This window comes from Eptesicus fuscus, chromosome 2, assembly GCF_027574615.1.
Source record: "Eptesicus fuscus isolate TK198812 chromosome 2, DD_ASM_mEF_20220401, whole genome shotgun sequence".
Taxonomy (NCBI): domain Eukaryota; kingdom Metazoa; phylum Chordata; class Mammalia; order Chiroptera; family Vespertilionidae; genus Eptesicus; species Eptesicus fuscus.
The window spans coordinates 103,495,838-103,640,016 of record NC_072474.1 but is presented as its reverse complement, the minus strand read 5'-3'; the positions used below and the strand labels follow the sequence as shown (position 1 = coordinate 103,640,016).

Genomic DNA, 144,179 nt, shown 5'->3' with positions numbered 1-144,179 from the left:
GTTTATACTGGGCAGCAAGGACTTTCCCACCTTTGCCAAATAATATTCTGAGACTCTGGAGAACATTCTTGGTTAAAAGATAATCATTCAATATCATTGAAATGACTCACTCCATATTGTTATAGTCTGAATATTTGCCCCCCCCCCCCCGCCCTCATTCATATGTTGAGATCCTGACCTCCAAAATTAGGGTATTTGGAGGTGAGGATTTGGGAGGTGATTAGGTCATGATGGCGACGCTCTCACCAATGGGATTAGTGCCCTTGTAAGAAACCCCAGACAGTTCTCCCAGTTTTTGTTTTTTTTTCCACATGAGGACTCATGGAGTGGACGGCCATCTATGAAGCAAGAAGTGGGTTCTCATCAGACACCAAATCTTCCAGCACCTTGATCTTGGACATCCAGCCTCCAGAACTATGGGACATAAATGGCTCTCATTGAAGTCACCGTGTCTGTGTTATTTGGGTTAGAGCCGCCTGAACTAAGACAGTGGTGAAGCCGTTTCTTTCATCACACCTGCTACCGCCCACCAGCACCTTGTCCTGGAACCTGGCACACATCAAAGCCCGATGAGAAAGGGGACACACATTTTCCCACATCCTCGACAGCACATGCTGTCCTTCTGTTTTTGTGATGACAGCCATCCTGACAGGTGCGAGGTGACATCTAATTGTGGTTTTGATTTGCATTTCCCTGATGATTAGTCAAGTTGAGCATCGTTTCATTTACTTGTTGGCCATCTGTGTGTCTTCTTTGGAGAAATGTCTACTCGAGTCTTTAGCCCGTTTTTTAAAATCCGGTTATTAGTTTTTTTCCTATTTAGATGTAGGAGTTCTTTATATATTTTAATTCCCTCAAGGGGAGGAAAGAGAGACAAAAACAAACACTTTTAACATAGTAATCACACAGAAGGTGGCCAGAATGAAGAGGTAAGGCTCTGTCAGCAGAGATAAGGTGAGGATGTTAGGGTTAAATCTCTGTGTCCCCTCCAAATCCACATGCTGTTATCATTACAGCAAAATTCATTACATCATTCTCACTATAATGGTTTTAGGAGGTGGGGCCTTTGGGAGGTAACTAGCTCATGAGGGTGCAGCCCCCATGATGGACGAGACCAGAAGTCTCACTCTTTCGGGCACCTGAGGACACAGCAAGAAGTTGGCTGTGCGACCCAGAAGGGGGCTCTCACCGGAACCCGACCCTGCCTGCCTCCTGATCCCAGACTTCCAGCCTCCAGAACTGGGAGAAATAAATGTCTGTCATTCATAAGCCACCCCGTGCATCACAGCCCAGCCTGATGATGGCGGATGGGAAACATGGAATTTACTGGAGAACTGTCTCATGTCTTTGCCTTATTTTACGAGTGAGCATTTGACCACTGCATCTAGAGCATCCTTTGGAGAGCAGATGCCTCAGCCAGGGGCAGCATGTCTCATCTGACTGCTCGCACCACCACACCCTCCTCCACCCCTGTTCCGACAGGCCCAGTCCGCACCAGCAGGGCCTCCTCCCCCGGCTCGGCATGACCCAAAAACCCTCCTCCACCTCCTGTGGCCCAGGCTGTGGGGAAGCCCAGACGCTCTACTTCACAACCAGCTACACTGGGCCCATCTGTCATGAATCTCACTGATCTGCCCAGCACCCCAGGTGCACAGACAGGGGCTAGTCCAGGCCACCACCACGAACCAGGACCAGGCAGGTACGTGCAGGGGCTGAGCCAAACAGAACTGCCCTCTGGGAAACCGATCAAAATAAGGCAAAGAAGGAACATCAGTTGGGATAGGGACCTGGGGGTTAAAGGATCGGCAGCCATTTGGGCTGGCATTTGGGCCCCATGAGTCAGGGGAGTAAGAGGCTCCTAAGGTGGTCAGGGAAATAGCCTTTATTCCGACTCTGCAGGGCCCGGCCCTGCTTCACAGGACACGTGGCTTCACTTTCTGACCCTGAATCCTATGATGTGTCTGAATCCCCGACATACATCCAATATCCACCAAAGATGTGTGAGTGGGCCCGGCCGGCGTGGCTCGGTAGTTGAGTGAACCAGGAGGTCACAGTTCAATTCCCGGTCAGGGCACATGCCTGGGTTGTGGGCTCAATCCCCAGTGTGGGGCGTGCAGGCGGCAGCCAATCAATGATTTTCTCTCATTGATACTTCTATCTCTCTCCCTCTCCCTTCCTCTCTCTGAAGTCAATAAATAGTATATTATATTTTTTTTAAATGTGTGTGTGTGTGTGTGTGCGTGGGTGTGTGTGAGAGAGAGAGAGAGAGAGAGAGAGAGAGAGAGAGAGAAGAAATCCTTGGCATGAAGCAGCGCCAGAAGATTTCCCTTCTCACAGAACAATGGAGACAATGACCAGGAGCTTCTAAAGACGTCAGCACCAAACCTTTCAAACTGGGCGATCATTCTTCACAGTAACAACAGCACAGAGGCCCGCCCATTTAATCAGGTAAAGCACTTATTCCTGAAAACAGCACACGGTTCGCGAGAATACCCCTGCGCATCCACCCCTTGCACTCAACTCCCTGCCAAGAACCACGGGCACCTGTCCTGAACGTGCCACTTCATTTCTGTCGCCCTAAGTTTTCTCGAACCTCTCCTTTCCCCCAACAAACACCATTTCCCTACAGAATTGGATGTAACATTGCTCCACACTTTATGACAGTCTCATGAATGAGACAGTAGCTGGCCTGGGCCCGAGGGTCTGTCCACAGTTTAACGTCTGAGTTGCCCACTTCAAGTCAGTAATATGCAATCTTTTTTTTTTTCTTTTTCCTTTTTTTTTTCCGAAGAGAGAGATAGAAGCATCAGTGATGAGAGAGAATCACTGATCAGCTGCCTCCTGCACGCCCCACACTGGGGATCGAGCCCACAACCCAGGCATATACCCTGCCCGGGAATCAAACCGTGACCTCTTGGTTCATAGGTTCATGTCCTCCCACTGAGCCATGCTGGCAGGGCTCATTGGCATGCTTACCACTCAGAAGTCCTTATGATGCTGGTAAACAGAGGCGGCCGCCCACACTTCTTTGTTTAGGCTAAGGACTCTCCATCTTTGGTCTCTGCCTCCACCGGCACTCTCACAGGTTACACAAGAGCCTCCCAGGGGTCAGTCCTGCCCCTGCCTCGCCGTCACCCACCCTCCTCAAGCAGCCAAGAGATCTTTAGAAAACATAAGCCAGGCCACAGCCCTCCCCTGCTTCAAAACCTCCAACGGATGCCCCTATCACTGAGAACGAATTCCAAATGCCTCACATTACATCTGCGGTCCCTTGGGATCTGGGCTCCACTAACCTCTATCCTTCCCTCTGGCCACATCCCCACACTCACCCAGCAGCAGCCACGTGGGCGGCGCTTCTCACATCCGCCCAGCACCAAACACCAGCTCTGCAGAGCTCCGAGGAGACATCCACCGGGGACTTCCCCTGACCACACCCCCGTCGGAACCCCCCTCCACCTCACACACCCCATCCCCATCACACCCTTTTCTTTATCATCTTCATAGCATGTATCACTTTTAGAAATTATCTTGTGCCTGCATTTTTTTTTAATTTTTATTGATTTCAGGGAGGAAGGGAGAGAAACAATGATGAGAGAGAATCATTGATCAGCTGCTTCCTGCATCCCCCTCGCCCCTCCCCTCTCTTCCCCCTCCCCCCCCCCTCGGTCCCCCCCCTCCCCCCCATCTAGCCGGCAACCCCGACATGTGCCATGACTGGGAATCCAACCATGACCTCCTGGTTCATGGGTCAACGCTCAACTCCGCAGCCATGCAGGCTGAGCTAATTTTATTATTTTTATTCTGGCTCCACCTGCCAGATTATAAATCTCACCAGAGCCAAGGCCTCTTTCCTTGCTCTCTGCTGTTTATCCAGGTTCTCACAGTGCCTGGAGCACAACAGAGCCTCCAAAAATACTTGTTGAAACAATGATTGAGATGCAGTTACAATTTTTCACGTGGTTATACTCGAAAGAATTTTTTGCCATTTATAAATCCAAGTGCTAATTTCTACCTTAACATTTCTTTTCCACTGATAATAGAAATAATAGTCACCATTTGGGGTTGAAATACCACTCTATGTTAAATACCTAAGCAATCTACATTTATTATAGGTCAACCAAAAAAGAACTGGATATTACCTTTCTCCCATAATTGGATTGTATTTTTTTTTTTTAAGAATCATGTTATTCTGGAGTTTTACCTTCTAATTTTCTTTGGTCTTGCATGTTTTTATTTCCTGCAAATAAATGGGCAATTTTTTCCATTTTGTTTGCAAATCAGGAAAAAAATATTAAAATCTGAAGCAGAGAACAAACCTTCTAGAAATGACTTGACTGTTGTGTACTAGGGCAGAAGTCTTCTCAATAAAAGAATAAATGTGCTTTTTTCCAGAAAATATTTTATCGAAATTTACCTCATCACCGTAGTCTGTGGGGGAAAATCCAGAATATGACAGAGAAAAAATGGGGTCACATGGATATTACAGTTTCCCCCAAATTATCTCGTCAACCTGGTCAGCATCTGTTCACAAGTGCCATATGTGTGTGTGTCCCTCTTTCTCCTTTTATAATAACACTAGAGGCCCGGTGCACAAAATTCATGCACAGGGGGAGGGTGTCCCTCAGCCCGGCCTGCACCCTCTCCAATCTGGGACCTCTCAGGGGATGTCATCCTAAACTGGCAGTCAGACATCCCTCCAACTGCTCTCCCCTGCCAGCCTGATCACCCCTAACTGCCTCTGCCTTGGCCCTGCCACCATGGCTTTGTCCAGAAGAACATCCGGTCTAATTAGCATATTACCCTTTTATTAGTATAGATAGAGGCCTGGTGCATGGGTTAGGACCAGCTGGTCTGCCCTAAAGGGGGTTCTGGATCAGGGTGGAGGTCCCCTTGGGGGGCGGGGCTGGCCTGGGTGAGGGGCCTGGGGTGGTTTGCAGCCTGGCCATGCCCCCATTAGGGTGGGGATCCCCACTGGGACCAGTGCCAGCCTAGGCGAGGAGCTAGGGTGGTTTGCAGGCCGGCCACGCCCCCATTGGGGTGTGGGTCCCTGCTGAGGGGTTTGGCCAGCCTGGGCGAGGGGCTGAGGGCTGTTTGCAGGCTGGCCACACCCCCATTGGAGTGGGGGCTCCCGCTGGGGGGTGTTGCCAGCCTGGGTGAGGGGCTGAGGGCCGTTTGCAGGCCATCCACGCTCCCATTGGGGTGGGGTCCCCACTGGGGAGCAGGCGGCCTGAGCGAGGGGCCTGGGGCAGTTTGCAGGTCGGCCAGCCCCCTGATGGGGTGGGGGTGCCTACTGGGGGCAGGGTGGCCTGGGCGAGGGCCTGGGGGTGGTTTGCAGGCCTGCCAAGCCCCCGGCTTTATCTAGAAGGACGTCGGGAAGGTCTCCAGAAGGTCTCCCAGTCTAATTAGCATATTACTCTTTTATTAGTATAGATCATTATTGTAGCTTCTGTTTCTTCCCAAATGCCAAGCACTACCCTAAGCTTTTCACATGTATTATCTCATTTAACTCTTGGAATAACCTCAGAAGGTAGATGTTACAATGTCCATTTTACAGATCACAACACTGACACTTAGTAACTTGCAGAGCTGGCTGTAAAGTACCAGACCTCCACCATTAGACTATACTTGAATTTTCTTCTAGAACTTCTGTGTGGATAGATTTCAATTTGGAGTGGTCAAAACTTTAGAGCAATGTAGAATTCGTATACAAACCTGCCTGGGAAGATATAAATGTTTCAAAGATTCTCTGCTTCTGAGTAAAAATGGAGGAATCTGAAGCCAGGATGATAATCACTAGTAAACACTATGACAGTATTAATAATTGTATTAAATTCATCATTACAAGTAACCTTTCTCTCTTCCCTTGACTTCATAAACACTGCATATTAAGTCTGGGCCAGATGCCTAGAGACATCTTTGAAAACAGTATTTCACCATCTGAAAATTCAGCTTTGAAGAAAAAAAATAGCTTTCTTCAAATTCCTCACCCTAATAAATGTTCTTAAGGTTTAAAGGAAGTGTAGCTCCCTGCCTGTAATTGCCCCTCAAATGGCCACCCACAAGGCCTCTTCTGTTATGAAAGACTTTCTCAGAATCCAAACACTGTCTAAGAAAACAATTATTTCCTTTCACAACTCCTCTGAGCCTGCTCAAAGTCAAGAAACTGCAGGGAATTTGATTAGAATCACAACTAGATCTGAGAGTACTAGTAAAGGGAAATTACTAAGCTGTCATAATCAGCACTTCAGCCTGGGTCTCTAATCAAATAATTCTCTGATCTCCACTTTTTGTTTAATCTGTTATACCCCTTCCCAGGACATACCAGAAACTTTGATTTCACTTTTGCATAAAAATGAATATTGTGTCTATATTTGTGTTGTGTCTTATCAACTGGAATTAAGTTCGCCATAAAATAAGAATTTGAACGTTTTCTTTAAACACTCAGAACATCATATGGCTCTTCCTTTTCAGACTACTAGTTATCTTTTTCAAATGCCGGCTGACATCCACATCAGGCAAGACCTTAATGGTACTTTCAACAGGAGTCAGTTGTATGTAGGTCCGTTGTTTATTTATTTTAGTCCAATCCTTCTGCCTACATTCCAGTCATTACATTCTATTTCATGAACCACTTCATGGGACCAGGAGGGTTGGCTTATGTGATAACTATATGTGTCAACTTGGCTGGGCCATGGGGCCCAGATATTTGATCAAACATTCTTCTGAGAGTTTCTGTAAAGGTGTTTTTTAGATGAGATTAACATTTAAATTGGTGGATGGTGAATGGTGGACTTTGAGTAAAGACGATTGCCCTCCATAATGTGGGTGGGCCTCATCCAATCAGAAAAAGGCCTGAATAGAACAAAAGACTGACTTCCCCAGAGCAAGAATTCTGCCAGCAGATGGCCTTTGGACCTGAAGGGCAACGCTTACCAGCATCTCCAGCATGCTGACCTACTCTGCAGATTTTGGACTTACCAGGCCCCTACAATTGCACGAACCAATTTTTTAACACATCTCTCTCTCCCCTTATGCACACACACACGCCCTCTTTCTTCTGCTTCTCTAGAAAATCCTAATACAGACTGTTTCTGAAAAGTCTAACGTTGCTGTCATTTGCAATGTGTTCTCAGCTTCTTTCTTTAGTTAACGGAACATGTTCTGATTGCACAGGTTGGTCTAAGAAGTTCTAGTCTCTCAACCTCCAATCATTCTGCACTAGTTCTAACATGATCTGAATGGGTGACGGCTGGAATCATCTCACTTCCTTGTTGGTGATCAGTCAAAAGGCCACAAAAACAATATCCTTTTCTAAAACACAAATCTTGACATCACTGTGTTTCTGGAAGGCCATCTCCCAGAGTTAGTTTTACTTATTTTTTCACAAGCAGGAAGTCATTCATTTAAATTAACCACTGTGCAGGTCTCCTGTTCCATGTGCTAAAGACACAAAGACCAAGTGTGCTGCCCTCAGGGAGCTTACAGTCTAGTAGGGAGACATAAAGAATAATGGCAAAATCGGAGATGTGAAATGCAACATGGAAATATAGTCAATAATGTCAAGATAACGAGGTATGGGGTCGGATGGGGGCTTGGGACATTCTGTAGAGTGCATGGTTTTCTGGGCACTTTGCTGTACATCTGAAACTGGTGTGGAATGTAAACTGTGGCTGGAAAAAATAATAATGGCTTAACAAGTTATACAAGGTCTAATCACAGGGTTATATACCTAACACTAACATAATATTGTATGTCAACTGTAATTGAAACATAAAAATTATTTTAAAATTAAAAATAAAGCCCAGGGGACACATATGTAATACCTTAATCCAGTGGCTCTCAACCTTTCTAATGCCGCGACCCTTTAATACAGTTCCTCATGTGGTGGTGACCCCCAACCATAAAATTATTTTCGTTGCTACTTCATAACTGTAATTTTGCTACTGTTATGAATCGTAATGTAAATATCTGTGTTTTCCGATGGTCTTAGGCTCTACAGCAGCGGTTCTCAACCTGTGGGTAACAGTAGCAAAATTACACTTATGAAGTAGCAACGAAAATAATTTTATGGTTGGGGGTCACCACAACATGAGGAACTGTATTAAAGGGTCGCGGCATTAGAAAGGTTGAGAACCACTGCCTTAATCAATAAAGAAATAAAATAAATAAATAAAGCCCAGGTGGCATGGCTCAGTGGTGGAGCATCGATCTATGAACCAGGAGGGCACGGTTTAATTCCCAGTCAGGGCACATGCCCGGGTTGCAGGCTCGATCCCCAGTATGGGGCATGCAGGAGGCAGCCAATCAATGATTTTTGTCTCATCATTGATGTCTCTATCTCTTTCTCCCCCTCTCCCTTCCTCTCTGAAATCAATAATAAAAAATATATTTTAAAAAAATTTTTTAATAAAAGTAATGGCAAAAAGCATAACATCACTTGGCCTTAATAACCCTAACAAAGAGCCTGAGATTTCTACCCTACCACTATAAAATCGCTATCTTAGAATGGAGTGGAAGATTTTGGGGGAGGTTATTATGGGTGGAATTGTGTCCTCCCCCTCCAAAAAAAAAAAATGATGTTTGAGTCCCAGCCACCAGTACCTTGGAATGTGACCGTATTTGGAGACAGTGTCTTTGCAAAGGTGATGAAGGTAAAACGAGGTCGTTCGGGCAGGCTCTAATCCAATATGATTAGCATCCTTAAGAAGAGGACATCTGGAGATGGACACACACAGAGGCAAGATGATGTGAAGAAGCATAGAGAAGACAGACATCGGCAAGCCAGGGAGAAAGGCCTGGTACAGATCCTTCCCTCATGGGCCTCAGAAGGAACCAACCCTGCTGACAGCTTGATCTCACACTTCTCACACTGTGAGAAAAAGGTTTCTGTTGTGTAAGCCACCCAGTCTTTGTTACAGCAGCCCTAGCAAACAGAGATAAGCTTAAGAATGATTTAGCCCAGTGGTTGAACATAGGAACAAATAATCGAGTTACCACAAATGCATAATTGGCCTCATTTTATGACTAAAAGACATGAAACAAGAAGGAAAGCAAGACTTGAGTCATGGGTGTAGGAAATTATACAAGTGGCCACTAATTCCCTCCCACTCACCCCATCTCCCCACCCCTCACCCCCATCCCCCACATGCATGTCCTTGTGACACAGCCTTGCACCTCCTCCCATCAAGAGGGAAAAATCTATTTCTCCACTCCCTGAATCTGGGTTGGCCTTGTGAATTCCTCTGACCAATAGAATGCACAGAAATGATTCTGTAGTAGTTCAAACCTGGGCCACCAGAGACCTTGCACCTTCCTCTCCCTCTTGCTTTTCTTGGGAATCCTGTGATTGCTACTAGGTAAATGAGCCTGGGTTAGCTGGTGGGACAATGGATACATGGCTCAGTTAGCCCTATATCCCCAGCCAACAGCCAACCATCTGCTGTTGAATGAGGCCATCAATTGTCTCGTGACTGAAGCAAACCCAGCTGGATTCAGCAGAAGAACCGCCTGGCTTATCTCAGCCCACACTCCTCACCTATAAAATTGTGCACTTAGAAATGGTTGTTGCTTTAAGCCACAAAGTTTTGGGATAATTTTGTATACAGTGCAAGATAACGAACATGTAGGATGAGTACTGTCACCCTTTGCCCAGATAAGAAACTCCAGAGAAATGCAAACTGGATAAGGAATTCTTTGGCCTAATGTGCTTGGACTGTCAATGGGGCTGTCAATAGCCAGCTGGCTAAATACTTCTGAAGCTCAGGAGAGAGATCTTGCCTGGAAATACAGATCTGAAAGACAGTCACGTGACTGATTTCTATGCACGGGCAGATTACCCCAGAGAGCAAGAACCGAGTGCAAGAAGGGAAGGTCCAGGTTAGAAGCCCGGGAACAACACATTTAAGGTCAGGTAGAGCCAGAGAGTCAATGAGAGAGAGGAGCAGACATGATGAAAGACAGGAAGATGTCACCAAAGACAAAGAAATTTCTTGACAGGGTCAAGTCACAGAAATGTAAAAAAAAAAAAAAAAAGTGGGACTAATACGGGTCCCCAGCATCTGGGAATTCTGAAGTCTTTGTCAGGAGACTTTCACCACAGTGCATCATCACCTGGGAAGGGGGCCAGTGGTAGGCAAGGGAGTTGAGGACAGTGGGCGGTGTCTGCAATTATGGATGTGGACAGTGAATGAGCTTGCTGACCCACACAAGGCTTACTGCATGGCACTGATTTGGAGACAATAAAATTAAAGTGGCATTCCTTGGCACGACTGGGATTTTCCAACAACAGGCAACAGCTTACATGCAGAAGCAAGCAAGGCTGGACTAACTCAAGACTGGAATTTTGTGGACAGATATAGAAGGCCAAGAGATTAAGGGCTTTGAGGTTTTGGCAAGAGATTGGTTAAAGTGATAAATCATGGACTCTGGGCTGGCTAAAAAAAAGAGTGAGGGGAAGGTACTGTTGATGAAGGAAGAAAAAGAGAGAGTAGCGCAGGGACCAAAGATATTGGAAATGAATGAGTGACAGAACTGAAAGGCGAGGAAGCTATAATCATACAGTTACATTGGAGTTTAATTTAAAAATAACATACAGAGGCCTAGAACAAAGGCTAGAAAGATATATATTAAAATATTATCTGTGATCATCTTTAGGTGCTTGCATTATATATATATGGTTTTAATTTTCCTCTTTTTTTAGAATTTGTCTAAGAAAAATTTCCAAAATAAAAATGTATCACATCTGCAATAAGAAAATGTAATATGCTTTTATCAGTTTCCTAGCCTATGATATTCAAAAATAGTACCCTATAAAATGAAGTTTAAATATATTTTTTAAATTAAATAGTAAAATATAAAGGAAGTATTTCCTATACCTGAAAATGCAAAACAAAAGAGTTATTGGTCCACATTTCGAGGAGAAAACTTCATTTTTAGCAAATGTCCTTTGGGGCTGATGCTTAAAGAAACACTCCTGCCCCTCTATGTTCTAACCCTTTTGAATTAAGGGCTGGTATCTTTAAATTCCCAGAATGAATCAAAGGTTATGTCCCTATTTAAATCATCAATAAAGATTTTAGTTAGCACCTACTTCATTCCCTATACTGTATTTAATGTTCTAGGTCAGAAATTTTCAACTTTATCATCTCATGGCACACATAAACTAATTACTGAAAGTCTGCAGAACACCAAAAATATTTTATTCATTCACATCAGATGGCTATTGTTATGTTGGCTGTTGCCATTTTTTTTACTTGACAATCTAAGGGAAAAGAGATCAGTGCCCTCTTTTGCATGTTTTAAAAATCCTTGCAGAGAACCAAGATGACAGTGTAGGCAAATGCCTGTATTCGCCGTCCCCGCCCCCCAACCACATCAAAATTACAGCTGGAATACAGAACAACCTTCATCCAGAACCACCGGAAAGCTGGCTGAATGGAAGTCCTACAAGTAGAGAAGTAAAGAAGAAAGTGCAATGAGACTGGTAGGAAGCGCAAAGAGCAGAACAGGTTGGTTGGGCACCCACGTGGGCCACTTTTTAAATTGGGAGGGAGATCATCTCTGCAGAGACCGCCTGGAGGAGCAAGTTGTCCCAGCCCCACACCAGAAGCCCAGCCCAGGGTCCCAGAGCTGGGAAAAGAAGTCCCTGTAACTATAGGCTGTAAAAACCAGCGGGGATTGGGGCTCAGTGACAAAGAGGCTGCTGGAGACCCAGCTGTTCCTCTTAAAAGGCTGGCACATGAACTGAACTTACAAGGTCCTGCTTCCTCTGAGCTCCAGCACCAGGGCGAGACTCTGGGGAATCCAGACACATACAAGGAGGAACTGGATTGTCTGGCATCAGGACAGGAACTTGAGAGTGGCTTTCTCCCAGATGTAGGTGCTGGCAGAAGTCATTATTCCTAAGCTGAGACCTCCCCAGTCACAGGGCTGACTGGCAGCCATTTCGGTTTGCTCTGCCCTGAACCCCGCCTCATCCAATTTACAACCCCTCCCAAGCTGTTACATTTGAATGGCCTGTCCTTGCTCAAGCTAAAATCTCTCAAACAAGCTGTAGCTGGGTCAGGGAGCCCCAAACCTATAAATAAAAGGCCCAAGACCCAGTACCAGCACCAGCCTGACTTGCTTCACAGCTGGGCCTCGTCTAAGCACTTCCAAACCAGAAACAAAGAGGAGGAATCTGCAGATCTCTCTCTAGCTCTTGCTGGGTGGCCCCAGGCAGTGGCTGAATTTGCACCTCCCTGGAGACCCAAGAGCCAGTATACCCAGTGGTCAATGTCAGACCATACCAAATTACAACTCTTCACATCCATAAGCACACACTCAAGGTGCAGACTCAGTGAGCACCAAAGCACCACTGAAGCAAGTCCTGCTCCATAGGGGTGTTTCCTGAACAGCAGCTCTCCCACTGTAGTGGCACCTGGTCCTCATACCAATTGGCCTGGAGGTCAATTTCTCCCAGTGAAACCAACAGCAATCAAGTCTTAACTACAACAAGACTGTGCACACAGCCCACAAAGGGGTGCACCTAGAATTCCCAGCTCAGGTGACTGGGAAGGCTGAGCCACTGGGCCCTATAGGACACCTTCTACACAAGGCCACTCTACCAACTCAAGAAGACATAGCAGCTCTACCCAATACATAGAAACAAACACAGGGAAGCAGCCAAAATGCAGAGACAAAGAAACATGTCACAAATGAAAGAAATTGAAGAAAGCAAACTACTGGATATAGAGTTCAAAACCACAGTTATAAGGTTACTCAAAAATCTTCTAGAAACCTCCAAGTTACTTAGTGAGACTTTCAAGGATCTTAGTGAGAATGCCAAAAAAATGGAAAAGGACCAGTCAGAAATTAAGCATACACTGACTGAAATAAAGAATAATATACAGAGATTCAACAGTAGATTAGAGGATCCTGAGAATCAAATCAATGATTTGAAGTATGAGGAAGCAAAAAACACCGAACCAGAAGAGCAGAAAGAAAAAAGAATCCAAAAATATGAAGATAGTGTAAGGAGCCTCTGGAACAACTTCAAGTGTACCAACATCTGCATTATGGGGGTGCCAAAAGAAGGGAGAGAGCAAGATATTGAAAACCCATTTGAAGAAATAATGAGAGAAAACTTCCCTTACCTGGTGAAAGAAAGACTTACAAGTCCAAGAAGCACAGAGAACCTCAAACAAGAGGAACCCAAAGAGGACCACACCAAGACACATCATAATTAAAATGCCAAGGGCAAAAGACAAAGAGAATCTTAAAAGCAGCAAGAGAAAAACAGTTAGTTACCTACAAGGGAGTGCCCATACGACTGTCAGCTGATTTCTCAACAGAAACTATGCTGGCCAGAAGGGAGTGGTAAAAAATATTGAAAGTGATGAATAGCAAGGACCTACAACCAAAATTATTCTACCCAGCAAAGTTAGCATTTAGAATTGAAGGTCAGATAAAGAGCTTCACAGATCAGAAAAAGCTAAAGGAGTTCATCATCACCAAACCAGTATTATATGAAATGTTGAAGAGTATTCTTTAAGAAGAGAAAGAAGAAAAAGAAAAAGATAAAAAATATGAACAACAAAATGGCAACAAATACATATCTATCAACAATTGAATCTAAAAATCAAAATAAACGAATAAGAAATCTAATGAACAGAATAAACTGATGAATAAAATAAAATTAGAAGCATGGAAATGGAACAGACTGACCATTCTCAGAGGGAAGGCGGGAGTGAGGGGGGGAGCGGAAGAGATTAAACAAAGATCTTATATTCATAAAAGCATTACCTATGGATGCAGACAATAGGGTGGCCAAGGCCTGGGGCGGGTAGGAAACTGGGTGGAGGAGGACTATTGAGGGGGGAGGGGCAGGGGGTGAAGAGGGACATCTGTAATAATCTCAACAATAAAGATTTAAAGAGAGAGTGAGAGAAAAAGAACTTTAAAAAAATTCTTGCAGCACACAGGTTGAAAAGCACTATTTTAGGTTATGCAAATAATGTTTAAAAAATATATTTATACACCAACTAAGAGTTAAAAAACTGTAGCTGTTTACTCTAAATACAATCTAGGCATGAAAGAATTAATAAAAACAACTAGCATTCAAGCAGTGCTTACTATCTTCTTAAATACTCTATGCCCAAAGGTAAGATGAGTCACTTTCCCAAAATTCTTCAGAAAAGAAGAATATCCAAGTATTTTCAAAGGCTCTCAGATGACAGAATATTATCTAATGACTTTATTTAAACAAGTAAGCAATGCTTGAAGGAAGACGCATTTGCCTGAAACAACCTCGGTCGATGCTTGTTTGGGATGCTTGGAGAGGTCACTTGACCGGATGGGTCACAGAGAAGGCAGAGATTTAATATAGATTCAGTCATTGTTCCTGGAGTGAGGCAACACAATGCAAATGTTTAATATCACGGTAAGCAAGCATTTTAAAAATAACTACCTAAGTGAGTATATTGTGAATTTATTTAACATTTACTTTAGTTCTGGGCCTGTATTCAATGTTACTATAACACACACACACACACACACACACACACACACACACACACACACAAAGTCTCTTTTCAGAAGAGAAACTCTCCATTCAGCATAACAATAATGACTAAGAAAGCACTTCACAGTTTACCAACAAACGCTCCCCAAACATCATCGTACTTGATTATGCTAGGACAGGAAAAGAAAGGATATGGCCAAAATTTGAGGAAATGAGTCAGTATTTTAATACTTGTGAACAAAGAATCAACTCTTTCTTTCTTTCTTTCTCTCTTTCTTTCTTTCTTTCTTTCTTTCTTTCTTTCTTTCTTTCTTTCTTTTTGCTAGCAACTTGTTCTTTCAGACCAGTTTAATTGGAAGAAATAATTTTAAAATGATTCCTAATGCAACTGTTATGAGCAGGGTCAAAAAATCAATTAACAATGGAGTCCTACTTCCTAGGATGCCTCCACTGTAATGATGATTCCATTTCCTTTTACAATGTTTTTCTGTCTATTTCACAAAGCAACGTACCCCTTTTTCTGGGACCTCACACAAAGAGAGAAGTGAAAATGTCTTTAGCACTGCTGCATGGGCCTCAGAGAGGGTCCCCAACTTCAGATGCCATTTCACTCTCTAGCTTGGGTGACTAATTTTAGTCCAGAAAAAGTTTAGTAAGCTACTGAAGTGCAATAAAATCCAAGATAAAACTTTACATTTGATTTACTAATTAAACAGTTCCCTTAACATTGTCAACAGAACAGATTTAAATGAAGCAAGGACCTTAACTTTCAGGTAAGTTTGAAAGCTTTCATGCTTGCTTGTGACAAGAGTGGAAAGCAACTCTGCTTTAGACACTGACTCCCAAGACCCAGCTCTGCCAGCTCCTTCCCTTCGCTGAGTAAGAGAGAGGGAGGGGGACTGCTAGTGGGAGAATCAGTACCACCAAGGGTGAAGTGGAGATTTACCTTAGAGGTCCCCACTTGGAAATTTCCAAAGTTGAAACAATGAGTAGGGCAGACCCTGCCCCTCACTTGTTCTATTAGCTATACACATTCTTTATTTTCCCTTCTTGGCACTTCACACAGTTTAAAGGAGATGATGGTAGGTAGATAGCTGATAGATAGATAGATAGATAGATAGATAGATAGATGATAGATAGATAGATAGATATAAATACAAAATGATTTATATTCAGCAGTCTCCTCCATATCTATGGTCTCTCTTTCCGTGGTTTGTTACCCACCAACGACCGTAGTCTGAAAATAATAAATGGAAAACTCCAGAAATAAACAATTCGATAAGCTATTCTTAAGTTTTAAATGATGTGTCATTCTGAGTAGCGAAATGAAACCTGGCACCGTTGAGCAGGGCCATGGATCATCCCTCAGTCCAGTGTTCCCATTCTACCAGTGCTACCCGCATTGGTCACTTAGTAGCCAACTGGGTTATCAGATCAGTGGTCACGTATTTTGAGACAGAGAAAGGTCATATAACTTTTAATGCAGTGTATTGTTGTAATTGTTCTATTTTATTATTGTTGCTGTTAATCTCTTACTGTGTCTCACTTATAAATTCAACCTTATCATAGGTATGTGCATCTAGGAGAAAACAGTATATATAGGGCTTGGTACTATCCATGGTACTTAGAATGGGGGACTTGGGAGGGATGCCCCACAGAGAAGGGGGGACTGGATATGTCATGCACACCTTGGGATTTATGTCTCTCCCACCAGACTAAAGCTCCATGAGGGCAAGAACAAGCACACTGTAGGTGCTCAGTAAATCTTGCTGAATGAAAAAAGTCAACAACAAAAAAGGACAACCGTTCACAACTACTCCTTGGCAAATTCCCCCTGTGCCTCCTACCTGTTTGCATGCCCCCTGATTCCCACCCTGGTTCTCACCTGCCCAAATCCTCCCTTTTCTTCAAAAATGCCACTGCCTTCTTTAAAACCTCTGTGATTCTTCCTGCCAAGGGTAACTCCCCTTCGTCCAAATGACCACAGCAACACTATCTGCTCCTTTCTTGAAGCGCACACGGGTGGGTGAAAGTAGGTTTATAGTTGTTCATATGGAAATAATACAAAGAAATACCACAGCAATAAATAAATAATAAGTCAAGAATAAACTGTTTCGCCCCGACTGGTTTGGCTCAGTGGATAGAGCACCAGCCTTCAGACTCAAGGGTCCCAGGTTTGATTCCAGTCAAGGGCATGTACCTTGGTTGCAGGCACATCCCAGTAGGGGGTGTGCGGGAGGCAGCTGATCAATGTTTCTCTCTCATTGATGTTTCTAACTCTCTATCCCTCTCCCTTCCTCTCTGTAAAAAATTAATAAAATATATATTTTTTTAAAAATAAACTGTTTCACATACTCACAAGTATAAACCTACCTTTGTCCACACCTGTTCTCTCACCCCTGGAGAGGTTCTGCCTGAAACTCACACCCATGCTAAACACAGCACATTTTACTCATCTTCGAGTCTCCTCTGTCATCCATCGGTTCACCCACCTGAAGGCAGCCTAGCATGATGGTTAAAACATGGGCTTGGCGACTGACTGTGGCCAAGAGGTCATAGTTCAATTCCCGGTCAGGGCACAGCCCATCAATGATTCTCTCTCATCATTAATGTTTTCATCTCTCTTTCCTTCTCCCTTCCTCTCTGAAATCAATAAAAAAAGAAAATAAAATAAACATAGGCTTAGAAGCCAGACATGAGGGATATGAATCCTGGTTGTACCAGTTACTAGCCCTGTGATCTTGGGCAAGTCCCTTCCCCTCTCTGTGCCTCAGCACCTCATTTGTAATACTAATCATAGCACCCACCTCCTGGGGCTACTATGACAGCTAAATGAGTTAATCCATGTAAAGCACTTAAAAAGTCTTCTGGAATGTTATAGTAAGTGTTCAGTACATGGATTCTGTTATCATTGATGCAATATTAGCATTGACTGAGAGACTACCACCTGCCAGGCACTCTGCTGGACTGCCTCCACATTTGAGGACCGACTGACTCGGCCCTTTATTCACTAATAACAAGGTCTTCCCAAGTCCATGGCCTCATCTAATCCTTACAACCGTTCTAGGGGTGGGTGTCACTCCTGCTCTTCTGCTCTGAACCGCACACACACATACCCGATGGTGAGAGTCTCCCCGCACAGTTCACCTCACAAGCCCCCCGACTTGTAGATTTTTTCCATCCCCTCCTGCAGCTCCCTCCACTTCACACGAAGCATCTTTCTTAGCATCTGTTCAGCCTGACTCCTGCCATTAGATACATTCTTGTGTGTTTATAATGCACCACTGATTTGTTTCAGACTAAATTGTGGGGTCTAAAAATAGTGATGTTGAACATATTTCTTTGCATATTAACTTTAAAGAAATAGATTAATCTTTTAGAAGTAATCAAAAATGAATGACCCACTCAGCATGCAGCAGTTACCAAAAGAAAAAACTGTAAAAATTTTAAAACCTCAGATCCCCATTTTTCCTTCTTTATCGTTTCTGACTTTATTAATTGAAGTATATACTTCATAATTTTTTATTTTAAAAATGAAGTGGTCTAGTGAGTCTCATAAACCAATCATGGTCTTCCCTGGGGATGCTTAAATGAAGACCGGATTCATTTATTCTCCAAGTCAAATTCCATTTTCAAAAATGACATGGCAGCCCAGCTGGCCTGGCTCAGTGGTTGAATATCGACCTATGAACCAGGAAGTCATGGTTCGATTCCCCGTCAGGGCACATGCCTGGATTGTGGGCTCGATTCCTAGTATGGGGCATGCAGGAGGCATCCAATCAATGATTCTCTCTCATCATTGATGTTCTCTCTCTCCCTCTCCCTTCCTCTCTGAAATCAATAATAATAATAATAATAAACTTTCAATAACATGGCAGAATTGCCATCATTATCCTAAGAGATGAAACAAAGAACAGTGAATAAAGTGAGATAGTTAATGTTATGAAAATTGTTTCCTGAAATTTCAGCCATCTATCCAACCCATCAGTTTGTCTGTCTACTGCAGGCCAGGCATGATGGGCATCCAGAACCGAGGCAGGCAATGGTTCCTCCCGCAAGGAGCTTCCTCAGTCCACTGGGAGCTGAGAGTCACCCAGAAACAAGGACAATACGAGAGAGAAGCGTTCTGGCGAGGAGAGTGCTGGAGTGGCAAAGTGAAATGAATTCTTGCTGAAGTAAAAATATAATGTGATTCTGCTAAATCATTTAAAATGTTTCCCCCTCCCACATGTACTCACACCCATTTTGACTTCTCGCTTCTTTTCTTCCTTTGGAACCTAACAACGCTCTCAATCACCATCCCTTGGGTGTTTATATTAAGCCACCAACTATCGTCTTATTCAATTCCATGTTTGCCTGTTACTCAGAAAGGGTTCCACAGGCAAATAAATATACATTCTGGTTGCAACACTAAATAATGAGGCAGGCCGCAATGTATAAAGTGCTGTCATCCCACGCCACATTTCATTTTGGAAGAGGGAGGGCCGAGGTCGACTGGGAACAATTACCAAAATCATCAATGGAATTCAATAAATGTTGTTTAAAAAAAAAACCTAATTATTTGTTACAATAACCAGTTACTACTGCCACTTTGTATTTGGAGGTTTGTAAACTACTTCCATTTGAAATGTAATTGATTCCATTTTTATCATTTGTTCAAGTTTATGTGGTTGTTCTCATCCTAAGAGATGATAACATCTATTTTCGGCAAATTATACATTATAATTCCTCATTCAAGAGCTGTAACAGAAAACAAAACGCTAATTTATGCTGTAAACGAAACTACGGAATCATAATCATTCATTGTTAACATTAGGAACTAAACTGCTACTGGAAATAATAAAAGTGGAGCAAAATGTGGTCAAGCTTTTGGGTGAGAGTTTTCTTTTTCTTTGTGCCTTTTGGTGTGTGTGGTTTTTTTGGGTTTGGTTTTTTTTTTTTTGTTTTGGTGTTGTTTTTTTGTTTGTTTGTTTGCCTGTTTTGTGTCACTGCTACACAAGTAACACACTTTCTGGTACTCTTTCAGGCAAGAGATGACAAGGATGTTTGGTCTTCTCCCAGTTGTAAGCCAGACATTCACTTTGCCCCTTAGCTGTTACCTGCAGTTCTCTGTTTCAAACTTGCAAGAAGATGTGCTCACAAAGCAATCAGAAGCGCACGCTAAAGAGGGGCAGCTAGCGGAACGGCACACCTGCGCGGCCACATTTCATTAAGCTTCCACAACTACATGTCCCTTCACATCAGCGATCAACCACTCCCCACCCTGAGCCTCTCCCGTCCTCGGGCCCCTGGGGCACCCTTCCTTGTCAAAGTGAGCCTTCCCCCACGGCAAGCTTCCCCTCCGTGTCAGACAAACAGAAATCCAGGAACTTGCACAAACCAGGTCAGTTCTTAGGAACGCAAAAATAAGGGCCGGTGGGGCCTGGTACCCTGTTCCACACGCTGTGCTTTCCTGAAATAACCACCTTCAAGTGCAAAGATGGGAACATCACCTAATGGCATTTTCTCCTCTCCCTTTTTATTTTTCCAAGCATAGGATCCAAAAGGAAGAAATATTTCAATGTAATTGTGATATCAAACATGTGAATTCTTTGAAGGGACCAAAAAGTCACACTGCCTTCTAAAGTAAATCACTGTGCTGCTGCCCTTTGAGCTCGTGCCGGCTGCTGTCCACGTTCACCTCTTCACTGGCAAAGCGTGGCCATCGATTTCCTATGGTCTCCCTGGGAGGAAGTTCTGCTTTCTGGGTGATGACTACAAAGGGGAGGTGACCCCGTTCTCATTCCCACGCGAAGCCTGCACTTTTCCATTTCCGCGAGGGCCCGGGCACGTGAGGCCAGCGGAAACGCGCCGCCTTCTTCTTGGAGACGGTCTTGCTGTAACCACTGACATTTAATACTTCCCCTCCCCTGTATTTTGGAAGATCACAATATGAGGGATGAACCACTAAAAGGCATCAGTTCATGACGGACATAAATGTTAGGTGCAGGATTCGGTACGGAGGACACCTGATAACATGGCCATGATAAGAAAGGTGAATTTCAGGCTAAATCACAGGCATGAATATATACAGTGAAAACCCAAAATGATATGAGGTTGCTTATGAGAGAGTGAATTTATGCCTCAAATATACATACGTGAAAGTAAATATATATACGTATTTGGGGTAGGATTTTGCTGTATCTGAATGATTATTTATAAAATTCTTCTATTAATGAATCTTAAAATTGCATTTCCTCTGTCGAGTGTTATTTTCCGGATGTGTACATTTGAAATGAGCTCGCCACGAAATCATCACCCTTTGAGGCTGGGAGCTGCCGACCTGAAGACCCTGTCTGTCTCTCACACTGGATCAGCCATTCCAAACCAAAAAGAATGGTAAATGCAAACTTTTAGTCTATCACCAGGAGAAGGAAAAAGAAGGATCAAGTAGTTATGGTTGATTCACCAAAAAAGAAGACTTTGCCGCCCTAACCGGTTTGGCTCACTGGATAGAGCATCGGCCTGCAAACTGAAGGGTCCCGGGTTCGATTCCGGTCAAGGGCATGTACCTTGGTTGCGGGCACATCCCCAGTAGGGAGTGTGCAGGAGGCAGCTGATCGATGTTTCTCTCTCATCGATGTTTCTAGCTCTCTATCCCTCTCCCTTCCTCTCTGTAAAAAAATTAATAAAATACATATTTTTTTAAAAAAGAAGACTTTGCCTCATTCACTAGAGCATTCTATTTGATTATATAAAACACCAGAAAAAAAAAAAGGAAACGGGCAAAGTTGGCCAACAGAGGAGATCATCACTATTTCATGAAGCCAGCAAATGAATGGCACCATCTCACACTTGCTAGAAATGTGCATGATGTCTCTAGGTTGTGCTGGAGAGTCAGCCGAGTACAGAAAGTAAGAGCAAGTCCGCCCTCTGGGCTCTGAAACTAGATTGCCTGGAGGATATCCCCGTCTTGCCTCTACATAGCATTGAGATCTTAGGCGAGGTACGTAACTCTACTTGCCTTACGTTCCTCATCTGTAAAATGGGAATAATAATAAAAGTACCTACCCCTTAGGTTGCCATGGCGATTAAATGAGTCAAATACATGCAAAGTGTGTGGAACATAATTGATGAAGGATAGCTATTATCACCACGCTTTGGTTCCTAAGCTTTAGGTTCATAGAACTTTATAAAGGAAAGTAAGCAACATTTTCTAGAGGTTGCCTTAAAGGAAGCTAGCCTTACTAGAAGACCTCCCAGCAAGCCCAAGTTATTACAAGTCTCTTGTACTTTTCGGTCTCCCTAAAAGAACCCAACATTTGAAAAACTGAGGTCAGGTGAGCTGGGTTTATGGGCGGATTTCTAAAACGTATCTACGAAAGGCAAGTAGGTAGAAATGTACCTGACACCTATTTTGTAGATCATAATACATCTTCAGGAAAATAAAAATGTTTGCAATGTATAGAAGCCCAGTTTCTATTTTTTGAACTTTGAGATATTGGCTTTCTAACAACTTTGTAAATGGAGGACATTTACAAGGCTTGGCTCATCTCCAGGGATCCAAACATTGTTACCACTTGACGAATTCTGAAACACCCAGCAAAGATGGGGGAAATACTAAATCCTTCATAGTCCTTGGACTGCAGGGGAAAGACCTGTTCCTCAGTGGGCTGCTTTCCACTTTGGCTATCCATGTGCGTGAAAGTAGTGCCAAGCCAAAAAAAAAAAAAAAAAAATGGCAGTCAGCACAAGCTTTCAACAACTTACCCACATCCATTAATGATTCTGCATTGAAACGTCTATCCTGCTTGAAAAGATAGAGGGAGTACAAAGAATTACAGGTACTGGCTAACAAAAGTCCAGGGCTGGGTTCCACACAGACACTGCCTACTCAGAGGAGTTATGTGTCTCCTTATAAGGATGCCATTTTATATTGCCAGTCTGGAAAATCTGGTGGAATGGCAGGGGTTTGGGGAGAGAGAAAGAAAAGTTAAAAAGCATAGTCAAGTCTGTTGATAATGTCTTTTTCACAAACTGAAGTTCAGCTACCCAATAACAAAACAAAAAAAAAAAAACCTGGTCAATCAGGTGAATCGAGTCAGATGTCTGGCCTCATGGACACCCAAGCAGTCGGCTAATTGGCTCCATTTTTCACTTTCAATGGATTGATTCAATATCATACAGACCTGGCCTGCTTCGATTTGGGCTTACACAGTGACAACTAATAAGGTGACCTAGGTCCACACTGCAGGCCGTAATGACCACTCCGCAGTCAGCTTCACAATGGAGGCCGAAAGCTTAAACCACTACAGGAGAGACGCGCAGGTTGCAAAGCACAACATGAAAAGATAAAGCTGGGTTTGGAAGCTGGCACTACTGCCATCCCTAGGCGTGAAACTGTAAATTAAAGAATGGTCTGTTGTCTGCTGCACTGAGCCAAATCAGAGGCATTTCACATACACACTTTAATTGGGGTTTTCATTTTAATTGAAGAAATAAATTCCACCTAAGCAGATGCTTGTCCCACACACACACACACTCTCCCTATGGTATGTTTTACACATTGGCAAGTGGGTGCAAAATGTCTACAACATGGTCTACTCAGATATAAGATGGAATTTCCCGGTTTTTAAATGGTAACAGATGCAGTTTCAGCTCTAATACGCACTGGGCTCTCTCCCAAAAAAATCACCCCAATCCCCACCACCCCCAGCTTTAATAATAGAACGTCACAGAATAACTAAAACCCTTCCAGCCAACGATGATGGTTTTTGTTTTTGTGTTCAGCAATGAAAAAAAAAAAAATACCCCCTCGTTGTTCCCAAATGTCCAGGTCTCTCGATAAAGAACCCCCACCTTCGTCGTGTTTTCCACTTGCTTGTTTATAAGCAGAGGTGTCATAATCAGGTTTCTTGTGAAAATGAAAGTAATCAAAAATGCCTTGTGATTCCAGGAAACGAGCTTCTTAGGGAGACATGCCTGCCTGCTATTGATGTTGTAAAAAGGCTCCTTTTACATGGTATTAGATGTTGAGAGCACATCATATTGATCTAGAAATAAAAAGCTTGATTTTTTTTTTTTTTTAGTACAGGCAACCCTTACTTTCATAAGTACTTTATACACTAGGAAGAGAGTTTTATTTTTAATTGAGGTAGAGTAAACAAATTATATTTGAAGAGCATTGCTATTTTTAGGGAACGTTGGATTTGTAAGCTTTTTTGGCAGCAATTCAGGTAAAAAAAAAAAAAAAATCATGAATAAGTCTTACTCTTTCAAATTTGGCCTGGGCCTCTCCCTAGCCGCCCTGCCCAGAGTCAAGATGCGATTTCAAGTGTTGCCTTTGGGTGTTTGTGTGTGTGTGTGTGTGTGTGTGTGTGTGTGTGTGTGTGTGTGTGTGTTTCCTCCGTAGGAACAGTTGGGAGTAGGTCTCTCAGTCATTTGCCCATGCTCAAACGCTGAAAGGGCAAACTGGGAATCAATAAGAACCTTGGTCCTTACGCACGTATGTGCCTCATCCCTGGAAATGGTGGTGTGGCCGCATGGACACCGCACTGCCTGGCTGCATTTACCCCCGGCGATTAAAGCTTCTGTAGCACTTGAGGGCACCTTCCTCTAATGATGTCCACCGCTCATCTGCTTCCGTACTTTACCTTAAAGTTCATACAGCACCACTGGAAGAAGAAATCAATATTTCAAATCATCTCCCTCTCCCCACCAGACCGCTCCACTGCGCTCAGGGAAGCACACCACCCAATCCCCCCGCCAGTGAGCGAGTCGGCCTCCCCAGAGCAGCGCCAGCCGCTGTCTCAGAGATTCTTTCCGGATTTTCTTAGCAGCACGAGGCTCCCTTCCTAGAAGCAAGATCTTGCCTTTGCGGGGGGAATGCTTTTCCAAGCCAAGTTTGACTAACTTTTACCCAAAGAACCCGACAGTTTTTCTCTGGTTAAAACGCCGTCCCCACCCCCTTCTCTGGTTCTCCCCTTCCTCCGCTCCGATCTCGCTCCGCACCCCTCCCTCTGGCCCACCTCCTCTGGTTTCCAAGGAGCTGGCACGTGACTGCCTGTCTTGCAAAATCTGGCCGCAGCCTTTCGCTTTCAAACGCTCTAAACGACTTGTTTCCTATCTCATTAAAGCTGTTGCCAATCCTCCCGTCGCTGGAAAGCTGTATCGCTGCGTGCTTCCTTACACCCGAGTCTCCGTTCGGTCTCCTTCGGAGGAAAACAAAGTGGCGCGGCCCCGAGGTGCAGGTCGGAGATGCACAGGGAAACTTATCCTAACGCCTCTGACTCCAGGCCGGGGCAGGCGGGTGGGGGCGCACGGGGGGGCCGCGGCCGAGAAATCCTGAATCCCCGCCGGGCTTGTGCCGGGTGCGTGGGTCGAGCCTTTGCCTACGGGTCTTGGTCCTTAAAGGCGAGCTGCGGTCGGTTTCTGACTCATTGACAATCACACACACACACACACACACACACACACACACACACACTCACTCACAGGTGCGCGGACGCCCGCTCCCGGAGAGCTGGAGTTTGCAAAACCAAAGGGGTTGTTGGCTCCCGGCAATCTGGAGCCCGCACCCCGCGCCCGGAGGCGTGGAGAGCACCCAGGCCCCGCCAGACGGGGCAGGATGGCCTGGAAAAGGCCCCCAGGGCCGGCCACGGAGAGCCATAGAACTCCCCGAGGCCCCCCAACTCCAGCGCTGGCGCGACCACCCCGGCATTCCTGCAAGTTTCTACTCACAACGGGGCCTCCCTATTCCCCGCTGCCTCGCCCGGAACCCCCTTGTCACTTGCCTGGGCCGCCCTCCAGCTCCACCCGGAGCTCCGCGCCCCCAGAGCGGCCGGCACACTTCCCGGGAGCGGCCCAGACGCCCCCGCCCGCGGCGGCGGCCCGGCGGTCTGGCCGGAGCTCGCCGCCGTCTCCCGCTGCTGCGCGGCGGCAGGAGCCTTTCCAAGGCTCCCCAGGCGCCCTTATGTATTATTCACCGGGACGGCCACGGCGCTTTCTGGAGAGCCACTCCGGGGACTCCAGGTCTTCACCTGGCAACTACTAGTTGGGCGATTTCAGGGTTTTTGAAAACTGGGGGTGACGCGGGAGAGGTGGAGCACATTTTTTCAGTTGTTTTGCCCGGAGGGTTTGGATTATTTTGCGGGGAGCTCGCAGGAGCGCGTTGAGCCCGGGGGCCCGGGAGGGAGCGCGCCGAGCCGGCGTGTGCGGCGGGCGGCCCTGCGATCCGCCGAGGCTGGCGGGCGGGCTGGATAGAAGAGACGCCACGGGCGGCCGGGCGAGCCGGGCCGAACTGAGCTCTTTTCCTGGACACCCCGCATCCCCGCCGGCCCGTCCTTCCGCCCACCCCCACCCCCCGCACGGCGCGCGCTCCGCCAGCCTGGGAATCCCCCGCGCCCCAGACCGCCCACCGAGTTGCGGTGCCTTTCACCATTGCTCCTTCACCTCGCCTCCGGCCCCAACTTTCCCAGCCTGGACCAGAGCACGCGAGCGCGCGCGCGCGTACACACACACACACACACACACACACACACACACCCCTCCTCCCTCGACTCCAGCTCCACTTCCCCGTGCAGTTTGGGAATGACAGATGCCTGTAGACTTTCACCAAGCATGCGGTGGGGGCAGCAGACTACAACAGTTATTTAATTAAAAGGCATTTTTCCTCTCTCTCTTTCTCGCTCTGCCTCCCAGAATAGCTTTTGCACCCCTAGAACCTGAGCACACGCCTGCCTTTCCAGGTTACCAGTGGCCCGCTAACACCCATCTGCTTCCACGCCCCCCCCCCTTTTCCGGAGTCTACCCCCCGCTTCCCACCCCCCACCCGTCACACCGACATGCACACCTAGAGGCCGGCGGCGGGGAGTGTCGAGGGCACGATGCAGCCAGACTGCATTGCACAGTCATCAAAGTTAAGTGTGTGTGGTTGTGGGGTGTTTGTGCGCGTCGGGGGAGGCGCGGGGTTATGGGCACCGGAGCATCCACTCTGCCCTCCCCCATCCGCGGGGTCAGGGGACGCCTCCACTTGAGATTGCAGCCATTTTAGGGAAAGAGGTGGCTCCGGGCCCGGGGGGAGTGGAGGAGGAAGAGCACATCGCGGGGGGACTCGCGGCTCCGCAGCCCCTCGGCGCAACTGGAGGGCGGGCAGGCGCCGGGCGCACAGGGGCGCGGCGCCCGCGGCGACTTGGGGAAGGTTGCGCTCGAGTTCCTTGGTTTTGCCCGGAGTTGTTCGGGGTAACGTGCCGGCTCCAGCTTCTTTCTTGGGTTCCCGCTGGGCTGGGAGGTGGGGGCGGGGTAGGTGTCGGTGGCAGATTGGGCACCGGAGGGACGCGACAGACCCTGGAGACTGGAGAGCTGGTGCTGGGGGGAAGAGGGACACCTCCTCTCGCCGGTTGGCACTGACCCAGACAGTGCGACCCACTTGGCCCCCCAGCCTCCCCACCCCCTCCCGAGCCTCTGCCTCCCCGCCGAGTGCCAAGTGAGCGCGCGGCGGGGGGCATGGGGCGCGACGCCTCCCGGCCCTGAGCCACCCCTTACCTGGTTGGAAGGGGTTTCCCAGGAGGAGCCGTAGTTGTAAAAGAAGGAAGAGAAGAAGGTATCTTCCGACAGCCCGCAGCCCGCCATGCTCTGGATGCAAATAAAATGAGGAAAGGGGGGGTGGGGGGAGCACACAGAAAAAAAGCAACCAAAATTTTTCAAAATCAAATTAAACCAATAAGCGAAGAAGAAATTCTCTCGAAAATAAAGAAAAGGAGGGGAAGGAAACGGCGAAGGGAACGGAAACTCTGGCGGTGCTGCCTCTCCGGCTGAGTGATGCTCGGGCTGCCGCCGCCGCCGCCGCCGCCGCCGCCGCCTTCTCAAGACGGTACCTAGAGAGGTTCGTCCTGACTTGGGCAGCCGCTGCCGCCGCCGCCGCCGCCGCCTGTGCCGGCTGCGTGTGTGCGCGTGTGTGTGTGCGTGTGCGTGTGCGTGTGTGTGATGTGTGCGCGCAGAGCGAGAGACCGCAGGGGAAGCGAGAGGGCGGGAGAACGAGCGAGCCTGGATGGAGGGCGCAGCGGCGGAGCGGGCGGGCGGGCGTGTGCGCGCGCGGGGGTGCGTGCATGTGCGTGTGTGTGTGTGTGTGTGTGTGTGTGTGTGTGTGTGTGCGCGCGCGCGCGCGCGCGTGTGGCTGGGTGTGCGTCTGTTTGGGGAGCTCACCGGAGAGCCAGGGCCGTCACGTGGGCGCGCTGACTCCGCCGGCTGCCGGGGACAGCCTGTACTACAGCCCCGGCCACTAAATCAGCCAGCGCCGCCAGACCTTTGCAGCCCCCCCAGTCGCAGGCCGCCCTCCCCGCCGGGCCGTGCGCGCCCCGGGACGGCAGGGAGCGCGGGTGCGGCCGCGGGCAGGTGGGTGAGTGGGGAGTGGGGCGCCCGGAGCCCCCGGCGGGGGGGGTTGGGGGGAGATGCCCGAGGAGACGCACAGGTTCCACGTTACGCCCCGAGCCCTCCTGGTTGGCCTTGCTCCCACCCTCTTGGAAGATTTTTTTCCCCCTGAATTCCTAAAATTGCCTTCCCATCCGGAGAGACCCCTCTTCCAGCCACGGAGAAATTATTTTTCACACAGTTGCTACGTCTCGATTTTCTTTTCTTTCCCGGCGCCTCTGGTCCCCCGCGCGCGCACACACACACACGCAGGCACAGGCACACCCGTGGCCGCCGCCTCCCATCCCAAATGCAAACCCACTTCCTCTTGCCAGTTGCTGTAGTTAAGCTAAGTCAACGCTACATCAAACTAGGCTAGGCTGAGAGAACTGGAAAGTGGATTTAGGGGACAATACTGCCCCAGCAGGAAGAAAGGCTCCAATTTGGCATTCTGTTGATTTAACAGTTAAAAAACGAAAACGGATTTTGTAGCTACTGCACTAAAATCCAGGCCCTTCAGTCGCAATTCTTTACATCGAGCTGTTCTATTAAGTCTATCATATGTTATCAAAATGTAAATACACACACACACACACACACACACACACACACACACAACACGATGGTATAGTAGGACCAAACCAGCCTTTTTCTCAATCTTAATGATTGAGTGTAGCTGAAAGTTTGTTTCTGCACAAAGACATTCCTCACTTGCTTCCCCCCCCCCCAACTCTTTGTACAGTATTTATAGTAAGCAAATTTCAAAATAAAAATGGGCATATCTGTGTAAGATGCTCTTACAAGTATTTGAGTCCTCACAAAAAATACTTGAAACAACCTGTTACAGGCAATTTATTTTGTTTTGTTTCTGAATCTTTTTCCAAATGTTGTCCATTTTTCTTCAAACCAGTTGTGTTTTCCTAAGAGTTCACACTTCCTCTTGTCAATTCCCCACTTGAGGTCGGAATCCTCTGTGAAATAAACATTCCCACAGCAACCCAGTGATGTCACAAACATCGGCTCATTATTTCAGAGGGGAACTAAAGCAGGAGAAAAAGATTTCTCTAGAAAGACAGACAGCTGCTGTTTTCTTGCGAGTAGGGTTGCTTCTATTAGAGATTCAGGAAATATATTAGATTTCTGGCTAAATACTGTTTTGTTTTTCTGAGATGGACTTATTTTTCAAACATGTGCCAGATGATCTTAAAAAATAAAATAAGTTATCCTTCCCTTTTCTGGGTTCCTGAAGAATGGTGCTTCAAATCCGTGGTCCTTACCTGCACTGGCCACCATAGATTTTAATAAAGGAGAAAAAGATTTTTTTTTTCTAAAATGTGGTGTCGGAAAGAACATTGAGAGATGAAATTTAATGTACTAACTTCAGGCCCAAATAATGCTGACTGACCTGGCTTCAAAAATACAATCGTTTTTTAAGAAAAGTATTAGACTCAGAAATTCTATTTTGTTATCAAAGTTAGTGCTGACCTCACCAATATTGAACAGAGGGGCTTCTCCTCCATTGTTCCTTCTATTGTTTCCAGTGCCTCCAGGCTGGGAGCAAGAGGGATGCATTCTTCATGCTGTCCCCCATTTAATCCCACTGCAGTGCCACTCCTATAAATATTAATTGTAAAGGGACTGGACAATATAAAATTGGGCCCAACACTTGGGATTTCTTAGGCTTCCTGGCTACATAAAGTCCTTTAGATAATATCTATACAAAGCACCATAGGAATTTGTAAAATGCTTTTTAAAATTATTTTTTTATTTTTTTACTAGAGGCCTGGTGCATGAAATTTGTGCACAGGGAGGGTGTCCCTCAGCCTGCCCTGCACCCTCTCCAATCTGGGACCCCTCGGGGATGTCTGACTGCCGGTTTAGGGCCTGGTCTCAGCTCGGGTCCCACTTCTACTCCCATAGAAATTGATTCTATCTCTGGGATCCCCTTTCCTGTTTGTTGAATGAATGGCTTTATTCTTCTCAATAATCCTGGGAGAATCAGGACTCTTGATCCCCATATAATAGATTATGAGACATCCCTCTCATAATCCAGGACCGCTGGCTCCTAACCGCTCACCTGCCTGCCTGCCTGATTGCCCCTAACTGCTTCTGCCTGCCAGCCTAATCGCCCCCTAAACGTTCCCCTGCTGGCCTGATCTCCCCCACCTGCCCTCCCCTGCCAGCCATCTAGTGGTGGCCATCTTGTGATGACGTGAGGGTGTCGCGCGGGGGCTCGAGGACCACCTAGGCTTTTATTAGTATAGATTGATTTCAGAGAATAAGGGAAAGGGGGAGAGAGAAAGATAGAAACATCAGTGATGAGAGAGAATCATTGATTGGCTGCCTCCTGCACACCCCCTACTGGAGATCAAGTCTGCAACCTGGGCATGTGCCCCTGACTGGACTCGAACCTGGGACCTTTCAGTCTGTAGGCTGATGCTCTACCCACTGAGCCAAACCAGCTAGGGCTATAAAATGCTTTTATTCATTTTTCTTTTTAGCTGTGTAAATGAAGTGTCCCAACACATGTGGTCACCAAATCCATGTCACATGGAATCCATAGCATAGATTCAGTGCACAGGACAATGCTCTAACCACTGAGAACACTGGCCAGGGCCCCTTATCTTTTTTTAATCCTCACCTGAGGATATGTTTTTATTTATTTATTTTTAATCTTTATTGTTGAAAGTATTACATATGTCCCCCTTTTTCCTGTGACCCCCTTCTAGGTAAAGTACTTTTTATATACTGTACTAAAGACCCAGTGCACGAAATTCATGCACAGGGGGGTGTGTGTCCCTCAGCCCAGCCTGCACCCTCTCCAATCTGGGACCCCTCAAGGGATGTCTGACTGCCTATTTAGGCCCTATCCCAGTAGGTTTGGGCCTAAACGGCAGTCAGACATCCCTCTCACAATCCAGGACTGCTGGCTACCAACTGCTCGCCTGCCTGCCTTCCTGATTGCCCCTAACCGCTTCTGCCTACCAGCCTGATCACCCCTTAACCACTCTCCTGCCAGCCTGATTGATGCCTAACTGCTCCCCTGCCAGCCTGTTTGCCCCTAACTGCCCTCCCCTGCAGGCCTGATCACCCCCAACTGCCCTCCCCTGCAGGCCTGGTCCCCCCCAACTGCCCTCCCCTGCAGGCGTGCCCCCCCCAACAGCCCTCCCCTGCAGGCCTGGGTCCCCCCCAACTGCCCTCCCCTGCAGGCCCGGTCACCCCCAACTTCCCTCCCCTGCCAGCCTGGTCACCCCTAACTGCCCTCCCCTGCTGGCCTGGTCACCCCCAACTGCCCTCCCCTGCAGGCCTGGTCCCCGCAGCTGCCCTCCCCTGCTGGTCTGATCACCCACAACTGCCCTCCCCTGCTGGCCATCTTGTGACGGACATCTTGTGTCCACATGGGGGCAGCCATCTTTGATCACATGGGGGCAGCCATCTTGTGTGCTGGCGTGATGGTCAATTTGCATATTACTCTTTTATTAGATATGATAGTGTTTTAGCTCAAGTTGCCATCTGTTCCTGCAGTCACATGGTCTTTGCTTGGCATGGCTCAGTGGTTGAGCATCTACCCATGAACCAAGAAGTCACAGTTCAATTCCAGGTCAGGGCACATGCCCAGGTTGCAGGCTCCATCTCCAGTGTGGGGTGTGCAGAAGGCAGCCAATCAAAGATTCTCTCTCATCATTGATGTTTCTATCTCCCACTCCCTCTCCCTTCCTCTCTGAAATCAATAAGAATATATTTAAGAAAACAAACAAAAAATAAACTGATTTCATTTTTACTAGCTCATCTGCTCTTCAAGAGGACCCTGTTAGGAAGCTATTATCATTTTTGTTTTATAGGTGACTAAACTGAGGCTCAGAAAGAGACCCCCGACTCCCCCATCTTACCTACCTCTAGCAGGTGGCAGAGCTGGGTCTTGAACCAAAGACTTCTGGTTCGTGACTTCTCTTTCCCTGAAATTTAATCTTTCCCATCTCCAAACGCATGGATCCACCAAGCAGGCCCAGGGCCTGCAGAGACATCCAGTGAGGGAGAGGCAGGAGCAGGTGGGCTCTCCTCTGAGCAATCAACAGGGGAACATTTGTATGAATGAAGTCTGGCCTCTAGCCACAAACACTTGGCTCCCCTTAAATTTCCAGCTCTCTCTTCTTTAAACAGGAGAGGCCCAAAGAGCGCCACCTGGATAGACTTGTGATAAAATGCCTTCCTCTTTGCCCAGCTTGCTCCCCTCCCGGGCAGCCCTTCAGTTCTGAAAGAATTCTTCCCCGGTAGGTTTGCTCATCTGGCATTCGCACAGTAATATGGAGGTTTGTTTGCTGGTTCCCAACAACAGAAAAACAAGCCAACCCCTTTTGCCCCCACAGGGGCCCAGAACAGATGGAGGCAACCAACCCCTTGGGAAACAGAAGGAGCCGCACGCTCATTGAGAAAAGATCACCCGGGCCACCTTGCCAGCTCCTTGCTGTGCAGTGTACAAAAGTCTGAAGATGGAAACCCAAACCAGAAAGTTCTTGATTTCCAAATCCACTGTGGTTGATTTTCTCAGGGCAAACCAAACTTTCTTCCGCATGCATTCCTGTCATATTGCCAAGTCACGATTTGCCACACTTGAAAATGTGTAATTTGTTGAATTGCTATCATTCCATTAATGAGAAAATCCATCTTTATTCATAAGCCCTTCCCCCCACAAGAAATAAGTTTTGCATTAATTTCATATTGGTAATTGGTTGGTAGTCCAGATGATGCTGGGCGGTTTCCTTGTTTATAAATGAGGTGCATTAACACGCTCATACCACTAGGGTATCATTTAGTGAATGGCTGCTCTGCTCTGCAGATGCGAGAGGCCAAATTGTTGTGGATGTGGATAAAAAATGATCGTTTTAGCTAAAACTGCAGATGGGAAGCAGATGTAATGTACAGAGGAAGTTTGATTTCACTCAGTCTCCTTCCTTTATTAAAATAAAGTCTGCTAATTTGTCTTATTTTAAAAAGCCCTCTGAATACAAACTCATGTGTGCCCATCCCATGCAAAGTGAAAACCGTCTCATTCCTCCCTTCAAGATGTTTACAGTCTCAACAAATATTGTTTGGTTTACCCGGTTTTTTTAGTTACCAATTTTTCTTGGTAATTGTTTAACATTTTACATCCTCTCACCAAAATTATAATTACCCTGGGGAAGGATTAACATTAAGAAGTAGTGAGACGAGAGAACCCAGAAATCGACCCAAGCCATTATGCTCAATTAATATTTGACAAAGGAGGCAAGAGCATACAATGGAGTCAAGACAGTCTCTTCAATAAATGGTGCTGGGAAATTTGGTCAGATACATGCAAAAAAAATGAAACTAGATCACCAACTTACACCATACACAAAAACAAACTCAAAATGGCTAAAGGACTTAAACGTAAGATGGGAAACCATAAAAATCCTACAAGACTCCATAGGCAGCAAAATAGCAGACATATGTCATAGCAATATCTTTACCGACACAGCTCCTAGGGCAATGGAGACTAAGGAGAAAATAAACAAATGGGACTACATCAAAATAAAAAGCTTCTGCACAGCAACAGACACCATCAACAAAACAACAAGAAAGCCCACTGCATGGGAGAACACATTTGCCAATGATATTTCAGATAAGGGTTTAATCTCCAAAATTTACAGGAAACTCCTACAACTTAACAAAAGGAAGATAAACGATCCAATCAAAAAATGGGCAAAGGATCTAAATAGACACTTTTCAAAAGAGGACATACAGAAGGCCAACAGACATATGAAAACATGCTCAAAGTCACTCATCATCCAAGAGATGCAAATCAAGACAACAATGAGATATCACCTCACACCTGTCAGAATGGCTATCATCAACAAAGGACAAGTGCTGGCGAGGATGTGGAGAAAAAGGAACCCTTGTGCACCTCTGGTGGGAATGCAGACTGGTGCAGCCATTGTGGAAGACAGTACGGAGTTTCCTCAAAAAGTTAAAAATGGAACTCCCATTTGACCCAGTGATCCCACTTCTAGGAATTTATCCCAAGAAACCAGAAACACCAATCAGAAAGGACATATGCACCCTTATGCTCATAGCAGCACAATTTACAATAGCTAAGATTTGGAAACAGCCTAAGTGCCCATCAGCAGATGAGTGGATTAAAGAAAACTGTGGTACATCTACACAATGGAATACTATGCCGCTATAAAAAAGAAGGAACTTTTACCATTTGCAACAGCATGGATGGAACTGGAGAGCATTATGCTAAGTGAAATAAACCAGTCGAAGAAAGATAAATATCATATGATCTCACTCATATGTGGGATATAATGATCAACATAATTTGATGAACAAGAATAGATCCAGAGACAAATGGTAGGGGAGGAGGGTGGTTAGAGAGCAACCAAAGGACTTGTATGCATGCATATTAGCATAACCAATGGACACAGACACTGGGGCAGTGGGGGCTTGCCCAGGGTGGGAATGGCTGGGGGGGGGGGAGTGTCAATTGGGGGAAAAGGAGACATATGTAAAACTTTAGACAATTAAAAAATAAATACAAAGAAGTAGTGAGATTCCCTGGTCCATGTTTCTCAGTGGTTAGAGCGTTGGTCCTTGGACTGAAGGGTCGAGGTTTCAATTCCCAGTCAAGAGCATACCACGTACTTCAGTTGCAGACTCATCTCCATTCTGATCCGGGTGAGAGTGGAAGGCAATCAATCAATGTGTCTCTCACCTCAGTGTTTCTCTCTCTCTCCCCATCTCCCCTCCCTTTCACTCTCTCTCTCAAAAAATAATCAATGGAAAAATACCCTTACGCCTCAGTTGAGGATTTAAAAAAAAAAAAAAAAAGTAGTGAGACAAGGAAAAGTTGGGGGCAGAGGAAGGTTATAAAAAACAAGGAAGAGCCCGGCTGGCATGGCTCAGTGGTTGAGCATCGACCTATGAACCAGGAGGTCATGGTTCGATTCCTGGTCAGGGCACATGCCCTGGTTGCGGGCTCGATCCCCAGTGTGGGGCATGCAAGAGGCAGCCAATCAAGGATTCTCTCTCATCATTGATGTTTCCATCTCTCTCTCCCTCTCCTTTTTACTCTCAGAGATCAACAAAAATATGTACTTTTTTTTTTTAAAGAAACTAAGGCACAAAATGAACCTCAAAATAACTATAACAGTAATAATAATGAACAGAATGCTCAAAATAGGCCAGGAATGAAGTTAGGCACAGGACAGTCTTTCTTTGGACTTCCCTGAGACGTTTGGAGTGCTAGATGTCAGTTTGGGAGGAGATCCTGGGAACACAGGTAAGGAAGTAGGGGAAGTGAGATAAAGAAATGAAGGAAGCATTACCATGGCAACCAGAGCTGACTCCTACTTGAGAACCACTGGGAGGCAGTGGAGAACACACACTTCCAAGTTACTCCATTCAAGGGGTGAGGAATCCAGGGTATTGATCCTCCAACTCAGCTGCAGTTCTGCTCCCCTAGTGTTATTAATTCCCCAGCACCTTCAACCTGTAGCGCAAAGTGGGTCTGGCAGCCAGAGAAAGTCCTCAGGCAAATGGATGCAGAGGCCGATGTGAGGACCTGGGGCCATGTATATGTAGTTAGGGGTGAGGGGAGAGGGCATCAAGAGCATCTGCTACCCAAACATTAACTCACTTCACTTTATAAAAACGTTATGAAGTGGGAACTATTACATTCCTACCTTTTCCTAAGAGAGCACAGGCTAGGAGCGTAAGAAGTGGCATCTGTTGTTTTTACCCAGTTAGCACCGGTTCCCTCTTCGGGTAACAGCCCCCTCCCTGCCTTTCCCTTTGGGAAACATTCCCTGCTCCGCCTCAGTGATCCGGCCTCACTCCCTCACTCCAGGCACACACAGGTGACCCAAGCTGACCTGAGAAGAGCTCTACTTCAGCTTTTCGCTGGAGCCCTGGGCCGCGGGGCGGGTGGGGTGGGGGGGTGGAGGGGTGCTCTTCCTGTCAGGAAAACAGAGCTGGAAGGATAGAAGCCCGGAGCGTGTCCAGGTCCTGTGACTCCCACAACAATGATCCCAACTGCTTGAGAGGGAAGCCCGCCCAGAGGAGAGCCAGCCTGAGAAGCCAGCACTGAAGAGAAGCATCACAGAGGCCTCGTTTACATCTTTTGAGAAACTAGATCCAGCCCCACCTGAAGCTAGACCCCTCCCTGGGAGCTCCACGTGCGTAAACCAATGGACTCCTCTTTTATCGTAAGTCAGTCGGAGCTTAATTCTTAGAAGTTAAGCAACTTGGCCAAGGCCACACAGCTAATGAGTGCGGAGGTAATACTCAAACCCAAGGAACCCGGCTTCCCCATAGAGTGCTCCGGCCCATGTTCTTCACCATGGCGCTCCACAGTGCAATTAGCGTCTACCACCGGCCAGGGCCCAGAGCCACCTCACCCTTCTCATTGCCTGGCCCTCGCTTGCAGCCTCTTTCCTTCCAGAAGCCGCTGCCAATTTGTTTAAGAGGATAATGGATCAGGCTGCATCTCGGCCTTATTTGAATTGTTTGTTCCATCAAATCATTAAAAGTGTGCCATGCCTTATTGATGGTCACTTGAAGAAAGGCCAGAGCAAAAGTGACAACAAGTTTAAAAAGAAAATAGAGTTAAGGCCTTCAATTTTCTTTTCTTTTTTAAAAAAATGTATATTTATTGATTTCAGAGAGGAAGGGGAGAGAGAGAGAGAGAGAGAGAGAGAAACATCAATGATGAGAGATATCATTGATCGGCTGCCTCCTGCACACCCCACACGGGGGATCAAGCCCGCAACCCGGCATGTGCCTAACTGGGAATCGAACCATGATCTCCTGGTTCAAGGGTTGATGTTCAACTACTGAGCCACGCCAGCCAGGAGACAACTCCTGTTTTAGAATTCAGTTGCAAGTGACCAAAAAACCCTTTAGTAGCAAAAGAAAAAAGTTTCATTGGCTTACCTAACGGAAGAGACCAAGAATAGCGTTGTCCCCAGGAAAGGCTCAATCAGCGTCTACACCACCGCTTCTTGGTTTTGCCTGCCTCGGGTCACCTTCACTCAACCCCACACGGAGCCTCCAGCAGCATCTGGTTCCCCTCTTCCTTTTTGCCAGTGGTCCCAACAGACAGAATAGATAGATGCCCGTTTCTCTCAACAGTCCCAGCAAACACCCTATGATTTCTGATCACTGGCTCTGATTGGTCCATCTTCCCACTAACCATGGTAGCCAGTGGCATGCAATTCACTGATGGACCAGACTTGAGTCACAGGCCCCTCCCTGACTCTCTTGGTGGAGTCAACACCACCAATGCACGTGAATTGAGAATGGAGAAGATGTGGTTCCCCAGAGGAAAATTGGGGCACAATCTGGTAATCTCCTATTTCTAGAAGAATGGTGATTGGCTGTCAACCAGGCCAAAATTGTTTCATCCACATCCGCACAGTGGTTGACATCACAGAGAACACATGACCTCTTCCTTGCTTTTAATGGGCTCCTACTTTGTCCAGAGAAAAGTAACACTACACATAGAGCAACGAAGAAAACAGATAGCAATAAAGAAAGGTAATTACACATTCTGATTTGCAGGCAATAGAATCCACTTCAATACTTTAAGTAGATACTCCTGGGAGAGCCGAAGAACTTGGTTTGGATGCTACTGATAGGAACAGAGAAAGAAGCTGACACCCTGGAAGAACAAGAAGGTTTTGCCACCTGGTTGGCCAGAACTTAGCAGCCACCATACACTGCTCATTTCTGCCTGTCAGTCTGGAGCAGGTGTGTGTCTTGGGGGGCACCATCCCATGTATGACCTTACCTGCAAAGGAGTATGGGAAATGTAGTTTTCAGCGTTCTGGTGTCTAAGTACCACAGGGTTAATTAAGAAGTGCTGCAACAGGCACTGATGAGGTGATTTACAGTATCTGCCATAGAGCAGATCAGGGGAGTTCAGTGGGAGAGAAGCAATAAAGGCTGGACTCAACACCTGATCACGGGTCACACTGGCTTGTCTGACATGGCTCTGACATTTGCTAAAATGAAATAAAATAAAATAAAATTTAGAAGCTCTAGATGCCAGGAGCTGAGATGTCCACAGAAGCCTGTACTCTTCAGACCACTCCTGGACGACACCTGTCAGTGCTGGGTGCCATTTAAAGACACGCATGATACTGGCACGCTGTGTTTGTGGAAGGCAGTTAGGAAGACGTCTGGACTGTGTTGTACGAACCATCTGGACATCTCTCCCCTTCAAAACCTGTATCCAGTGTTTCTTCCCCTTAAATACTTTCACTTCTGTCTATTTCTCTCCATCACCCTGGTAGGCCAGGCCACTTTCCTCTCTTGCCAGGACCTTCCAGTAAAATCCTGACAGGTCCTTCTGTGTCCACTCTTGCCCTCTACCAGTTATTCCCCACGCTGCCAATAGTACAATCTTTTCAAAGCCCATATGTAATCATGGCTGCCCTTCCATGGCCTCCACCGCTCTTTGGATCAAAGCCGTAATGCTTAAAGTGACCCCTTCCAATTCCTCCAATCTAACCACCAGCCCCCACCCCACGTCTGGCGGTTAGCATGGTTTTTCGAAACTCCTGGTTCATAGGTCCACACTCAACCACTGAGCCACGCCGGGTGGGCAAGCTGCTCTTATTCACTTTGGTTTTCCCACCTAGCACAGGACCTACCTACTCAATAAAAGTTGACCAAATAAACGAAACTAAGCTAAAAAGAAAGAAAAAAAGAAAGCAACCCCTCCACCCTGCACAGAAAGCAGTAATAAACAAAATGTGTTCTACTACCACCTTGAGACCTCAATTAATGTGCTTTTTCTCCTCGTGAATCCTTGCTTCCAAACAAACAGAACCTGACAGCCCGAATTAAATCATTTATCTTTCCAGCTCTCTGCCTTGGCTCGATCACCAGCGAATGCACCCTGATACTTCATCAGAAACTGGCAAAAACAAACACGATGGCCCAGCACCTCGACTTCAAGTGTGCAACCCCTATACAGACATACCGGGGAGAAATGCTCCTCTCCAACCCTTCTTGTACCTAGGCGGGGTTAAATGCCCAATTACCATATCTGATCCTTCTGTTTTTCTCACACAAACCCTACAGAGCCTGTATCTGGATATGTGTGTGTGTGTGCGCGCGCGCGCATACGCACGCCAGCCCGCGCACCAACCACATTATTCACCTCCATCCATGAATTACACAGTGCAAACAGCCTTAGCAGGAAAGAACACGACCAGAAATGCAGAAAACTTCTGCTAAATGTTATGTTCCAGCTCCTTCTGACACACTGTAATGCCTTTTGATTTAGAGTGGCCAGCCACGGGCCGGGGAGGAAATAAAGGCGCATTTCCACCCTGCCCTGCATAATTAAATGCCTAGATGAAGTTTTCCCCGGTTCTGCTCTCAGAGCCAAACAATGCTTGTTTGCATTCCATCATCATCTATAAACACCCACGGCCGGCCGGGAGAAGGCACCTTCGCTGTTCTGCCGCTAAACCTTACATCAGTGCGCCCGGAACCGCATTGAAGCGTATCAGGAGGGCCTCTGATTGTGAAGCCCGCGGTATTTATTTTTCTTTGAATAACAAAAATATCCTATTTGCAGCTCACTATTTGGAAAGGGATAACATGGGTCTAGACACTCCATCGATCATCCCCGCATCAGGTCTGTGGAATCAAACATCTTTTCTTCTTCAAACCTTCATCCCAGAGCTGCTGAGTAGTCACTAGAGAGAGTGGGTTGGAGGTAGCTTCCACCACGTCCCCCGCTGAGATCTGGACCGTGGGGCCACAGGTAGGGCAAGGCATCAGAGCCAGCACAGGTGGCCTGAGAGTCGCGCAGCGTGGTGGTCCGACCAGGGTCTCTAAAGCTTGACCATGCACAGGAACCACCCAGGGATCTTGTCAGGATGGAGAGCCTGGCTTGGTAGGGCTGAGTTGGGGCCGGAGATTCTGCATTTTCTGGCAAGCCCCTCGGCGATGCTGATGCTACTGGCCAGGGGCACATGACTGCAGTGATGTGGCTTTAGACCTCAAGCTCTGAGTCAGATAGGCCTGACTGGGGACCACCTCCTTGGTGGCTGGGGCCTCTTGGACAAAATACTTGACCTCTCTGAGCTCTGGATTCTTTTTTTTTTTTTTAATATATATATATTTTTTTAACATATTTTATTGTTTACAGAGAGGAAGGGAGAGGAATAGAGAGCTAGAAACATCGATGAGAGAGAAACATCGACCAGCTGCCTCCTGCACACCCCCCACCGGGGATGTGCCCGCAAGCAATGTACATGCCCTTGACCGGAATCGAAACCTGGGACCCTTCAGTCCGCAGACCGACGCTGTATCCACTGAGCCAAACCGGTTTCAGCTGGATTCTTTATCTGTGTAACGGCGATGACAGCACCTATCGGGCAGGTCTGCCAAGAGGGTTAAATTGCATAGTGCATGTGAGGGGCTAGGAGCAATGCCTGGCACATTATAACGCATTTGGAAAGTGTTACTTGGTGTCCCCTGGTGCAGAGGCCCCTGTACTGACGAACACCAATAGTGACAGCATCGAGACCAGAGCCCACTGCCCCTACCGCCTGGGAGGCATGCCTTGCCCATTTTATTATTTCATTATTTTTTGTATTAAATTATTGTCTTGATTTAATCTTTTCATGACACAAAGTAATACCTGTTTGCTTAAAGAAAGAAAGGAGGAAGATAGGAAGGAAGGTAAAGAGGGAGAGACAGAGGGAAGGAGGAAAGAGCAAAATAAAATAAGAAAAAACAGCCCTAACTAGTTTGGCTCAGTGGATAGAGCATTGGCCTGTGGACTGAAAGGTCCCAGGTTCAATTCTGGTCAAGGGCATGTAACTTGGTTGTGGGCACATCCCCAGTAGAAGGTGTGCTGGAGTCAGCTGATCGATGTTTCTAACTCTCTATCCTTCTCCCTTCCTCTCTGTAAAAAATCAATAAAATATATTTTTAAAAAAAGAAAAGAAAAAGCATCTACCAGAGAGATCACATGACATTTTGGTCTGCATACCTCCAAGTCATATAGACACATCAATTTCAAATAATGGGACTATATTGTAAATGCCATTTTATAATATTTTATGTTCACTTGATACATCACAATAAAAATAGAAACAACAGTAGTGTTATCCTATATAATAAAAGCCTAATATGCAAATCGACCAAACTGTAGAATGGCCAGCAGAACGACCAGTCACTATGATACACACTGACCACAAGGGGGCAAACGCTCAACACAGGAGCTGCCCCCAGCCCACAGGCCCCAGGTCAGCCAAGACGGGTGCCAGCAGGGGCCCCCCAATCGCCCCACCAGTCGCCCCACAAATCGGCCCAGATCGCCACCATGCCTAGGGACTCTACCTGTGCATGAATTTCGTGCACAGGGCTTCTAGTCAATAACAACAGATCCTCTTTAGTAGGTTCTTACTATGTGCTAATACCCCTCTCACACACAGTCAGCGTCTTAACTCATTAATTTTCACAACCATCTGCTGAACTCTTATCATCCTCATTTTAGAGACAAAACTGAGGCACAGACAGTGTCACTGACCGAAGGGCACACAGCTAGTAAACAGGGAATTCAGGTTAAAGACCAGGCAGCCTGGCAGCACAGCCTGGGCCTTTAATTTCTATATCCTGCATCCTTTGCAGGGTCACCCTGACAGGCTGTTTTGTGGCCTGTTTTTTTTTTCCCCCCTTTACCACATCGGAATATCTCTTCCTGCCATCCCTGGGTTTGCACATCATTTTTTATGCCTGCATAGTATTCTGTTGTCTATTTATGAACTCCATTTTACAGATGAGAAACGTGAGGCTGGAAGCTCAATAGATTGGCAGAAATTAAGGGGAACAACCATGACCTGCCTGGGACTCTGGGTTCTGTTCACCCAACAGAGACACTGAGCACCTACTGTGCGCAGGGAATTTCCTGGTCTCAGAGGAGAATGGAGGACCAATACAAGTCTTACTGTTGTAGAAGTTGCTGCCCAGTGCGTTGAGCCATGCAAAAAAAAAACAAAAAAACAAGTAAGCAAATACATGAACAAGATGATTTGAGGTTATGATGTGTGAGGAAAACAATTCCACCGTGCTGCATGAGTCTCTCAGGGCGACAGCTGCACACTGTCCCTGCGATTACTGCGTCCCGTATAAAGTCAGGATGGAGAGGGCAGCCAGCACATCGGGCATGGATCCGCTGGAGCAAGTGCCCCCTTGTCCCCGCCGAGCGACATAGTAGCAATGACCTCCCAGGAGGAGGGTGACCATGAACTAAACTAAAGCTGCTGAGGTGCTTGAGGAAATGCCCAGCAGGTGGGGAGGCACAGGTAGGGAGGGGCCATAGGCGGAGCCCCTGACACTGTAACTTCCACGGGACAGGACCGTCCAGCGTCCAGCGCAGCCCCTGGCAGAGCAGACCTGCCACGGCGCCTGCAGGGCCCAGTGAGGTGCAACCATCCTCATTCTCCCTTTACAAACCCGCTGTGGAGTCGCTTGTCCCAGGTCACCCAGCTGACCAAGGGGCCGAGCTGTGACTGGCCTGAGTCTTTCCTTCCTGCCCGCGGGGTAGAAACCGGTGAGAGAGGTGGCAGAGGGGCCACAGAGCTTAGGAGGCCACCTTCCAAGGGGCTCTCCCAGCCCGGGCACAGCCATCTGAAGATTTTCGCCTCCCGCTGTCCTGAGCAGGTGGAAACCGAGTGGCCGAGAGGGGCTGAGGGCAGCCTGGGGGGACACAGGGCCTTGGTGGGCCCAGACCTCCCGTGCCAGGCAGAGGAAGTTCCCTCCCCCGGGCTCCTGGGCACAGAAGGAGAGCAGGACAGGGACTTCCCTTCTCTCCCGGGCCCTGGTGTTGTTGCCTTGTTCCCTCACTTCCCCGGGGGACTTGCGTGTGGCCTGGGCCTGGTGATCTCCGTCTTCAGAGGAAGGACTGGTCCAGCCAGACGGGCTCCGTTCCCTTCCCTTCGCCCCCTCGGACCAGACCAACGTGCCATTTTTTTCCCTCTTGAATGTAAGAGCCTTGCAGACACAAAGATCCTTTTAGCTTTTAACATATTTAATAATTTATTATTTATCTGATATTTGGGTAAATGTATTCCTCAGATCGTGCCTCTGCATCTCCCCGCTTCCAATTCGCACCTGCCTGACGCGGTTTCTATTCCAGTCCACCGCCGCCCCCAAGGCAGGGCTTCCTCCGTTAACACTGCGTGATGGTCCCCGGGAGTCTCCAGGCTTCACGGCCCCGGGAAGACGGCTTTCTCCGCGCTCCCGTCCTCCTGCTCACAGGCACACGGATCACGTGTGTCACTAGCACTGTGTTGGTTTTCCCTGCGTTGGTTCTTTTTTCAAACACGTTTGCCCTTCAGCCTGCTATTAACCAGTTTCTTCCTACTCTGGAAAAACTTGCTCTTTTAAATGTCCTCCTTCAGTTTTTTCCTCGGGGATTTTACCATTTATTAAGAAGTCAAAACCAATTTTGGAGCAATCATAGGCACCAAATAGTTTCATGAATCTTTTGTACCCTCCACAGCTCCTGGCACAGGGGTGGGCACACAGCGGGGACCCAGTAAATACTTGTTGTGACCAAGGTGGCCGACAAGGGATGTTTAGAAAGGCAGGGTGGTGGGGTGGGGGTGGGGGGGGGGCGTGTTGTGGGAGTGCCGAGGTAGGAAATCAGAGTGTATTGGTCTGATTGCTGGTTTTGTCCTGCATCTGCTGTGTGATCTTAAGCAAGTTACTCAAATGCTCTGGGCTTGTTTTCTCGGCTCTAACGCGGGACTGAGAGACAGTCTGCCATCTTCCAAGGCTTGTTGTAAGGATTAAAGAAGTAACGCACTTGTGATGATTTCTGGCAGACTGTGCTCTCAGCGAACAATAACTTTTGTTATCACTTACTGCCTACTATTTGCAAGGCCGATAGGTATTAGAGATAAACTTGAATCACAGGTAGAATCAGGCAAATCACACCTCTCTCCTCTCCCATTTAAGAGCCACATCTGATAAAGGGAATAAGAGGATCTTGACCCTGGTTGTCTACAGAGCATTCAGCTGTGTGGAAATGGCCCATCCATGAGTCCCAGAGTCACCCTGTCTGTCACATTTGTGTGACCTCAAGGCCAGCATCTGTAAAATGGGGATGGTTCTTCGTCTCTTGCTGGGGAGAGAACCTACAATCTCTGCTCTCAAATCTATCACCTTCATTCAAATAATTTCTTGACTCATTTGTCTAAAATGAATCACCCACAGACCAATGGGGAACAGTCGCTAAGGAGCCAACAATAGGAGCCATCCAGTCCTCTATCAGGATGGGTGGACTCTGGCGGCAGAGACAGCAATGCCCACTAGGGGGCGAGCGCGTTCATTCCTTGTCCTCAGTGGTGGATCAGTCCCAGGATTGGGAAGGGAAGCTGGCATATCCCCGCACCTACTCCAGCCCCACCTGTGTGTGTATTACCACTGCCCCAGCTCGGGAAGTTGTGTTGACCCCATATCGTACCTGGGAGATCTGAAGCTAACCTGCCCAGGATCACAGAGCTACGAGGAGAAACTGCAATGGAACCCCAATTTCTTACTCTACCAGGCTGCCCCCTAGGACCCCAGGAGAGGGCAGCACTCAACTTTGCCTGGAGGAAGGGAAGGTGTGCAGAAACCTGAAATGTACACACTCACACAATGGTGTGCCCCGTGCACCTCCCCCATCACCACAAAAGGAGCATCAGTTTAGGCCTACATTTCCCAAAGTGTGTTCCATAGCACATAAGTCCTTAGGGAGGGTGCTCTCTGAAAAGGGTCTAGGGACATACAATCCATAAAAGGTGACCTTCGCTATTTTCTCTGAAACACAATGTACACAGTCACTTGTTAAAGGTCCTGAGAAGTCCTGCAGCAAAGAAACCGGTCTGCTGAATTTTGTTGAAGCCAGTGGGCATTTCCTCCCTAGGCCTCTTTGACATCAGGGTTTTTACAGACATATGACATCCTTTAATGTTCACGCTGAGAAACGCTGGTTCTGTCGAATAAGGAGCAGAATGAAAGTGACGAGATAAGACTTTAAACACTTGGCAGATGCCTCAAGGACAGAGAAAAATGTGTCCGTGCAAGATACGTATGGAAAGTCCAAGTTATAAAACAAAAGCTGAACCAGGACCGGAGAGAAACCTATAGTCTTTACATTATGTGAAACCATTTCAGCATTCGCCAGGACTCCCAGAGAGAATCCAGAAGACAAAATAAATAAAATCGCCATCAAGTTGCTTCACACCAGGGGGCTCAGAGCTAAGGAATTAGCACAGAAGGCGAGTTTATTCATGAAGCTGCTCTGTTCACTAACATAACCAGAGGTTTTGCTACGGCTGTGCATTTGAATAGCTTAGAAGAGTGCAGTCCATGTAGCACTATTTATAACAGCCAAGACGTAGAAACAGCCTGGGTGTCCACTGACAGATGAATGGATAAAGGAAATGTCACACACACACACACACACACACACACACACACACACACACACATACCACTCAGCCATAAAAAAGAAATCTTGGCACCTGGGACACCGTGGATGGATCTGGAAGGCATTATATTAAGTGAAATATGTCAAATAGAGAAAGGCAAATACTGTATGACCTCACTTATATGTGGAATCTTAAAAAAATAAACTCACAGAAAAAAGATCAGATTTGTGGTACCAGTGATGGGAGGTGGAGGGCGGAGGAACTGAATGAAAGTGGTCAAAAGGTACAAATTTCCAATCCTGTTCCGCATGACATGATGACTTAGTTAACGCTGCTCTATTTGAAAGTTGCTGAGTGTAAACCCTAAAGTAGTGGTTCTCAACCTTTTTCATGCCGTGACCCTTTAATACAGTTCCTCATGTTGTGGTGACCCCCAACCATAAAATTATTTTCGTTGCTACTTCGTAACTGTAATTTTGCTACTGTTATGAATCGTAATGTAAATATTTATGTTTTCCGATGGTCTTAGGCTCTGCAGCAGCGGTTCTCAGGTCGCAACCCACAGGTTGAGAACCGCTAGCAGGGCCGCCTAAGACCATCGGAAAACACAGATATTTACATTACGATTCATAACAGTTGCAAAATTACAGTTACGAAGTAGCAACGAAAATAATTTTATGGTTGGGGGTCACCACAACATGAGGAACTGTATTAAAGGGTCGCGGCATTAGAAAGGTTGAGAACCACTGCAAAGGTTCGCATCACAAGGAGAAAAAGATTTTCATAAATATATGAGGGGGCGATGTTAACTTATTGTGATAATCATTTACCGCTAAATACAGGTCACTGTGCTGTCCACCTTAAACTTATACAGTGCTGTGTCTCAATCATATCTCAATAAAACTGAAAACATGGAAACCAGTACTTAACGGATCATCAGTAAAATAAAATTGAGAACTGTAAATAGATGGATAGATAAAAGTTACCAGCACACACAGAGAGAGAAGGGAAAAAAGGAAAGAAAAAGCAGAGTCCCCAGGGACAGCTGGTCCCACGGCTGGCTCTGCAGTCTGCTCTCCCCGGTTCAGGGAGAGGCCACGGGAGGCAAGGCGGGGCCCAGCTGCTGCTCCCAGCTGCGGCAGCGGCGGGACTGAGCTGAGTAGAACCTTGGTCAGCAGAGAGCCCGGCAGCTTGTGCTGACCTCATGCCCCAGGACCACCCGGGATAGAAGTCCTTGCTGTTCTTGGCTGGGTAAAGCCAGGTGCGAATCCATCGGTCCTCCTCCTTTCAACAGGTGTGGTCTAATTTCCCTCCCCTGGAAACCGAGCCGGCTTGACCAAAAGCTATGGCAGCACTTACGCTCAGCGGCTTCTGGGGCGAGGTCCTAGGAAACATTGCAGCTTCTGGCACAGTCCCTTGGACCCCAGCCACTCTGTGCGAGGAAGACCAAGCTGCCCAATGAAGGGCCACGTGGAGCTCGGGCCAGCACCCCCTTGTCAGCCAGGTGAGGGCCCCATCTTGGCAGTGGATCTGCCCGCCCCCTCAAGCCATTTCAGCCAGGGCGTTACTAACTAGCCATCCGCCAAGCCTTCCCTCAATCACCTGACCCTACATTCACGGAATATAGCAATGGTTGTTATAACCCACTGAATTTGAGGTCATTTGTTAAAAATTAGTAGATGGCTGGAACACAATTTCATTGAGCTTCTACTATCCGGTAGGCACCAAAGTAGGTGCTTGGTTATCTGCCATCTTCCTAAGAGCCTTCAGGAGGTAGGTATGTAACCGTACAAATGTGAGGATTACGTTAAGGATTTGGCCTGAGGCATATGAAGAAACTCACCCAGCCCTGGCCAGTGGGGCTCAGTTGGTTGAGCATCGTCCCATACATTGAAAGATCACCTGTTGGATTCCTGGTCAGGGCACGGGCCCAGGTTGGGTCCTCAGTCACAATCTCTCTCTCTCTCTCTCTCTCTCTCTCTCTCTCTCTCTCTCCCTCCTCCTCCTCCACCTCCTCCTCTCTTTCCCCTCCCTCCCTCTCTTTACCTCTCTCTAAAAAAAATCAATAAAAAAACATATTTTTTTAAAACTCACCCAAAGCCGAAACCGGCTTGGCTCAGTGGATAGAGCATCGGCCTGCTGACTCAAGGGTCCCAGGTTCGATTCCGGTCAAGGGCATGTACCTTGGTTGCGGGCACATCCCCAGTAGGGGGTGTGCAAGAGGCAGCTGATCGATGTTTCTCTCTCATCGATGTTTCTGGCTCTCTATCCCTCTCTCTCCTCTCTGTAAAAAATCAATAAAATATATTTTAAAAAAAAACTCACCCAAAGTCACACAGGAACTCTGTTTTGTCTGTCTACAATATCTTTTATGACAAGGAAAGCCCTTTAGGGGAAGAATCCACAAAATATGCTAGGGATCATATAGGTGGGAGAAAAGTAGAGTGAATGGCGAGCTTGTCTGGGTACACCTCAGACTCCCACCGAAAAGAAAAGTTGTAGGTGATGGAGAATTTTCATGAACATATGGCCTCCTTCTGGCTGGCTGCAGTTGCGACCCGCTCTGGGACTGAATAGAAGAAGAAGGAGGGCATACTTTCACAAGGCACATTTGTTTCCATAAGACCTACTATGTGTCACCATTGCTTCAGGTACTTCACCTGCCAGGTGACCCCAGGCACGTTTCCCTACCTTTGTAAGTGCTCCATTGTTTACAAACTGCTTTACCCACATGCTCGGTTAGTCCTGAGAGCAGATGCTTGCCCTGGGGAGCAAACAGAGCCAAATCAATCACCAAATAATTCATATTTACCAGGCACCACCTGTATGATTGAGAAATAGGACTCACCCTAGCTTCCCTGGCCCCACTGGCTTGCTGATTTCCCTTTGCTTTCTGTGTATGTTGTATTGTAATGGCTTAAAGGTGTTTCTCACGTGAGTCTGTAAGTTGCTCTTGAATATCCAGAGCCTAAGTGCAGTGCTTGGGGCTGAATAGGCAAGTGCTTCCAGTGGGATGGAAAGAAGAAAGGAAAGGAAGAGAGGGAGGGAGGGAGGGACGGAGGGAGGGAGGGACGGAGGGAGGGAGGGAGGGAGGGAGGGAGACCTGGAAGCCAGGTCCAAAATGGGTCTTGTGGGCTAAAATCAAGGTGTGGACAGATTGGCCTTCCTTCAGAGCAGAACCTGCTTCCTTGCCTCCATCCTTGGCTCGAGCCCCCTCCTTGAATCACTCCAACCTCTCTGCTTCGGTCATCATATCCTTTTCTGTGTCCCTCCTGCCTCCCTCTTATGAGGACCCTTGGGCCCACTGACTAGTCCAGGACAATCTGCTCATCTCAAAACCCTTCATCACACCTGCAAAGTCCCCACTGAAATGTAAGTTAACGTATTCCCAGGTCCTAACAATTCACTGGGTGCTTGGTTTGGCTACAGACTATGCTCTTCTACACACATTACACACTTCTTTACGTAATACAAATGTCTGAGGTAGATGCTACTACTATTCCCACTTAACTAATGTCAAAACTAAAACATTAAGTAACTTCCTCAGTGGACCCAGAATTTGAATCCAAGTCTGTCTCATCAGCAAGAGTCCATGATTTTAACCCAATGATTTCCAACCTTTGATTTACTTTAGAACCAAATACGGAGTTTTGGGGGGAAAAAAATTTGTTTGGATCCCAAATGTCTAGATTTTAATTTATTCGGTCTAAGGTGAGGTTGAGAACTATTAACCGTATTTTAAAATAGCCCCTCATTAAAAAATTGGAAAATTGCTCACCTCTCATTCCACGTTCATGCACAGAAATGCAAGGATGAATTCATATAGCTGTATAACAAACTAAAATAAGATGGCTGGCTTTATAATGTGTGGTAAATGACATTCTTAAGCAATTAAATGTTCATCTCGGTTATTCATACTATTTTATATTAAACATGAACATATTTATGTTTGATTAGCAATTGTTTAAAAAATCTGAATTTGAAAGATGTAGTATTCTGATAACACATCCTTTTGGATTGCTGGTGTTTTTTTTTTTAATATTTTATTGATTTTTACAGAGAGGAAGAGAGAGAGGGATAGAGAGAAACATCGATGAGATGAGAGAGGAAAAACATCGATCAGCTGCCTCCTGCACACCCCCTACTGGGGATGTGCCCGAAACCAAGGTACATGCCATTGACTGGAATCGAACCTGGGACCCTTGAGTCCACAGGCAGACGCTCTATCCACTGAGCCAAACCAGTTAGGGCTGGATTGCTGCTTTTTGTTGTTGAGAAAAGATATAATGTAAATTTGGGATAATGAATCAAACAATGAAAACAGACAGCTCTGGAAAAACAACGTCTAGCCAACAATTTCACCCAAACAGGAGGAAGTTAACTTCCAAATTGCTAGGAGAGTTAGGGCTTTGTTATGTTGAAGTTTATATTTTGGTGACTTTTTGAAAGGTCATGTACCTCAGTCAGGATGGGCTAAGTTATACATCCCCCAAATTCAGTGGTCATTGAGAAAGGTCTAGGTATAGTGGGGATGACTTATATTTTCCCCTTTAAACTCAGAATAAGAATAATTAACCCTTAAGTTGGGCAACTCATCTTCAGCAAGCAGGTACTCCTATCCAATTTCTAGATTTAAGCTGAAGTTGTCACTGTACATTAAAATAGCATTTTGTGCCTCTAGAATAATTTTCTCATCTGCTTATTAGCTAGCTGTGTGACCTGGGACACTGAATATCTCTCAGGCTTACTTTCTATATTGAGCAATAGAAATAATACCCAAGGTTCTCCCCAGTGCTACTTAGAATTGAATGAGTTCATTTGTGCAATTAGTGCCAGGAACAGAGAAGGGACTCACTAAGTAGCAATTTCCCCCCTTTCATATGAATGCTCATGTTGGGTTAGTGGAAATAGGGCATGACTCAAACATATCCTTGAAGGATTATGGGGCTATCTTTTTTCCGTTAAAGTTCAAAAGTATTCCTTTTAACTACTCTATTCAAATTGTACCGTCACCATAAGCCTTGTTGATTGGCTCAGGCCCTGTGTCAAATAGCACAAGACCACGTAAGACCTGCATGCGTGTGTGTACATCAGTCAGGATGGGCTAAGTTACACAGCCCCCAAATTCAGTGGCTCCCACAGCACGTTTATTTCTTGCTCATCTCCATCTGTGGTCACCACACTCTGGAATGTTGCCATGGCAGAGGGAGAGGGAGAAGGGATATTGATATTGACTTACCGCTTCTACTCAGGTGTAACCATGTCATCTCTGCTCTGTCCCTGTGGCCTAAGTCACATGGCCATACCTAACTTCAAGGGAGATATGAAAACCTACCACATGCCTGGAACCAGAAATAGTTGGAGAATCGCATTAATGACAACCACAGGGATCTTAGTTTATAGAGCATTTGTCACAATGATTATCCAATGTAATTCTCACATATCCAAGATAGCAATCAATTAATTAAATGTGATAATTATAAGGTGCCATCAAACACCCACAAAAACAGAAAACCCAATATAAACAGTTTGAATAACTGCCCGCTATTCTGAGTGAAAACACCTTGAGTCTATGAAATAGGTGTGAACCTGCTATTTGCTTAAGATTTGCCTGCCTCTTAGTGTTTCTTGTGAATGGAATTCTCATTTTGCTGTTTGTTTGTAAAATGGCCTCTGAGTGATGGCCTATTACAGTATCACCTTAAATACTGTGATCTTTCAATATTGGAGGAAAAACGGGCCTTCTCCCCTACCCGCCCTTAAAATAGCCCAGCATGCATCACAGCTAACACATCACTTCTTGGGGAGATTTAATTTGGACTACTAGTATATCATGATTTTCGCCATAAGGACTGACTTTAGATTCTGACCCCCCTGGGGGAGGGGGGAAGATGAGGTGCTACTTTATCCCTTGTCCAATAGACGAAGAGATAAACAAAAGCTCAACAGTCAAGTAATAAGGACACTGAGCAAGAAGGTGGCTCCGCATCCCCATCTCCTCAAGGCAGGTCCGTCCCAGTGAGGGATAGCTTAGATTCATCTGAAGACTGTGTGGCTCCGCCCTGCTGGCTCCCTGCTCAGTGTCTCAGCCACCTCGTCTGTCCACAGGGGAGATGAGAGTGTGAGAGGCATGAGGCTAAGAGCCGGCTGCACTGTTCTAAGTTAACCTGGGCAAGGAAGTGTTTGGGTTTCAAAGCCTGAGAGCGAGGGGTCAGGCATCTGGGGAAAAGAAAAGAGAGTTTATCAAGCCCATTTAATTATGCCAACAGAGCTCAAGTGAGATTTGTGAAAAGAGGGAGAATTGGATGGCCCATGTATGTCAATGTCAGGGAAAGCTCACTAAACTTCACTCCTTTGCTCACATCAATAAATATTTATCTTTTCTACATCTGTACAAATAATTCATTAGACGGCACTATGATGTGGCCGCAATATTTTCTCTCGATTTAAAGATTAATGGGGAGTGGTCAACTTCTAGATCCAGATAACCTGAAAACTTCCCGTAACACCTAGAAATGCAGGGGCAATATATTTAACATATAATAAATATAAATATATGTAATATCTTTCAAAATGCATAGCTTAGCAAGTCAGGAAAAACAGGGGAAACCTCCAGGATGAGGATGGAAGGACTAAAAATTCAAATATGGACGTGTGACTGGGTGTGCTTTTGACATTTGCCAAACTTGGCAAGACGGGCAGGAGGAAAGGGAGGAAAGGGTGGAGTAGAACTGCAATTTCTACATAAATCCTGAGCCTTCAGAAGAGCACATCCCAAGTGGCACAGATATGACAGTGAGGTTCAGCTTTGCAGTGGGGCAAGGTGGGTTAAGGGAAAGAACATTGCTCTCGATATAGTTGGCTTTGGGGCCCCACTCTTCCCCACCTCCACCCCCACCTTCAAGAGTTCAAAGCCAGCTCTCTCACTTACTAGTCCTAGACCTGACTTAGGTTACATAACCTCACTGCACTTCACTTTCCGTGGCTGGGCTGTTGTGAAGAACTGATAAATTTAGTGCCTACGTGCTGAATTAGCACAGTACCTGGTATGGTACATAAAAGTCGTGTTCAAAAAATGGTAGGGTAAATCAAAACATGTTTTCCTTCCACAATTCAACAATTTTCCTTAAGAAAGTCAAGAAATGGAAATGTATTATCTGAAAATTTAATGAGAAATATACTTCATCTTTAGTTGCAAAGGACTAAGATTTCACATCTATATCAGATGCTAATCAAATGATAAAAAAAAAAATGGCTGAAATTAACAAAGGTTAAAAGTTCCTCCAGCCCGGCCCCCGGCTCAGTGGTTAAGCGTTGACCTATGAACCAAGAGGTCACAGTTCGATTCCTGGTCAGGGCACATGCCGGGGTTGGGAGCTCGATCCGCACTATGAGGTGTGCAGGAGGCAGCTGATCAATGATTTCCTCTCATCACTGATGTTTCTCTCTCTCTCTCTCTCTCCCTTCCTCTCTGAAATAATATATATGTGTGTGTGTGTGTGTGTGTGTGTGTGTGTGTGTGTGTGTGTGTGTAAAAACAAAACAAAAAACTTCCTCCACAGTTAAATCACTCCATTAATACACACAAATGTTTTGGATAACTATTATCCAAATTCTTTTAATGCCACTGGCATAATTGAAACAGTTTTTCGTTTACTAGGGGAAAGCAGAAATCAATTGGAATTATACATAAAAGCTACAATGTATATATAACTGCAGGAGGGGGCCAAGTCAGTCCTTAGGATGAAAAAAATAACAAACCGAATGGCCTTGAAGAGAACCTAGTTATCTCAGGGCCTTGGTTTTCTTTGAAAAGGAAGCTGTGAAATCGGGGACTTCAGAGGTCCCTTCCAGCACTGATTCTATGACAGCTGTTGCAATTGCAACAAAAACTGTCCATCCATGTGGCCCACTCATTCCACAAAAACAGCACGCAGAGTATCATTTTAAGAGCCAGAGTCAAATTCTTGTTTTGCATTTTAAAGTGCTTCATGACTGCTAAGGTTAAAACTCTTCTCTGTCGAAAACCAGAAAGGTTGAATCATCAGGATAAAACCCATCACCACTGCACACCAGAGTGGATTTTCAACCTAGTAGAAAATGTGAATTGGCAAAGCAAGCAAAACATTAGCTCAAATAGCTGCAGTCCTCCTCTCGGAGTGGTACCAGCGTGGCGGGTTAGTGTTTACTGTTTATGCTACAGGAAGCAATGGGGCTGGAAGCATGGATGTGATACGCCTGGAAACTGGGATCTTCATTTGGCAGGGAGGGAGTCTTCTCCAAGGAAAAATAACACAACTGAAGATGACAAATTCTTAATCAGAATGGTTTTCATAGGATTTTAATATTGGGGGGGGAGGGTGATGCATGGAGGTAAATCACCCACTGTCAATCATGTGTTTACAAATTTTGATTTTTACAGCCACTGGATTTATACACTCTTAGAGCTGTTTATCCACATACACATACAGTGAACGACATTGTCCAAATAACTTTTGAGTAAAGTGGAACTTAGAAAGAAAAATCACTTGAGAAATCAAATCTCATAGAATGGAAATACTTTAACCACAGCATTCACACATCCCAAATGCTTATCTAAACAGAGGCAATGCAATTAAACCGCCTTCACTCAAAATGGTGTCAGAAGGCAACTACCCTATTTACTAGCCACTGATAAGTTATGACAACACTATTTCACAGCCTGTCACTGTACTTCTTTTAACCCCAGGGTGCTAGGATTCAGGATTTCCTCAACACTAGGACTTATCTCAAATGCTTTAGTGCAAAACGTTAAAAAAAAGAAAAAAGGAAAAAAAACTAGGGTTGCAATGCCATATTCAGAAACGAGATAATGACTTGGAAATAAAAAGTGGGAAAGTGATGAACTGCCATTTATCAGTTTTTCTAAGTTTCCGATTTTTTTAATAGAAAAACTTTAAACTTAAAACATAAATCTGGAAGGCCTAGAAATTCTTTGGGAAACCCCAAAAACACAGACAACGTTTAGGTTACATCTAGTAGGTCTTTGTATTGTTCCAATTGTAATGCCCAGTGTTCAGAATCCCCAAAAACCCCCCAGGAAGGAGCCAAGACCCGCTGTAACTGCAAGAGAACCTTTATTCGTGCTAGCACGAGCTCTCATCTCCAGCGCTCACCGGGGACCAAGAGAAATTCTCTCGCCAACACAAAGGCTTTAAGGGGGTCTCAAGCAGTGGGCAGGGAGAGTGTTTATGATTGGTCAGGGGTAGGGTGAGGGGTCCAGTTACACAAAGGCACACTGGGTAGCTTGCTTAAGGTGGACTGAGTCCATCTCTCTACATTCCTATTGGCAGGTTCATGCAATTGTTACATTCTCGCGGTTTTCTAAGAAAAAGGAGTTATATACATAGTTACACAGGGTGGAGGGTACAGTACATTTTGTGCTGTCCTGCTCTGCCCTTTCATTCCCCCCTTGTCTTGGGACACCCGGCTCAATCTTGAGACGGTTTGTATTTTTACTTTGTCTTTTACTTCTGGTTAAGGCCTTTAGTATTACAGTCCCCAACAGTACTGTCCACAGTGAATTCCAGTTCTTCTCCTGCAGGTGTTGAGTTTCCTCCTGGCCTGCGTGGAGCCCAGGCTAGGGATCTCACGGGTGAGGCCGCTGGCTGCCAGGATCTAGGCCGTTTCCTGGTGCAGGAGCTGGGAGTGGTGTAGCCAGGTCTGGACGCCGTCTACTTCAACAGCCGTGGGCGTGCTCAGGATAACAGTGTAGCATCCCTTCCAGGTTGGGGTGAGTCCTTGGGCAGTGAACTTCTTTACCTATACCGAGTCCTTGGGCTGGAAGGGTTGTACAGGAACAAGCTTATGGGTGGCTTTCTGGGTATACTGCACAGCCTGTAAGGACTTGAGTAAGGGAATGGTTATGAATTCCAGCTTTCAGTTTCTTCTTGTCCCTGGAAAGGAAGCGGCAGGGGGAGGTCTATCATATATGATCTCTAAAAGGGGGAAACCCCTACCGGTAGGGGGTACACCTGGCCCATAAGAGGGTGAAGGGTAGGAGATTGGTCCAGTTTTCACCGGTTTCTAGGGTAAATTCAGTTAAATTCTTTTTTTGAGTCTCGCGCATGGCTGTCCTAAGGCTTGAGCTATATTTTGAGATATCTTGGCTACAAAAGGCGGGGCTGTTATCTGATCCTATGACTACTGGCAGCCTGAATCTAGGTATAATCTCCTGGAGTAATCTCTTGACAATTATAGAGGCAGTTTCTGTCCTAGTGGGGTATGCTTCAACCCAACCCGAGAAGGTGTCTATGAGAGCTAGCAGATACTTATACCCTGACGCTAGTGGCTTAATCTCTGTGAAATCCACCTCCCATGCTCTCCTGGGGAATTTCCGTGGGGCCCGAATTCTCAGGGGGACCCTCTTACCTTGCTTAGCATTTACCTGTGCACAGTCATTACTTCTAGTGACTATGCTTTTAATTATTTTATCTAAGAGTACCTGCCTTGTAGAACTTCAGAAGTCTTGGTGACGCCAAGTGGGTAGCCTGGTGTAACTGGGTAACTAACGTCCAACCTATAGCCTCTGAGACCAACAGTCTGTCATCTGGTAGGGTACACCAACCATCCGGTCCTTTAATGGCTTGCTTCTGTTCTGCCAATTCCTCCTCTTGTTTGGTGTAGGAGGGGGTCTGCAGAGGTCCAGGTACGGCAGGGTTACTAAAACTTGTAAAGGCCCCACTGGTTTTTGGGCGGCTTCCTTGGCAGTTTGGTCTGCGGCTCTATTTCCTCTGGCTTCAATTGTCTTCCCTTTCTGATGTCCTTTGCAGTGCACTATTGCAACTGCCCTTGAGAGCCAGATGACCTTTAATGTGGCTAAAATGTTTTCCTTATTTTTAATTTCCTTTTTTTACTGCAGTTGGTAACCCTCTTTTCTGGTGGATGGCACTGTGTTCCTATTGGAGGGCCTGGATTAAGGCCAAAAGCCCGACCTTTTGTGCTATGGTTCCCCTATTTAGGGACTGCGCCCAAATGGTGCGGTTCAGGGTGACTACTGCTGCCCCTGCACATCGGATGCCATCCTGAACATAACTGCTCCCAACTGTGAACAGTACCTTGTCTGGTGATGATAGTGGGGCATCTTTCAGGTCTGGACGAGCCGTTTGTACTGCGTTTGTTACCTCTGTGCAGTCATGAATGGGTTCCTCTGGCTCATCATCTGGAAGCTCTGGAAGCAGGCTGGCAGGGTTGATGGCCAGTGTCTTATGGAACCGGATGCAGGGCTGGTCCAGGAGAAGAGCTTGGCACTGGGTGATCCTGGTGTTTGACATCTATCTCTCCAGGGTACCTCGAAGGAGGGCCTCCACACCATGGGGTATTATTAGGGCTAGTTCCTGGCCCAGAGTTTGCTTATCTGCCTTCTTTACCAGCGATGCTGTGGTGGCTACTGCCCGGAGGCACGCTGGCCACCCTGCTGCCACGGGGTCTAGTCTCTTAGACAGACAGGCTACAGGTCTCTTCCAGGGACCTAGAGTCTGAGTGAGAACCCCTTTGGCAATGCCTCTTACCTCACTCACGTGGAGGTGGAAGGGCTTCGTGAGGTCTGGCAAGGCTAGGGCAGGTGCTGAGATGAGAGCTTTCTTTAGCTCCTCAAAGGCCCATTGTTCTACTTCGGTCTAGTTCAGTGGCTGCGTTCCCCCAGTACTTGAGTCTAGAGGTTTAGCAATCCCTATGAGCCCCGGTATCCATAGGTTGTAGTATCCAACTGCCCCTAATAATTCCCGCTTCATCCCCCGCAATGGATATGATGGCAGTCCAAATAGTTTCTGTAGGAGGTCACATCTACATAGGGGGTACGGGCATTCTGGCATGACCAGAAATGAATGAGTTACTGTGTTCTTTCCGAGGTCCATAGTCCTTTTTGATGTCTAAGGAAAACAGGCAATTTGTCCGGTGGCTTCCTGGACTGCTGTCTTCTTAGAGGTTACGGGTCCCATAGGCCCTGTCAAGACTGAATAGGCTGTTTCAGTGTCCACCAGGAAACTAACAGGTTTGCCCCCCACTTGTAAGGTTACCCTGGAGGCTTAATAGAAAGGAACCCCGGTCCTGTCAGTCCTTTTCTTCTAAGTTAAAGACCCTTGGAGTCTGAGTCTCCCCTTTCTGCTTCTCTAGCTAACCTGCCAGGACATTTTCTCTTCCTGTGCCTCTGCTTCTTACAATAGGCATACTAATTCCTTCCTATTTGCTGCTGGCTTTTTCTTCTTTCTAATATTTCTCTGTTCTTCTTCTTACTAATTATAAACTTTTATAAATTTTATAATTTTAAATTAGTCTCTAAACTTTTTTTATGTCTTTTAAAAATGTATAATCATGCCTCAAATCTTTTATTACTTTAAAATATTTAGAAAAGGCAGAGGGAGAAGGGAGCAGGCTCAGCCGCTTGAATTTCAAACTGTCATATTTTTCTTATAGATAAGAATCTCAGATTCTGATAAGCCTGGAATGGGGAATTTCTAGCTGCCGCCTTTAAGCCCCCTAACAGAACACGGTGAAAAGTGTCCAAGGAGTTGCTGAGGGTTCTTGGGTCTCATTGGGGCGGAGGGAGTCACAAGGGAATTTCCCTCCTCGTTGCTGCCTCTAGCCACTTAAAACAATTCCTGGAGGGGAGGGACACCGGGTGGGCGGAGGCAGGGAGCGCGGCGCGGGTCCCACCGAGGCGTTTTCATCTGGCAGTCCACTCTCTGTTCCCACTGGGAAAAGTGCTTGCCTCCTGCTAACGAAGGTGGTGTGGGGGAACCGGTGACCCCTACACTGTAATCAGACTCCCTGACCTTTCTGAAAAGCCACTCTGCTTGAGTGTGTTTCTATTAAAAATTACTGATTTCAAAATTATAACTTAAGAGTTGCCACACACACACAAGGACCAAGTGGCCTATACAATATTTTCCTTTTCTTTTAAAGGTTTTACAATGTACAATAATCATATCAAACTTAATGGCCAATTGAGACAAACACTTCTGAGACCGTTCCTCCACCACTGATTAAGACTGGGTGGTGGCGGGTGTCAGAAATAAGATTCATTTAGGTTTTGAGCTTGCTGGGCAGACTTGGTGACTTTGCCAGCTCCAGCTTCCTTCTTATAGTTAATTTTAGAATGTGGTCCCTGCTTTAAATCTCTTTGGATTACAATTGTTATAACTTTATATCTTCAAATTAATAAATATAGACAGAAATGTTGTTAGGCAGGCTGATTCCCCCTCTGACAGAGAGAAAACACCCCTGGGAAAAAAGAATCCCAGTGGCCACTCGGGGGGATTGCTACCTGTCAGAGCACTCAGCCTTAAACAAATTAAATGTGTTGTTGTTTTTTCTTCTATATATGAACAAATAATTATAACCAGGCAGACAACAAAATATCAAACAAACATCTGTCCTTATATCATTTTAGTAAATAAGTATTCTTATATTCTTGGGATCTAAGCAGATAACAGGAACACTGCCTCTAAGTCCCCTGATGGGGGCCTCCCTTTCCTATCGTCGCTTTTTCTGGCTTCTGCCATAGGCCAGTGGGCGGGACCAGTGTGTTGAAGGAAAAATCATCCTTCAGTCCGGCTCAGGGAGGGACAGGTTACACATGGAGCGTTGTTTCAGGAGAGGCAAAACCTTGATAAAAGCTCCGTAATTCAATCACACAGTCAAAGGTTAAACTGGAAGGGAAGAACCACTCAATGTCCTCTAAGAGGATTTTAACAAACTGATAACAAACTGACAAAACCTTGACAAATCAAAATTCAATAAATAATATATACATAGAGGGCCCAATTATGACAGAAAATATAAGACAAAAAGACAAAACAAACAGTCCTGATACCAACATGACAAAACACAAAACAAACACCTGTTGAGAGGGAGAGCCTCCAGCCCCTTCCGGGGGGTCCCTCTCTCCTCTCGCAGGAGGGAGAGCCTCCAGCCCCTTCCGGGGGGTCCCTCTCTCCTCCCGCAGGAGAAGATTTCTTGTGAGCTTAAAGCCTGGGTGGCCTCCTGAAAGAAAAGATTTTTAATCCAGTTACAGGTGCTGTTAGAATCAGGATGAGAGAGGAAGGGAAAGTCCAGGTTATGTCCTCTCTGAGGATCCTAATAACTGAAAACAGTAAGTTAAACAAACGGTCAACGGGGTCTATAAAGAGTTAATAGTAACTTCAGCCTTAGTTCCACGTTGGACTATGATGTCACAGGTCTGTAAATCTTTCCGCCCTGTGAAGTTGTTAGCTGGGAGTCTCCGAGCACCAAAAGAGATAAGGAAGCTGTAAATAAAAGTTCCTTTGTTCTTTGAAATGTTATAAATGGATACTTTTAAATCAACCTTAGAACTTTAAAATTCAATTTAATACAGTAAATTCACAAATCAGAGCAAACTGAAACCTTCATTTATACAAACAGAGGAATTTTTATCATCTAAGTGGGCTTATTCCCTCTCTGACGGAGAACAAAGGACTGAGAAAAAGGTGTCTCAGCAGCTGCAGGTCCGCCCTATCTTTAAATAAATTAAACAGCAGAAAGAGATAACAAATATTTTCACATTTATATTTATATACCAAACAGTCCGAGTTTTTGACTCCTACTAGATATTTACCAGAGTTTAAACAGACACCTGATTAATTTGCCTGAGGAAGCTTTATGGCCTTGGGGGTGGGGGGAGATTAAGCTCCCCTTTCCACTCACTTGGAGTGGACTGAGTCTGTCCCATAACATTCGTCAAGAGAGTCCACAAAACAAAACAAAAACAAATCAACACACACAAACAGAGGATCCTTAAGAAAAGCCTTCCAACGCGAGTCCGTTGGAGCAGAACCAGAAGCGTGGACGACGGCCTCACGCCGACCGGTGGGAGCGACCCACCTCGTCCCAGAAACTGAGGGGCATACACATCCCTCCTGAAAGAGGATCGAGACGTCTCCCGATGCCTCTAGCCCGTGGTCCTCCAGCACGTCTGCCTAGACCGCTTCGGGCACTGCCAGAAATTCAGATTTGAGCTCACACAAGGGACAAAAGACAGACACCTACCGTGGCCAGTCAGGTTCTCCGGGTTTGGGGGTCCCTCGGAGGGCTTGGGGATCCCGGACGCGCCCCCAAATGTAATGCCCAGTGTTCAGAATCCCCAAAAACCCCCCAGGAAGGAGCCAAGACCCGCTGTAACTGCAAGAGAACCTTTATTCGTGCTAGCACGAGCTCTCATCTCCAGCGCTCACCGGGGACCAAGAGAGATTCTCTCGCCAACACAAAGGCTTTAAGGGGGTCTCAAGCAGTGGGCAGGGAGAGTGTTTATGATTGGTCAGGGGTAGGGTGAGGGGTCCAGTTACACAAAGGCACACTGGGTAGCTTGCTTAAGGTGGACTGAGTCCATCTCTCTACATTCCTATTGGCAGGTTCATGCAATTGTTACATTCTCGCGGTTTTCTAAGAAAAAGGAGTTATATACATAGTTACACAGGGTGGAGGGTACAGTACATTTTGTGCTGTCCTGCTCTGCCCTTTCACCAATATAATAATAAAAAGTATGACTTTATGATCAATAGTGCTTATAGTTACTAACCAGATAAATTTGGCAAAAGATACCTATTATTCCCTCTCACAATGAAAGTGAATTTTGAAGAAAATTATTCTCTAGATATCATACCTATGTAAACACTATCAGTATTATTGTTTAGTATAAAATATGGTAAGCGAATGTCCTTACTTTAGTCATTGAACTATTTGTCTGTCTTCCCCTATAGGACTGGAAAAAGATGCTACAGAAGAAAAATAATTGTTTCTGCCAAACAGTTCAAAAAGTCTGAGTGTTCCTGCTACCCAACTGCACTGCCCCCCACCCTGCAGACGAATACTTCGGTCACTTACTTGTCGTCAGACACCGACTTCAGCAGATCACAGCACAGCATCTGTAACAGCCACGGGCACCGGGCACCACACTGTCAATTCAGACACAGCGTGGATTATCCACGAAAAGCTTGGGATTCCTTCAATACATTCTCTCTGGAAACTTCCCTGCAAGCATCCCTGACATATAATCAGGGAAGGAAAGCATTCAGGTTTCCTAAATCTTGTCATATTCATAGCAGTATCATTGTTTACACAGGGGAATGTCTTTCCAGGTGACTTTAAGAATCCTAGAGTTCGGGATTAAGTAAGACAGACTTCTCTGGATGGAGATCACAATAAATATTTCAGAGTCTAAGTAAAGACTGGGCTTAGTCAGGCCCCAAGAAATACCTCCCACTTACAGGTATCCATCCACTGCACCAGGTAATACTTATATGGATTATTTTGTTTAGTGAAATCAATCCTTTGGCTAAGTTTTAAAACCAATCCCCCCTTTATAAACAAGGAGGCAGGTTAGGTAAGTCACAAATCCATGATCTCACTGCTGGATAAGGGCAGAGTTGGGATTTAAAACCAATCAGTTTGTTTATGAAGTTCATAACATCATATTCCTACCCTACTCCTTGGGCAAACTGGTTTCTGGCCAACTGGGTAAAAGGACAGGCCTAAGAAGTTCCATCATCTCAGTGAGGAAGGAAACAGCCCTATTAAAAAGAAAACACAAGAAACCACAGCAGTTGCATTTTTTAAATATCTGCTGAAAAGGTGCACACCAGGCCTCGGGGTAGGTACGAGGGACATGTGACATATGGCCTGGCTCCAGCCCTTCCTAAGCTCAGCCGCAGGGCCCACTGCGATCACCGTGAAGGCGCCAAGTCCTGGGGGAAGGCATTTCATGTGAATAAGGAAGAAGACACGTGCTTCGTTTTGGTTTGGAAGTATTTTTCATCCTAACACTGAACAAGTGACTTTTGGATTCTGCTCACTTCTGACTAGGATGTCACCGATCCATTCTAAAACATAATCAAGAAACGGTGGCGCTGAAAATCCACGCGGCAATAAAGAAGCAAGTCACAAGTAACACAAGATCGACTTCTCACTTACGAGCCTGGGATGCAGTGCAGTTTCCTTCCCCATTTTCTTGTGAACATTAAACCAGAATGGAGAACCAGACTCACCTCGCTCACACAGGTGCCTAACAGGTAATGTGGGTAAAATGTTCTAAAGTTCGGATGAGCACTGCAATCTCAGAACCAGGCAGCGAGTCAAGGGCTCCAACCAGGCTTTATAGATGCCAACTCCCCAGTACACAGCCCAGGGAAAACGCACGAAGTCCAGGAGCGGTTAGAGGCAGAGCGAGGAAGGCCAGCTCTGCTGGTGAACAGCCACATGACCTTGGACCTCAGTACTTCCGGAAAAAATGGGAATAATGCAATCTACCACAGAGTTATGAGGTTCAGTTCTGATCAAGGACTCTGAAGAGTTCCTGGAAATTACTTGAAAAGTTGCTGTTGATCACTTTCTTTCTCCACCAGGCCCCATTATTTCTACTCCTTCAGTCTGTCTACCTTACTATTTCTTGGTGAAAACATGACTAGACTACAACTGTCCAAGAGCTATCTGTTCCTTGAAAAAGTCCTCTGTGCTAAAAGGCACCAATATTATTATACTAGAGGCCCGGTGCACAAAATTCGTGCAGGGGAGGGGCCTGGCCTGTACCCTCTCCAATCTGGGACCCCTGCGGGATGGGGCCTAAACTGGCAGTCAGACATCCCTCTTGCAATCTGGGACTGCTGGCTCCTAACCGCTCGCCTGCTTGATGGCCTGATCACCCCCTAACTGGTCCCCTGCTGGCCTGGTTGCCCCATAACTTCCCTCCCCTACCCCCCGCTGGCCTGTTTGCCCCCTAACTGCCCCTCTGCCAGCCTGGTGGCCCCCTAACTGCTCCCCTGCTGGCCTGGTCGTCCCCTAACTGGCCCCCTGCCAACCTGATCGTCCCCTAACTGCCCCCCTGCTGGCCTGGTCACCCCCTAACTGGCCCCTGCCAGCCTGGTCGCCCCCTAACTGCCTCTGCCTGCCGGCCTGATTGTCCCCTAACTGCCCCCCTGCCGGCCTGGTTGCCCCCTAACTGCCACTGCCTGCCAGCCTGATTGTCCCCTAACTGCCCCCCTGCCGGCCTGGTTGCCCCCTAACTGCCCCCTCTGGCCTGCCTGATTGCCCCTAACTGCCTCTGCTTGCTGGCCTGATCGCCCCTTAACTGGTCCCCTGCCTGCTGGCCTGATCGCCCCCTAACTGATCCCCTGCCAGCCTGGTCGCCCCCTAACTGCCTCTGCCTGCTGGCCTGATTGCCCCCTAACTGGTCCCCTGCCTGCCTGATTGCCCCTTAACTGCCCCCCTGCTGGCATGGTTGCCCCCTAAGTGCCCCCCTGCTGGCCTGGTTGCCCCCTAACTGTCTGGAAGGAAGTTGGACATCCAGAAGATGTCCGGTCAACCTGGTTTAATTAGCATATTACCCTTTTATTAGTATAGATTCTCTACTAGAGGCCCGGTGCACGAATTCATGCATGGGTGGGATCCCTCAGCCTGGCCAGAGATCGGGACCGATCAGGGCTGGCTGGCTGAGGGGAGGGACTGCAGGAGGTTGGCCAGCCGTGGGAGTTGGCTGTGGGAGCGCACTGACCACCAGGGGCAGCTTCTGCATTAAGCATCTGCCCCCTGGTAGTCAGTATGCATCATAGTGACCAGTCAACTGGTTCAGTCTACTGGTTGTAACGGTCACTTAGGCTTTCATATATATAGATAGTAATAAAACAAAAACTGGGGGAAATGTGGGCTTCAAAGACTTTTCTTATCCCTGATAGACAAAATGCCTTATACAAAACTGATATGAGCAGATCCTGATTACATTCCTTTAAGGAGACATCTCTAAAGCAGTCGGCATTTCTGCATAAATTTCTGTCTCTTTAAGGTAATTAAATGTCTCTAGCAAGGAAAGTACAGACTCAGACATTCACTGCTTTAAAAAAACACTTTTAAGGCCATCAGTCCAGGCCCTTTTATATGTAAAAAGATAAATAATAAGAAAACAAAATGTAAATTATTTTTAACCACAAAAATTTCATTAATGTAATTAATCTTGGGAAGTAGCAATTATACAAAACAGCCAAATATAGCTTTAAGAATTTTTAAGTAAACTTTTTACAAAAGTCTTGTTTGTTTTTGTACTAAGCAGAACTGAGACTATACAATGAAAAGCAAATACACTAACAATATAACTCACTATTGCAATTCAGAGATGAAATTCTAATCATTTCATTTATAATTTTCTGCAAAGGTTTATCTATCATTCTGTAAAAATGAAAATGTTATTTATTTATTTATTTATTATTTATTTATTTGGCTGTGGAACCTTATCTATTGACTTTATGTTAATCCTCACCCGAGGATATTTTTCCATTGATTATTAGAGAGTGGAAGGGAGGGGGAAGAGACAGAAAGAAACATCAATGTGAGAGACACATCGGTTGGCTGCCTTCTGCATGTGCCCAACCCGGGCCAAGGCTGGCGCCTGCAACAGAAGTAGTACATGTCCTTGCCCAGAAGTGAACCTGGGACCCTTGAGTCTTCTGGCTGATGCTCTATCCACTGAGCCAAACCAGCTAGGGCAAAATGTTTCCCTTTTAAAGAAGAATGTCAGCACTGGTAAATTCTCCCTGTGAGTCAAATACTAGGTTCTTTGACAATGCACTAAATAATGCCAGTGTCAGAGCTGTAATAGTTGCCGGCATCTAATTTAGCAATCCTACTTCTTTATATAATCTAGGTTAAAAACACACACCTCTGTAAGAATTAAAATGTAAGAATTAAAATGTTTTAAACAAGTCACTCCTTAATAATGATAGCATACCTCATTTCATTCTGATAATGCCTCAGATTTCGCTAAGTCAAAATTTCTTTCCATTGTCCAACAATTCTTATGAATAATCTGAGGACACCTCTTAGTAAAGATGTCACATTTACTACTGAGTAGAATGTGTTCACCAATGCCACTAACCCCAAATCATAGGAACACAAGGCGTAAGGTGAATTCACAGATACTAGATGAGTTAATGAGTGTAATTGCCACCCAAATCTAAGTACGCAGAATGCATTAAACCTTAAGTTTAAGGATCATTGGCTTTGCTTAATGATTTTTCATGGCAAGATCTTAGACGTTACCACTTCTCCCCATGTCCACAATACCCCTCCTCAACAACCCGGGGCTCCTTGTTTTCAGTTCCCAGGCTACAGATCACTGAAGAGAACCCTAGAGAGTGAACCCACTACCAACTTCTAAGATCAAAACCCAACCGTGACCTGAAGATCCCTTTGATAACCCATAGCTTATTCACAAATCATTTGGCAAGTCTCATTCAGACATTATTCCCCTCCTCTAAAGATGAACTTAATCTGCCTCACACTTAGATCAAGATACCCCCTCCTCACACACACCCCCTCCCCACCGCCAAGAAGCCATGAGTTGAGGTCCTTTAACCTTTCCTTCCATTTTTACCTTCAAGTTTTCTCATTCCCAAGGTTAATACCTCCAAGCTTGGCCTCAACCCCAGTCTCTCCTTAAGACACTGGCGGAAGTTTTGCCTAAATGTAAAGTAGTTTCTTTCTTTAAAAAAGTATCCCTCTTCTTGATGTGTCTTAACCACACAATTTCTTGTAAAAAGTAGCCTTTGCAAGCCTTTTCCACTTCAAAACCCCTTGTACTTAGCTGTGCCTACAGAGGCCAGGTAGGTGGGATAAATGTATGCAAGGGGATCTGGCAAACTGAAGAACATGTGCCTACGTACAGGGGACAGCCATAACCCCAATGCCGTTAGGCCTGTCCTTACCTGGTCTATGGAAAATTTGAAAACTATGTGATATCTCTCCATTTCTAATCAGTGGCTCTGATTTAACACATCCCACGAGGCTCCATAAAACAGATGGTCAGGCTACATCTGGTTCTTTTGGCTACCTGTTTGCAGCCTCTACCTTGAACCTACATAAGCTGGCTAAAGAACCAACTACCAACTCTAACTGCCTTCTAGATTCACAACGCTCAACCATCCTATCTCCCTGCAACATGAAACTGCACTATCTAAATTGTTTTCTTTCTTGGATTCACAACGCTCAACCATCCTATCTCCCTGCAACATGAAACTGCACTATCTAAATTGTTTTCTTTCTTGGTCTCCCCCTCACCTATTCCATCCATTCCCTTATTAAAGGTTTTATACTTATAATCTCTGCCATTTTTTTCTAGGTGGCAACTAGGATCTCAATAAATGATCTGAAGCTTAGATTCAGTTGGCACACCAAGCCATTCATTCAAGTATATACCCTAAACCTGGCAATTTTTCTTAAAATTAAACATGTACTTATCACACAACCTAGCATTCCTAAGTATTTACCCAAGAGCAATATGAACCTATATTCACACAAAGGCCAGTATACAAATTACTTATTAATAATAGCCAAAGGCTAGAAATGTCCACCTTTCTAGAAACTGGTAATTACAGAAACAAATATGGAGCACACATACACATCAGGAACTATAACCTATATATATAAAAGCCAAGTGACCGGAACAACGGAATGACTGAACTACTGGTCGCTATGATGTACACTGTGGTGGCTAACCAGCCCAATTAGGGCCCCGATTGGCCCCCACAACCTTCCACGGCCCCTCCCCCCAGTTGGCCTGGCCCCCACCCTGATAGGAGGTAGGGCCAGCCAGCCAACTGCCCGCAGGCCCTCCCCCAGGCTGGCCCCACCCCCAATTGGCCCCCACATCCCAATCAGGGGCGTGGCTGGCCAGCCAACCTCCTTCGTTCCCTTCCCCCCTGCCAGGCTGGCCCCAATAGGCCCCCATCAGGGCGGGCAGCAGGACCCCATGCGTGCACGAATTCGTGCACTGGGCCTCTAATTCAGCAATAAAAAGGAATGTACTGATGTATCAATATGGATGACTCTTAAAAGCATTATTCCCAAGAAACCAGACACAAAACACTATACAGAGTATGATTCCATTTATGACCTGGGGAAAAACGAAAAGGACAGAAACTTTAGTGGTTGCCAAGCACTTGGAGACAGGGAGAAATCCTTTGGGGTGATGAAAATGTTATATATGGATTATAATGATTATACAACTGTACAGACAGTCCTTGGGTTACGTCAGACTCGACATACATTGTTTTGTGGTTACATTGCCATCTCCATTTATAAAAAAAAAAAGTTCCGTCATTTCGATGTATGTACATATGTGCTTTGTTTTTTTTTTAAATTTAGTAGAGGCCCGGTGCATGAAAATTCATGCACTGGAGGGGGGATCCCTCAGCCTGGCCTGCCCCCTCACAGTCCAGGAGCCCTCGGGGCGGGAGGCGACCTGGCGATCAGGGGAAGGCGATACCCCATCACACCTCTGGTGCTGCCACTGCCGGCAGCACAAGCCTTGGCTGGCTCTGGTTACCTGAGCCTTGGGTGGCCCTGGGTGGCTGGGCAGCCGCCATCCAAGGCTTGCCTGCGCCTTGGGCCAGCCCTGGGTGGCTGGGGGGCTGAGGGGACTGGGGAAGTCCGAAGGCAGGTGGGTGGAGTGGCCGGCTGCCCCAGCAGGGATGAGGGGACTGGGCGCCATCTTGTGGCTGTGGGCACCGCCATCTTTGAGGGTGTGACAATTAGCATATTCCCTACTTATTGGCTGTGGGCGCTGCCGTCTTTGCAATGGTGTGAGGGTCAATTAGCATATTTCATCTTTATTAGACACTAGAGGCCTGGTGCCCTCAGACCAGCCTGAACCCTTGGGGGATGTCCAACTGCTGGTTTCCCAGGGATCGGGCCGAAACCGGCAGTTGGACATCCCTCTCACAATCCAGTACCACTGGCTCCTAACTGCTCACCTGCCAGATCACCCCTAACTGTCCCCCCTTCCCCCCCCCCCCCCCCCCGCCGGCCTGGTCGCCCCAACTGCCCCCCTGCTGGCCTAGTTGCCCCATGCAGCCTGTTCAGTCTTTGGTTGTCCCTCACCAACCCCCCTGCCGGCCTGGTCACCCCAAGCAGCCTGCTGTTCGGTTGTTACTGTGAGGGCGTCATGACCAATTTGCATATTACCCCTTTTATTAGCATAGATGATTTATCACAAGGTCAGGAATTGTTCTTTTAAATTTTTTTTTACTGTTTCACTTCATTACTGCTGTGTATGTGCACCATGTGACATAGGTGCTTATATAGGTGGGTTCCAACTTATGGTGAAAATCATGTTACGTCATGTCATAGGAACAGATCTCTGAGGTAACCCGAGGACCTACTGTATACATTTGTCTGTAGAGCTAAAAAATGATACTTTATACTGTATGTGTACTAAAAGCTCAACTTTAAAAACTGCCCATGGCCTGAAATGCTGTTAATCATCTAAGAAATCCTTAGTGCTGTTGAAATTAATGTTTTGAAGTCCGGTTAAACCTCCTTCACAAAAATTTTCCGATTACTTAATGCAGAAGTTATAAACAGCTGCCCAGAATCCAGCATTAAGAGTTTGAGAAACAAAAAATAGAGGAACGCTGTAATTTCTAACAAGATTTTATATATAAATTTGGATTTCCAGCTTTGTTTGAAATACTATCAGGAATTCTGACATGACAATTGGCTAGAACCAGGGATGTAAGCTTATCTGAGTCCAATGGCTCACACTTGACTGTTTAATTTGCTTATTTATATCACTTTCCTCAATATTTGCCTAATCTTAACCCACCTTTCCTTTCTGATTACTATAGCTCTTTAATCTTTTCACTAACACATTAACTATACCTTTCTTTACAATACAGGTCTTTGCACATTTTTTAAAGCTACAACTAGCCCATAATTTGAGCTATCCTTCTATTTTTATAGTTTCACACAATGCCTTCCAGAGTTAGTGCTTAATGAAATGAACAATGATCGGTATCACTGAGCAGTTTATACCGAAATTCTATAAAGGAATACTACAAGCAAAAACAAAACTGGAGTCAGGGGGATAGGTTTGAAAACATCAAAAGCAAAACCAACATACATAAATGTGGTTTTCCCATGTTTATGATTTGAGTTCTCAATCAGATTCCATTTATTAGTCTACTATTAATTATAAATGAAGACTACAAAAATAGCATCTTTTCAAACAGTAAAATATGCCCATATAGTAATTAAAGAAAACAACCTTGCTAAATAACTTGACCACTTGTGCAATGGTTATCTCCAAGGTCATTTACCCACAGGTATGGTAGCAGGCCACTACTAAAAATTCTGAACACTATCTCCTCCCACACTTTCTCTAACATTAGAAGAAACTATAAAATTTAAATAGATGTTTAATGAAGTATATACCAAATCTGTTAACTTTATTTTAAAATTCAATATTGATAAAAACTGAATTTGAAAACAATGCATGTTTCTCATTATAAACTATGCATAATTAAGATATTCCTATCCTAATTTTAGAAGCAATTTTAAAAATGTCTTTGATATTTTAAAGGTTATTGGATGAACTCTATGGATACATTTAAATGTGTGAAGTCTTGCCCTAACTGGTTTGGCTCAGTGGTTAGAGTGTCGGCCTGAAGACTGAAGGGTCCCAGGTTCAATTCCGGTCAAAGGCATGTACCTTGATTGCGGGCACATCCCCAGTAGGGCGTGTGGAGGAGGCAGCTGATCGATGTTTCTCTCTCATTGATGTTTCTAGCTCTCTATCCCTCTCCCTTCCTCTCTGTAAAAAATCAATAAAATATATTTAAAAAAAAATAAATGTGTGAAGTCTCCAAAGATTACCATGGTCCAAGGGTCTTTTCTCAGCCCTGAGCCACATCCAAAACTATCATGTAATAATTAGATGCCTTAAATTTATAGTAAGATTAATATAAGCTGAAAGCGTGCTGTACTTGCTGGAAAGGTTAATATAAATCATATTATGTTATCAAACTTCATCATAATGTTAGCCATGTTGCATTAACAGAAATGATGGCATGTCTGGTCCCCCCGGAATTTTAAGTTCCACTCCACGCTGCCCATTTTAGACCACAGTGCTGAATGCCTGGCAGAGGTTGTTTAGGATATCCAGAAACCATGTCAAAGAGGAGGAGGCTGAGGGGAAAACAGGTGATTCAGCCTAAGAATAAAGGAAGGTGACAATTAAATGGCATTCTGAAACAGTCTTACTTTACGAACTGCTCTGGAAGGAAGAATTAGGAACAGAGATTTTTAGCTCAGCATTTCTAAAGCTGTCTTCCAAAGTAACTGACTTCTTTAAAGTATCTGAGCAGAGGGATGGCCATTAAAAGTTATTCAGAAGAAAATCCCAAGTGTTTATAGGTACTGCTTCAGAAAATCTTCAAAAACAATTTTCTACACATTATAGAAAAAATTTTTAATTTTCTTGTTGTGACCACCTAGGTGAACATGGGAAATTGTAACCATTTTAGTCATCAGTTGCCAAATCTATAAAAGGGGTTGAAGAACACGAGCTTTAAAGCCATAGCTTTGCCAATAACATCAATGATTAAGAAATTTGCTAAAAATGTTGTTAACAAAATATTAAATTACCAGTTTTATATGATGTGGCCAGCCTTGCAAAACTGGAAACAGTGAGTAGGCAACATATAAATTTGGCAAGAGCTGCCTTTTTGTGAAAAAGATGGACCAAGTACTTTCTTAACCTAATTCTAAAAAACTCTAGCAGATAACGTCGCCAATACTTAATGTAGGATAAAATGTTAACCAATTTAAAAGTAATCTAAAATATTATATCAGCATGTAAATTGTTCCACAGGAACAAAAATCAGATACTTACAGAAGCACATTAACTCCTTTAAGCCACTAGGCATCATTTAATAACAACTACCTACATTCCAAAGTATGTCAGTAGCCTGAAATAATCTTTAATTTGCCCAATTAACTCCCTCAAATCACATACTAGATTTATGCTTCAAAGTATATTTAAATCCCAACTATACACACATTTATAAATTTCCTTTAACATTTAAATATTTTTTAAAGGGGGAGAGGTTGAAGAAGGGTGTCCAGGCATTAATGAGTACAGTATTTATAGTCTTTAAGCGAAAGGAAGTAATTACAGACCCTTTGATGGGTCACCCAAACACATTTTATTTATGGTTTAGAAAGAGTTTGTAACTTGTCTACTGCCTGTTACAGGAATGGAAAGTCAAATGCACATTTTACACACTATACTAATTACTTTTGTACATCACATAAAACACCCAATACTGAAACCAAGACCAAGATCTACCATATAGTATCATTCCCTACTATCTATTAATACAAATAAACAATTTTTTCCATAGTATAGTACTTGGATTGTTTCTCTAACAAAAAGATTTGCTAAAAATGTGGTTAACAAAAATAATAAATTATCAAACTTATGAAATGCGCTTTAAGATAAGAGAAAGCTCTCCTTTTTGGATCCAATTTTGAATAAAAACCATATACTTTATCCCATTAGATCAGATCCTAATCAATTAATAAAGTGCAAAACTGTGTGTTTAAGACTATTGCTTTAAAGACTACTTTATCTAAAGAGTAGTCTTTGTGGGAAGATGCTAAATATGTAATCAGAGTGTACTTACACTTTTTAAACAAGCCCACACTTGGGAAGAAAAGAAGCCAGACTTAAAGAGATTAGAACAAAGGTATCAAAGTACTTCGGCCAAAATTAGTATAAATAGACTTTATTGAAGTCAGTGCCTCTGTACTGAGACAGAAGATTGTGTCTACATAAGCACAAGTTGTAACATTTCACAACTTCTAAAAAGGAATGTCAACAATTACAACGATCATGCATACCATGGTCGATAATCACATTTTAGAAGCATTTTCAACCATTTCTAAAGAAATGCTTATAACATTGTTATATATAGAACTACTTTCAATAAACTGCAAAACATTGATCGACTTTTCCAGTATGAGCTACAGTGTCAACACAAAAGGGAGGCATAAATGTTTAATTTATGAAATCAGAATGGAATATTTACTGTAAAGAAAAATTAAAAAGCTTTCAAATAAAGGCCATTATTGAACCAACATGAAGAGCACAACTTGAACTTTTCAGTTCATTCATCTTTTAAAGCTGTCCTCTGAATAACTTCAGTTCTAAGCATTGAATTCAGTACTGTGAATATTCCTTCGATTGAAGTTTGGCAATGATGCGGTCCAATTGTCTCTTTGCTTCACACTGTGGGAAATTGCTCATGTCATAATATTGAGGGGCAATTTTCACCAACCTGTCCAGAGGAGGGAAAAAAATTACCAAATTAACATTTAATTAAAGTTCTGGAGTGCTAATAAGATAGGCATTGCCCATGAATAAACTGATTGGTATAGGAAAAGGCAAATCTACAAATCCAAATCAATGTTAAAATTATAAATTGCCTAAATCCTTATAAACACTTCTTTTAGCAATGTGTAATTCTATCAAGCTCTAAGTTTTCTAATGTTGGACTTTCCATAAACTTAAAAATAAAATCAAGATAAATAAAAAAAACCCCACCCTTTCTTTACATTAAAGCTATTAACATAAAGGCATTCATTTATTCACTCTAGAACACTATTTTAACCAATCTCTCTGAGGTTATAGTAATACAGGTCCTATAAAGGAAACATCTTGGTATTCAAATGATTGGATCTTTTCATTTTCAGTTTTAATAACTATAAATATAAGTAGATACCCCAAAGAATAGTTGACTGAAATCTTTTTAATGTTTAGCCATATAATTTTTTCTCAACAAAGTATGTAAGATAAAATGGTAATGTCCTATACAATTTAAGTGTCAAAAGTCATAAATCACTGTATGAAAGAAGACTCACACAATATGTAGCAAAATGACATCAACTAAGTAAGTGCTTTCAGTCCTACCATTCTTGGCTGATGTTTGCCATCATAAATTATTGAATGGATTCCTGGAGGGGGAAAAAAAAGCCCCAAAACACCCACTCAAAAAGGGTGGGGGACAGGGAGGTGCTAATTTTGCTTAAAATAACACAGTTTGATTACATTTTGTAAAATCAAGTATGCTAAGATACAAATACAGGCATAATTTTTATGCTTGCTTATTTAGCTCCCAAAGCACCAACATATAAATAAATAGTTGAGAGCCAATTACAATGGGACAGATAAAATACAAAGACTGACTGACTTCTGGAACCAGGTAATTTGAATTAATCACAATAGCAGGAGAATGGCTCCAAAAACACTCTTGATGCTAGTCAACTATAGCTTTTTATATTTGGTTCTAAATCCTGCCCTTATGTGTACCAATAATCCCCCTGTCATTTCAGCAAAGCAAATTTTAAGAGATCAACCATACTATGAGGTCAATGCCACTAACTACACACTGAAGTATATAGAATACGAAGTTCCTTTAAGAGGGAAAGGAAAGCCCAGCTGGCTTGGTTCAATGGTTGAGCGTAGACCTATGAACCAGAAGGTCAAGGTTCGATTTCAGGTCAGGGCAAATGCCCGGGTTGTGGGCTTGATCCTCAGTGAGGAGTGCAGGAGGCAGCCAATTGATGATTCTCTCTCATCATTGATGTTCCTAACTCTCCCTCTCCTCTCCTTTCTGAAATATATATATATTTTAAAGAGAGAAAGGAAGAACGTCTCTCCTATAATAAAGCCAGATTCCATGTGAAGCAAAATGCTAATGAACAAAAGATGTTGCTTACCATTCTGGCTTGATATCTGTACACGTCCGAATATAATTCTTTGTTGTAAGAACAAACTCATTATAAAGCACCCATTCAGGCTTGTGGTCAAGAACAGTAGAGGGATGCAACTGAACCACCTGGTTATCTTTCACAGTTAAGTAATGCCCTGTTCGTTCTAAATGTGCCACCTGAAACGAAAACACAGTAAATTAATACAATGCTTCTGATGTGCTGGTTACAAAACTGAAGTGGTGTAAAGGCCTCACTTTTTGCTTTTTATTCCATGGCCAGCCTTATTTATCACTGCCTGATAAAAGCAGGGATGAGCTAAGTACTGCAGGTCAAATGCAAATGACTGCCTGTATTTTTAAGGCTTGTCAACCAAGAATGGTTAAAAAATCCACCAACATTTGGTACTGCGGAAAGATCATAAAGTTTAAATTTCAGTGTCCATAAGTAATGTTTTGTTGGACCACAGGCATGCCCATTTGTCCATAGTTGCTTTCGCACTAGAAGAGCAGGCACAGCTGAGTAGTTTCAACAGGGACCAATGGGCCAGAGAACCTGACACATATAGTATCCAGTCCTTTTCCCTGCAGTAGACTATTTGAGTGGGTTCTTTAGCACCAGGTGACAACTATGGAGTAGATTAGCAATTACTAGAAGATTTACATTTAAAATCCTATATAATAAAAACCCTAATATGCAAATCAACCCAACGGCAGAATGACCAGTTGCTATGATGTGCACTGACCACCAGGGGGGCAGACGCTCAACCCAGGAGCTGCCTCCTGGTGGTCAGTGTGCTCCTACAGGGGAGTGCCCCTCAGCCAGAAGTGGGCTCATGGCTGGCCTCTGTGGCATCCTCTGAGAAGGCATGGCCGGGCTGAGGAGCGCCCCCCCCCCCCCCGCAAGTGCACAAATGTAGTGCACCGGGCCCCTAGTAGAAAAATAAAGAGTAAAAATGGAGAAGCAAAAAGTACCTCAAAGACATTAAGACTGGAGAAAAAGGTAGAGCTGAGCCACCAAGGCTAGGAGCGAGATGCCAGTGGTCCTGGGTCCCTATGGATAGTTGCAAAGAAGCTGCTTCTACTGCCTGATGACCAGCTTTGTGATGGGCTATGCCATGGGCATGGCGGCTGGGGCACCTTTTCCTGTCTCAAAATTGGAATGCTGGGTTGGGAGTCAATGGGTGGGACTGGGAAACCATGATGCAGAGTAGTGGCACCTTTGGCACATTCATGGTTATGGAGATGGGCATCCAATGCCAATCAGGGAAATGGGTGCCTACATACACCCCAACCCATCAGTCCCAGGCCATATCTTACCTAATAATAGACAAACATGTAAATGGACCATACCTCCGCTAAGCCCACAGCCAATCAGAGTGAGTATGCAAATTAGAAGGCCAAAGATGGCAGCTGCCCAGCTGCTCCAGGCGCGGAGTGGCCAGGTGGGGTAGGGCATCTGCTATGAGAGGGAGGGCGGGGGGCGAAGGGATCTACAGGAGCGGAGTGCCGCAACGAAGACAAGACCGCAGACTCCAGAGTCTGCAGCAAAGACGAAGACGGCAGACTCCGGCCTGAGTCTGCAGCGAAGACAACCGGCCGGAGTCTGGAGCGAAGACGAAAATGGCAGACTCCGGCCTGAGTCTGCGGCAAAGATGAAGAAGGCAGACTCTGGCCGGCGTGAAGGCCTGGGTCCCGGATGCCGGAGGAAAACCAGTGCTGGAAGCCAAGGGAAGGAAGGCCTATTGCACGAATCTCTTCGTGCAATGGGCCTCTAGTACTATAATATAACAACTTTGAGTCATCAGAAAAACAAAGGGCGAAAAAGAGAAGATGCATGTGGGATTTACCTATATTTCTTCTGTCTATAATCAAACACATTGATTGATGATTTTCATCTAATATTTAACAAATGCTAAAGCAGATAACTACTATGCCCCTTCTAATTCTAGAACTCTAATAAGAGTGTGTATAAATAAAAATAACAAGGTTACTGTGATGCATACCCTTTTTCTAAGAAATTAATGCTTGAATATGGCTTTGTCCATATTCTTTTAATTATTAAAAGCAAATTTAAGAACATGTAAAAAAGATACTAGTATATACTAGTAGTATATATTATGCAGTTAAAAGTCTGGAGAATTTTAAAAATAAACTCTTCTATTCAACTAACTCTGATAAGCCTAAGATCTTAAAATAAGACTAGAGGCCCAGTGCACAAAACTTGTGCATGGGTAGGGTCCCTAGGTCTGGCTGGCAATCAGGGCCGATCTGTGGGGCAACTGGCGGGGCGCTTGGGGGACCCCCGCTGGCACCTGCCTTGGCTGGCCTGGGGCCTGCAGGCAGCTCCTGTGTTGAGCATCTGTGTCCTGGTGGTCAGTGCGCATCATAGCGACTGGTCGTTCCACCAGTCGATTTGCATATTAGGTTTTTATTATATAGGATGCTGGTATAAACATTCTTCCAGTTACTTTGAATTCAAATACAGACAAGGCACCAATATGCTTTTATTTGAACTCAGTGCATTTTAAGTCCATTTTATTTATTGAGCTCATATGGCCTTAAGATCAGCCACAACATCCTGCTAAACAGACACAGCAGGAGAGAACGAACAAATAAGAAGAAGACAGAAGAGATTAAAATCAATCCCATTCCAAGTAATAAACTGATTTGTGTTCACTTTTATCACCAGAAAATTTGAGTTTTTTAAAACATAATTTTAAATTCCTTAAAATAAATGTTCACTAAATTTGCCTGAAAAGTTTCACTTCAGTTCTTATAGTTTCCAATATAGTACACTTAAAACTAAGGGAAACATTTTAAAGTTATTTCATCTTTATTACTTAGCTCAAAAGACATTTTTGGCTTTTGTAACACCCAAATGTCTTATACCAATGATCTATACTGTTTGAGTATTTGAACTTTGGAGTGATCAGTTTCTACATAAAGAAGAAAGTGAACTATACTTCTGGACCAACCCAGACAGCTACTTCCTTTTGGTACCGTTAAAATGATATGCCTCCAATGGTGATCTAGATTCAGGAAATTTTAATACATTTATCAAAGTCATGGGTTGAAATTTATATTGAATAAATAGTTAATACCACCTGAAAACAGCCAACATATCCATTTGGTATAAAAAACACTCCATTAATAAAGAATTCTAAAAATGATTTCTACCTAACTGAATTGGTAATTTGCCATTTAGAGAATTTGTTATTCATTAGACACATAAAATATCTTAGTATATTAGTTCATTTGAGACTCTAGGCATAACATTTAAGATCAATATTCATAGGCTTTCTTAAACTGACTTGTGTTTAAGTAGATTCAAAGGGCTGTTATAGGAAACAAGCAATATGTAAATATTTATATTGTATTCCTGTATTTTCCACATACCTGCATAAAATAACCAGTAACCAAAGCTTTTCTTATATTAATATAATAATCCCTGCTTGTAAAGTCAGTACTTCGACGAGGCAAATTAAATCTGTCCATAATTCGAGATAGCTGCTGGCGAACATTGTCTGCTGACATCAGGGACCTGTAGTTAATGAAGTTGTCATAACACCACTGAACCGATTCATGATCTACAAAGTTGAAGAGAAAGGGGGTGGAAAAGAAGGGACATGAATCATCCAAACAGGTGTATCATCTAATTAAACAGGAAAGTTGTTATAAAGAGTAAGCTAAGTAACCCAGAAAGGGGATTTACCCAAATCATCTTTATAAATGAATCACAATGTTATCACTTTACTAAAAACCCTTAGTGAGGGTCAAAACCAGAAATAAACGGCTTTAGGTGATTAGATGACAAAACAATGTTTTTAATAAACCTTTTTTAAAGAATTGAGTTATTGTTTCCCATTCATGGTCTAAGAGGGGGTAAGTAGAAGGAATTTGGTAAAATTCCATGTCTTTCTTTTTAAAAAAATACGTTTTTACTGATTTTTAGAGAGAGGAAGGGAGAATCATCAATTGGTTGTACTTCTTAATCCTTCACTATCTTGTGCCTTCACTACAATGTGCCTCTTAAGTGTTGGACAGAGTTTAAAATGCAAGTGATCAAGTTTATAAGGATGTCAGGAACCCCCACTCACATGTTTAATAAGCAAGGCTTATATATTTAAGCACATCTAAGTAATTTCCCTACAGGTATTTATTATCAAAGGAATTTCCCCATTGATGAATCCTTGACAAGCTTCCCACTAACCTAGTGTTGCTCATCTAAGAGTTAAACTGTAGCATAATGAAAATACACAAAATATACAGTAACATCTTTATGTACTAAAGACAATCACAAGGAGGCCCTTTGAAAATAAACCTAAGAGGGTCATTGCAAAATGGAGGGAATGGGGACCTAAAAATTGGAACCATGCTGCTCCTTCTCCAGCTACTGTGATATTCATTAATCTTTGACATACTCTTTTCTCCTTGGTTTCAGGATTCTACCAATTATAATCTTCATTTTCTTAATAGCTTTTCAGAGGAACAACAGATATGTTAATAAATGTTTACATACTATAAAATGCGGCCACATCCATAAACAGAATAGGTGGGTAGGTGGGGTAGTAAAATGGATCTTTAAATTGAAGTGTTTTAAAATGTCCATTAATTAACTCATCTAGAATGAGAAATGAAAGGTACCAATCTGAACTTACTGACATTTAAAACAAAGCACTGAATACGTCCAGATTAAACAGAGAGAAAGTCCTCTTTAGAGGTATTTTTCTTACGTTGATGCTTTGTAACAAGCTCAAAGGCAATGACAATGTCAAAACTAAAACAATAAAAATGGCAACTTTTGAAAAGTGTTGATTACACTTTGGAGTATAGCTTTTCTGAGGTTCTAAAGTTTTAGAATACACAAAGAGTAACAAACATACTATCAGACATTATCTAAACTTGTGAGAAATAATCTGATAAATGGAAGGGATAAAATAAAAGAAACATTTATTAAAACAATCTAGTTATATATTTCTGGCCAATACGGTAAACTACACTTAAGATATAAAGCAAACGATTTCAGAATAAAATCATACAAACACACATAGAAACTAAGGAGTTGCAAAATAACTCAAATCTAGTAGTTTTTCAAGTGTTATATAAACAAATAGTATTAAAATGAATTTTAGGTTTACTATGTATGTAATCATTCATTGCATCTAATAAAATAGATCCCTTTGACTAATCAGAAATGTATGTTTTTCAAATATACTTTTTGTTTCAATTAACACAATATAGCATTGTTTAGAAATAAATCATTAGTGAAAACATTCAAATTCAATAGCTATGAAATGTCCAAATATACCTAGAAGTTTGATATTTGCACTTGTGAGTGCATACTGCAATTCTAACTCATGACACTCCTCTAACTGCTGGTCCTATTTAGGAGTAGGAAAAAGCTTTTGTAGGTATCTACTATTCAATATTTTCACAGGAATCTCCCAAGTATAAATACAGCATAAAGAACTAGCATTATTTAGTAATGTTGTCAGTTTTAAATCTTAAATTCCTAATTTCATTTAGTGCAGTTAATGACAAAATAGAATCTCTTCATTTTAAAAGAATTAAAATATCCTGTGAGAATAATAGCCTAAAGAAACCATCTGCTCTTTTAGAAATCTTAATTTCCATTTAAAACAGTATCTTACTACTATCAAAGGATTTTAAAAACCACAATGAAGTGAGTCTGCTCCTTCTCAAAGCCCTCCCTTTACAGCAGGTGTCAGTCTGTGAGTAGGTGATGTGTCTGATGGTCACACTGTATCAACCAGTATGATACAGCTTGGCACACAACAGGAGGAGAGATTTCTTGAACTGACCTATTCTATAAGGGATAGTCTTTAAAATTATGCATTTCGAATACTTCAGGCACAAGAGGGATAAAATAAATGCTCTGAAGTAAACTATGTACTGACCATCTCCTGGATTCTCATTTACCTCCCTTACCTGCCCCTAATTTGTCAGACCCGGGCAGAGAAGGGTTCCACACTTTTTCTCACCTGACACCATCAATTCTATCGAGCTCATACCAGGGTTCACAGGTAAAACACAGATGTGCAGAACCTTGGCTGCTACGCTCTTTGTTCCACATACTGGCCCTCCAGCACTTTTTGGACCCTGAGATGAGTAAATTCACCATCACTCCTACAGAGAGGTGCCAAAGTTAACAGACTACTTTAGAAGTATAAATAGAATTCTCATGAGATAATAGAAATGAGTTACAAATAAAACAAGAGGTGCAAAATGTGAACACCAATGTTATAAATTAAAAATCTAACATTAGCAGAAACCACAAACTCAGCATGACTGAGAACCCCATATTTTTGGTAATGGTGATGATGATGTAGGGCTGTCTTTGACTGCCTGTCATCCAACAGGTTAGCCTACATATATGTAGAAATCAAACACTTTCAGAAACAGTCACCATTATTTCTGTATTTTTTTTTTTTTTAGGTTTTCCTCTCATCTTATTTTAAAAATGGTGCGTAACAACAACAGCATCTAGCAATAACTTCATTATTACTACGTTTCCTCAATTTCAAGTAACTATAACATGCTTCTCATGTCATTAAATATTGCCTGAAAACATGACTTAAAGCTAGAATATCATGTGGCTGTAGCATAAATCACTATATCATCTTTCTACTGGTGAGCATTTAGGTAGTTTCCATTTTTAAAATATCTTAAATAATTATGAGGTTAAAATTCTTTAATCCTATCAGGATACTAAAAGATAATTTCTGGGTCAAAGAGTGAATTTCTTAAAGTTCTTGATAACACAAGATCTACTGCTTTTCACAAAGATGACAATTTATATTCCACCTTCTGTTGTATGACTGTTCCACTAAACCCACTTGTACACAGCTGTTTTTTTTAAATGCCTTTGTGAATTATACATACAGGTAGGAAAATGGTACATAATAATAATAATGCATCTTGAAAAGTTGAACTTTGCTTTCTGTAACTGTCCCCCCACCCCGATAAAAGCAAAACTTTAAAAAAGATAATCAATTTCTATCTTAAAATGCTAGTCAGGAGTTTTTCTAACAGGTACCTCTGGCTTTCCAATGTAAAGTTGTCTCAAATATATGAAAGTGAGATGAAGACATATATGATGTACATGACATTTGGACAAAAAGTGCCTTTAATCTGTTTTTCACTTACTTTGTTTAAAAGCGTGGTATACATTAAGCAGTGTCAGATGATCTCCATCTATGTGGGCAAATCTCATCTTGGCCTCATCCGCAGCTTTCTTGGCCTCCGTGGGGCGAACAAAACACTGTGGGACTAAACAAGGTTGGTATGGGCCCAACACAAACGCCCATATCGATGAGTCACGCATTCACAGATAGAGGAACAAGGCCTAGCTAGGTCAGTTCACAGAGCATAGGGCAGGGCAGGATGGCCTCCAACTGCATCTTGGACTGTACTACCTTGATTTGGTACATCAACACCTAACCACATCTGTAAGACAAGAGGGTTGCAAAGCTACAGAGTACCTGATTATTTTAACTAGATCTAAAAGTAGGCATCAAAACAGCTATTCTGAAGGCCATCAAGATACTAGAAAGCTCAACTTATTTCAAAAAACCAGTGCTGATAGCTCTACCAATAACCAGAATTATGGTGTCAATAGCCTTTTAGCTTAGATGTAATTTTTCAAAAGGCCATCCAATGAATCTACTGAATGGCTATGAAAGTTATGAAGCTACACTTGCAGGGCTAAAAACAACTTTCAAACCAGTCTGCTGCCACATTTCTACTTTAATTTTTCCCCTAGTGCTGTGGCTATTACCAACTGGTGGGTATCACTATTAGCACCGGTGAGCAGAAGCATATGTAACATAAAAAATATCATGAAATCTTGGGTTTTGATGATAGCAGTAGTGGTGGAAGGTTAAACCGCCTCTGAATTAAAAAAATTCATAAAGGCTTGGATGGATATTCAGCCTAGTTTTCCAGCATTTTAATAAAAAGATTAGTAATAAAGTCCCAAGCTAAAAAAAAGTTATTTAAATAAAAACCTCAATATAAAAGCAAAATCCAGTATTTAAAAGTTGACAATTAGTCTGAAACAGTCATTATTTCAAGGGTCATCAAAATGTGTAACTACAGTGTTTAGAGCCTCAATATTAATTCACATGAAACTTGAAGTTGTTACAAAGCGTGCACTACATTTTTTGAAATACAACTTTCCTTAATTCTCTTTATCAATTCCATAGTCATAAAAGCAATATGAAAATAAAATTACTTAACAGCTTGGGACTTTGTCAACACATTTTTAAAGCTTTTAAAACCTTGTCAATTCAAATAATTATCAGTTCAGATAGAAGTTAATGGGAATAACCGACAATGAAATCATATACAGTATCAAATTACTTGTTTCCATACAGTTTCCCCTTTAAAAAGATGCCAAAGAAGCCAAAGAGAGACAAAGACACATGATCACAGTAAATAGTAAGTCTTGCTTAATGTAACTGAAGCAAGGTAATTCATTAAAGTACATAAACCTCGCATAATTGTGAGTTAACGTGAACTAGCTACCAGTTAGTGGGAATAAGAAGCACTCCATGACTGGATTTGCATTATAAACTTCAGAAACTATTTAAATGGAAAACAAAGCATTCCAAGCTCAGCAATCTTTTTGCTCCATGACATCTTCCTTGCCTTTCAACATTTCCCACCCCCAAATGCCATTCTTAATAACTGCTGCACATAAATATTCACTCCCTTAATGTGCTGAAGATGACGACCAAAAACCCTGTTTTGTAGAATTCCGATTACAAATAAGACATGTAGTTGGAAGATTTCAACTGCATCACAATGACCACCTTTTAAAGGAACTAATATTAACTCAAACAATGGTAACTGTATGCCTGATAAGAGAACTAGGAAAAATAAAAACTAGATAGGAACAATAAATATACAATAAATACACAAATAATCTGTTAACTCTTGTCCTGTTCTTGACCTAAAAACTAAAATCTTGGGATAAGCAGTGGGAGAATCTACCAAATAACATATAATAAGAAAGGCAGACAACAACCTACCACCACCTCCGCAAGTGAGACTACAATTTAATTAAAATGATTCAATACACTGCCCTGCCCATCTGCTCTGAGTCTGATCAGTCATAACTCTGCAAAAAACATTTTAGCTAGTTCTTAAAACAAATTTCACACCATTAAAATATACCATAGATCTAAAGTAGGCCAAAATTTTTATATTTAGAAAAAATTTCAATTTGTTCTTTAATTCCATAAGATTTTGAATTATTTGAGGCATTAAGTTGTAATTAAGACCAATAAACCACTCCATGTCTGGAAGTCAGTTCTTTCCAGTACTAAAACTAGTAGAATAAAAACCTAGATTTAACCAAAACAATCAGTGTTCCTTTGTATGTAAACAATATTTCTTCTTTTTGGAAAATGTAACTTCCTAGTTATTACTCAATTGTGGATTAAGTTTTACTGCTACTGAAACAGCACTATTTATTCTGCTTAATGATCCAATTTTCAAAATTAACAATTTTATCTCATGTATATTTCTTTTATCAAGTGTCTGTCTTCCATGGTAAAAGAATTACCAGGTTAGATCGTAAGGCTAAAATTATACATTACTATTTCTATTTATCTGATACTAAGCTTGAAATTCATCTTTGACTGTCACAGAAATACATATGTACACAAGTATAAAAAATTTACTTTAAAAGAGTTTGGGTTTGTCTCAGGCTGACTTAATAGTGCGAAGTACAGAACAAAGTTCTTCTTGTATTGTCAGTAATAAAGCGCAAAACTGACCGACTTACCAAAGAACTCAGTTACAATTGTGCTCAGACTTAGTTTTTTTCTTATTTCAATTTTTATTTGCACTAAAGGGAGCCAATGTTTTTACTATATTTTGTGTACAATGACTTACTTTACTTTTCTAAATACTATATGTAATTATAAAGCTATTTACAAGATATTTAGGAAACAAAATGAGTTCCTTAAAACCATCTATAAAATGCACTATAATACTAAATATTAAAAAACAAAACCAAAAGTAAAGTCCACCCAAACTTTGAAGAGCTGGGTTTTTTTTAGTTCCTTTCCCTCTATTACCTGACAACATAGCAGTAATAGATAGGACCTCATTAGAACAGTTGTAGTCACAACTTGCAATAACCATTTTAGCGAGCTGTGGATCTAGAGGAAACTCTGCCATCATGGATCCCAATTCAGTCAGATCTCCATCATCATTTAAAGCAGCCAGATAATTCAAAAGTTCTAGGGCTCTCATCAGAGTTTCAGGAGCTAGGGGGTAAAGATAATCTATTAGTCAAGCTGCCTTTAGCAAGCAAAAGTGTGACCAAGTAAAAGGCATTATAAGCGGTCTTATTTTTCATTCTATAGTTGACCAAACTAAAAGCTCAAATTGTCATCAAATTCAATTACCGAGATCTAGCAAACAATGAATCATATAGAATCACAAAACTTTTCTGTATAGTAGCTAAAATAGTCATCTTCATAAGTAACTGTTCATTCAACATGTGTTCATCAAATTATTTTTTTATAAAAAATAAATTATAAAATTTCTCACATTTTCATGCCTAGTCAATAACTCCCAGAATAATTTAGTTATTCTGAAGGGGAAAAAATTAATTCATATAATTGTCACTCTTTTAGTTTTAATGCTAACGCACAGGATTTATTTTAATGCTTACTGGAAGAAAAGGTAAAATATTTTTAATATATGTACTAAATAGAATATAGAGAAAGACAGCCAATTTTGGTCATAAGACTTGATGAAATATACTGAGAATTCATACCTGGTGGATCCATAAAATCAAAATGCACCAAATCATCAATACCAAGTTTCTTCAACTGTAACACAACTGATCCTAAATTAGAACGCAAAATCTCAGGATAGGTATTATCCTAGCAAAAAACAAAAATGTTTGTTCTGTTAAATATTCCTTAATCATCTTGCTCCAGAAAACAAAACATATCTGTTCTCTTCCTCCTTAGCTCTTTACTCCCACACCACTGACTCAGATGAGAGAAATACCTGTGGAACAGACTTGAGAGCACTCACTTTCTGTAAACTATCTTCATAGTACTCTAAGTATTACTGCTGCTGTCCACCTCAACTTCAAACTGTAACAAGAGCTGCACTGCTAGATTACACCATAATCTAACTCAGGAAAAAAAACTAAGGAGCTTATGGTGCCAAAAGGGAAGATGAAATAAATGAGGCAATTTTCTTCTGGTAACAAGTTCAGCTTAACCTTCCAAACACACAGGAAGGATACAATAAATCTCTTACCTGCATTTCTGTTTTATAAGCTTTCTCTGTGTAAAGCCTGAAGCACTTCCCAGGTCTGGTACGTCCAGCACGACCAGCCCTTTGTTGGGCTGAAGCTTTACTAATAGCTGTCACCAAAAGGGATTCAACTCTGATCCGAGGATTGTACACCTATTCGAACATAAATAAACAGGAGAATGATTCTTCAATTAAACTCAAAACTGTGATCTACAGAAGTACCCAAAGCCAGAGAAACCAAGATGGCGGCATAAGGTAAACACCTAATTGTTGCCTACCACAATTTTAAAACTCCAACTGGAAAACAGAGCGGACATCGTCCAGAACCACCGGAAAGCTGACTGAATGGATGTTCTACAACTAGAATAAAAGAGCTTCAGGAGCTGTGGAGGTGTGGAGGTGAGCGCGGAGAGGGCGGCACCAAATGTGCAGCTAGCTTCCGTTCGGGAGGAAAACAAAACCTCCCTATTGCACTGAGACCGGCCTGTCTGGCAACAGGCGAAACTCAACAGGGAGAAGCTGGACTCACGGCCATCAGGTTGGAAAGTGAGAGTGACTTTTTTTGCAGAGGTGCGCCCAGCAATCATTGTTTACTGCGCTGGAGCGCGGGATGCAGGGACTTGGAAACGCAGAAAGGCAGAGAAGGCTGACGGCAGCCATCACCATTTGCCAAGCCCTAGCCTAGTGACGCCCTGAGACCCCGCCCCGCACATTCTACAAACGCGCCCAGGCTCCACACAGCGGCTTTTGCATATAAATGGCCTGCTCTGTGGAAGCTTAGCCAAATAAACTGCAGTTCCAGTCAGACTGCTCCAAAACCGCTCAAGCAAAGAGGAGAAAACTGTAGTTCTTGCTGTAGCTCCTGCTGGGTGGCCTCAGACAGTACCTGACCTGCACCCCATTGGAGATCCAGAAACTAGCATATCTAGTGGTCGGTGTGAGACGACACCAGATTTCAACCACTCTCATAAGGGACACATTCAAGAGGCAGACTCAGTGAGCACCAAAGCCCTACTGGAACAAGTCCTGCCCCATAAATGTGTCTCCAGCACAGCAATTCTTCCATTATAGACACAGCGAGTCCTCACAGCCAATTGGCCTGGAGGTCAATTCCTCCCAGTGACACCAACAACAATCAAGACTTAACTACAACAAGGCTGTACACACAGCCCACAAAGGGGTAAACCAAGAGTGTCCACCTCAGGTAACTGGGAGGCTGACCCGTTGAACCAACAGGACACCTAGTACACAAAGCTACCCTACCAACTCAGGGAAGCAGCGAAAATGAGGAGGCAAGGAAACAGATCACAAATGAAAGAAATGGAGAACAAACGAATGGACATAGAGTTCAAAACCACGGTTATAAGGTTTTTCAAGAATTTCATGGAAAAGGCCGATAAATTTAATGAGACCCTCGAGGATATGAAAAAGGTCCAACTAGAAATTAAACATACACTGACTGAAATAAAAAATATTATACAGAGACCCAACAGCAGACTAGAGGAACACAAGAATCAAGTCAAAGATTTGGAATACAAAGAGGCAAAGGACACTCCTCCAGAGAAGCAAGAACATAAGAGAATTCAGAAAGTTGAAGATAGTGTAAGAAGCCTCTGGGACAACTTCAAGCGTACCAACATCCGAATTTTTGGGGTGCCAGAAGAAGAGAGAGAGCAAGATGCTGAAAACCTATTTGAAGAAATAATGACAGAAAACTTCCCCCACCTGATGAGAAATAGACTTACAAATCCAGGAAGCACACAGAACCCCAAACAAAAGGAATCCAAAGAGGACCACACCAAGACACATCATAATTAACCCTTTGCACTCGCTTGCTTTTTTCTCGATTCCTTTATTCTACTCGGGATTTAATTTTTTAAATACCCCAGATTTTACAAAGCGCGGCAGTAGAATAAAAAACTGGAGTTTCTTTTAATACAAACTTATTTATTTGGATTTTTTTATATTTCAAATTATTGATACATTCAAAGAGTATAAAAAGAGCTGCTACCGATGCTAACTGTGTTGAGTCACACTCGACATCCGAGTGCAAAAGGTTAAAATGCCAAGGGCAAAAGACAAAGAGAGAATCTTACAAGCAGCAAGAGAAAAACAGTTAGTTACCTACAAGGGAGCACCCATACGATTATCAGCTGATTTCTCAACAGAAACTATGCAGGCCAGACGGGAGTGGCAAAAAATATTCAAAGTGATGAATAGCAAGAACCTACAACCAAGACTACTCTACCCAGCAAAGTTATCATTCAGAATTGAAGGGCAGATAAAGAGCTTCACAGATAAGAAAAAGCTAAAGGAGTTCATCACCACCAAACCAGTATTATATGAAATGCTGAAAGGTATTCTTTAAAAAGAGGAAAAAGAAGAAAAAAAAGTAAAGATTAAAAAAAAATTATGAACAACAAATACATATCTATCAACAAGTGAATCTAAAAGTTAAGTGAATTAAAAATCTGAGGAACAGAATAAACTGGTGAACATAATAGAATCAGAGGCATAGAATGGGAATGGATTGATAATTCTCAGGGGAAAGGGGTGTCTCTGTGGGGGGTATGGGAAGAGACTGGACAAAAATCATACACCTATGGATAAGGACATTGGGGGGGGGGGGAGATAAGGGCAAAGGGGGGATGGGAACCGGGTGGAGGGGAGATATGGGGGGGGGGGGGAGAAGAAACAATTGTAATAATCTGAACAATAAAGATTTATTAAATAAATTAAAAAAAAGAATCGTGAAAAAACAAAAACAAAACACAAACAAACAAGTACCCAAAGCCCACAGCTAATCCCAAAATAAACATAGTATTGATGACCACCATAAATCATGCTCCTGCAGAAAGAGAATCTGTCATCCTTTACCTTAACTTTTTTTCAGCCATTTCTGACTCCATCATTCTGAAAGACTCTAACATGGAAAAGCTCTTATCTAACACACAGATCACCTTTACTCTTTCTAATTTAAAAACCTCATTTCTACCAGTTATACCTTGCCCTTATATAGTGAATAGTGCTGAAGACTTTTGCCTTAAAAAGAATCTGTCAATTCCAACACCTGATGTTCAAAGTGGGCATCAAGAAAAATATTTTAAACTTGGTCCAAGTCAGTTACATGCTTTCAGTTTAAAGGGAAAGTTTTCCAACAAAAATATGAATACTATGTAAAATGAATTCTCTCAAACATACCCATAAAATGTAATCAAATGTGTTTGAATAATAAAACATACGGTATTTACTGAGTAGTCACTTCATTTTGCAAAAGTACTTGGTATTTAGTACTATTACTAGGTTTGTCATCACATAGAAATTTTAATTCAGTGATAAGTAACTAATCTGCAAGTATGATAATCCTGTACTGTTAGTACCCCCATATTCCTTAAATAAACATACAAATCAAAACACTTACCATTATTATATAGAAACAAAGAAAATAAAACCGTAAAGAGAAATAAAACCTTTTAAAAATTCTAAAAGTAAACATTAAAATGGACTTAATTTTTGAGAGCCAGGTAGAATACAAAGGGTTCTTAACGCAGTTTTCTAAAAATGATTAAAAAAAAAAAAAAGTCTAAAAGGTAAATTTCAGACAGTAAATGAGTAGTAGTAATACTGTTAAGCTTATACTAATTTATAAAGTATATGACTATCGTACTAAAACATGTACCTTTTGTTTCGCAAATCCAGGATCAATCACAAACACCACACCATCTATTGTCAAAGATGTCTCTGCAATGTTAGTTGACACAACTACCTGTTTAGAAATAAGCAGTATATAAATTTTATTACAAGTAAAATTCAAACGACAGTAACATTAGCCATTAACTTTCACTAAGATCAAATTTCAATTCAGTAAATAAACTTGAAATAAGGTTTGATGTTCAATGGCCAATGTTATAAAAAGACTAATATTTAACAATTCAAAATTTCATTTACCACATCATAGTAACTTTCTTTTTCCACAAAAGCTAGTACATTTTGAATATTCAAAAAGAAACATACCATAAAAAGAAAATCACTAATAAAGCAGTATCAGTTTACCATGTAGACTATCTCCCTGATAGAACACTCTTTGGTTAATAACCTACTCCACACCAGTACGTCTTGCAATATTTACAATGGAAATTTTTCTATCACCAAACCTCTACTCAACATTTTAAGCAAAATAGCACATGTAAGGAAAATCTCAAATTATAATACAAGAAGAACAAGCAGATCGGGAGAATAAAAAATAGACGTTTGGGTAAATATACAATATCAGAGATAACATGTAATATATCACTGCATTCAAAGCAATTATTAAGAACCAGTTGAACTTTTTAATTAAAGCATCTACATACAAATATAGTTTGCGTTTTTTGTGTTTTGTCCTATTTTAGATGTATTTGGGAAACTGGTTAGAAACTTGAGAAGATAAACCAGATAGTCTGCTCTTATAGCTTTTAGTTTGTAAAGGAAGATTAGACATGGGTAGTGCTTGACCAGTGTGTTTTAGCTATCTTGAGCTGAAAACTGGCATCCCTCCCACCTCCTTTCAGACAGCTTCCAAACTCATCATAAAAAATATATGATTTGATGAGTAAATCTTCCTGTATGAACTACCCTTCTATAAAAATTTTCCACTTTCCCTTAAACATGGGCTTCAAGTGTTCTTCAAAATAAGAATGATGCATCAATTGCCAAGGAAGTTCTCCCTCTCTCTCTGTATCATCCAGGAAGGGTATGAAGTGCTCTTAACCTCAAAGATGAATATGACTCATGCCAAGAGATAAAATATTTTCCAGCAAAAAATTCTGTAGCTTTAGCTGAATGAAGCACCATCAATGGATGACGAGATGACATTGTGACCCTTAGCTTTGATTCTGAACTAAAAGCTAAGGTTTTACAACCAGCTGCTGAAGAATCTCTTTTCAGTGAAAAATATTCCTCAATATTCTTAGGATTTACGAGAACACAAAAAGCAAGTTGGGACTAGCTTTAAATAACTAATTCTACTCCATGGGCTTAAGTTGTAGATTCTACAAAATGTATCATGCATTGAACTGGCACCTAAATTAACAGAGCAAAGAAGGGCACACCGTAAAATAAGATTAATCTGTGTGGACCCATACTTCTCAAAGTAACTCAAAATAGAATGAACTACATGAAAAGACAACAGTAAATCTTGCTGTATAACAATTTTGTGCAATAATAGCTAGTTTACATACTTCTGTTAATATAAAATCAAGCTAAAAACTTTACAGAGAATTAGTACTTTTTAGTCAACAAATCAACTTGAAAACTGTTACACTAAAAGCATCTCCCAAAGTTCAGGATGCACATAAAGTAACAAAAAGAAAAATATCTTAGCATGTTCTAGAGACACTATGAAATTGGAAGGTTCAACATAATGAAACTAGGATCAGACTATTTTTTAGTTGCTCACTACTCTTGCTGATCTATGAAAAACTCAATAAACTGCTTTACTCCCATCAACTTTTTAAAAATTATTTTTATTGATTTCAGAGAGGAGGGAGATAGAAACATCAATGATGAGAGAGAATTATTGATAGGCTGCCTCCTGCACATCCTACACTGGGATCGAGCCCACAACTTAGGCATATGCCCTGACTAGAAATCGAACTATGACCTCCTGGTTCATAGGTTGATGCTCATCCATTGAGCCACGCCAGCTGGGCCCCCTTATCAATTTTTTGTTAATTCATATTCCACTAGGCTGGTGTTACATATCCATTCAGTAAATTCTTTCAATTAAAAAGTGTTTTTGGTTTATTTAACTTTTATAGAGCCATGTTAAAGAATTAGCCATGATACAGTTAAATATCTTCATTATTTTGTAATTTGTTAATAATCATTGAAAATATTAGCATAAAAATTGAAAAAAATATAGCAAAAAGAGTTGTGGATCTCTTAGTTCTGAACACAAATAAGAAAAGCAGTAGATACCATATTTGACAAGTACATCATAAATGAGTAATATTTCGAGGCAGACTTATTTCTACACATATAAAGCTCAAGAAATTTGTAGATAATACCATGAGGACCTAGTCTGTTCTTGATGTTAGTAACTACATACACCAAGCTTAATCCTTGACAATCATCTGTCAAGGTGATGAAAGTAATGATACCTACTTTAAAAAGTGAAACTTTAAAACCAGAGATTAATTACCTTACTGAAATATACATGCAGCTATCTTATAACTTAATCAATGACCAGGCTCTTAAAAAGGCAGCCAATACCTTCCTTCTAGTGGTTTTCAATCCTTTTCAAACAACACAATCTTATTTTCAAAGAATCTATTAGTCACCGTGTGTTAAAATACAAAAGCATGGCTTTACTGTTTCAAACTAGAAAACTCAGATCCCTTTCCCATCCCCAACAAAACACCCAGAAACAGGGTTGGAAAACCCTTGCTCCCTTTCAGTGCCAGGTACATATCTACGCCAGTAAGATCCACAGTTCTGGCACTTGAGAAATCCACATATTTATACAGTGTAGTTTATGCTACTGTTAGTAGAGATCTGTGCAATCAACAGTTCATACCTGTGGACATGATATTTGGTTAGACCTTAAAGAAAATTCTAAGCAGAAGCCATGGCACTGAAGAAAAAGTGCTTAGTTTTGGCCATGTGACTTAACAGAAAGATAGCACTTGGTCATAACTCACCCTAGCCAACCTCCATTTGCTAAGGTGAAAAGCAGTTAGTGCTCTTTCTCTCAGGTCAAGAGATATACAAAAATTCCACCTAACTATATTTTTTCTATTTACTTTTGAACTATAGACTATTTTGTAGTGTGTAAACCAGTTCACAATCACCCATAACTTAGTTCTTTGTAATTCAATATAGTTTGACCTCTTAAAAAATTCTCATAATATACAGAAAATGTTTATACAGAGCACTTCTATGCTACCTTTCTTCCAATTGCTCCATTCTGTTTTTTTGGAGGCGGAGGTTCAAAAATGCGTTGCTGCTGCTGAGGTGGGAGTGTAGAGTACAATGGAATGATTTTAATGTCACCAACTTCAGGGCCCAAATCATCAACCTCACGTTTTATTCTCTTGCAGGCTTCATCAATTTCCTACAAAATAAAGTTTGAGTCTGAAAACAAAACAAATACACCCTAAAACAATTTAAGTATTTATCACAATCCCATTTCTATATGGCATATTTCAATTTAGTAATCAAACTAATTTAGCAAATTTCATTGGGATTTCTAAAATAATTTAAAAACTTTGATTTCTGTAGCCAAACAAACATACAACTGCCTTATTGGCACTCCACATCCATTTTCTCAAAGTTGGATGTCCTAATTAATTCTCAACAAATTGTACTAAAATTGAATTTCTCACTCAGGAATATTTAACTGCAGTCATAACCTTTTCAATTTTCACAACCTAAAAGAAATTGATGTGCTAGATTTTTAAAGAAGCCAATTAGGCTGTAATGTCCTGTTATCACTAATGCAATTATATGGAAGACTTGTTTCATTGTTCCTAATGAGAACATACACCTTTTACAGTATCAACATATTTAAGAACTAGGCTAACCTAAATATCTTTAGAGCACCTTCAAACATGTCCCCACCACAGAAAACTATTTCAATACATTTGCATTCAAATCCATGTTTAAAGATAGGACACACAATGAATACTGAGAGTGTGAAAGTCACAGAAAAGTAAGGTAGGTAGAGGCTCTAGCAGTTGGCAAAGGAAGTTAAAAATCAGGAGGGAGATGTGTTTTAAATTTCACTGAAGCATTAATTCAGTTAAACTCAGAAGTATGTTGAACAAATGATTTGGCAACCTGTCCAGTGAAGGGCCCAATCATAAGCTATCTTTATAAAAAATTATCTTTTATTCAAAAGGCAATATTTTTACAAAAGAAAAAAGTTATCAGATAAACTTATTCCATATTTTCATTATTTCAAACTAGAGTTTTCCTTGAAATGATTTTAAGTCAAAGTGCAACTTTTGGTGTTAAAGCATGCAAAATTCTTGGATACTTAAAAAAAATTTGTTGGGATCATTTCAAGCGTACTAGTTTTCTTAAACAACAGGTATAGACACAGAAAACTATCAAGGATTCAATGTTAACAGTTCCCTTTGAGACCTAAAGTTTCTAAATAAAATCAAAGAATGTTATTCTCTGAAAGATAAATAATGTAACAAATCAAACAATTTTTTAAAAAAAAGTATCGTTTTCAAATGCTGTAGAGAGATTAGAATGCCCCCTGCTGGTATGCAAACACAAAATTAGGTATCTTCCAAATCAAAAAGTTTGAATATAAATGCAAAACTAGATTCTCTACAATACAAAAGGGAAAATGGCTGCAAATATCCTGAATAGTCACAATTTTATTAATTTAATCATATATTTGGACAGAAAATAAATTGTTAGAAGTCACCAAACACCAGATTTCACATACAATATTAGAAAGCTAAGTGTGCCAAATTGTAAATTTGCAGATTCCAGAATTTTAACAAGATAATTCCAGCTTTACTTGAGGGGACTAGACTATCCAATCTGCTAAGCATATGTGGAGCTAAAATGAAATCACTACTTTATGGGATATAAAGACATCTCTAAACACCACTGATGTTTTTAAATAAACACGTTTCTAAACTGCAACAACATTTTCTCCTAAAGTTTACACAACTTTGATAAAGTTGACACACTGTTCAGAAGACCACAAAACTCAGTCATCAACATAAAGCAACCATCTGCTCAGTCATGAGCGATACTGAAATTTCAGACATAAATATCGGATTTGAGAAGACTTTCACTTCTAAAAGGATCATATATAAATTAATTTGGACACCACTAATATAAAAAATCTGAACTCACTAGATATGTAAGACGTTTTACTCAGCAAAATTAAAAAGAACGTTGCTTAAAGAACGAAAGGTTTTAACATCTTCAAGTATGCATTTACAAACAATTGGTTATTTCAATTACACCCTTATCTAATTTAAGCATTAGTATTACCATAAAAAACATTCTACAATTCAAATCTTTCCCAATCTCTCACCAATTAAAACTGGTCTCTTCAAAATTAAGTCAGCTGATTATAGAGGCACTATTGTTTAAGTAGTCAAAATGGTAATTATATGATCTTAAAAATCATTTTAAAATTTCACAAGATACACTTTATGGATGCTATTCAAGTTTATGAATAATGAATTCCCAGAATCTACCATTTAACTAAGAAAAAATAACAAAAGGTCAAGAACAGGAGGAATAATTACCCTATCTATAATAATAAAAGGATAATGTGCTAATTAGACCAGGATGACTAGCCATCTTCCAGACATACAACTTCCTTCCAGACAAAGCTATGGTGGTGGGGGCCAAGGCAGAGGCAGTTAGGGGCGAGATCAGGCCGGCAGGGGAGGGCAGTTGGCAGTGAACTGACCTGCAGGGGAGGGCAGTTGGGGGCATTAGGCAGGCAGGCAGGTGAGCGGTTAGGAGCCAGTGGTCCTGGATTGCAGAGAGATGTCCGACTGCCAGCAGTTGAACATCTCCCGAGGGGTCCCGGGTTGGAGAGGGTGCAGGCTGGGCTGAGGGACATCCCTCCCATGCACGAATTTCGTGCACAGGGCCTCTAGTTTTATATAATAAAAGACTAATATGCAAATTGTCCCCTCAGGAGTTTGATCGTGTGCTATGACCTGTGCTGACCAGGGGATGGTGCAGAACATGGCGGGTGACCAGGTGCGATGGCAGGGGCACTGAGGGTGCCAGGGAAAGAGGAGGTGGGGAGGCCGGGAACCCGATTGGCCCTGATCACCAGCCAGGCCTGGGGATCCTACCCATGCACAAATTTCTGCACCGAGCCTCTAGTTTTACTTATCTTTAAATCAGGGCTACTATTACACAATCAATGAGACAAAGTACATTAGGCTCTTTGTTAATTTCTCCCAAAGGTCTTCAAGACTAGTCACCTAAAGGGCTGTCATTACCATGACACTCCACTGGAAGACAGATTATACTCCTACTCTAGAACACACTGAAAACCATGGAGCTTGCTCCTTTCCCTCCCCGAGCTATAGGAAAGTTGCCAAAATATCAACGGCACAAAATATCTTCTATAATAATGAAAGCATAATATGCTAATTAGACTGGACAGCCGAACAACCTTCTGGATGTCGCCACCGTGGCGGGGGCAAGGCAGAGGCAGCTGCCATGGTGGGCGGGGGCTGAGGCAGAGGCGGTTAAGGGCAATGAGGCAAGCAGGTGAGCAGTTAAGAGGTGATGAGGCAGGCAGGCAAGCGGTTAGGGGAGATGAAGCAGGTGGGAGAGTCGTTAGGAGCGATGAGGCAGGCGAGTGGTTGGGACAATGAGGCAGGTGGGCAGGCAGAGTGGTTAGGAGCCAGCGGTCCCAGATTGCTAGAAGGATGTCTGACTGCCAGTTTAGGGATGTCCTAAACCAGCAGTCGGAAATCCCCTGGTGGGGGTGGTGGTGGGGGTTTTTTCCCCAGATTGCAAGAGGGATCAGGCCGGGCTGAGGTACCCCCCTCATGAATTTCGTGCACTGGGCCTCTAGTCAACTCATATAAAAGTCTTTCAGGTCCTCACCACGAGGACATCTGATATTTCTGATAGAATTCTAATATGATTGGTTACCTGAACAAAATAATTATTTTTAGTAGTCATTTAAGAAAATATGCTATGCATTTTGGAAGAAGTGAGAAACTATAAAGACCAGACACAAAAGGACAAAATGAATATCTCAACAAAATATGGTTTATATGCCATCAAAAAAGCATGTGGTACTCTTGCTTACACAATATACAAAAATTCTTAAAAGGTTTATAAAAACCATTTTATACAAATAGTATTTACTGACCTTATGTAGGCATTTAAGAATTTCACAGCACACCTACCTAATAAAATAGTAATATGCAAATTGACCGCACCTTCACTGCATCCAAGCCACGCCCACCCACCAATCAGGGCGAGTATGCAAATTACCCAACAAAGATGGCAGTTAATTTGCATACGCTGAGAGAGGGAGAAGTGAAGACTGAAGACAACTTAGAAGGAAGAGGGAGGAAAAGCAGAAAGCAAGGTGGCTGCCAGAGGGAAAGCCCTGGTGGGGTTGGAGTGGGGTGGAACGGTGCAGGCGGCAGTGGCCATAAAGGCGGAGGCAGCGGCAGCACACGCGGCCACAACAGCCGCTTGCAGGATTTTCCTGCAAATGGGCTACTAGTAAACTATAAACATCTTGTTGGAAACGAGTTTGCAAAAACGAGTTTGCTGTACCTGAGAATTCATACCTTTTTAAAAAAGATTTTTAAAAATGTTCCCCTGAACAGGAATTGAACCGGCAACCTTGTGCACTGAACGCGGCCTAACCAATTGAGCCATACCCACCAGGGCTAAAATTCATATCTTAAAATGAGATAAATTATAAGAAATTTCAGTGATTCCTTCCAATCCTCAGCGAGCATGTGGAAGAAGACAAAAACATTCTTGGACTGTGGATGGACACCCAAGTTACCCAAGCTCGCTCGCTCACAAACTTAAATAACTATCATAACCTGATTTCACATCAGCTGTGATTAAAATTCATACTTCAGCAAAAGTGCAAATTACCACACACTACTGACCATCTAAATCTTTCCAAAATCAAGACAAAACTGTTAAATCTTGAAATTCTAAAAGCACTTAACATTCTTAAGATAACAAGAACTCAAACACTAATGGTATAAAAAAGTATTCTTAGGAGTGCATGGATAAAAGGTTTATATTACTTGATATATAAATACAATCATGTTGAAGAAATAATTTTAATGTTGGGATTTAAAAATGGTTAATATATGTCAATTTCTTAAGTTAAAAGTTGTTGCATATAGAATATGCCAATGGCTAAATAATGAAGCAAATAATGACGATACCTCTTGACCAGTTAAGAAAAGTAGAAGATCTCCCTCCTCTTCTTCACACATATGAATTTGGATCACTGTTCGAATTGCTGCTTCAAGGTAATCTCTCTCTGGTTCAGGAGTATAAAAGATCTCAACAGGATGTGTACGTCCAGGAATAGTTAAGAGAGGACAGTTATCAAAATAAATCTGGAATTTTCCTGCATCTAGTGTAGCACTCATAACTATAACCTGGCAAAAAAGAAAACACACAAAAACAAAACAGTAAGTTATCAAGGATTCTAATGTGGTCTTAAAGAAAAAACAAGTAATGTACCAGTCATAAAAAAATCTACAAGTCTTCGTACCAATAAATTGTGATTAAAAAAAAATCAAATATAGTAAAATTGAGCTGCAGTAAGCTATCCTATCTAATAATAGAGTAACATGTAAATTACCATCACTCCGCTACGCCCACGATTGGGCGGCGGGAGGCTGGGGGGTGGGACTCCGGGTGGCCTATCCGGCCAATGAGAGGCGCGGATCCGCTGCCACAGAGGGGGGTACCCTGCTGTTGAGAGGCACAGAGGGCGGGACTCCCCTCAGTGGCCGTTGAGAAGCGCAGGGGGCGGGAGTCCCACCCCCTGCACCTTTCAACAGCAGGGTAGCCCCCCTCAGCGGTCGCGGACCATGAAAAGTGGGGGAGCTGGGTGCCTGGTGCAACAGCGGACAGGCACCCAGCTCCACCGCGAAAAGCGAAAGCGTGTAGGGGACCCTAAACGTGCATGCTTCAATCATGCACTGGGCCTCTAGTTTACATTTAATAAAATGAGACATAAACCTGGTATCTAATAAATGGACTACCATATTACCTTCATGAAGCAATACCTTAAAAACAAAAATTTATAAAATTACATAATATGTAAAAGGGATTTGTAAAAGGCATCCTATATAATAAAAGGCTAATATGCAAATAGATCGAACGGCAAAATGACCGGTCGCTATGATGTGCACTGACCAGCAGGGGGCAGACGCTCAAAACAGGAGCTGCCTCTGGTGATCAGTGCGCTCCCACAGGGGGAGTGCCGCTCAGCCAGAAGCTGGGCTCATGGCTGGGGAGCACAGCAGTGGTGGTGGTAGCCTCTTCCACCTCCATGGCAGTGCTAACGAACCCTGGGGGGATGTCTGCCTGCCAGCTTCATGGGGAGTGGGCCTATGCCAGCAGGTAGACATCACCCGAGGGGTCTTGGACTGCAAGCGGACACAGGCCAGGCTGAGGCCCCGCACCTCTAGTAATTAATATGTGGTATGATTACTGCTCCGTTTACTAAAACACAACACAAGAACCTTGCATATGGGAAAAAATAAAAATAAAAAGAATCAGTGGCAGATGTAAACTTTATCCTTTCTTCTAAATCACTTTTAATAAGCATGATTTCCTTGATAGATTCCTAAAATAAATATAGGTTTCCTTCTTTAAAAGCCACAACTACAAAAGGTTGTTCAGGTGCAGGTGCACAACTGTGTCATTACCATCCTTCTATGTAAGTTATACATTATATAACTCATTAAAAATTTACTTAAATAGAACCCCCCCAAAACATTCTACACTACAGAATTAATTTTTACTTGATTTCAATTTGCCTTTCTCCCAAAAACTTCAATAACTAATAAAGCTTAAACAATAATGGTAATATTCACAGTTCTTCAAATACATTCTTTAAAAGCATAATTTAGTTTTTATAAGAAAAACATACTCAGATATTAAAAAATTAAGTCAGAACATTTAGTCAGTTTTAAGCCTTTATCGACATAGTAAAACTGGTAGAGCACAACTGGTATAACAGACGGAAAGAACAAACACACTAGGATAAGAAAATGAATTTCTAAGAAGTGGGTTGGGTATGGCTACTCCCACTCACCAGCACTGTGTTGGGACATGGATAAAGATTTGATCCTTAGAAATCTCTGTATTTAATAAAGGGTAGGGTGAGCAGAAGGGTTATAAAACTACCCTGCTATTAGATCATTAAAAAACTGAAAAAACCTGGGTGGGCTAGAAATGGAAAAGGTTTGGCTTAAAAATATATTACTCAAAAGTAGAAGTATAGTTCAAATCTAAAATGAAGACAAAGCAAAATAGATTAAAAAAACAGCACTATTTACAACATATGCTTTATGAATGAAATGAGTAAAGAAATTACTTCACCTTCAAATCTGATCTCTGTCTTACAACTTCCTTCAGAACACCCATGAGAATATCTGTAGCCAATGTCCTCTCATGCGCCTCATCGAGAATTATTACACCATAACGCTCCAGGAGGGGATCATTCATAGCTTCACGAAGTAACATCCCATCAGTCATGTATCTGTATTCAAAAAGAATGTGGTTGGTCAAGTTTCACTTAGGGAATTTTAAAACTAAACTTTGTGACATAAAAATGAAATGTAAAAACATCAGGTAAATCAAAATTTGCCCAAAACCTTTGCCCAAGACAAATGTGCTATTGTTCCATAATCATTTGCAAAATTAAGCTTTAAGAAAAAAAACTTAACAGTGTATATCAAACAAGCTAATACATTACCAAACCTAGTCAAGTATGACTGCAATACTGAAATGCATGGAGAAAACAAGTCTGATTACAAAATATAATGGTCAGATGGTTTCACACGAATGCTAAAGCAAAATCGAAGCATATGTTACTACATGCAAACGTGCATTTCTTTAAAACCTTTAAAATTCTCCACTTGCACTACAACAGGCTCCTGGTTCAAAAGGGCTAAGAGAGCACATCAGTATACCATCTCTTTCCTGCCCTACCCAATTCAATGAAGCAATAATAAAGAAGCATAAAAACCCCAGCACTTTCACAGGTCTTCCCCCAGGCAGTGGGGCCGGGATTTGGTAGCTGGTGCTGAAAGAAAACCCTTGATTGCATCCTTGCCCTGGGATTGTGCCAGTGGCAGCTGTCACTCAATGGCACAGAGGAAAAAAAAAAAAAAAGAAGCATAAAAATACACTCATGGAATGAAGAGCAGCATTAGTAATAAAGAAATGATGACAAATACACAGTATATGGAAGAGCTATATACACCAGCTAGATTAATGAACCAGAGAGAGGGAAACCAGGCTTAGGGGATGATTCAAGAAAAGTCAGCTAGTATAGAATCCAGGAACTAGTTGAAGGGTGGTTTGCAGAATGGTTGTATGGGTCAGCCATCTCCTGTCCATTCCATTCTATTACTGTCACTAATACAAAACAACTATCTTTAGTTTGGAGCCTGAACATAAATTCTGCCTGCAAATGCCGATGTCACAGCTTGTTCCTTTAAATATAAATCTATGATTTTATTCACAGATTTAAAAGTGGCATAAAATCTGAAGTAATCTTTATGACTTCACTATTTTGGCTCTATTTTTCATAAATTAGTCTAACCTAATCTTTCATGGACCAACTTGATATTCTTAGCTGATGCCATCTGTAGGAGCATTAAGTTCAACAAACTGACAATGTACAAGAGAAATGAATGTTCTTTATTTCAACTGAACACATTTCTGGAATAGACACAGCATTATCCGCAAGATTATTTTATATTAAGACCATGCAAGAAAAAGTGTCAATTAAACTATGACTCAATGTCTTAATGATAGTGTAGCATGAATCAGCTACATTACAATCTCTAGTTGTCTTTGATCTATTTGAGGACATTTAGTAATCTCCTCTGTCTTAGATGTTAGTTAAGCAATCCTTTTGCACATTAATAACAAAACATAATAGCTTCATCTTCTTGTAAGTAACTTCCTTCCTTAGATTCAACAAAGCTCTTGACTATTGCTTTTCATGAAAAAAAAAAAAAAAAAAAGAATTGGTCACTCTTCCAACAAATATTAGCTTAAATATGATGAAATGTACAACCTGTGCTTCGTTTCCAAGCCTATTTATTTCAATATGGAATCCTAGTGTGATATTTTTGAAGGCATGTTAATTAGCAAATAACTCAACAAGTAGTTCAAAATATGTACATTATTTAACTGAAGTGACAAAACATAGTTCGATCAAGTTCAAGAATTCATTGGCAGTGACAACCAAAGCACCAACAGTTTATAAGACCCTCATCCTATCTAATAAAAGAGTAATATGCAAATTGGCCATACCTACACTATACCCACAAGACACACCCACCAGCCAATCAGGAGTGAGTATGCAAATTAACCCAAGACGGCTGCGGACACAGAGAGAGCAGAAGGCTTGAGTTGCCCCCAGCAATGGAGGAAGCCAAGGTTTCTGCACACCCTGGCCGGCCTAGGCCTCCACACAAGGCTACAAAGTTTCAATTATAGGCGGTAAATAAATCCCAGATACCAGGGCCTCCACTTGGGTCCCTGTGTGTGTGTGTGGGGAGGGGGGGGGGGGAGGGAGAGGGTGTGGCAGACCTGCAAACCACCACAGGCCCCTTGCCCAGGCTGCCCCAGCCCCAAGGGAACCCCCACCCTGACCCGGGACACCATTCAGGGCAAACCAGCTGGCCCTCACCTGTGCACCAGGCCTCCATCCTATCTAATAAGAGTAATATGCAAACTGACCATCACTCCAACACACAAGATTGATGCCCCCATGGGGTCAAAGATGGATGCCCCCATATGGACACAAGATGGCCAGCAGGGGAGGGCAGTTGGGATGGACCAGGCCTGCAAGAGAGGGCAGTTGTGGGTGATCAAGCCTGCAGGGAAGGGCAGTTGGGTGGACCCAGGCCTGCAGGCGAGGGCAGTTAGGGGAAAACAGGCTGGCAGGGGAGCAGTTAGGCATCAATCAGGCTGGCAGGGGAGTGGTTAGGGGGTGATCAGGCAGGCAGGTAGAAGTGGTTATGGGCAATCAGGAAGGCAGGCAGGCAGGCAAGCAATTGGGAGCCAGCAGTCCTGGATTGTGAGAGGGTGCACGTTGGGTTGAGAGACACATCCCCCCTGTGCACGAATTTCATGCACCAGGCCTCTAGTAGATTATAAAATGAATATAAATTTCACATATTAAAAATGTGAGAAAAAGTGACAACTGATAAAGATCAAACTTTAACTTGAAAACTCCTTAAAACTCATTTTAAAAAAGCCACTCTCTTTACTTTGATCTTTTACCTTCTCACATTCATCAAGCTTCAGACAACCACAATATAGAGGCATTCAAAAGCAGAGCTGACCCAAATATTCATTTTTACATTTTTCTGAAGGAAAATGTTACAAATGGTAGATTATATACATATTGTATATTAGATTAATGACACCATTATTTTCCTTGTTTTATTAACAACTATGCATAAGCCTGAACCCTCTTACTTCTAGGTTCCAGAGACAGACTCCTGGATATTCCTCATTATTTAATTGATCATCACCCAGGGAGATCCAATTCACAGAGATGCTACTTATGTACTACATCACCAGTTAATATGAGAAGACTGCCATTTTTATAATAGTTTCAGGAGAAAGTGACATTGTTATAGTTGGAAGATTTCTTTAAGATACAAATTGGTTGCCTTTACAGTGAAGAAAACAAATTATTAGCAGTTAACTTTTCCAAGGTCTCAAATCCAGTTCAATAGCTTACCAAGACTAGGTATCAGTTTACCAATTCCAATCTTGGGCCCCTCCTACAATAACACTTTCCAGAAAGTCCCAGATAGATATGTGTGTGTTTATACATACATACACATCCTATATAATAAAAGGCTACTATGCAAATTGACTAAACAGCAGAATGACCGGTTGCTACGACACACACTGACAATCAGGGAGCAGATGCGCAAGGCAGGAACTAGCCCCTGGTGGTCAGTGTGCTCTCCCAGGGGGATCGCCGCTCAGCCAGAAGCCAGGCTCACGGCTGCAAGTACAGCAGTGGTGGCGGGAGCCTCTCCCACCTACATGGCAGCACTAAGGGTGTCCGAATGACAGCTTAGGCCCTGGGAGCAGGCTGGGCTGAGGGACCCCCCAAGTGTACAAATTTTGTGCACCAGGCCTCTACACACACACATACACACATGATATTCGTGCACTTGGGGTGTCCCTCAGCCTGGCCTGTGCCCTCTCGCAGTACGGGAGCCCTGGGGGATGTTGGACTGATGGCTTAGTGGGCCTAAGCTGTCAGTCTGACATCCTTAGCATTGCCACGGAGGCGGGAGAGGCTCCCACCATTGCTGCTGTGCTCACCAGGTGTTGAGTCCAGCTTTTGGCTGAGTGGCGTCCCCCATGTGGGAGCACAATGACCACCAGGGGCAGCTCCTGCATTGAGTGTCTGCCCCCTGGTGGTCAGCGCGAATCATAGTGACCAGTCATTCCACCATTTGGTCATTTGCATATTAGCCTCTTATTTTGTAGGATATGCTGTAGTTGAGGCCCCCTAGAAACATAATGCAAAAAAATTCACTGTTCTGTCATTCTCGAATTGCCCCCACTTAAACATTCCCGCTTGGCGCCACTCTTTAAATTGTACATGGCTGTTTCATACCTGTTACCTGCTCAGGGTTGGGTCGGGACAGGGCAGAGCCAGGCGGGCTAGGAGGGTGGGTTTAGCCGTGCCCCTAGTGAGGTACAGCATGCTTCAGCTGCGGAGATGGCGATGCTGCTGTCGGGGGCGGGGGGAAGGGTCTGACCCTGGTGGGTTGCTCAGGCCTGCCTTCACCTGGGTCTGGAGTTGTAGGGAGGAGAGGCATGCCCGGCCCCAGCAGAGGGGGCCTGACAGTGGTGGGCCGCAGGCCCCGGGGGTGCTGACGGGTGGTCACTGGCGTGCTATTGTTATGGGCACCCCTGGTAGGGGTGGAGGGGGAAGAGATCGGGAGTTGCAGGTGTGGGCTGCAGCTTCCCCCAAGGCTGGGTCTTCTACCGTCCAGTCAGCCTCCCCGTCCCCCCGGGAGTGCGGGGGCTGTGGTAGGGTGTCTGTGCGGGGGGAATGGAAGAGCTCCCCGTGGCCATTTCCGCTTTCTTCTTTGCAGTACGGGCTCCTGTCAGGCACTCTCCTCAGACCCCTAAGAACTTGGCTCCGGCCGCCCGCACCTACTGTGCACACAGCCTCCTGCTGGTCTGTCAATATGCAAATTGGTCATTACTGTGACACTGTTAGGACCAATGAGCATATTACCTCTTTATATATAAAGATAGCAAAAGCTGATAATTCTCTGTACTGTTAGATGCATGAACCCTTTTGCCAAAAAACAAATAAAAAAACCCAAAGGAACCTGATACAGCACAGAAAAAAAGGCAGAACCAGGTACTGGTGGTCCTATAAAAACCATAGTCATTTTCCTTTAAGTCAGTGGTTGGCAAACTCATTAGTCAACAGAGCCAAATATCAACAGTACAATGACCGAAATTTCTTTCGAGAGCCAAATTTTTTTAAACTTAAACTTCTTCTAATGCCACTTCTTCAAAATAGACTTGCCCAGGCCATGGTATTTTGTGGAAGAGCCACACTCAAGGGCCAAAGAGCCGCATGTGGCTCACGAGCCGCAGTTTGCCGACCATGGACCTAAGTTAAATTTTACTACATTTTATAGTAGTAATGAAATAATTTACCCAGTCTGAGGGGCGAGTCACAAGAATAGGGTGTTACAATAATAGAACTGTAATTATATAATTTTGAAGTTTCAATAATGAAGTAAACAAAAATTGCATAGGATAGCCAAAGTCTGCATTTTTCTGGGTACCCTACTATCCAGTGTTTTCCTAACTGTTTTGGGACAAAGACTCACTTAAAAGTCATCTGAATGTCCTGGGAACTGATTATAAATACAAAACTTGGACCTCATCCCAGACCTATTTAATCAGAAATTTTAAAGGCAGGGCATAGCAATCTGTTCTATAAGCTTTCATGTGATCCTGATGCTTGCTAAAGTTTGAGAAAGCACTAGTCTAAATCAAGTTTAACAAGAGGTAGATTAAGCAAAGTAGTTAGGTGAAACAAACAAAAAAATCCTTGGAGTAAGTCAGAACGAGTTTTTATTTCCAACTACAACTGATTACTGAACAAACCAAAAGAAACTCAGTGTTGTGAGTAGTATCAATTTATGTATTTTTGCAATGGGCACACACAGATGGCATAGTACAACTACAAGCTAACAGCCAACCCTGACCCCAGTCAACATCAGCAACTGTGATATAAATAAAGCATGATAAAACATTATGTACTACAAATGTGTTGTTTATAGTTCTGTATTCACAAAAATTTTAAAATACACCACATATTCATAACTTTAAAAATGATATTGACTAATGTTCAAGTTATGAGTAATAAAAAAAACTGTCCATGTGGCGAAGCAATCCCCAGTAACTTAGTGCTATGCTATTTGGTGCAGGGGGGTGGAATGCAGTGGGGTGGAGTGGAAGGGAGGGGGTGAGCCTTCTTAAATCCCTCTTAAAACTTACCAACCCTCCCAATGCCTGATTTATCAGAGATGTTTAAGACAAAATACCAGAATATATAGATTTAAAATCTCGAGAAGGGTATGATGTACAATCCAATGTTAAAAAATACGTTGTTGTCCTGACCTGTGGCTCTGTGGTTAGAGCATTGACCTGCAAACTGAAGGGTTGAGGGTTTTATCCTGGACCTGGTCAGGGCTCATGTGGGAAGCAACCAATCTATGTGTTTCTGTCTTTCTTAAAAATCAATGTGAAAAATATCCTCAGGCGAGGATTTTAAAAAAAGTTAATTAAATACTTGCATGAAACTCAAGGTTTCTGTATGGCATTAAGTAGAGGAGTGGGCAAAAGAAGGTTTTAATCATAATTAATAATATAAGAATAAACAGTTTTCGTTGCTGTAAAAAAGAAAACTCTTACCATTCACAACAGCATAGATGGACCTGGAAAGCATTATGCTAAGCGAAATAAGCCAGTCAGAGAAAGATAAATATCATATGATCTCACTCATTCGTGGAATATAATGAACAACATAAACTGATGAACAAAAATAGATCCAGAGACATAGAAGCATCGACCAGACCATCAAACCTCAGAGGGAAGGTAGGGGAGAGTGGGAATGGGGGTGGGGTGGGGATAAGAGATCAACCAAAGGACTAGTATGCATGCATATAAGCATAACCAATGGACACAGACAATCACAGACAATGGGCGGGCGGGGGGTGGTGGTGGTAAGTACATGTGCTGGGGGGTGGGAGTAGCCAGGGAGAGGTCAATCAGGGGAGGGGGGGAGAGAAAGGAGACATATGTAATACTTTAAACAATAAAGAAATTAAAACAAGAAAAAAAGAATAAACTGTTTTGTGTACTCACAACTGTAAACCTATTTTGCCCTCCCTTGTATTATAAACAAAGCAAAATACCAACTGGACAAAAACTGCATCTTGTATACAGAATGCTAATTTTGTTAAAAGCTCCTATAAATCATGAAGAAAAAGCCCAAACAACCATATACAGGCAAAAAAAATAGGAAGACATTAAATTTATTTAATCCTATAATACCACAAATTTTTTCAAATTTACCTGTGTTATTGGGATGCAATCTATCTATCTACTTATTTATTACTAGTAGCCTTGTGCACAAATCCGTGCACAGGGGCCAGGCCACTCTGTACTGGCTGCCCAGAGGCTCTCCGGGGCCCAGGGGCCCATCCAAAGCTGGGCACGGAACGCTTGCCTTGTTGTGTGATAAAGCAAGCATTCCACCAGGAGGCTCATGCTGCCCGCTCTCAGTGGCTGCCCAGCCCTCCCACCGACTGGGAGTCGCCATTTTTGTGATGGAGTGATGGTTAATTTGCATATCACCTTTTTTTTTATTAGATAGGATAGTCACCTTAGGATATTTTTTCCTTTAACTTATAGAAAAAGTAGAAGGGAGTAAGGAGGGGGGACAGAGAAAGAGAGAGACAGAGAGATATCGATTGGCTGCCTCCTGTACACACCCCAGGGCCAGGGATTGAACCCGCAAGCAACACTTTGGTCTGCAGGCTGATGCTCTAAGCCAAATCCCAAACCAGCTGGGATGCATTTTAAATAGAACCTTACAAATGATTGTCAACCAGGCAGCAATACTTCTGGAAAGAAAGTCTCAGATTGCAAAAATACTAAGGGCTCATAAGCATATATGAAGACGCTCAATTTCATATAAAAGAAATGCAAATTAAAACAATAATGAGATTCCATTTTTCATTATGACACTGACAAAAATAAAAGAAGTTCCACAACACCGTGTTGGCAAGGGTACAAAAAAAGATGCCCATTTGCGCATTTCTTACTGGTCAGAGTAGGTAAAATCTCTATGGAGGGCAATCTGGCAACAGTTAATTCAAACATACCCTTTGGCCCAACCAATTTAATTTGTAATAAACTCATTTCAGTTATACAACTGTGCTTGTGTGAAAAACAGCATATGTATAAGATTGTAAGAGGTACTACAGGCAGCAGCAATTTTATAAATACATATTTTTATTGATTTTAGAGAGGAAGGGAGAAGGGGAGAGAGAGATAGAAACATCAATGATGAGAGAGAATCATTGATTGGCTGCCTCCTGCACGACCCACACTGGGAATTGAGCCCGCAACCCGGGCCTGTGCCCTTGACCAAAATCAAACCTTGGACCCTTCAGTCCGCAGGCTGAGGCTCTATCTACTGAACCAAACCAGCCATGGTGGCAGCAGCAATTTTTAATAACAAAAACTGCAAATTTATGTCTCCATCAATAGAGTTAAATACACTATGCAGCCATTAAAAAGAATGAGGCAACTTTATTTTTATTGTCCTAGAACAGTCCCCAAAATTCAATGTAAGTGAAACCAGCATCGGTTTGTATTTTTTCTTTTAAGATTTTTAGAGAGAGGGAATCCTGTGAACTACAAACATCCTCCTGCCCCGCCCGGCCCTGCCTCAAGACCTCCACCAGGACATGTGCCCCAACCAGAAATCGAACCTGCAACCTTTTGGTGCATAGAAGTTCACCAAAGCAACTAAACCACACCAGCTAGGGCAGCAGTGGTATGTCTTGATATAAACAGCCCTGATATAAACTCTGAAGTTAATTTTTTTCTGAAAATCCTAGTTATGAAGTGCTATTCCAATACTGTTAAGATTTGGTTATTTTTCAAAGTATAGGTGTTACCCTGGATAACTAAATATGCAGATAAAAAAAACTGTTTTTAAATAATCTAAAACTTGCCTCAGCATGATGCAAAGAAATTCTTAGTATCTGCTTTAACCTTTTGCACTCGAATGTCGAGTGTGACTCGACACGGTTAGCATTAGAATAAAGGAATCGAGAAAAAAGCAAGCGAGTGCAAAGGGTTAAAAAGTATATATTATAAATGACTGGCATCAGTTATTCTGAGTAATTAGGTTTACTGCCTTCCCTAGGAAAAATTTACAAATACTTACACATAGAGATTTGCAAGGATGGAAAGGAATAACATATACAGTGGTTAAGACATCCTTGTTGCATAAGTTCAAGTTCCTGCTTTCTTAATGTTGTCTGACCTTGAACAAGTTCAACTTCTCTAATGCTCCATTGTAAAATGAGAATATGGTGGCTAGTGTTAAACAAACAATATATATAAAGCACTTAGTATACCAACTGCCTGGCACTTGGAAAGTATTCAATATAGAATTCTGTACTACAGTCTTAACTTTCACCTAATAAACCCAGATAAGCTTACCCTCTATAAAACATACTGTAGTATTATAGCTAGCTACATTTCTATCCCTACCAGTTGGATTAATTATATTTGACATGAAGCAACAAACTTAGCACAGAAAAACACTGTTGCATATCCTAAGTTGTATGCTTCAGGAAAGTTTTAAAAAGATGAGTCTCACACACAAATAAAAACTATCAAATGGATGAAGGCAACTATAAAAGAGTGAAAGGAGTCTGAAATTCCAGAAAAGCAACACCTGTTTATTTTGCAAGTGTTTCAAGTTTATACTTCACTGTAAGAACTAGACTATTTTAGCTCAGTAGATGTAGCTAAGTTGGTTGGGCATCATTCCATGCACTGAGAGGTCACAAGTTTGATTCCTGATCAGGGCATACGTCCAGGTTATAGCTCGATCACCTGTAGGGGATGTGCAGCAGACAACTGATGTTCCAATTGCTCTTTTTCTCATCTATGTTTTTATCTCTCTCTCCCTCTCCCTTCCTCTCTCTGAAATCAATAAAAACATATAAAATAGAACATTATCTTACTGCATAATGGAACTCCAAACAAAGGCCCCACATTCAGGGGGGTCCTAAATCAATAAATTGATAAAAAGGAAAAATAAAATATTTGAGGTGTGTATAAATTTCCTATCTACCACTAAGTTTTTAGGTTAACCCACTACAATCCAGTCAAATCACGAGTGCCTCTATTAAAGAAAATCCACCCACATTAAAATGCCTAGACAAATGGGTTTGTGTTTCATAATTTCTTCAAAGTTATAATAGATTAAGACTTCTGAAGGAGACTATGACCACACCAGAATAAATAACTATTCTTTTATTTTCCCTACCATGTAACATATTTTTGTGTTTAGCACCTACTGGTAAGATACTTTTTGAATGACAACAGTAAGAAACAGAAGAACGACAAAGCTAAAAAAGCTTTCACTTATCAAGAACTATTTTAGAAGACAGACCATGTATAGTACAATGAATTTTAAAACACAACTCTCTTCACTACTAAATATGGTAAAACTAAGCACTCTAACCATCCTTCACAATGTCAACACTATAAAATGGTTGATTACCAAAAAAAGAAAACAATTTCAAACATGGTCACAGTGAATGCTACTATACTTAGTCAATAACTACAGATAAAAGTTATCAAATTATCTCCCTTCATTCAAAACAATTTCTTCCAATGTTACTTCTGTACGGCCACAGGTACAAAAAAAAATTGATCATCTAAAGTATACATGTCAGCTTCAAATGAAGTTATCTAGCTATTTTTGGATTTAAAATGGCTATCACTATATGCCTGCTTTGGTGGTACAGGACTATATTTCTCAATTATATAGGTCTATGAAGTTAAGACAATTTCACAAACCTGATCCATGTGAATACAGCAGCTTTAAAAAAACACACAAGACCTTTGTAGTTCAATATTAAGATCTTAAGGATGCTTATGTATAACACCCCAGCACAACCTGAGTTTAGATTGCTGTATAACCTTAAAATGTATGTAGTCATGCACTGTGTAAAAATGTTAACAGATCACACATACCATATAACCTAGTTATGTAGTAGGCTATACCATCCTCAAGAGAATAAACTACTTTCTTGGGTATAAATAGGCTACTTAAGCAATAAAGGAAATGTACGTATTCAATCTGTTAAATGATAGCCTATTTCCAGAGAAGAATAACTATGTTCTGCACCCTTAAAGATTCAAAGCAATTTATATTAGTTTCCCATACTCAACATATGATACCACAGGACTAGCTTGAGGTAGTTCAGACTTTCAATTGTCTATCATGGTACATTCCTTTTCAAGATGTCATCTTTGAAAAGCTGGACTTTTGATAGTTGCTATGATTAAAAAGCAAGTACAGCTGCCCAGCTGGTATGTCTCAGTGGCTGAGTGTGACCCATGAACCAAGAGGTCACGGGTTAGATTCCCTAGATTCCTGGTCAGAGCACATGCCCAGGTTGTGGGCTCAATCCCCAGTAGGGGCATGCAGGAAGCAGCTGATCAATGATTCTCTCTTATCACTGATATTTCTATCCCTTTCTCCCTCTCCCTTTCTCTCTCTGAAATCAATAAGAACATATTAAGGAAAAAAATTGTGTTAGATCCAAATCATGCTATACCTTCTGGGTGTTACCACTCCCTATCACTTACGAGCTATGGGAAATCACTAAAGAGCGACAGGATCTTTAAAGAGGGTCATATTTGTGCTTTTAAAGGATCATTTTGGCTCCTGGGTTGAGGATGAATTGGAAGGGGCAAGTGACATGGTGGGGTGGTATTTCCTCCCTGAAATCTAAATAAAAAAAATTTTTTTTAATTAAAAAGAAAAGTGTAGCTGGCCCTCGAACAACAGTTTTGAACTGTATGGATCCACTTACACAGGTTTTTAAATACCTGCACTATTTTCCATCTGAGGTTGGGAGTCCATGGATGCAAAATATACAGTGATCTTTGCCATTTGTTGCTATCTGTGGGGGGATGGTGGCCCTGGAACCAATCCCCTGTCGATACCTAGTTTTTGATATGTGCATGACAGACCAGCACCCCTAATCCCTGGGGTTGTTCAAGGGTCAACTGTATGAGACAAAAATCAGTACAGAAAATAAAGGTGGCAGTGCCCAATCTGATTCCAACATTTAAGAAATTGCAGTGTTCCACTGGCACAGATATCACATTAGTAAATAATGGTGGTTAAGAATGAAACTAAAATATTGTTGTTGTTTTTCTTTCAACTTATGTGTGGTATTTGTTTAAAGTGCTATTAACCCACCCAACTATCCATTCCTCAAATTTTCACAGGTTTTGAAGAAAATGCCTAACTATCCTCACAAGAGAATTTACAGAAAGCTAGGTTGTTTTACATTTTTAAAGACATTGGCACTCTAAACAAAAGGCCTTCTATAACTAATATCTTGCACAGCTTAAGTATAATAAAAGCCTAATATGCAAATCAACCCAACGGTGGAACGACTGGTTGCTATGATGCGAAGTGACCACCATGGGGCAGATGCTCAAAGCAGGAGCTGCCCCCAGCCCCCAGGCCAGCCAAGGCAGGTGCCAGTGCCCGCCCCCCCTCATCGCCCCACAGATTGGCCCTGATCGCCAGCCAGGCCTAGGGACCCTACCCATGCACAACTTTCGTGCATCAGGCCTCCAGTGTAATAATACATGCAGACCTTTAGGAAATCAACTTAGCTTTCTATAAATTAACACAAGCCAATAGATTTCTAATTCTAGAGTGAGTACAGTGTTTTCCTCTGCCCCAATCCCTTTCTAAATATCCAGTAAACTACCTTTAACTTCAGTGCTACACTTAAATTAAAACAAGGCCTACCACTAATTAACAGATGTTCAATAAATTATTTAAAATTAATGTTTATATAATTAATGATCTCCAAAATACCAGGCCTATTTCCACATCATACCTCCAGCCTTAAAAGAATATTTGGATTCATTGATTCATTTCATAGTGACAAGTAATATCAAGGTCTAATTCAAGTCCAATCCTCCAAATTGTAATCCAATTGTTGTGTTAAAAGGACTTCACTAAGTTGGTTTAATAAACCTCTTTCTAATTAATTGGGAAAACTAAGTTAACTGGTAATAAGACCTAATAATTTCTCACAACGGAAATCTACCATCATCAGCAGCAGCAGAGTAGCAATGGTGACTTAGCACTTGCTGGGTGACAGGAATTACTTTAAGGGCTATACACAAATTAACATATTTGATCTCAGAACAACCCTATGAAATAGTTATTTTTAGCACCATCTTCCGAAAAAGCACTAAGCACAGGGAAGTTCATTAACGTAGCCAAGATCACAGCTAATAAGTGGCAGAGCTGGCACACAACCAGGCACTGATTCTGAAGCCTGTGTTCTAGGATCTATTTCCTTTTGATTCTCTCCTTAAGCCACCTATTTTGAAATGAGATTGCTGTGTTGAAAACCACTCTGAAATCTCTACACAGGCCATATGCAGTTGGTGCTTCAAACTTGTTTCCAGGGGCCCCAAAGAATCTGCTGTAGCAACACCTATTTAATCCTCCCCAATTTCAACCTTAAAAGGTTCTGTAACAGTCAGCTCCTTATTGTAGCAGTGTTGCCCTGGGCTCTTATTTTGATACATATTAGACCTAGAACCTAAAATTTATGTATAGTGTCCCAAACACTGAAGAAACGATCTTTGGACCCTTACTCTGTATAGAGATGACTTAAAGATAAACTAATTTAGCTAAAGTACTCTCAAACAAACTCATTTAAATAGTACTTATTATTGTCAAACATGAACGAAAAAAAGGTAATGGTTAAATTCTGAGTCTGTCAGGCAGAAACTTCAGAAGTTAGTCCTCTTTACCATCCTCCTTTGGTAAAAAATTAAAGGCTTCACATAAATATTTAAAACCTATATATGAAAATATCTAATGGAAGGTATTGATGGTTATCTGATGTATTCACTTTTCCTACCTAATTATGTAGCCAATTTTCATTCATTTAGTTAAGGCTCTAACTGTTTTTTAACATCTATGTTCTCAAGATGAGTTGATAGATGACAATACAAAATATATCTAGGGATTCATAAACACTTTTTTTAATGGAGCATTACCATTAGTGAAAACTACCACTAGACCAGTACTATTAAACAGGACTTAACATCACTTAAAGACATCACTAGGTTAGCTTCTAGCTCTTCAGTAGATTTGAAAAGAAATCCTAATAACCTTACCCTGTCTAGAGTAAGTATTTTTTTAAGTTTAGTTTTACCCTCTGGAAACCATTCCATTAAAAAAATAATCACAATGTCAAAAATACCTTCATTTGGAGCTATCAAATCTGTTACTTGTTAATCCCTAATAATGGAACCAGATTATTTCACAAGTATACATCTGAAAGCCCACTTCCTACACACACACACACACACACAGAGTCTCTCTCTGCCCCAATACTGCATATAATTTTCTCATCTCCCATTTTCCAAATTCTGTTTTCCCTGCACACACACACACACACACACACACACACACACACACACACACAGAGTCTCTCTCTGCCCCAATACTGCATATAATTTTCTCATCTCCCATTTTCCAAATTCTGTTTTCCCTGCTCCACTATGGCTTCCCAAGAAAAGTCCAATGCATAGTGAAGCAAATGTCAGAGTATTCCTCCTAAAAATGAGTAAAAGCTGCCCTTTATTATCTATAAGTCCTGGACATTATCGCATTTTAAAGTAATATAAAACCACAAGCCTGTGATTATCACTAGACTAAAAGGTTTATTCAATGAAGGTTTAAGTCATAGACAAGCTGATTTAAGTAAATAAAAGTTCAACTGGCTATTAAAATGATACTGAACTCATTAATCTCAAGTTCTAATAAAATAAAATATATATCAAAGAAACTAGCTGGGTATTTTTATTAAGAAAAAATTTTAAGTTGTGATATCAGTTACTATATTTTAAAACCTTATCTTTGAGAGACATACACAGAAGTATTTACAGATGAAACAGTATGATGTCTAGGATTTGCTTCAAATTATGAGATAGGAAAAGATTGGGATATGCATGAAACAGTACTGGCCATGATTAAAGATTCATGATAAATACACTGAAGTTCATTACTCTATTGTACTTCTGCATACATTAAAAAATTTATATGATATATATCGTTCCCTCCCATAACACTGTAGATATTTCTGCCATCAAAGACTCATGTTACTGCCCATATAATGTGTTCCAAAATTGTCTTTTATAAACAACCTCTAGGGGAAGATTGCGTGGTGACAAATCATTTTTAGAAAATTATTTAAATGTCAAATATATACAGAATAAACAGCAATAAAAGGGGAAGATTTTTCAAAAGAATTACCATCAGGCAACATATATCACAACTTATGCAGAACGCAAGTAAGAAGAAAACAAAATATTAAGAAAGCTAAATAAAATGTTAGAAAGCTCAATGTGGAAGTCAATCGTGTGCCATGCAATAATGAAGGGGAATGAGGACTTTGAGGAGACTCCAAGAGTGTATTACAGAACAAAAGATTCCTCCCTTTAGTTCATAACATGTGTGGTAATCCAATATAATAGAGCTAATATGCAAATGGTCACCATGCCCTCACACTGTCAATCCATCACGGCTTAGACACTCAACACTGGGGAGAGAGGAATGGGGACCAGCCAGGCACAAATGAGCTTGCGAGAGAGGAATGGAGATCAGCCAGGCTGTGGCCCAGGAGAGGGACAAACCACCCGCCTCGTGGTACTAGGTGCCTGCAGCCGGACAGAGGGAGGAAAGCATGAGTCCTGGGTGCCTGCGACCGGCTGGAGGAGGGAATCCTGGGTCCTGGGTGTGGGGCAAGGCAGAGGCAGTTAGGGGCGATCAGGCCAGCAGGGGAGCAGTTAGGGGTGATCAGGCAGGCAGGCAGGCAGGCAGGCAGAGGTGGTTAGGGGCCATCAGGCAGGCAATAAGAGGGGTTAGGGGCAATGAGGCAGGTAGGTGAGTGGTTAGGAACCAGTGGTCCTGGATTGTGAGAGGCAGTCAGACATCCCCCGAGGAGTCCCAGATTGGAGAGGGTGCAGGCTGGGCTGAGGGACACCCTCTCCCCCGCACATGCATGAATTTCGTGCACCGGGCCTCTAGTAGCTATATAATTAACATTAGAAGCCCTCTCCCCTAAATAAATCGTATTCCATCCTACATCATTCTTTCTAAAAGTAACTGCCCTTTACTAAGGTATGTCTATTTTTCTATTACATTTAAATGATATAAAATTTCACCTAAAATTTGGCACCAACTAAAATTTGACCTTTGAACGTCAATGTCTACTGAACATGTATTACTACCAAGAAACAGAATCTATAATAAAACTCTATCTAGTAAGTCTAAGGTCTACTCTGGACTACTCTAAATTTGGGTGACTTGAGACTCCACCAGAAAACTCAGAGAAAGTGTCCATTTTTAAAGATAGTACTTACTTAAGAATGGTTTTTGCACTACTGCAGTCTTCAAATCGAATGGAGTAACCAACTTCCTGGCCCAACATCACATCCATTTCATCAGCAACTCTCTGAGCCACACTCATTGCAGCCACTCTCCTGGGTTGGGTACAGGCAACTCCTCTCTTGGGTCCTGGTAATGATCGCATGTACTCCACACACCACTGTGGAATCTATCAAATAATTTCACATTTAAATTAATTCTACTCTGCCTGCATATCAAGTATATTTAACATTAAGTACTTTACCACATTCGAATAATTGAACACAAAATTCAATTAGGCACACCACAAATTATTTTTTATGACTCAAACTTATAATAGAATGAGCACTCTAAGCCAAGGAAGGGTCACTGACTAACACTGACATAACTGTACTCCTGAATAGGCTAGGTCCACTGAGGTTTTCCGGAATATGCTCTACAGCAAGGGTGGGGAACATGCGGCTCACAGCGGCACTAGGCCCTCAAAATCATATGGTCTGGCCCTGCCAAGGCATTAGGGGTGAGTTAATTACATGCTTGACCAAATATAGCAGGCTAATTTTTAAGTTGATAATTTTGTATGGCCTGAGGATGATGTTATAAATATCCAAATGGCCCTTGGCAGAAAAAAGATTCCCCACCCCTACTGTACAGTGTCAATAGTCCCACCATTGACCATTTCTCTATTCACTGGGGAAAAATCCAACTAAGAAAAAATCCTCCTTTATAACAAAGGTTAGTTTCAAAAAAAGAAAAATCAAAGAAACTATAACTTAAATTCCTATATAATTAGAGAGTTACAAAATGCAGGAAACTAGAAATTACATCAACTTATAATTATATAACTGTTATCTTTTAATTCAATTCAAATTTGTTTCATAAGCCAGCAGAATCTAGGAGAGGTATGCAAACTGGCAACACCTTAGGTACCATACTAAAAGTCAATTTCAGTCACTGTTGTATAGATTTAACAGGACCCAGAGAAGCAGCAGCATTTCCCTGAAGAAAGGAGGGCAGCCAAGGGAAAGGAAGAAAAACCAGCAAGCACAAGTTGGTTGACTGCCATGATAACAGGACATTTCCTCCCTATTTCATCATTAAGTATTTCATCATCAATAAAAGCTACTAGGTCTATAATTTCATGGTTCTTCACTCATTACCTGGGGGGGGAAAAAAAAAAAAAACACATGGGAAAATTCTAGGCACTTTTCTACATTAAATGGGAATCCACCGAAACAAGGACATGATAGATCTCCATCAAAGCTTTCAAAAACCCATCAGACTCTAATGCTAAAAAAAAAAAAAAAAAAAGAAGCATGTGGGGGGATTTTTTAAAATATAGAATTTGTACAATGATATCTAAAGAATACCGACTGCTGTACTATTATTGTTTTAGTTAGGTTACTTCTATAACTTTGGGATGTGTTGTTACTGACAATCTGAAAGAGAGAAGGGTGGTTACACTGCTTCTCTAGGAACACAACAATACACTTCTTTTTAAAAAATATATATTTTTATTTCAGAGGAAGGGAGAGGGAGAGAAACACCAATGACGAGGGAGAATCATTGATTGGCTGCCTCCTGCACCCCCTACTGGGGAGCGGGCCCGCAACCCAGGCCTGTGCCCTTGAGAGGAATCAAACCCAGGGCCCTTCAGTCCTTAGGCTGATGCTCTATCCACTGAGCCAAACCAGCCAGAGCAATGCATATCTTTAAAGGATTGTAAATGAATAAAAATACTCAACTACAAGAGAAGTGGCTCTCTGAGACTATAAAACCTACAGGCCAAAAAGTTTAAATGGTTTCCCTGCAAGGAGATGGAGATATAGATATAGATATAGATATAGATATAGATATAGATATAGATATAGATATAGATATAGATATGATCGCAGGAGCATCTGCCCCCTGGTGATCATTGTGCATCATAGCTACCGGTCGGATGGTCACTTCCTTTCAGCAAGCCTCTCACAAACACAAAAAGTACTTCATAAAGCCAAACAAAATGAAATAAAAAAAATTCACTGGTCAATTAAAGCTATTTAAAATTACTTCAAAATTCTCAAGGCTCATACGTTTTTAAAATTCACCCCAGTGAAATGGATCGCTTACCCCCACTTTAAAAATAAAATATAAACAGTTTTGGCTACTTCAGCCATTTTAAACTTCTGATCTCAGAAACTCTTTATACTCTTAAAATAACTTAGGATGCCAAACAACTAATAGATTTATATATTAGGAAATTAAAATGAAAGTTAAAATATTAATTCCTAATAAAAATTCATACCACGTTAACATACATTTTCTATGAAAATAACTACATCTTCCAAAGCAAAAACGTCTAGCAAGAATACATGTTTTACATTTTTTCTTATCTCTAATGTCTAGGTTAACAGAAAACAACTGGATTCTTTAATCTGCTCTATTTTGAATGTTCTGCAATACTTTTGTTTTGTGTGTAAGTGTACAAATAAAATCCCAGGAACTTTGTAAGTTCCAAGGACTTTCACAGGTTCCCAGACAATATCTGAAGAGTCGCTAAGTTAATCCATCTATTCATATTTCTAAGAATAGCATCGAGAAAGGAAGTAGGTCCTGAAATATGCAGGCTACTGGCTATTCATGCCAGGGATCAGATGTTCTAAAACTATTTCTTTCTTTCAGCTCCTTCCTTCCTCCATTTGTGACCACCTTCCTAAAAACAGATCCTCAACCCTCTAGTCTTCTTGTTTTATATATCATCTTGAGTGGTCTTATTCTTCTGACTTCTAATACTACCTATAATACATCAAATGTCAATCCTAACTCTAACCTAGTGGTCATTTCCACCTGAAGAATATTTTATTGCTATTCCAAATTCAACAAGTTTAAAACCAAAACTATTTCACCTTCCTCCAAATATTTATTAATTTCTCCCAGGCCCCCTACTTAATAAAAAGTTACACCTTAATTCCTAGCTATCGTTAATTCTCCACTCTACTACCCCATACAGAGTCAAAATTTTGTTTAACCTCCTATGTAGTCTGTCATCAACATTCTTACCAGACAGGACATTTTGTAAAAATCCTTGTCATTCCCCTCCAATTATAAAGCTCTGATGGATATGTAATACTTTTAATAATAAAGATTAAAAAAAAAAAAAAAGCTGATTGTGCCTCAATCTACAGCAAGATATATTAAGGCCCAACCAACTGCTCCAGTCTCACCAACCCCATCTCACTCTAAACATCCTACACTCTGTCCAGGGCATACAATGCTTTCCATTCTCTAAACCTGTGCCATTGCTCATACTGTCCCTTAGCTGAACTAGCTTTAGTTTCTTATACACAGGAACCACATGTGCATACTGAATTGCAATGTAAAATGTCTTTATTGAATCTCAATCAAGTTAGTCATTATTTGATTCTGTTTGGAGAATTTCATTTTTCTGCTAGGCACAATAAGATAAACAAAAAATGGCTGACTACTCTTAATGGTTCTGAGTTTACTAAGAGTATACCAAAGAGCATTTGGGTGAAATTCATTATTTAACTGTTCAGTTTCCCCTCAAATCCCCTGCAATCCTAAGTATCCAAATATTTTAAATCTCAAACAAAAAAAAAATTAATCAAAATAATCATAAACCTGTTTTGAGTTGACTGGAACTTTCTCTACACTAACTGCTTCTCAACTCATCTAAAAAAACAAAAGAAACTCATCTTTGAAATAAAATTTAACCATGAAAGACCACAGAATAGCAGTATGAAATAAATACAACTTTGGCTGCGAGACAAAGGGAAAACGTTAAATATTGAGCCCATCTAAATCTACTATGTAAGCCAGGAAAACCCACTAAACCTCTCTAATATTCTCATAAATCTAAACCTCATTTTGCTCATCCATAAAATGGTGATTAACAACTTCCTTGCAGAAACATTGAAAAACTTAAATACATAACAAGTACACAGTGCCTGGCTTTACCTAATTAAATGGGTGCTAATACTATGCAAATGACATAAGCTAGTTGAATTATTAAAAATACTATGATATTAATAAGCTTCAGAGTTATATCTTTTCATGTATTTAATTCTTTAAATTTCTGTCAGGTGATAAAAGTAAACCAAGTTTCAGTTCCTAATAAAACACTAAGTTTTCCTTCATTTAAAAAGAAAAATCACTATGGCTTAGACTTCAATAAAAGCTCCCTACATAAATTGCTACTGTGGCCTTCAAAATACTACCATGAAATACTCAAACTGATATATTTGTGGCATATGTAATTTAAAATAAGGATAACTTGTACATGCAGTATGCTTAAATGTAAACATGTATCATAGGTACATAACATGGAAAACAGGCCAGTAGGAAACACAACATATTAATAATTGTAAGTAATCATTAAATTCATTTCAACACTTCCCTGAATTTTCCAAATTTCCTACAATGGCCAAGAATTACAAGTTGAAATTTTTAACTGATGGATCAAGTTAGAACATATGAAAATATGGTTAACCTCAGTCTTAGCAAGAAAATGTGAATTAAAATCACACTAAAATATCATTTTTCACCTATCAGATTTATAAAGCTTCAAGTTCAGTAGAACACGCTAATGGTTTCCCACATATGCTGTCATGCATGCTCATGAAAAGGTAAACTGATATGTTAACTATAGAAAGCTATTTGGCTTTATGTATCACAATTACACAAATAATCCTCTGACCCAGCAACTCCCATTTCAAGGGAATTTATCCTATAGATAATACTTGCTCATACAAAGCAACCATTAGAGCAGCCTAGATGTCAATAACATGGACCCAGCAAAAATGGCTCACCCATGTTTGAAAATGCCCTGGATGTATTACTAACAAGATACTAAGATACTAATAAGTGTTTAGCTGTATGTGTGTGTGTGTGGTGTGTGGATGTGTAGGGCATATCTAGGTGGATGGAGGTCAGGAATAAAGAGACTAACTTTAGCTCTTCCATTTTAAAAATAGATAATAATCACATGGTTCAAAACAATTACTAAACAAAACACAAATCAATGCAAAGAAATAAGCAAGAATGACAAAAGTGGAAACCATTTCATAGGTTCAGATTTCTTCACCCAAGCACTAGAAAATAAACCTTAACCCCAATTTTGTACTACCCCAGAGTCAAAGTGGGAGGGAGAACACCACTCTGCCATTCTTAATGTAACAAAACCAGAAAAAAACACAGCACTGCTATTTCCCCTTAAAGACTCCGGAAAATAGTTATTCCCTACTGGATTCTCACTCTGAAAGTCACTAAAAAGTATGAAACACCAAAGCAGCCATTTTTTCAAGATACCCTACCAGGCAGCAGACAATGAGAATGACCAGGAGGATCAAATAAACATCATTTAATAAACTTAAACATTAATAAAACTTGTAGCATGGTATACAGTAACTCACCTGTGTTGTTTTACCAGACCCAGTTTCACCAACCAGTACAAAGGACTGATGTCTAACCAGAATATCTGTAAACCTATCCTTGTATTCCCAAACAGGGAGCTGAAGCCGTTTCTTTAAAATATCATAGTATCGAGGAGTATGGGGCAAATTGGTAAACGGATTAATGCACTGTGGAAGTGATGTGTGTCCTGCATGTCCGGTGTGTGTTGAATGAGCAGAATGTGTTGAATGTGTTGAATGTGCTGAGTGGGTTGAGTGAGCTGAAGAATGGGAAGCTTTTAGAGGTGGTAATCCAGCACTGATAAGCATAGCATTAGTGGAAGCACGCAATTCCTTCTCTTTTTCTTTCTCCCTCTCCCGCTCTCTATCTCCTCTATCACGTTCTCGGTCCCGATCTTTAGACCGATCTTCACGATCCCGGTCACGATCCCGATCCTTCCTAAAAAAAAGAAAGAAAAAAAAAATAGAATTCACATTCTGAATTTTATGCAAAATTTATGTTCACAGCAGTGTTATATTCACAAAGTAAATGTCCAAAAACCAAATCAATACACTGATATAAAACTCAATGAATTACATAAGTACCAGAATAAAAGAGAACTTATAACCAAGGACTCTCCATGCCTCATGCATAAACATCCTTCCCCCTTTCTTGATGACACCTCAAATGCGGTTAAGGGACAGTCTCTTCACAACCTTTAGCCATCAGACAACATAAGAACTCAATCTTCTGCAAGTAAAATAAAATCCCTTTCCAGGTAGAAGTTCAATACTGAGGGCAGGGTGGGGAAAAGATAGAAGCCAATCAGGCAAAAAAAAAAGAAAAAGATAAAAAGAAAGGATGACATCAAAAACTCCCAGAGTCCTCTTCAAGTATGTAAAAAGGTATTTTTTGCACTTAACATTGTGTTCAAAATGTAGCAAGAATACTGCTTCTAGACACAAAGACAATTCCACTTCACATTATAGTAATACTAGAGGCCTGGTGCACAAACTTCGTGCACGGAGGGGGGGTTGTCCCTCAGCCCAGCCTGTACCCTCTCCAATATGGGACCCCTCGAGGGATGTCCGACTGCCCTCTCACAATCCAGGACTGCTGGCTCCCAACTACTTGCCTGCCTGCCTGCCTGCATGATTGCCCCTAACCGCTTCTGCCTGCCAGCCTGATCACCCCCTAACCACTCTGCTGCCAGCCTGTTTGCCCCCAACTTCCCTCCTCTGCCGGCCTGGTTACCCCTAACTGCCCTCTCCTGCAGGGTTGATCACCTCCAACTGCCCTCCCTTGCAGGCCTGGTCCTTCTCAACTGCCCTCCCTTGCAGGACAGGTGCCTCCCAACTGCCCTCTCCTGCTGGCCATCTTGTGTCCACATGGGGGCAGCTATATTGTGTGTTGCAGTGATGATCAATCTGCATATTACTCTTTTATTAGATAGGATAGAGGCCTCGTACAGGGGTGGGGCCAGCTGGTTTGCCCTGAAGGGCGTCCCGGATGAGGTGGGGGTTCCCTTGGGGTGTGGGGCGGCCTGAGCGAGGGGCCTGTGGTGGTTTGCAGGTGGGCCACGCCCCCTGGCAACGCAAGCAGAGGCCCTGGTATCTGGAATTTATTTTCCTTCTACAATTGAAACTTTGTAGCATGGAGCAGAGCCAAGCCTGGGGCTCCCTCCGAGGTCGGTAGCCATTTGTGTTGGGGTTATAATTGAAACTTTGTTGCCTTAAGCGGTGGGCCCGGCCAGGGTGTGCAGAAAGCTTTGCTTTCCCTGTTGCCGACGGCAACCCTGGTCTGCTCTCTCAAGCTCCACTCTGCCGCCATTTATTTGAATTTGTTTACCTTCTATAATTGAAACTTTGTAGCTTGAGTGGAGGCTTAGGCCTGGCAAGGGCAGGCAGAAAGCTTGGCTTCCTCTGTTACCTGGGGAGGAATGTATGTTCAATAAGCATACATTGCTGTATAAGAAAAACTAAAATTAAAACATTTTATTCTTCTGTTTCATTTACTCTTGCATGATATCCTTAAAGCAATAGTAAAACATTGGAAGTACTTTGTAAACCTCTGTACACTACTCATTATTTAAAATTGTACAGATGTGCACTATATGAAACTAGGCCAATTTTAAATAGTCAATTCTAGTATCTACTTCCAGTTACTACAGATGATCCCTAACACAGTAATTTAAAAATAATCTATGCTTATTCATTCTACAAATCCAGTTTACTTCAGACCAAGTCCTATGGCAGACAAACTTGCCACAAGGTGTTTGGACCAAGACTTGAAATAGACAACATGGAGCTATGACACAAGCCACTAGATATGTCACTGATGCTTATTCATAACACTCAAGACATACAAATCTCCTACACCCTCATTGTCAGAAGCAGAGTGGAAGACCATTAATTCTCTGTAACAGCACATCAGCTGGGCAACAGTAACCCCCAATTGGTAGAATACAGCTAAAATGCTAAACCCAAGAGGAGGAAGGATGGTTCCCCAATTACAGAAATAAACTAACAAATTTGATTTCGTCCTTCCCAAATATATACAAATTAGAGGCCCAGTACAGGAATTCATGCACAGGTGGGGTCCAGCCAGCCTGGCCCCAATCGGGGCCGATCAGGGCCGGGCCTGTGGGGAGGACGGCAGGAGGTTGGCCAGACAGCCCTGCCTGATTGGAGGCCAAGCGGAGGAGAAGCTGTGGGCAAATCAGGGTGGTGGGGCCCCATTAGGGGTGGGGTTGGTCAGGGGGTGGAGGGCCACAGGAGGTTGGCCAGCTGGCCCCACCGCCCATCGGGCCAGTTTGCTGGCCGCAGTGGTGTCATAGCTATGGGTCATTACAGCGTTCCCGTCACTGGCTTTTTATATATATACACACTAGGGGCCCGGTGCACTAAGATTCATGCATGGGGGGTGGGTCCCTCAGCCTGACCTGCACCCTCTCCAATCTGGGAGCCCTCAGGGGAGCCCTCTACAATCCGGGAGTTTCTGTCTGTCTTTGCAATCATATGAGCGAATTGTCTGAGACCCCGATCCAGTTTGGTTTGGTGCTCACAGAATAATAGAGACCTTTTTTTCTTTGCTCCATTGGTGGAGATTTCCTAGAAGTTGCAGGATATCTTCCCTTTAATTTTTCCTCGATACTGTGACTTTACTTATGTCTCTCACCTTTACTTTCCCTCCATCCCCCACCCACAACAGAAACTTGCTCCATGCTCACTTTGTTCTAGTGTCTAGGAGATCCCACAACGCATCTGCCACAAGAATTATGATTCCCAGCATTCCTGGTGCTCCCTGCACTCTGGGCTTCTGCTTCTGGTTCAGGGTCTGCACAAACCAAAAGGACTGCGAACTCCAGCTGCCCTCAGGCCGGGCTGACAGGACTGGACACTCCAGTGGCGTCCCCAGGACCCCGGCCACAGGCTTGAAGCGGGTGGGGTACCGGGGATGCCCACTGCATCGTGCCAGCTATGCGGAGGGCGGGTGGACTATGCCTGGCTGCTCGGCGCCTGCACATGTGCATGCTGCCCACAGGCCCGCCATCGTTTTGGGTTAATTTGCATACTCACTCCTGATTGGCCGTGTGCGTCGCGGAGGTACAGTCAATTTACAAATTTGTCTATTATTAGTATAGAAGAGTTTATTCCATGGGAATTTATTTATATTCACGTACATATATCTCAATGCACATCACAGGACATACAAGCTGGGATTAAAGTCTCTCACCCCATTTGGCACAAAAAGGATTTCAAAGAAAAAAAGGAAAACTTAATAAACATACAAGATGAAGTATCAATTCAAATCTTGAGCTTCCTAGCCTATCTTTGAAATATTCCATTAGTTATCCTTTCTTTGCTTCTCTCATTCTGCCTCTGGTCTAAGGTGCTCATTAATTAAATAAGTATTTATATTGTCCCCAAAATGTGAATGAGGAACAGTTTATAATAGAAATATGCCCAGCAAAATAAGAAGCACTGTAGCCACAGATGGTTCAAAGACTGGATATCTTTAAAAATCACAGAATATAAAAGAATCTTTAAAGAACAACTGATTTAAGTAAAAACAATTTACATTTGTAGCACTCCATAGGTCCTGTGGGGGAGGGGAGACGGAGACGGGTTGGAGCAGCTACAATATTGATGTGAGAGAAACACATTGATTGGATGCCTCCCACACAAGCTGACTAGGGCCCGGGCAGGAGGAACCTGCAACCAAATCACATGCCCTTGACGGGAATTAGAACCTGGGACGATTTGGTCCACTGGATGACGCTCTATCCACTAAGCCAACATAGCTAGACCAAATTAGGCTCTTTTATTATAAAGGAGTTTCATTGTTATGAAGATACACTAGTTGAGGTATAATGCTTTAAAACTATTAAAGCAGTGCTTTATAATCACTTAGCCAAAATACTGGCAAGGGGAAAATATGACAGTTGTTGAACAGGTGGTTCTGTACTCTCTCAGCACAATCCTAGCTCAGCAATTAAGCTAACTAGATGACCAGTTATTTATTTCCTCCTCTTTAAAAAGTGGTTACTCATATGTCCTGTTGGGTATTTCAAGAATTAAATGAAATACTGCTTATCATTCAAGGTATTTCTTTTTAAATTTACAATACCATGTTAAAATTCCACATGGAGTAACAGGTACTAGAGTAATCTTCCTTCCAGAAACTTCTCATAAGGATATAAGTGTGCAAACATGTACATATAGGATGTTCATCACACTTTTCATTTACAAAATGAAAGACTGGGAAATTACCAAAGCTTCAAAGAACAGGAAATTGGTTCACACGTGGAATATTATGCAGCCAATGAAAATGTTAATTTAGTCCTATTCTATAGTTTGACATATTTCTAAATAAATAAACACATATATTGAAACATCCCACTGATATTAAATATTACAATTCATATTGATGAACAAATATTCAATCTTTTTAAAAAGTTCATCAGAGGATTAAAGACAGATGAAAATTTCATGGAATTATTTGCCTTTTTGTTTATATCTTCATGTATGGAGCAAGTTAATCTCACCTACATCAGAGGATTGTAGTGATTGTTGCTTATACATATAAAGCATCTAAACTAACATCAAAGTGAAAAATGTCCCTATTTTCAAAAAATTTCCCCCATACTTCAACAGTAAGTTGTCTTTTCGGTTACATGTATAAACTTGTGGAACGATGGGGGGACAAATGAGGTCAGTTTCTATCATAAACCTTTAACTTATCCACCTGACCCCAAAATTAAAATATACCAGGAATAAATAAAGCTACACAGGAGTAAATCTATAGCCTGGAGAAAAAGTAGTTTTATAGTTGTTCGTATGGAAAATAATACAATAACTAATAAATAATACAAGAATAAACTATTTTGCATGTTCAAAGCTATAAACCTACTTTAGCCCCATCCTGTATATAGTTTGGGAGCTTGAATCTGAGTGAAATCTCCCCTGAATCAATCACCTTCCCTTCTCAGTACTGGGGAAATGGTACAGCCATGTTTGGCAGTGAAGTTCACAATACTGACAAGCCTACCCTCTCAGATAAAACCACCTGCTAATACTAAGGCTTAAAAAAAATAATCTGCAAGACTGCATGACAGTCAACAAAAGTGTTTTTTTTTTTGGTTAATCCTCACTTGAGAACATTTTTTTCAATGATTTCTAGAGAGAGAGGAAGGGAGCGGGAGAGAGAAACATTGATGTGAGAGACACATTGATTGGTTGCCTCCCACATGCACTGCACCAGGGCCAGGGATCCAGCCTGCAACAGATCAGAATTGAACCCAGGACCCTTCAGTCCAAGGGCTGACGCTCCATCCCTGCTAGGGCAAAAGTGACTTTTAAATTATAAAACATACATGGGGGGAAAAACCGAGCACTAATAAATGTGGTAAGCTCACTACTAAAGAAAATTCGTTTTTATGAGATGATATTCAGGTGACACAGAAATAACTATACAAATGTCCCTCCATAATATCTCAGAACTTGGGCCTTATTACAGATAGAAGTCATATAATAACCAAGAGAATCAATCATAAGGTCACCACCTTTGACCTAGAAAGCTACCAGTTCTGCAAGAGAAAGGGAGCAACCCATGTGCAATGGGACCACTAATGCCAAGAAAAGCATTTTAATGGTGCACATACAGACAGACATCAATTGAATCTGAGCCAGATGACAATTTTGCTTCATAGGAACCAAAAACCAAGTGTTCCCCACTTTACTGATCCATCATAAATGTCCCTAAAATAGGCTTTAATGACTCTTAACTAGTCATAGGATGTGTGCTGTAATAAAGAGGCTAAGAATGAAAATAAAAAATCAAGGATCTAAATCCAGCGGTGTGAACTGTCTTAAGTGTGCATAAGCCATCTTAACAACTCTGGGTCTCCCTTTCTCATCCCTGAAGTGGAGTTGATTGCACTCTCTTTTAAAGTCACTTCCAATTCTAAACAGTCTATGACAAGCAGCTCTAATACTCTAAAGTTTTGTGTGTATTTGTAGGGGGGAGGGAAAGACTAAAGTTTAACATTGTAAACTAAGAAATTTACACAGTTAAAATGCTACATACTTCTGCTTCCTGTATTCAATACAAGGGAGAGTGTCAAAAAGCACACCCTTAACCTGTCCTGGCTTATACTCTAGACACGGCTTTGGGTGAACAAAAATCCACAAAAGTTACATAGATGACCTGAAACCGTGATTCTGAAACAAATACACACAATAAAACCATAAAACTATGCAAAGTATTTGGATACCCAGACTTTTGTGGTTTTGCTGGAATTAAACAAATAAATACCTTTACTTCAGGAATAAAAGCTCACGCTGAACAAGAAATGATTTTGACGCAATTGTTAAATTCATCTGTACCTTTCATGAAACGCTAAGGGAAAGGAATCTGAAACACCACGAGTCTCTGTAGTATTTCGACTCTCAAACTCTCCACAGGCGATATTCTGCCAGAAATACTAAAAACATTTTTTGAAAAGGGTCTTCTTGTTTCAAAAGCTATTTACGAATGGAGGCGAGAGGGGTAGAAAAAAAAAAAAAAAAGAACTTCTTGGCAAAAACGATGCCTCCTAATTCCCATCCCAGGAATGCCCAATAGCCACTGTTTGGGTCAAAGCAGGAAATAAAGGAGATGGCGGGAGCGTGGGCAGAAAGCGGAAGTTTGCCTAGTGTCTACTTTGTACAGTTTGAATGGACGGAGTGGCACGCGCTCTCCCGCCAAAGTATAAAAAGCACAGGCCCCAAGTCACCAGCCTCCCAGCCCATCAGGTATACTCCACGTTTTCGTCTCTCCCTTCCCCCGTTGGCATGCCTCACTCAACTCCCGCCACCCCCATGCCAGCCACCAAGAACCCACGCGCGGCTCTCACTTCCCGCCCTCCTCCTTCCCCCTGGCTGGGCCCCCACCGGCCCCCAAGGCCCTCTCCCCGGCCGCTCGGGCAGAGAAGTGGCGGATGCCCTCGGAAGCCAATACTCCCGCCCCATCCCCTCCCTGGGCATCAGGCCTCACCCCGGGAGCCCGGGCCACGAGGTCCGCACTTTCCTCCCGCCCGCTCCCCTCCCGGTGACTCTTGCTGGGCTCAATCCGGGGAGAGGCGCCCTCGTGGCCACCACAGGCCTCTTCACCCTCCCGACTGGGCCGGGCGGTGGCCGCGCAACACATCTCCCCGCGCCCTTGCCCGGCCGAGTGCCCGGTGTGGCGCCGTTCTCCCCGACCCGCCCTAGTAAACCGAGCCCAAAGGAAAACAAAGGGCCGGGCTCCGGGCCCCCACTCCGCCAAACTGGCCCTGGCCCTGGCCCTGGCCCGCTCCCTGCCGGGACGCCCAACAAAGCCCGAGCCGCTGCCTCGCGCCCCCGGCCTGGCTTACCCATCGGTCCCCGCACGCTTCTTGCCGGAGGGGTAATCCTCCCCCAGGTCTAACCGGTGCCGCTTGGACATCTTCGAGCGTGCGATTACGAAGGGAGTAAAAGAGGGAAGCTGGCGGCCTTATCGGCGCAGTCAACGGCTGCTACTTAACTCTGGAGGGCCCCTACCCCTCCCGCTACAACAGCCTACACCGTGCGGCCGGAACCAGGAGGTAAAATGGCGGCGGCGACGAGGGCTGGGCCTGCGTACGCGCTTCCGCAGCGTGCCGTGCGTACGTGCGTACGTGAGCGCGCACGCACCGCAGGCGGGAATTCCAGGCCCGCCCTACTTCTCTTCCAGGCTCTTGTGGCACCGGAGCGGCTGCTAAGCGGGTGATCCCCAAAGGCCTTCACGCCCCTCTGATTAGGAAATTGAGAGAGGAAAACGATCAGTCCCAGTTAGGAAATCCTATCTATCTGTAGTACCCTGGCATGAGGAGAGTCTGACACTCCGAGAGTTTGAGAAACCAATCAAGATCATACAGCTGGTAAGGGGCAGAGCCAGGGCTGGAACCCAACTATTGTATAACTCCGGTTCTAGAACTTGAAGCCACCGCCGTGACACTCCCAATTGCAGTGAAGAAAATGAGAGCTGAGAAAAATGTCAAAACTAGCAATAACCCATTTTTTCCTCCTCCTTTTTTTTTTTTTTACCCAATCTGAACAACATATGCTCAACCTATTAGTATTTTAAAATTAATATGGAATAGAGAAAATTGGTAGTAAGGACATAATTAGCTTCCCCGCCCCTCCCCGTGTGCTTTTTTAATACACTGCCATGGTGTTTTAACCCTACCCCTATCCTCATTCTTTCAGTAACCCTGCAAGATAGATGTTCTTTTATCGATGTGGACTCTAAGGCAGAGGAAGGTTCAGAAGTCTCACAGCCATTAGAGCTGTCCCTAAAGTCGTAGCAAGTTTTGGGAGTAAGATGACTCTTATATGGCTTTTGTGGATCTCTCCCCGAAACCCTATCTGCTTGCTCAATTGCATTCATCCCCAGAAAAAAAATGCACAAGAAAAAGATCTGTTGACCAAACCAAGCTGGATAATCTATGTAGTATGGAAAATGAATGTTTGGATGCCTGGGAAGACTGTAATCAGGAACTTATCCAATCCTCAGAACTGCAATTGCTAAGGTTAAATACAACCTTAATATTGTAGCTGTAGTGGGAAGACAGAGAAATCTGATGGCCATTCCCAGGATTCAAATATAACAGTAGCATAAGGCCAAGTGGAAACTTCCAAAGAAGATTAAATTCTCCACATAGGCAGGCATGAAATATTAAGGTTAATGCCCTGGTTGGGAAAGAGTGGGCCTCTGACACATGGGATGGGGACATTTAATTTGCTAGACCTGAAAAATTTTAAATTCCTAGATTCCTTTCCACCTGGTGAGCCTGCCAAAATGCCCCACTCCTCCCTGTTGAAAGCTAATTCTCCTTCCATGTGAGATAATCAGAGGACTCCTCTCTGTGGGACAAAACGCACCTTTCTCAGGATACACCAGGCAATAATTAGGTTTAAGGCACAACATACAATATTCCAGGGACTTCCTGGGGCTGATAATATTGGAAAGCAACCACAAAGAAGCTGTAGAACCTAACCAAGAGGTACCAGCAAGTGCCAGGAAAGTATGCATGGGAATGAATTCTGAAGGTTCTGGATAAAGAAGAGAGGGGGAAGTGGAACATAAAGTTAAATAAGAGAGAACTTATCAATTTGGCAATTGTAGCACAGGATACATGATTTGACATATACAAGGAACCCAGGCGATGGTGAAAACACATTTAGGATGTCATCTTGAAGCGTGGCAAAAGCAATGGCCAGGTACACCAAGTTAGGCAGAAATGCCAGAACTGCTTTGGTTAACAATGTAAGAGGGGATTAAGTAGCTCAAAGAAGTGAATGTGCTAGAGTGAAAATACCTATATAAAGGTGGAAAACCCAGCATATGAATATGTTCTACAGGAAACTTCAGAGAATATACCACTTACCAAAGCAATAAGGAATTTTCTAGTGAGGGAAGTATCAACATCACTCAGAAATTCAGCGGTGCTTTCCCTGTAGTTCAGGATGAAGACAGAAGATGACATTTCAGAACTGGGGTCCTTGAGATCAGCAGAGATGATAGGGGCCTGTAACATAGAGTACACATGGCAACATTTAAACATCAGAAGCCAGGTGAATGCTTTAAGGTGGGAATATAGTCAAAGGGCCCTGTCCCACAGAGGAAATAGAGATGGTAATTAGAACACGGCTTCTGGGGCAAATTGGATGAGCAACCATCAAAGCAAGTTCTCTATCTGAACAACCAAAATAAGTTAGGAATGGGTGATCAAAAGGTTGCGAGCAGTTGCTCCAATGAAAACTGGCATTTTCTGCACTTGAACCATGACAAAAACCTGCACACTGAGTAAAACAAAGCAGAAAGATGTGTTCATGGCAAGGATTTCGACCTGCAAGCTGGAAAACTCAGGACTGCTGGAGTAATGAGTTCTGAGTTGCTCAAAGACTAGTAAAGGGTTTTTTTTATGGGACAAATGCAGAAGTTACTTGGCTTTTTAGTTGATTGGTTGCCTAGTGGTCTTCTTTCTTATTTGGATCAGGGTAGCTGAGTCAGAGGAACAAGAAAATCCAGAGATGGCATGAACAGACTTGATATTGGAAATTGGCTGGAGTCTTCTGCTGATTTCTGAGGAGAGCTGTAAATTCCTTAGGTAAGGTTAAGTTTCATTTCCCTTTAATACACCTGCATGGACAAACTCCATTTGTCTCCAATGTAAGTGACTTCATTTTAGTACTGATTCTACAACAAGTTTTTGGATCTGGAATACATTGATTAAAGGAGAAGCCATATTCTTAGGAACAAGGAGTCTACAACACCATAACACTTTCCCTCCCCACTCCTTACCAGACGCCAATAGGGTTTCTGTATAATAACAGTGGATTACAACTGAAAGAGCTGTAAGATGCAGACTCTGAGGACAAATTTCTAGGAAAACCCACCATTAAGGGGGGAGATTAAATAAGGACATTGAAAACTTTAGCACCTACAGTTACAGCAAATGTTAAACATAGCCCAACTTCTATCCAGATTAACATAAAACCTCATTAACACAAAGCCAACTGTTGACTTCAATTTTCTATTACCCAATGCATCCTGCAGGCTTTCAACAAAAAATTGCAAGGCAGTTTATAAGACAAGAGAAAACAAAGTCTGAAGGACAAAGCAGGTAATAGAATCAGACTCTGATATGACATATTTTGGAATTAAGGCCAGATTTCTAATTTCAATCCAAATTCCAATCAATTTGGAGTTGGAATCCAACAGAGAATTTGAAATAACTATGATTAATATGCTAAGGACTCTAGTGAAAAAAGTAGATAAGGTACAAGAGAAGATGGATAATATAAGTAGAGAGATAGAAACTTTAAAAAAGAGTCAAAAGCAAAAGTTAGAATTTTAAAACACTGTAACAGAAATGAAGAATGCCTTGCAAAAAATATTAAAGGAAGTTCTTTAGGAAAAAGGAAATGATATAAGTCAGAAACACACATCTACAAGTAGAAAGGGAAACACTGGAGAAGGAATAAATAAAGGTAAAATATTTTTTTTATTTTTCTTCTTCTTAATTGATCTAACAGATAACAGTTTATTGCTAAAGTAATAATGTATTGGGTGATTATAGCAAATGGATAAGGGAAATAAATAACAGCAGAGTCTTAAGGGATAAATGAGAGAGAGAGGAATTAGAATATTCTAAGTTACCTGTATATTGCATGAAGCTGTATAGTGTTATTTTAGATGGATTTAAAATGTAAGGCAATGTAAAATTTTTTTGTTTTGTTAATCCTCAACCAACAATATTTTTCCATTGATTTTTGAAGAGAATGTGGAAGGGAAGGGGAGAGACAGAGAAAGAGAGAGATATACATAAATGTGAGAGAGGTACATGGATTGGTTGCTTCCTGCACATGCCCCGACCACAGCCAGAGAACAAGCCTACAACTGAGGTACATGCCCTTGACTGGAATAAAACCTGTGACGCTCTATCCACTGAGCCAAACTGATTAGGGTTGTAAACTTTTTAAGTATAATTGATATGGTAAGAGATCAGATAGGATAGAATCACATAAAATGCTCAATTAAAACCAGGGAAGGCAGAAAAGAAAAAAAAAACTCACTTAAAAAAATTGGTAAAGAATTGGCCAATATGCACATGAAAAGATAGTCCATATCACAAATCATTAGATAACTACAAATCAAAACCACCGTGAAAAAACATTTTACACCCATCAGGATGACCATTATAAAAAACAAAAAGCCTGTAAGTGTTGGCAAGGATGTGGAGAAATTGGAACTAAGTGCCTTGCTATTGGGAATATAAAATGAAAAGCCACAATGAAAAGAAGTATGATGAGTCCTCAAAAAATTAAATATAGACTTACTATATGATTCAGCAATTCCACTTCTGAGTATATACCCAAAAGAATTGAAACGAACATTTGTATACCCATGTTCATAACAGCATAATTCACAATAGCCAAAATGTGGAAACAACCTAAATGTCTATTGACAGATGAATAAATAAAGAAAATGTGACATATACATAAAATAGAATATTATTTAACTCTAATAAGGAATTAAAATCTGTCACATGTACAACATAGATGAAACATGAAGACATTATGTTGAGTGAAATGAGATGCTGAGAGTCCTAGAAATGAACGGTGGTGGTGCTTGCACAACATGAATGTATTTAATGCCACTGAACTGCATACTTCAAATGGCTAAAATGGTACATTTTATGTTATATATTTTTGGCACATTAAAAAAAGGTAAAAATGGTTGCCTCCCTTAAGACCTAAAATATTGGTGGTAGTCCCCATAGTATCTCCATTTACTTTACCAGTCTGGCCTCTTCATAATCCGACAGATTCTGGAGAATTGCAATAGACTATCACAGACCTAACCAAATAGTGTCCCCAATTGCAGTTGATGTGTCAGTTGCATTACTTTTGCTAGAGCAGATTAGCATGGACTCAAGAGCATGAACATGGCCAATGACCTGACAAATCAACTCTTTTTCTATCCCTATCAAAAAGAGAATTTGAAACAATTCACATTCCTTTGGATTATGCAACAGTATACATTTAAATCCTTGCCCCAGAGCTATGTTAACTCAGGTGTCCTCTGTCACCACATAGTCTGAAGAGATATAGACCAGCTGGACATCCAGCCGAATATCACACTGGTTCAATAAAATGATGACATCATGCTAGTTGGACCAAATGAACAGGAAGTCACTTGAAGATTGGAGTCCAGTGATCTTGGGTATGCCATAACAGCCCCTCCAAAATAAGGGAGTAATTACTGCATCTTGTTGCTTCCATCATGAGCAAGGCAGCACAATGCCTATTACATAGGCCTCATCAGATTCTGGAAGCAATATATTTCCAGAAGTACTGCTGTAGCTCAATACCACCTGACAGCAAAGGATGCCATTTGCGGGGGGGGAGGGTGGACATAGCAGGAAAAGACTCTGTAACAGGTCCAGGATGCCAGGCAAGCAGCTGACTTCTTGCACACAGATCAGCAGACCATATACTATTAGGGGTATCAGTAGTAGAAAAAGATGACGTGGATTTTATGCAAGCCCCAATAGGAGACTCACAGTATAGATCCATAGGATTCAAAGCCATATGAACTGCAACAGAGAATTAAACACCTTTCAAAAGACACTTCTTAGAGTACCACTACGTCCTGATAAAGACAAATGCCTCACCATAGAACATCAAGTGACTGTGATACCAGAACTACTCTATGAACTATGTTCTATCATACTCTCCAAGCCATAATGTGGGGGTAGGCTCAGATGGAAGAGGTGCACCTAGGATTAAATGTCAATAAGATCAGAGGCACAAGCAAGCTGCAAGAGCAGGTGGCATGCAGGTAGCTCATATCATCCACCACTGTTACACAGCACCTCTCCCTCAGCTCTAGTGGTGGGCTCGAGCCAGTCTGTACCAGCTCATGAGAACTCATTGCTAAACCTTCAGGACATTGACATCACATTGGTAGTTTGAAACTGACCATAGTGGAAGTGTCTACACCATGAAAATTAGCTAATACTACAAATTAGATATTTTTCTCCTTTTCAGAAAACTGGTTGTTAAATATTTACCAGTACATCACTGCTCAGCTCACATCTCTTACTGCATGGGGGGATCCTTGATCATCAGTTGATGTCAGAAATAAAAAGCCTGAGCTTGATTCACAATGGCTCAACATGGTTTGTTGGTATGAGCTAGAAATGGATGAAGCTGCACTACTGCCCTACTCAGTACGGTCTTGAAAGATGTGGTAAGGGGAACTCCTCCCACCTGGTCAGCCACTTTGTCTAGAAAGAGAAGTGGCCTGAAATTATAACACACAGGGCCTCATGGGCAGTACTGAATAGCTAGGTCACTCTCTCAGGGATCTGGAAGCAGAAAGCTTGGAAGATCGGGGGACAATGAAGACAAGAGTAAAACCATGTGGATGAATATATGGAAGTTGGCATAGAATGTGAGGGCCTTTATTTCACATGTTAATGACCATCAGAGAGCGTCCATCATAAAAGAGGCACTAGAAAACCACATATTATTCAGCTGAAACAAGCCTGCCTCTGCCATCAGCCACTCCTGTACCTGCCACACCAGGACTACTCAGTGAGCTATGTTCTATCACACTCTCCGAGCCATCATATAGGGGTAGAGTCAGATGGAAGAGGTGCACCTAGGATTGAACGTCAATAAGACAAGAGGCACAGCAAGCTGCAAGAGCAGATAGCATGCAGGTAGTTCATATCATCCACCACTGTTCGCTTGGTAGCTGGGATTGAGGCTATATATTGATGCAAAAGCATGGGTCCCACTTAACAAAGCTGATGTAGCTACTGCCATCACTGAATGTTCAACCTGCTAGCAACAAAAATCACTGCTGAGTGCCCAAGATGATACAATTGTTCAGAGACATCAAGCAACCACTTGGTGATAAGTTAACTATATCAGATACCATTTACCCTGGAAGGGGTAGTCATTCATTATGACAAAAATAGACTCATATTCTATGGATTTGCCTTTTCTGCCTGCAGGGCCTCAGCCAGTACCATTATCCAATAGCATATAGAATGTTTAAGCTTCTAGTATAAAATGACTCATATGATTGTGTCAGACAAAGGAACTTAACATTAAAGGAAATGCTGGAACAGGCACATGACTATGAGATCCACTGTTCATATCACATACTGCAGAAGAACTAGGCTGATAGAAGTAATTCGTCCTGGTCACAAGGAGGAGGTAAGGCTGTGGTTATACAATGGGGGCAAAAAAAATAATATGTTTTCCACATAGGTGATCCAGCTGAGCATCTCTTATACTACTCTCTTGTGCAATTTTGATAGTAAATAGACACATGTAACAGCTATAGCCTGAGAATAGCATAGTGACCAGGGACTCAGACCCTTAAAAGTTGAGGGTCTGGGTCATTCTACAAGGTAAGTGACCAGGAGCACCAGGCATGCTTGCTGAGTGTGAGGGTAAAATAGGTGGCTAGTAGAGGAGGGAGATGATGAGTGTTAATTAAAGTACTGAGACCTACTGCAGTGGTGGTGTCTGTGGATGACCCCAATGACACACTTCCTTTCCAGGGTAGCCTATGTCTGATGTCTAATCATCATGGGTGTATAAGTTCTGGTCCCCTTCACAATCTGGGCCAAATTGAAAAGGCGATCCTAGCTTTAGAGTTTCTATTGGGATTGACTTAGGCTTTTTTGGGGACTCTCACAGCCAACCTTTTCTTTCTGTCCCATTCTATTTCTTCCCTTCCCTTCTACTGGCATTGATCCCCGGAGCACTTCCTAATAAACTTCCTGTATGTTAATCTCAGTATCAGGGTCTGCTTCCTGGGAAACTCAATTTAAGATATTATGGTTGGATTCTTTATTTTCTTTTTTTTAAAAAATATATTTTATTGATTTTTTACAGAGAAGAAGGGAGAGAGATAGAGAGTTAGAAACATCGATGAGAGAGAAACATCGATCAGCTGCCTCCTGCACACCCCCCACTGGGGATGTGCCCGCAACCAAGGTACATGCCCTTGACCGGAATCGAACCCGGGGCCCTTCAATCCGCAGGCTGACGCTCTATCTACTGAGCCAAACCGGTTTCGGCTCTTTTTTAAAAAAATATATTTTATTGATTTTTTACAGAGAGGGATAGAGAGTTAGAAACATCGATGAGAGAGAAACATCGATCAGCTGCCTCCTGCATACTCCCTACTGGGAATGTGCCCGCAACCAAGGTACATGCCCTTGACTGGAATCGAACCTGGGACCTTTGAGTCCGCAGGCTGATGCTCTATCCACTGAGCCAAACCGGTTAGGACGGATTCTTTATTTTCAACATAAACAGCCTCCAAAAAAATTCTCAATAAATTGTCAGAAAGTTTGAATGTTTAATATACACATGCATTCACTCAACAAATATTTTTTAGCACCATCTATACATCAAGAACTATTCTGAATGCTAAGGCTACAATGGTGAAAAAAATAGAAAGGTTCCTGACCTTGTAGCAATTATATTCTGGTGGAGGTTAACAAATAATAAGTATGAAACAAATAAGATAATTTCAGATATTGGTGAGTGCCATGAAGAAAATAGAACAGGATAGGATGATAGAGAGTGACTAGAAGTGCTGAAAGTATGAGAAGCTACACTGATAAGCTGGTTAGAAGATGTCATTTGAGCCAAGATAAGAAGAACTCAGCCTTTTAGGAACTAGAGAAGGATATTTTAAGCAGAGTAAAGAGCATGTATGAGGAAGGAAATGAGTATGAGTGTAAAAAAAAAAAAAAAAGAAGAAGAAGACCAGAGTGGATGGAGGTAGTGAACATCAGGGAGTGGGTTAAGTTGAAGTCTTTGAGGTAGACAGGAGCCAGATTGTGTAGGGCCCATGGGTCATCTAAATAGTTTGGATTTATACTAATCTTTTTGTTGTTGTTGTTGTTAATCCTCACCCGAGGATATTTTTCCATTGAGTTTTAGGGAGAGTAGAAGAGAGAGGGAAAGACAGAAACATCGATATAAGATAAACACATTGATTGGCTGTCTTTTGCACAAACCCTGACCAGGGCCTGGGCTGGGGAGGAGCCTGCAACCAAAGTACATGCCCTTCACCGGAATTGAACCAGGGACTCTTTGATCTGCAGGCCAATGCTCTATCTACTGAGCCAAACAGGCTAAGGCTGGATTTATACTAATCTTGATGAAAATCCATTGGAAAATTTTAAACAAGTGAGCAATATTATGTTGTACTTGTTAAATATATTTGTATTTATTTCAGAGAGAAAGGGAGAGGGAGAGATAAAAACATCAATGATGAGAGAGAGTCATTGATTGACTGCCTCCTGCACCCCCGACTCTGGTGATCAAGCCTGCAACCCAGGCATGTGCCCTGACTAAGAATCGAACTGAAACCTCCTGGTTCACAGGTCAACACATAACCACTGAGCTATGCTGGGTGGGCAATCATTTCAATTGCTGTTGGAGACTCAACTATGGGGGGAAAAGGCAAAAGTGGGAGCAGAGAGACTAGTATAGAAGTTATTGATGTAGCCCAAGTGAGAAATGATGGTGACTAAACCTAGGATAGTGTCAATAATGCACATAAGATGTAATTGGCTTTGGGATATATTTTAGAGACAAAGCCAACAGGACATGTTAATGGGTTGTCCAGCAGAAGTTCAGGATAGCAGAGAGAAAGGAGAAGAATATAGGATGTCTGATCAACTGGATGGATATTTATTAAGATGGGAGGACTGTGATGGGTGGCTTGGAGGGAATGAATCACGAGTTCTATTTTGGTCATGGTAAGTTTGAGATGCTTATTAGACATCCAAATGGAGATATCAAGTGGGCAGCTGAACAAGTGTCTAGAGCTTAGGGTTGGGATGTAAATTTGGGAGTCATCAGCAAAAAAATGTTATTTAAAAACATGAAGCCCAACTGGTGTGGCTCAGCGGTTGAGCAGTGAACTATGAACCAGGAGGTCAGGGTTCGATTCCAGGTCAGGGCATATGCCCAGGTTGCAGGCTCGATCCCCAGTGGGGGGCGTGCAGGAGGCAGCTGATCAATGAGTCTCATCATTGATGTTTCTATCTCTCTCTCCCTCTCCCTTCCTCTCTCTGAAATAAATAAAAATATATTTAAAAAAAATAAAAATAATAAAAAATAAAAACATGGAACTAGGTGAGATCACTTCATCCACATTGAGAAGGAGAATGAGAAGCAGGCTCTGGTGTCCTCCTTTCACTTGTCAGTAATGGCAACTAAGAAGAATCAACTACCAAAACCAGCAAAGATGACAAAGGAATCAACCATCAAAACCAGGTATCTTAAGTAAAGAATAATTAGCATATTAAGAAGGAAATGTTAAATGTTTCTAAGAAGCCCAGTGTAATAGGCAGGGTTATGGCTCCATGCTCTTTGGCCCCTAATATTTTTCATTTGCATATACCTTGCCGTTGGATGGGAAAAGTTGATTTTATAAAATAACTTCTCAGCTGCTAGTGCTGTTAATGACCTGAAAAGGAGGACACATGATAAGATTGGAATGTGCATTTGAAGACCCAATGGAATTGGAAACAGCCTAAGTGCCCATCAGCAGATGAGTGGATTAAAAAATGGTGGTACATCTACACAATAGAATACTATGGTGTGGTAAAAAAGAAAAGAATTCTTACCATTTGCAACAGCATGGATGGAACTGGAGAGCATTATGAAGCGAAATAAGCCATTCAGAGAAAGATAAATGTCACATGATCTCACTCATTTTGGAACATAATGAAAAACATAAACTGATGAACAAAAACAGATCCAGAGACAGAGAAGCATTGATCAGACCGTCAAACCTCAGATGGTAGGTAGGGGAGGGTGGGGGTAAGGAGGAGAGATCAACCAAAGGACTTGTATGCATGCATATAAGCCTAACAAATAGACACAGTCACCAAGGGGGTGAGGGCATGAGTGGGGGTGGGGTGGGGGTGGGGGTAAAAGGGGGATAAGGACACATATGTAATACCTTAATTAATAAAGAAAAAATAAAAAACAAATAAAACAACACACACACACAAGACCCAATGGAAGGACATCTGGCCAAGTCAAGGCTGAGAAGCTGGCAGGAGTGGGGGGTGGGGGAAGAAGGAGCACTCCACTGGATAAAAACACTAAAATGGTAAAGATTAAGGAGACAGAGTGATATCCGAGACAGCTTGTTATATGAGAAAACAAGATGGAGAGAAGTATATGTGGTTTTCTACCATAACAAAGAGGAGGTACACATGCACATAGACAGTGTGTGTATGTGCATAAATCTATAACAACTTAAATTAAAAAATGCAATGTTTATTAACTATAAAGCAGTTTTCTTCCTGTGTGGGAAGTAGTGCACAAGCTGAGACCGATGCTGGACTTTTCTGACTATCTACCTCACTTTTAGGTTTGAGTTTAAAACCATATATATTTTACACAATTATACATCAAACTTACATTTTTAAAGAGCGCTCCCTAAACACTAAAAGTAAAAGAAAGCAAATGAACTTAACCCACCTGGAATCAGGCTGGTGGCCCAGCTACACAGGGAGAACCAATTTAAAGTGACTTTTAAAGCACAGTAATTTGATAGCCCATTCCTAGTGGGATATGCCCTGAGGGCATAAAAAGAATTTCGGAAAAGATCTGAAGCTCAGAAATCTCCTGTGTTAAAGACAGTGTAGAGTCATTATTTCTGAGACTGTGCTATACCAGAGGCTTAAAGTAAACAGTAGTTCTGTTGGGATTGCCAACAACCAACATTTTTCAGTGTGACAGAAAGCAGAACAATGAGCTAAGTGAAAACGCTGTGGTCTTTAATTTGAATTGCAATTATTAGTATAAATTCATGACATATGTCATCTTACCAACAAATTCCATTTTTGTATTTTGTCCACTGAAAAAGTCCAGAAACAGTGGCTAAACCAGTAATATCGAGTGCCCAGATGGTTGTCCTAAATCCCATTTCTCCTAGAAGGCAGCAGGCCCCAAGGATTTCAGCCGTGACAGGGCTGAGGGCAGGGAACACACTGCCTGCCATGAGCATCTGAGCTTCCTGCTCTCTGGTGTGACCTCAGAGATCCCCAGGGCTATGTCCAATGGCCTCACAAGCCAACCTGAAGAGGCTCCCACAGGCCGTGAAACATAAAAATAATTACTATACTACACTGAGACACATCCAATCTGTTTATGCCCACAAGTTCTTAACAGAATAAAAATTTAGTGGTCACCTTTAGAGGATTCACAGAAAGCAGCTCACCTGAAATAGACATTTAATTATATTCAGAAGTTGTTAATTTTTAAAAAATATACTTTTATTAATTTCAGAGAGGAAAGGAGAGGGAGATAGAGATAGAAACATCAATGATGGGAGAGAATCATTGATCAGCTGCCTCCTGCACGCCCCACACTGGGGATCAGGCCCATAAGACAGGCATGTGTCCTGACCAGGAATCAAACCGTGATCTGTTTCATAGGTCGACGTTCAACCACTAAGCCACACCAGCTGGGCTAGAAATTGTTAATTTTTAAGATGTGATCATGGTATTTCTTTTTTAAAGAAATAGATACAGCCCTGACAGATTTGGCTCAGTAGATAGAGCTTCGGCCCGCAGACTGAAGGGTCCTGGGTTAGATTCCATGGAATCTACTAAGAGCATGTACCTCAGTTGCAAGCTCTATCCTCAGCCCTGGTCAGGGTGTGTGAGGAAGGCAACCAATCGATGTGTCTTTCTCACAGGGATGTTTTCCTCTCTCTGTCTCTCCCTGTCTCTTTCACTCTCTCTAAAAATTCAATGGAAAAATATCTTTGGGTGAAGATTAACCAAAAAAATAAAAAATAAAATAAATAAATATATTATGTTAGACAATGCATTAAAAAAAGAAATAAATACAGAAATTCTTACATATTAAAATCACACAATTCTTCCCTAAATAAATATAAGTTCATTTATTATTCCAACAGTTTTCTTTTTGAGGGGTGGAAGGAATTGGATAAAATTATTTTAAAATCTATATGGAAATATAAATGCCTAAATAGCAAAGAAAACTATGAAGAAGATAAATAATGAGAGTTTTGCCTTCAACTGAAAGGCACTGCAATAAAAATCACTGTAATACAACCGACATAGTATTGGCATAAGAGTAGACAAATCAGTGGAACAGAAGAGCGGATCCAAAAATAGACCTCAGTATACATCATAATTTAATATGTGACAAAGGTAGTATTTCAATTCTGTGGGAAAGAATGGTTTACTTAATAAATAGTGCAGGCATAACTGGTTATTCATCTAGAACAAAATGAACTTGCATCCCAATTTCACAACAAATCCAAAAATAAATGCCAAGTGGATTAAAAACTTAAACGTAAACAATAAATCTTAGAAGAACATTTAGGTGACTGCATGCAAATCTAAGGGGTCAGAGAATGCCTTTTTTACTAACACCAGAAACCTGGAAAGTTTTCTGGTGTTAGTAAAAGATAGTAAACATATTTAATTTAAAACTTTTATACAGCAAAAGATACCATAAACAAAGTCAGAGTCAAAATATACATTTAGAAAAAGATATGCAGTGCAGATAACAGATAAAGGGTTAATATTTTTTTTTACATACAACACATTCTTACCAAGTGATAAGAAAAATATAAATCCTTCCTATTTTTTACAAAGGGCAAAAGGAATGGGGGATAGCTGGGACAATATGTCATACTTCCAGCAATAAAGAATTATTATTATTTTTAAAAGGGCAAAAGATATAAACAGGCAATTCACAGAACAGCAAATCCAAATGGCTAATAAACATATTAAAAAGTACCCAAACTCACTAGCAGTCAGAGAACTGCAAATTAAAGTAATAATGAGACATTACACAAGTCAGACTGGCAAGATTAAAGAGTGATATCATCTATTGCAATCTCATGCATTGCTTGTGAAAATGTGAGTTGTTATTGCCCTTTGAGAAAAAAATAGTCTAGCAGCATCTATTGAAATAAAGAATCCCTATACCCTTTGACCCAATGATTGCACTCCTGGGAATGTAGCCAGTGGAAATAAAAGAACCAGTACAGAAGGCTAAATGGAAACTTGTTTATTGCAGAATTATAGAAATAAAACCTAAAAACAAAGTGACTATGCACCCATAAGGAGATGGTTGAACAAATTGTGTGTTTGTACAATCACGTACTAAGCAGCTACTAAGAAGAAGGAATTAGAACCACTGCCCATGAATTAGAAGGGTTTCTACAAGAGGTTCAGTGAGAAAGGCAAGATGCCAAGAATTGTGTATACTATGGTTCCCAGTGATAAACTAGTATATGTATATGAGTGCATGTGTGTGTGTGTGTGTGTGTGTGTGCGTAAATGCATAATTTGTATGCAAACTTGTTTGTTTATAATTACATGAGCTTGGGGGGGAAAACATAACATGTCCTGCATAGGTTTGTTAATGTGGCTATGGCAGGTTGGGAGTTGGGGGATAAGATTTGAATAGATGCTGGAAGAAGGGTAGAAGAAAAAAATCTGATCTCATTCTTTTAAATTATAGCACAATGATAGCTAAATGATATCCTAGAATAATGATAGTCTATTAATGTGTGTATATTAAATGTATTAGAATTATATATTCCATATTATATACACACATTAATTTGTACCAGTATATACATTATATATATATACACACACATGTTTATAGTATATATGTATAATGTATGTATAGGTACATATATGATATATATTTGGGAAAGAGCTAGAGTTGAATCTACATCTACATATTTGCAGGGATGTTCATGATAAGTTATTAAATTTTTAAAAGCTGGTAATGTGTATGGTATGATTCTGTTTTGTCAAAACAAAGCACAAACAAAAAGCCCTCAATTTCTGTAGGCTGTATAATGCTTGTAATACCAGTACTGAATGAGCCATGGAAAAGATATGAAGGAATAAATGC

The 144,179-nt window shown here is 42.3% G+C and overlaps 1 protein-coding gene, 1 long non-coding RNA gene and 1 other non-coding gene across 3 annotated transcripts; 2 read left to right on the top strand and 1 right to left on the bottom strand.

The window, feature by feature from the left end:
* Positions 1-71,166: 71,166 nt before the first annotated feature.
* DHX15 (DEAH-box helicase 15) lies at positions 71,167-129,284 on the bottom strand. Its single transcript, XM_008140193.3, has 14 exons — positions 129,059-129,284; positions 121,185-121,623; positions 115,767-115,960; positions 99,336-99,495; positions 97,160-97,378; positions 92,173-92,340; positions 88,927-89,013; positions 85,251-85,400; positions 84,754-84,862; positions 84,047-84,238; positions 81,108-81,230; positions 77,337-77,527; positions 73,948-74,117; positions 71,167-72,506 (listed from the first exon to the last, which is right to left on the bottom strand). The coding sequence occupies exons 1-14, from the start codon at positions 129,127-129,129 to the stop codon at positions 72,389-72,391; spliced, it is 2,391 nt and encodes a 796-aa protein (XP_008138415.1). The 5' UTR covers positions 129,130-129,284; the 3' UTR covers positions 71,167-72,388.
* Positions 99,986-100,114, top strand: LOC114231084 (small nucleolar RNA SNORA30/SNORA37 family). The gene has a single exon (XR_003617063.1). It is a non-coding gene; the product is annotated as a small nucleolar RNA SNORA30/SNORA37 family (small nucleolar RNA).
* Positions 129,285-129,489: 205 nt separating the features above from the next.
* LOC129150890 (uncharacterized) lies at positions 129,490-134,413 on the top strand. Its single transcript, XR_008557673.1, has 3 exons — positions 129,490-129,583; positions 131,705-131,815; positions 134,307-134,413. It is a non-coding gene; the product is annotated as an uncharacterized LOC129150890 (long non-coding RNA).
* The last annotated feature ends 9,766 nt before the right edge of the window (positions 134,414-144,179 follow it).

Coding starts and splice junctions, on each gene's coding strand:
- DHX15 (XM_008140193.3), bottom strand. CDS start 129,129: ATGTCCAAGCGGCACCGGTTAGACCTGGGGGAGGATTACCCCTCCGGC. Junction 97,379..99,335: donor GACAGAGATCAGATTTGAAG/GTGAAGTAATTT, acceptor CTTTTTTGCCAG/GTTATAGTTATGAGTGCTAC. Junction 85,401..88,926: donor CTGGATTTGCGAAACAAAAG/GTACATGTTTTA, acceptor ATGTTCGAATAG/GTGTACAATCCTCGGATCAG.